At 34.3% G+C, this 121593-nt stretch overlaps 10 protein-coding genes, 1 long non-coding RNA gene and 1 pseudogene across 15 annotated transcripts; 6 read left to right on the top strand and 6 right to left on the bottom strand.

Annotated features, from left to right (window-relative positions):
- Window positions 1-1495: 1495 nt before the first annotated feature.
- On the top strand, window positions 1496-2276 carry LOC120193347. The gene is made up of 2 exons (XM_039195858.1): window positions 1496-1865; window positions 1938-2276. The coding sequence occupies exons 1-2, from the start codon at window positions 1557-1559 to the stop codon at window positions 2118-2120; spliced, it is 492 nt and encodes a 163-aa protein (XP_039051789.1). The 5' UTR covers window positions 1496-1556; the 3' UTR covers window positions 2121-2276.
- Window positions 2277-20707: 18431 nt separating this feature from the next.
- Window positions 20708-21546, top strand: LOC120193365 (vascular-related unknown protein 1-like). Its single transcript, XM_039195876.1, has 2 exons — window positions 20708-21161; window positions 21242-21546. The coding sequence occupies exons 1-2, from the start codon at window positions 20790-20792 to the stop codon at window positions 21308-21310; spliced, it is 441 nt and encodes a 146-aa protein (XP_039051807.1). The 5' UTR covers window positions 20708-20789; the 3' UTR covers window positions 21311-21546.
- A 2126-nt stretch (window positions 21547-23672) lies between these two features.
- Window positions 23673-24254, bottom strand: LOC120193411. Its single transcript, XM_039195916.1, has one exon. It carries the CDS (start codon window positions 24252-24254, stop codon window positions 23673-23675), a length of 582 nt encoding a protein of 193 aa, XP_039051847.1.
- Window positions 24255-29582: 5328 nt separating this feature from the next.
- On the top strand, window positions 29583-31052 carry LOC120193375 (peroxidase 27-like). Its single transcript, XM_039195886.1, has 4 exons — window positions 29583-29835; window positions 29968-30153; window positions 30274-30439; window positions 30565-31052. Exons 1-4 carry the CDS (start codon window positions 29617-29619, stop codon window positions 30969-30971), a joined length of 978 nt encoding a protein of 325 aa, XP_039051817.1. The 5' UTR covers window positions 29583-29616; the 3' UTR covers window positions 30972-31052.
- A 309-nt stretch (window positions 31053-31361) lies between these two features.
- Window positions 31362-35008, bottom strand: LOC120193346 (probable splicing factor 3A subunit 1). 2 transcript variants are annotated; one of them, XM_039195857.1, is made up of 4 exons: window positions 34876-35008; window positions 32344-34587; window positions 31951-32247; window positions 31362-31635 (listed from the first exon to the last, which is right to left on the bottom strand). In XM_039195857.1, exons 2-3 carry the CDS (start codon window positions 34525-34527, stop codon window positions 31978-31980), a joined length of 2454 nt encoding a protein of 817 aa, XP_039051788.1. In that variant the 5' UTR covers window positions 34528-34587; window positions 34876-35008; the 3' UTR covers window positions 31362-31635; window positions 31951-31977. The 2 variants fall into 2 exon arrangements, with proteins under 2 accessions (XP_039051788.1, XP_039051787.1); XM_039195856.1 differs by lacking the exon at window positions 31362-31635 and adding an exon at window positions 31658-31697.
- A 1704-nt stretch (window positions 35009-36712) lies between these two features.
- Window positions 36713-43222, bottom strand: LOC120193398 (synaptotagmin-2-like). The gene is made up of 9 exons (XM_039195903.1): window positions 42358-43222; window positions 41837-42078; window positions 41229-41247; window positions 40612-40820; window positions 38829-38938; window positions 38577-38675; window positions 37462-37933; window positions 37244-37375; window positions 36713-37158 (listed from the first exon to the last, which is right to left on the bottom strand). Exons 1-8 carry the CDS (start codon window positions 43110-43112, stop codon window positions 37287-37289), a joined length of 1995 nt encoding a protein of 664 aa, XP_039051834.1. The 5' UTR covers window positions 43113-43222; the 3' UTR covers window positions 36713-37158; window positions 37244-37286.
- A 3662-nt stretch (window positions 43223-46884) lies between these two features.
- LOC120193399 (protein TOM THREE HOMOLOG 1-like) lies at window positions 46885-52202 on the top strand. 3 transcript variants are annotated; one of them, XM_039195905.1, is made up of 11 exons: window positions 46885-47073; window positions 47419-47509; window positions 47601-47653; window positions 47752-47844; window positions 47940-48011; window positions 49045-49117; window positions 49447-49492; window positions 50172-50235; window positions 50326-50379; window positions 50635-50712; window positions 51832-52202. In XM_039195905.1, exons 1-11 carry the CDS (start codon window positions 46921-46923, stop codon window positions 51922-51924), a joined length of 870 nt encoding a protein of 289 aa, XP_039051836.1. In that variant the 5' UTR covers window positions 46885-46920; the 3' UTR covers window positions 51925-52202. The 3 variants fall into 3 exon arrangements, with proteins under 3 accessions (XP_039051836.1, XP_039051835.1, XP_039051837.1); XM_039195904.1 differs by having other exon boundaries at window positions 50172-50379; XM_039195906.1 differs by lacking the exons at window positions 49447-49492; window positions 50172-50235; window positions 50326-50379; window positions 50635-50712; window positions 51832-52202 and having other exon boundaries at window positions 47940-48163; window positions 48240-49403.
- LOC120193400 lies at window positions 47091-52511 on the bottom strand. Its single transcript, XR_005522859.1, has 3 exons — window positions 52410-52511; window positions 51848-51978; window positions 47091-47116 (listed from the first exon to the last, which is right to left on the bottom strand). It is a non-coding gene; the product is annotated as an uncharacterized LOC120193400 (long non-coding RNA).
- Window positions 52512-53597: 1086 nt separating this feature from the next.
- LOC120193396 (phytosulfokine receptor 1-like) lies at window positions 53598-57107 on the bottom strand. The gene has a single exon (XM_039195902.1). The coding sequence runs from the start codon at window positions 56807-56809 to the stop codon at window positions 53768-53770; it is 3042 nt and encodes a 1013-aa protein (XP_039051833.1). The 5' UTR covers window positions 56810-57107; the 3' UTR covers window positions 53598-53767.
- Window positions 57108-70742: 13635 nt separating this feature from the next.
- Window positions 70743-74902, top strand: LOC120193366 (annotated as a pseudogene).
- Window positions 74903-75320: 418 nt separating this feature from the next.
- On the bottom strand, window positions 75321-85577 carry LOC120193376. Its single transcript, XM_039195887.1, has 9 exons — window positions 85424-85577; window positions 84855-85125; window positions 84520-84619; window positions 84055-84111; window positions 83515-83632; window positions 82089-82171; window positions 81465-81520; window positions 81244-81340; window positions 75321-75668 (listed from the first exon to the last, which is right to left on the bottom strand). Exons 2-9 carry the CDS (start codon window positions 85118-85120, stop codon window positions 75612-75614), a joined length of 834 nt encoding a protein of 277 aa, XP_039051818.1. The 5' UTR covers window positions 85121-85125; window positions 85424-85577; the 3' UTR covers window positions 75321-75611.
- A 4931-nt stretch (window positions 85578-90508) lies between these two features.
- Window positions 90509-112084, top strand: LOC120193378 (ADP-ribosylation factor GTPase-activating protein AGD4-like). 2 transcript variants are annotated; one of them, XM_039195888.1, is made up of 19 exons: window positions 90509-90652; window positions 90883-90959; window positions 91823-91923; window positions 93713-93783; window positions 94715-94777; window positions 95947-95991; window positions 103279-103344; window positions 104066-104113; window positions 104218-104313; window positions 104399-104440; window positions 105705-105920; window positions 106028-106159; window positions 107468-107683; window positions 108081-108167; window positions 108288-108542; window positions 109584-109702; window positions 110217-110307; window positions 110840-111270; window positions 111797-112084. In XM_039195888.1, the coding sequence occupies exons 1-19, from the start codon at window positions 90605-90607 to the stop codon at window positions 111906-111908; spliced, it is 2316 nt and encodes a 771-aa protein (XP_039051819.1). In that variant the 5' UTR covers window positions 90509-90604; the 3' UTR covers window positions 111909-112084. The 2 variants fall into 2 exon arrangements, with proteins under 2 accessions (XP_039051819.1, XP_039051820.1); XM_039195889.1 differs by having other exon boundaries at window positions 90606-90652; window positions 91828-91923.
- The last annotated feature ends 9509 nt before the right edge of the window (window positions 112085-121593 follow it).

Here is a 121593-nt window from a genome sequence, read left to right as displayed (position 1 = left end):
TTTTTAAATTTTATTTCTTCTTTAAAGGGATCACACCATAAATTTTAAATTAATTGATAATACACACATTATGTAGATGCAGTTACTAAAACCCAAGATTTATAAGAAAAATAATATTTATTTTTATTTTAAACTAATTTTTAATTAAAATATTTAATAATGTTAACCTTTTACTTAGAGTTGTTTTTTTATTAAAAAAAAATTAGCTACCGGTAGTAATGAACCTGAACAGGTTTATGTGTTGTATTTTTTTAAAATTTTGCTAAGAGCAACTCTTATTATAATACTTAAAACTTAAGTGCCGTGTAAAATTAGGGTAGAGTTTAGGTGTATCAATTCTCATTAAAAATAGCAAGAAATATCAACGAAAGCAAATAAATTATTAAAAGATAGATGATTGTCAATAAAAAAATTGTAGGCCTATAAAGATAATATAAACATAATTTTATAAATTATACTATAATATAAGGCGGTGACTCATCCCAATTAATAAAAAATGATTTTAAGCAGTACACGACGTTCAATTAGGGTATAGAGTCTACTACGGTGTTTGACTTTGCGACTAAATTCCCAGGAGAGTGGCGTGATTCGGAGGCAGCTCATGCAAGAATACAACAAAATCAAGGATGTACAGGATAGTTAAGGATGAGATAGTTATACTCTTAAATTTAAAATTATTATATATTTTAAATATTTTTATCGTTAATCTATCGATAATTATGCATCCATTCCTAATAATATATTAACAACGTGAGGATGTAGTTTCAAAGTGGATGAACCCGACCGGAGATTATCTAAAATGCAATGTCGACGCTTTCATTTCTAGGGAATCTAATGCCTCTCTTTTTATGTGATTTTTTGTGGTAATAATGTACAATTTCTTAAGGGTTTGGTAGCTTTTAAGTTTTAATATGCGTTATTTATGAGTTTCATAACTCATAAAATAAAATAGAAAACATTATTTAAAAGACTATTTTTAAAATAAATCTTCAAGGATTTATAATAGTAATTTCATAGCTAGAAAATTTACAAGGATATGCTCACAACGTGCATGACATGTTAAGTTAATATAATTTTCTGTAAGTGAAAAATATGATACGACCGAGAAATCAAAATTGACTGGTTTAGTATTTTGATCGCAACGGAGCCGCCGATTAAGGAAGAAAGATTCCCCATCTCATTTCATATATATATTTAACTATTAGTATTTAGTTTACAATTCACTCATCTAAATCAAATTTTATAAATATTCATTATGAAACGATTAATTTATTTTATTTATACTAGTCATGATTCGAACTTTTAAAATATTTTAATTAAAAAAATATAATAACTTATTCTTCTGTATAAACTAGTCGTCATTATTGCTTTATATATTTTTTATTCGTCTCGTCAAACATGGCTGCTGCTTCTTAATAATTTAGGCTATAATCAATGACTTCATATCTTTGAATCTTCACTCACCACTCCATGAAATGATGAGATATAAATTGATGAAATCACTTGTAAGCTTTGCAGAAAAAAGAAAAAGAGTGGATCACCATAGCTGAAAAAGCATGGGAAATTTAGGCCAGGTGGTGAACGCCCTTCTATTGCTAGCATTCTTCAGCATCTTGGTGATAGTTCCACTGGACATCCCGGAATCCATCCTCCCTTACCACCTCAATCCTCTCTATCGATTTTACACTACGATCAGCCGAGATTATTTGGTGCTCGACAAGCCCCCTTTCTTCATGGCACTCATGATGCTGGAGCTCTTTTACTTGTTTCCACTCGCTGTGCTCAACATTTACGGGATGCTCACCGCCAAGCCCTGGTTCAACTCCACCTGCCTCCTCTTCGGTGCCTCTCTTATCACCTCCACGGTAAATAATAATAACGACTTTGTTTCCTCTTTTTCCTCAACTATGCATTTTTTTAACACCGGTGAATTTCAGACAGCTATGCTAGGGGACATTCTCGGATCCGACAAGCCGTCGGCGGATTTCATGGCAAAGTTGTATTCGCCATTTATCGCGTTAGGGGCTCTCACTGTATTGCGGGGGCTTGTTCCGCAACGCGGCACGGCTACTCCGATCATCGGTAACGGACCTGGGTCGGATTTGAAAAAGAAGGCTTGAAGTTGAAGTTTGGATCAAAGAGTTACAAGGAACATATTCTTCATTAAGCTACCATGTAAAAAACAATAATATGTCAGCAATATCGTATTATTTGTATTAGTCTCCTCTTTGTCATGTCTTGAAAGTGATTGTGTGACAATTAATGCATTGGCCTTCCATGAATTGGCTCTTATGATTGTAAATTATAAACCATGATGACACCTATCCTTTTAGATTTCAACGAGATGGTGTTTGCCAGGATGAGCTCATGTGTTTCAATGGACTGTTGTGCCGCAAGTCTTAAAAAAACACTAATATTTCCCCATATTTTTTTTTACTACGGAGTACATCTAAAATTTATTTTCTTCCTGATTTTCTATTTCTTCATTTGATTTTTTTACTTTTCAACCTAACAAAGTCTAAATGTGAATGAGGCCAAAGGTGATGGTGAGGGACCATTGATGGCTCTACCTCTACAAATCTCTTGATCACGTAAACTCGACTTTAGGTGGAGAATATATTTTTTTCAGATCAGATCAAATATATATATTCTTCAAACCGAATCATGTCAGATTTGATGAGTCAAATTAACCAAAAACTCGATCTAATCCGACCTATTACCATCTTGATGCCTGATAAAGAAGACTCTTATTTTGGAATGAAGCCCTGGTGTTTTAGATATTAAAGGCTATGAGTCTACGGAATTAATAAAGTTTTATATACACAGCAACCGAGGCTAATGGCGAGCATGCTCTGATACGGATAGACACGCATACAATTAATCTCGTCGAATTAAATAAAATTATGAAACTTTATCGAATATTTAATGTTATTACGTTCTCAAGATTTGAATGTCCGTTTTACGGATCTAAATCGGACTTTTATGGTTAGGGGAATCATCTATGTTATGAGGACCCCTCTATCGATTCATGCAGTCCTTGTACTTTTCTGCAGCGTCTTTATCACCACTTTTCACTTGATAAGTTTTTTAGCATCACGAGTGTTTACGTTTGCCGAACATGTTATTTGTTCCTTTTCCAGTGACCTCAGACTGTGCAAGCTCTCCTATACATGTTTCGTTTCCTTTCACAGAAGTTTAAAATGGAGGGAAGGAAACAAACATGAAAATGGCAGAGTCAGTACTTGGACTTTTAAGGCTCATCTTGGAGTTTTGTCGGACCCTTTGTCAATTTTTCGATTTGTTGTCTTTGATATGATTTTAGACATCAAATTCAGTTGTTCTAAATTAGGTTTAACTTGGAAAATGGCGGATGGAAGGTAAAAAGAACAAGAGAAAAGACAGAAGCTATCATTTATAGAGATGCAAATCAATCAATGTTTGAACGTCCAACTTGTATTGAAGCCTGAAATGGAAACCCTATTCTCCGCTAGGTATTAGATCAAGGAGAATCTACAAAGAAAAAGTGGTGCTAAAATGAATGGATATAGTCTCACTGTTTGATATTCCTCGTGTCATTTGTACTAAGTTACATTAGTTTTATACAGATTTAGTATCGTTGAATGACTGAGAATAGATGATTGAGATTAATTTATTGTCTTTTTTTTTCAATGAATATTTTCTCATTCTCTAATGTTAATCTTATTCATCTATTTTCACTCATCAATGATCCTAAAATTATGTAAAATTAAAAAAAATATTATATAAGTAGATCCTAATTATATATATATATATTGATTGATAATAAAAACAAACACCCAATAATAATAATAGAACAAGAGAAAAGACAAAATCTATAAATTATAGAGATGAAAATCAATTAGTGTTTGCATGCCCAACTTGTATTGAAGCCTAAATTGGAAAATTTATTGTCCCCCATGAAGAAAAAGTAATACTAAAATGAATGGATGTATTTTTTCCACCGAGGTTAATCTTGTTTGTCGGATTTCAATTATGTTATTCACGACACTTTAAAATAATTTTATATATTATATTTTTTAAATTATAAAACCCTATTTTAAATTTTTTTAGTTCCATGAATAATAATATTTGGTAGGCTGGTTAAGCTACTCTAAGTAAGATCGAGATACAACCTAAATTTTTTTTATTTTTTTTAATTTCATTCATGTTTAAATCGAGTTAAATTTGATTAATTGTTGTGAAATGCTAAATCTAATCTCATTTTGTGCATGAATAACTTTAATTCAAACAAAAAAATCCCAACTCTTTGAACTCTACCAATAGGTAGGTTAATTTATTTAAAAAAGAATGCACATTAAATGATTAAATTATTATTTTTATCGGTGTTGGTTGAATATCTATGATACTGCCTCAGGCATTATGAAACTTATTAAGTGATCTTGAAATATAAATCTTAATTTTCCCCCTCTCTGAATGTGTTTAAATATTAGGGTAAATTATGTTAAATGACCCTCAAACTTTTTGAATATTTGTATTTTGTTCAATAAACTTTTAAAACTTGTGATACAATTATTAAACTTTTAGCCCACTTTTATTACAATTATTATCGTTAAGAAATGATTTCCTTACACGTTAAAATTTATTTCCTCCAAAAAATTCCAAAGTTTTTCGGCTATTTGACAGACGTCGACATCTTTTTGTTTGTGTTCTCATGATCGTCAAACTATTCGTCGCCATCATTTCATCCAAGTCCTAAACACCACAATCACGAGCAACAACCATCATCCACGATCAAACCAATTTTGAACAACCATCACTACTCTCATTCAGTTGCCATCCGTAGCCACAACCACCAATAGTAGTAAACAATAAACAAAAACAACAAAACAAAACAAAACAAACATAAAAGAAGAAGAAAAATTACTTATCTCGCCCTTAGCGAGTTTTCATGAATAGACTAGTCGTTGATCAATCTCAATGGTTAGAAGACTCTGCTAGGCTAAAAGATTAACATAGTTCGATTTCAAGATATATGATAGTTCACAGTGACATATCAGAAAGTTTTAACTTTTAATTATGTTAAGATTTAAAGAGATTAGAAGATTTTTCAATAAATTTGAAGTGATGCAAAGAAAGAGAAAATAAATTAGTTCGATGATGTTTTGATCGAAAAAAACATTAATTATAATTAAAAATGATGATAAAGTCCAACTTGTTAAGCCCCATAATTTTAAAGTTATACAATTTAACACCTCTTAATATTTAATCATAATTTTGTACTTAATCCAATCCATAACTTTAAAAATTATACAATTTAACACCTCTTAATATTTAATTATAATTTTGTACTTGATCCAACCAAATCTTAGGATATACTATTGTCCTTTTAAACCTAATATATTTTTTGTTCGTTCAAATTTACTTTAATCTTCAAGCTCAACTTGAAGTTTTCTTTCTTTAAATGAGAAAAATATATTCATGTAATAAGTTAATAAAGAACAAAATAGTTCAGACTTCGAAGGACTATCACAATCCAAGCCAAATGGGTAGTTGTGTTGTACGACAGTCTAATTTAAGGTTAAGGCGGCTTTCAACATAAAGTGTTATTATGTTTAACATAAAAAATTATATAAATTCATAACATTTTTTGTTACAATCGAAAAGTTACAGTGCAGAGGATTTATGGCTTATAACCAAAAAAGTTATATAAATTTATAACATTTTCGGTTGAAACCGAAAATATTACAAAGAATGTAACATTTTTTATTTCAACTTAAAATGTTACTCTGACTAACATAAAAATTATGCTTTTAATAATATTTTTAGTTGCAACCGATTTATGTTGATTTTTAACATTATATTAACAAGTTAAATTAGGTTTTAACTTGGAAAATGGCGGATGGAAGATAAAAAGAACAAGAGAAAAGACAGAAGCTATAATTTATAGAGATGAAAATCAATCAATGTTTGCTTGTCCAACTTGTATTGAAGCCTGAAATGGAAACTCTATTTTCCACTAGGTATTAGATCGAGGAGAATCTACGAAGAAAAAGTGGTGCTAAAATGAATGGATATAGTCTTACTATTTGATATTTCTTCTGTCGTTTGTACTACATACCTAAATTTCTTCCCACTTCACATGCTTCTCGTTTTTTTACCTATAACATCCTTAGACCGATATGGGTGATCTGATCCGATCTGATCTGGGGTGTCATATTAGGGTCACTAGAGCGACCCAGACTGAAAATCTTGAGAAATTTAAAATTTTTGTTAATCCATTTAAAACTGTAAAATAATTTATAGATAAAATACAATTTTTGAAAATTATTTATATATATAAAATAGACTTCAACAATATTCAATAATAAAACAAGTTTCATACTCGAATATAAAACAGAATACAACCTACATGCTCCCTAATTACATGCACCGTACTTCGCAAGCAACGTCGGAGGAACTCCTTTACTGATGTCGATAAAAGCACAATAACATTTCCTTTAACCTGAAATGATAAGTAACAGAGTGAGCTTTGGAAAGCTCAGTAATACAGAACTACCAGATGAATGCAATAGGTCTCAGGTATATGGTAAAACATAACTTCATTAGTGGGATAAACATCATCAAAATCTAGCGGTAAATTCAGATTCCATTAGCTAAGTCTTCAGTTACAAACAAGAATTTACGGTCTAAATGAACTATTCAGAGAGACATATTAAGAAGATTGAATTGGGGAGTCTAATGTGTTCCAACAAAATAGAGAAATCTGTACATATACTTTAAAAACATTATTAGTTTAAAACATATTTTAAAACCATAGTAATACCCTCTAACCGAACACCGATATGTTGTTCCCCAGAATTGCATCCATAAGGACTTACCTTAGGCCCATTGCACGTAGGAGCCAACCTAAGGGATTATTTTGGGGCCTGAGAGCCTACCCAAAAGTGTACTTTGGGGCATAAGAGCCTACCCAAAGGAATACCTTGGGGCCTTAGAGCCTACCCAAAGGAATACCTTGGGGCCTTAGAGCCTACCCAAGGAAATACCTTGTGGCCTCAGAGCCTACCCAAGTGTCACCTTAGGTCCGTAAGGATTTACCAACTTGATCAGAGCTGAACTTTCATACTCCAGAATCTTACCCATATAGTAATAAATCAACACATACATTAATCTAGTGATTTTCATGATCTATAAATCAATCATAATTATATTTTCTAGTGAAACAGGTAATCATATAGCACATATCATGTAGCACATAAGGAACACACTAGAGGATCTAATTATTTTCCGGGGGTACTTGGTATTTATCAGGTAAGAAGCCACAAAATTTTTGCAAACTGATAAAATTTCATAATGAAATCCCTATAAAATGGGAATTTGATAGCTAACAGATTCTTCAGTCATTTGGGAAGTGATTTATCAAGATCATATGTGTTGAAAACATTTTGATGTTTCGATATAACAAAATTAAGATAAATAAAATTTAAGATTTTACAAAATATTTTCTAAGTATATTCGATATAATTATTCGAATATCAAAATATTACTCCAAGTCTTTCAAAGTTCAATTTCAATCCTTACTAAAGTCTAAAGTTGTGTTTTATACTTAAAATATTTTTGAACAATTTTCAATAAGTATTTCGAACCAAAAACGAGCCAAAAATCAAATTTCTGAAGGGATGCACCGATGCACTCATTGATGCATCGATGCACTCAACATTTCGAATGCATTTTATGCATCGATGCACAGACCATGCATCGATGCACTCAGGCTTATTTGAAACATCGAATGTATTTTATGCACCGATGCACTAAGTGTTCCAACGGTCAAAATATTTAAAATTTACACTTGATGCATCGATGCACCTTGACTATGCATCGATGCACACACGCTCCCAACTGATTTTATTAATTATTTTCACACTTAAACGACTCTATTGACTCCACTAATCATCCCCAACTTTCAGAATCAATTGAATGAGTATTTAAACAATCTTTGGAACCATTGATCAATAACAAGAAACAATAATCAAGAGAGAATCAAAGAGAAAGCATCAAACCTCAATTTTGAGCAATTTCAAGCCAAATTTCATTCAATATTCATCTTTGATTTCAAGAACACTTATTGTGCTTAATTGTATTATTCTTGAGTGTTCTTTCTTTGTTCTAGAATTGTGCAAACATCTTTCATTGTGAGGATTTTCTTGTAAGTTTGCAAAGTTTGTATTGTTCTCTTTGGGAGAGAGTGTTCTCAAGAATTTGGGGTATAATTCTTGAGGGATTTGTAAGGATCCTCTTTGTCCTCAAAAGAAAGACAAATTAGTGAATTTATGAAAAATCCTTAGTGTGGATAACTAAGGTAGTTGACGTAGACTTTGGTTGAGAAAGTCGAACCACTCTAAATAGCTGTGCAAATATTTTCATTTTTCTGCAAAAGCTTCCACCAAAATTTTAATTGTCAATTCACACCCTCTTAGCTATTGTTGAAAGTAGAGGAATCCTTTTATGATCTCAATATATGAAAACAGGTTACACGTTCCCTATATATAGATTCTGATACACCTAATTTCTAGGGATATATACAACTTACCTAGAATATGATCAAATCTATCTAAAACATAAAGCAATAAAATAGGAAATAAATATATACATATATGGTAACAAGCTACCAGAATCCCCTAAAAATATAGAACTGAATACTGATCTGTTTAACTCTTGATTTCCTTAATTCGACCCTCTAACACGCATACAGATATGCATACAAACTAAACTCCAAATAATTCTACACTCCCCCTCAAGCTGGATGATAAATGTTAATTAACCCAGCTTGGAACTTAGATCATCAAAAGTCTTTCTTGGTAGAGCCTTAGTAAGAATGTCGGTTGTTTGAAGATATGTGGGTACATATATCATTTTGATCATCCCTTCCTCTATCTTCTCCTTTATGAAGTGCCGATCAATCTCCATATGCTTAGTTCTATCATGATGGACTGGATTCTTGGCAATGTTTGATTGCTGATTGGTTATCACATAACATCTTCATAGGTTCTCCACTAGAAATTCTTAATTCCTCTAGTACTGTTCTTAGCCATATTCCCTAACAAATACCATGAGTCATTGCCCGAAATTCAGCTTTTGCATTGCTCCTTGACACCACTGATTGCTTCTTACTTCTTCATGTGACTAGATTTCCCCACACATAAGTACAATACCCTGAAATTAATATTCGGTCTTGTATTGATCCTGCCCAATCTACATCACTGAACACCTCTTTGTCCCTTCTTTGATTCTTCTCAAAAAATAATCATTTCCCTTGTGTTAGCTTCAGATACCTTAGGATTCTATACACCGCCTCTATATGTTCTTCATTTGGATTGTTCATAAATTGACTTACCAATCTGACAGAAAAACTAATGTTTGGTCGTGTGTGAGAAAGGTAGATTAGTTTACCCAGTAGCCTTTGGTATCTGCCTTTATCCACCGTGCATATTTTCTTTAGTGCCTAATTTTGTTGTTGAGTAGCCTTTGGTATCTGCCTTTATCCACCGGTGCATAATTTTCTTTAGTGCCTAATTTTGTTGTTGAATTCATAGGTGTGTCCACTGGCTTACATCCAAGCATATAAGTTTATTTTAATAGATCAAGTACGTATTTTCTTTGGGAAAACTAATGTTTGGTCGTGTGTGAGAAAGGTAGATTAGTTTACCCAGTAGCCTTTGGTATCTGCCTTTATCCACCGGTGCATAATTTTCTTTAGTGCCTAATTTTGTTGTTGAATTCATAGGTGTGTCCACTGGCTTACATCCAAGCATATAAGTTTATTTTAATAGATCAAGTACGTATTTTCTTTGGGAAACATAGATTCCCTTTCTTGACCTTGCAATTTCCATGCCTAGGAAGTATTTGAGCTGTCCAAGGTCCTTGATTTCAAATTCCTTAGCTAGAAGAACTTTGGTAGTATTGATTTCTTCCTCATAATCTCCTGTTAGGATAATCATCCATATATACAATGAGGATAACCAGTTTTCCTGCAAATGAGTGTTTGACAAACAAGGTGTGATCTAATTGACATTGAGAATAACCATGATTCTTTATTACCTTGGTAAATCTCTCAAACCAAGCTCTTGGTGATTGCTTGAGCCCGTATAATGATCTTTTAAGTTTGCCTGGAGGGATCCTGGAGGGATTTCCATGTAAACTTCCTTAGCTAAGTCCCCATTTAGAAAGGCATTCTTGACATCTAGTTGGTGAAGGGGCCAATCAAGATTTGCAGCTAGTGATAGGAGAACCCGAACTGTGTTTAGCTTGGCTACTGGGGCAAATGTTTCCTCATAGTCGATTCCATAAGATTAAGTGAATCCATTTGCCACTAGTCGTGCCTTGAAACGATTAACACTTCTATCTTCATTATACTTGATTGAGAATATCCATTTGCATCCTACTAACCTTTTTCCCGATGGTAATTCTGATATTTCCCAGGTGCCATTCTTTTCCAGTGCAATTATTTCTTCATGCACTACAGCTTTCCACTCAGGAGATCCAAGAGCTTCTTGCATGTTATTTGGGACATGAGTGCTATCGAGGTTGGCAACAAAAGACTTGAATTTTGGTGACAGACCTTCAAATGATATAAAAGTGTATATAGGATGTTTTGTGTATGTTCTAACCCCTTTCCTCACTGCAATAGGATAATCATTGTCATCACTAGTTAGTTCACTCTGTGAGGGCTCAGGATTAGGATTACCTGAAGGATCTTCACAAGATCTTGGACCAGGATCTTCATAAGATCTTGGACCAGGATCAGATTCTTGTTTTTTCTTCAGAGGTGTTGGATCTTCACATGATCTTGGACTAGGATCATATTATTGGTTTTGTTGCAGAGGTGATGGTGGTTCCATCTACTTTTGGTTATTCCTCCTCCGTGAATAGGTAATCAACTCATTATTAGTTGTTGATTTACTAGTGTCCAGATTTTGGTAGGAAGATTCTAGAAAGAGATGTTGAGGAGAAATAGAGTTAGAATTTGGTGATAGGTGAGATTGGTTAGAATTTGGAGAGAGCTGAAATGATTCATCAATATCCCAAATTTGATATTTCTGGGTAAAATTGGTCTCCCCCTGAATATCAGATTTGGGGTAGTAGGGCTGGTGCTCAAAAAAGGTAACATCCATGGAGTGGTAGTACTGTTTAGTGACCGGTGAGTAGCACTTATACCCATTTTGAGTTGGAGAGTACCCAAGGAAGATAAACATAAGTGCTCTAGGATCATGTTTATCCCTTTTATGTTGATGGACATGAACAAAGGCTGAACACCTGAAAACCTTGAAGGGAATAGTGGAGATGAGACGTGTATTTGGAAAAAACTGAAGTAGGGTTTGACAAGGAGTTTGAAAGTTGAGAATCCTAAATGACATCCAGTTTATGAGGTATGCCACAGTGAGAATAGCTTCACCCCAGAAATGTTTCGGTACATGAGTAAAAAATATAAGAGATCTTGCAACATCTAGAAGGTGTCGATTTTTCCTTTCAGCAATTCCATTTTGCTGGGGGGTGTTGACACATGAGCTTTGATGAATGATGCCATGACTCAAGAGATAATCATTGAGTATGAATTTGAAGTATTTTTTGGCATTGTCAGTTTTCAGAATTTAGATTTTGGCTTGGAATTGAGTTTGTATCATGGTGTTGAAGTTTTTGAAAATCTGACCTGCCTCTGATTTTTTTTTTCATGAGAAAGACCCATGTAAGCCGAGTATGATCATCAATAAGTGTAATGAACCAACAGGAACCAGTCACATTTTTTTAGTTAAGATGACCCCTAAACATCACTGTGAATTATTGAAAAAGGATAGGATTCTTTATAAGATTGGTTGGGATAAGAATTACGGACATGTTTAGAGAATTAACAAATTTCACACTTGAACTCAATTGGATTTTTATTGTGAAATAGAGAAGGAAACAGTTTCTCAAGATACAAGAAATTTGGATGGCCTAATCTATAGTGCCACAACATGATTGCACTATCATTATTAGAACAACTGACAAAAAATGTAGGATTACCAAACACTAAACAATCAGACTGATGAGTTATGCCTTGAAAAGAATTTGTAACCTCGAGAAGATAGAGTCCCGAGCATATTTTAGCACTGTCAATCGTCTTCCCCGAGTCCAAGACCTGAAATTCACACATGGTTGAACCCAATTTAGTCACACAATTCAGGTCTCGAGTAAGTTTACTAATGGACAATAAATTACAGCTCAAATTTTGCACAAGAATGACTGATTTAAGTGTAATATTCTCTGATACTTTAATAGAACATGTACCAACCACTTTTGAGAGTGAACCATCAGCTATTCTGACCATTAAGTGTTTATCACATGGAATGTAAGTAGAAAACAGGTCCTCATTTCCAGTCATATGGTCTGAAGCTCCAGAATATATAATCCATGGATTTGTCGTCTCTTTTTTAACATTAAGAGCGCTTAAAAATTACCTTTTTGGGCTAAGGACCCGATACCAACCACAGTGGAGGTTTGGGCAGGCAAAGACTGGTTGAACAGCTTCTGTAGAACCTGTAATTGTTCCTTGCTGAATGGAGTGGGTTTGTCATCCATTATGACAAAATTGCCTCGCCCCTCTTTATCATTGGTAGATCAAGAAGACTTCCAATCTGCAGGCTTGCCATGAATTTTCCAACAAGTGTCCCAGGTGTGACCATGTCGACGGTAGTGATCACACCAAGGGCATCATTTTTTTGGTTTGGTGTCAATGGTATTGTAGGAGTTCCCTCTAACTGCAAGAGATGAGCTCTCAAGACTTATCATTTGTTCTTGAGAGTTTATCATGATTTTCTTTCGACTCTCCTCTCTTCGGGCTTCAGAAAAAGCCTCCTGAATATTAAGTAGAGGTTTGGATCCCAAGATCCTTCCTCTTACTTTATCAAGATTTTTATTTAATCCAATCAGAAACTTATATATTCTCTTTCGTTCAATGATATGTCTATACCTGATTCCGTCATCTAGACATCTCCAATTGTGCTCCTCGAACAAGTCCAGTTGTTGTCAATAGTGGTTGAGTGTATTGAAGTACTGGGTTACTGTTAAATCTCCTTGACAGAAGTCATGGAAAACACTCTCCACTTCAAACAGCTTAGATATATTCTCATTGTTGGAATACGTCTCCTTTGCAGTCTCTCAGATTTCCCTTGTTGTTCTGTAGAGTAGGAAGGTTTCTCCAATTTTATTTGTCATGGAATTGATGAGCCATGACATGACCATATTATTCTCAGAATTCTAGATTTTGAACTTCTGATCATCCTTGCTTGGCTTGGCATCCACTCCTTTGAGATAATCATACTTTCCTCTTCCGCATATGAACATTATAACGGAGTGGGACCATTGGAGATAGTTATTCTCATTCAGTTTGTGTCCTGAAATGGGCATGAGATTGCTATCTCCACTACTGTTACTCTGTTACTGGAGGCCATGCCTTCCTGGTTGGAGGTGATGTGGGACACGGAAGTAGTTGAGTCAATTCTCTCGTATTTGGTCATATGAGGGATTTAGGGTTCAAAGAATACTTCGATACCATGTTGAAAGTAGAGGAATCCTTTTATGATTTAGATATATAAAAACAGGTTACACGTTCCTTATATATAGATATTGATACACCTAATTTCTAGGGATATATACAACTTACCTAGAATATGATCAAATCTATCTAAAACAGAAAGTAATAAAATAGGAAATAAATATATAAGGATATGGTAACAAGCTACCAGAATCCCCTAAAAATATGGAACTGAATACTGATATGTTTAACTCTAGATTTCCTTAATTTCGACCCTCTAACACGCATATATATATGCATACAAACTAAACTCCAAATAATTCTACAGCTATATTCGCCGATCGATTAACTCAACAATTGGTATCAGAGCCTCACTCATTTGAAGGTTTAATCACCTCTTGAGTCAATTCGGGAAGAGTTACTTCGATAATCAAGTCATCAATGGCCTCCAGTTCAAACTCCGACTTCGGTCTTGATTCATTGCCCGTCAACAAGTCTCCTTTCTTCAATGGAGCTAATTATGCTTATTGGATGAATAGGATGATGTATTTCATTCAAGCAAGTGACATGGGAGCATGGAATATTATAGAAGACGGATACATCAAACCTTCCACTCATCCAAGATTGTGGAGTGAATGAGAGACAAGAATGTTCCAACTCAACTCTAAAGTCATCCATATTATCTTTTGTGCTCTTGGGTCGGATGAATACGAGAGAGTTTCATCTTGTACAACAGCCAAGGAGATATAGGACAAACTACAAGTCACTCATGAAGGCACAAACGAGGTAAAAGAATCTAAAATTAGTCTTCTAACTCATAGTTATGAAAATTTCAGGATGAAACCGGATGAAGATGTCAAAGCTATGACGGATATATTCTCCACGATTGTCAATAGTCTCAAATCATATGGAGAAATCATTCTAAATGACAAGCTTGTAAGGAAGTTAGTTTACTCTATTCCAAAAGCTTGGCAATCAAAGAAGAAGGCATCATCGAGGCTAAGAACTTAAAATCCTTGACCCTCGATGAGCTTATTGGCTCTCTTCTCACGCATGAAATAATGCTTAAAGAAGAGGAAGACCTCGAGAAAATAGACAAGCCAAAGAAGGAGTTGGAAAAGAAAAAGAACGTGGGAGTTGCTCTCAAATAAACAAAAGATGAGAGTGATTCGGATGAAGATGACGATGACGATGACGAGGAAATGAAATTGTTTGCCAAACGGTTCAGAAAATTAATGAGGCCAAACCGAGGAAGAAAATTCAAACGAAATGAAGGCTTCAATAATAAACCAAAAGAGAATGACCCTATCATTTGCTATGAATGCAAAAAGCCGGGGTATGTCAAATATGATTGCCCATAATTGAAGAGAAAGGGTCAATCAAAAATTAAGCACAAGGCTCATGTGGCTACATGGAGCGATGAAGAAGGTTTCGATGAAGAGGAACAAGAAGTAGCAAACTTGTACTTGATGGCATTCGGGGAAGATTCTCTGGTAACCTCTAGCTCATTTAATTTTGAATATTATTCGTTTGATGAGCTATTAGAGGAATATAATGGGTTGACTTCTGATTATGAGAAATTATTTTTAAAATATAAAAATGATAGTTCGAAATTGAAAAATGAAAATAATCTCATATCCAAGACCAACAATGATCTTGAAAGTAAAATAAAAAATTTGCAAATCAAACTAGAAGAGTTTGAAAAGAAAATTTCTTATTTGCATAATTTACTTTCAAAGGCCAATGATGATCATCAAAAGAAAATTGATGATCTTAAAGCTTCTTTTGATAAAGTTGGAACAAGACGTTTTGAAAATGGAGAAAATTCAAAATCCAACTTTGTTAGAAAAAGTTTTAAAAACTACAATCATAGAGGTCCTCAACGAACCTTAAATGGTAAAATCGTTAGGAGTATGTGGGTTCCTAAAGAACTCATTACTACTAAAGATAAGGATATCCTACATAAATGGATACCAAAGGGGACTATGATTTTGAGTACTAATGAATATGAACCCAAAAGAATTTGGGTACCAAAAATAAAAAAATTAATCTATGTTTGTAGTAAAAGGAGCATTGCTACAAGGCAAGAGAAACAAACTCAAATTTATGGTACCTTGATAGTGGATACTTAAGACACATGACCGGAGACAAAAGCAGGTTCATAGAGCTCAACGCCAAAAATGGAGGAGAGGTGACTTTTGGTGATAATTCAAAAGGTCACATTGAAGGTATATGTACAATAGGTAATACCTCTTCCATACAAATTAAAAATGTTTTATATGTAAATGGATTAAAGCATAATCTTTTGAGTATTAGTCAATTATGCGATAAAGGATTCAATGTCATGTTTAAAACTAATGGTTGTAAAGTCTTTGACATTGCATCTAATCGGATTATGCTTGTTGGTCATAGAATAGGAAACATATATATGGTGCATTTAGATTCTACAGATATGACTAATTTATGCCTAGTTGCTAAGGATGAGCATGATAGTTGGTTATGGCATAGGAGACTAGGACATGCTAGTATGAGTGTTTTGTAACGGTTAATTCAAGGAGATTTAGTTCGAGGGTTGCCTAAACTAAAATTTGATAATGATAAAATCTGTGATGCTTGTGCTAAAGGAAAACAAAAGCGAATTTCTTTTAAATTCATTAATGATGTATCCACTAGTAGAGTATTACAATTGATCCATTTAGATCTTTTTTGGCCATCTAGGACTACTAGCTTGGGTGGAAAACAATATGCATTTGTATTGGTAGATGACTATTCTAGATATATTTGGGTTCTATTCTTAAGTACTAAAGATGAAGCATTAGAAAAATTCATCACGTTTTCAAAAGTAATCCAAAATGACTATAACTAGTGTTAGGAGTGATCATGGAACTGAATTTGAAAATCTTGGATTTACTGAATTTTGTAATTCTAATGGTATTAGCCATAATTTTTCAGCACCTAGAACCCCTCAACAAAATGGAGTTGTTGAGAGGAAAAATCGAACTTTAGAAGAAATAGCTATAACCATGCTTTGTGAAAACAATTTGCCAAAATATTTTTGGGCGGAAGCCACAAATACCGCTTGTTATGTTATTAATCGAGTAATGATTAGGCCTATTTTGAAGAAAACTCCATATGAACTCTTTAAAAATAAATAGTCTAACATTAACTATTTTCACCCTTTTAGATGTAAATGTTTTGTTTTAAACAACGGTAAAGACAATCTTGGCAAATTTGATGCTAAAAGTGATGAAGGAATTTTTCTGGGTTATTCCTTAAATTCTAAAGCTTATCGAGTATTTAATAAAAAAACTTTAGTTGTAGAAGAGTCTATACATGTTGTTTTCGATGATAATCCCCTTCCAAGGAAGGATTCTTGTACAAATGATGATGTAGGTATTATAAACATAAAGGACATTGGACATAACGTTGGAGAACCATCTTCAAAGGAAGAAACGAAAGATGAAGAAACTCAAGATCCTCTCTAGAATCCAACCATTGAAGAAAGAGAAGTCTCTTACCCAATGGAATACAACTATGTCAAGGATGGTGAAATAATAGGTGATCTATCCAAAGGGGTAACAACTCGATCTTCTCTTAGAAATATATGTAATTATGTTGCATTTATTTCATGCATAGAGCCTAAGAATATCAAAGAAGCATTAGATGATGAACATTGGATTATGGCTATGTAAGAAGAGTTAAATCAATTTGGGAGAAGTAGAGTATGGACATTAGTTGAAAAGCCTAGTAATAAATCTATTGTAGGTACTAGATGGGTATTTAGGAATAAGATTGATGAAAGTGGTAATATAGTGAGAAACAAGGCTAGACTTGTTGCTCAAGGGTATACTCAAGAAGAGGGCATAGACTATGATGAAACATACGCTCCGTAGCTATGATGGAAGCAATTAGAATGTTATTAGCATTTGCATGCTTCAATGAGTTTAAATTATATCAAATGGATGTTAAAAGTGCATTTTTAAATGGTTTTATAAAAGAAGAAGTGTATGTGGAACAACCTCCTGGTTTTGAAGATTCAAAATTTCCAAATCATGTTCTTAAATTGGCAAAAGCGCTTTATGGGTTAAAACAAGCTCCTAGAGCCTGGTATGAAAGATTGTCAAACTTTTTAATTGAAAAAGGTTTTTCAAAAGGGAATGTTGACACTACATTGTTTTTAAAGCATAAAGGTAAAGATTTATTAGTAGTTCAAATTTATGTTGATGATATAATAAAGGTAAAGGTTGACTCTAATTGATTGCTCTCAAACTTGAATCCAACGTCCTCAGATACATATCAACAGAAATTACATCAAAAACAGAGTTTAATTACGAAAAATGGATTGAATTGGGAGGTTAATCAATGAAAAACAATTTATCGGGTCCGAATTTGGAGAAACAAACCTAAAAAACGGACACAATATGCTGAAAAACATTAGGATAAGTGTTCCCTAAAAAGTCAACGGTCGTTCAATGGCTCGATATGGCTCAACTCATCTTAAACGGCTCGGTCCAGACCAGCCCAACAATTTCAGACCGGTTCAACCAATCAACAACCCCCTTGGTTGACAGACGATGCCTACGCGCATGGAGCTACGCGTGCGGCGGCTCCGGTCGTCGGTTCGACGTGAAAATTTTCAATCTTGTAGATCAGCACCTCGGGAGTCTCATAGTGGAGGTAGTATGGCCAACAAACATCGGGGTCGGTAAAAAAATTGAAAAATTGAAGCGATGTGGGTTATCTTTGGTGAATTGTTGAGGATTCCTCCACGACGAACGACGGGCGTTTAGCGACGACGGCTGGTAGGGGTTGATCGAGCTAGAGAGACGCTTCTTCTAAGCTAGGCAGTGATGCCCACCGACGGACTATAGCGTCGAACGAAGAGGGGTAAGCCGAACGAGTTTCCCCCTTTTTGTGACTAACAGTGGCTAGTTTGGAGTCGATGACAGTTGGGGTTGGGTCGTGGGACAATGTCGATTTTGTTGCTGGGGACGGTGATGTCCAGAACTTGCCAAAAATAGCTGATCGACGGTGGCAAAGGTTGAGTGAAATGGGTTTTAGTTTGGGTACAGGGGTTCTAGGGTTTCATAAGAATAGAGGGTTTTATTTTTTGGGATTTAAAATCTTATTCAAAACTATTATAATATCATTTATTATTATAAATATCACAAATAGTAGACCTAGCCTAATGATTAAAGTCTTAACTCATCTTATACTAGCAGGTTATGGGTTCAATCCTACCAAATGACATTTTATTTTATTTTTTTCTTCATTTTTTTAGTTTAAATGAATAGGAAAACTCAAGGTTGAGTCCCTGAACTCTCTGAAAATTTAGAAACTGCCATAAAATCTTGAGAAACTTACAGCTTGGTCCCTCAAAATTTTACCTCAACTTCGGGGTGTGACAACTTTCCCCTCTTTAAAAGAAATTTCATCCTCAAAATTTACCCAAGTTATAAAAATATGGGAAATGAGTTTTAATCAATTCTTCAATCTCTTAGGTATCTTTTAAAGGGTTACGATTCCTTTACTTAACCAGTTGATTATGCACAAATCTCTTCTTTGTCAAAATTTCAGAATCTAAACATAATTTTCCTTGTAGAACCAATCATACCTTAATTAGCAATCCTTAATCAGAATAACACTTACTTATTTCTAGTGTGACATGCAAACATAACTGTTTTCTTTTATACGAGCATCATCACCTCGAGATTTATACTTTCACCAAGTATTCAAACATTTACTTTAATATCATACATGTCAAATCATTGAGGTACAAAGTTCATCACTTATTGGGTTTCAAACTTGTAAAATTGAAATAAGCATGATTCCAAAAAATCTTCAATTCAGTACATCAATGCAAGGGTATTTCAATCCTTTCCTTCCGTCCAGTCTTTTCATTTAATTCAAACTTGTCATTTATTTCAGTTATTTCAAATAATTCTAACAATAAGAGTATTTTCGATAAGTTAGTCTTCGGGTGTATGCTCATAAATCAGAAATTCTGGGTCTAGTGCCTTCTCAGAGGATAATAGAATAATTCTCATATAAATTTTGGATAATTACTATAACAGATCTTCTCTATATCTTTTTAATTAAATCCTTGATCTATATCGAGTCGAGTCAAGCCAAATTGAGTCGAAATTTAAATTCCAAAAAGTCGATATGTTTGTTATAAGGCTATTTGTGCCAAACAATGAGTAATTTATTAATATTTTGATAAATTTAATGAAATAAAAGTGGTTGGAATGTTGCCTTTGGTCTTTGACAATTATTAATAATCCAATTAAATTCAAATGGTCAAATTCGATCGTCATCTTATCATTTCATAAACTGTTTATCAACTAAAGGACTTCTCTAGTAAACATTACTTCAATAGTGCCAGAATCCATAAAAACATAAACAAAACTTGTAAAACCTTTAACAAACCGATCTCATTCGTCTCTAATAATTTTTTTTATTAATTTAGAGTAAGTATAAGATAGTATCTATTTAAAGGTAATTTTTAACATTTTTGACATTATATACTCGTACCTTAAGCATTTACTTAAACTCAAAATTTTAAAAAAATAACAATAATTATTTTACAATTGATATCACTAAATTCGTGTTTCTCTAATAATTATGTATGAATAAACTTGACTTTCCTTTTGCACGTTCTCTTTTTCTCTTTCTCAGCCATGCTTTAATTTATTTTAGGATAAAATATATATTTAGTATCTAAATTATTATTTTTAATTTATTTTAATATTTATATTTTTCTTTTTAAAATCACATTTACATTTAATTTATTTTTCAATTTGGTATCGTATTGTTTAAAACATTAATATAATTATTGATATGATATTTTTTTATTTTTTTCATTGATGATCTGACATTATCTTATGGTGATATGTCAACAACAATATTAAATTAGTAATGATAAAATATCAAATTAAAATCTAAATTTAACGTTTGGTATAATTGTTTAAATACTAAAATAGAATAAAAGTAATAAATTATTAACTAAATATTTAGCTTGCCCTTTATTTTATCTATTTGTTGTGCTACTGCTGCTTTAATTTCTTCAAACTATCCTTGGCCCACACTTGGGTCTCACCGTGATTCTAAACTGTGGGTTCCTTTTGTGTAATATTATTGTAAACAAGCTCCTCCTCCTTTCACTTGTTATAAATCCTCCATTGTCAAGAGCTTCTCGACTTTCTTTTCAATCTATAGAACTCATCTCTCTCTTTTGGATATGGAAGATTACTCCATCAATTCATACGTTGTTTCCAAGCAAAAAACAACACCCAAAGACGACGAGGATTCAGTCGAAGAAAGTGGCTGGACTGCTTATTTTGTAGATTCCTCAAAAAACAATCATCGACATGATCATCAGCAGCAGCAGCAAAACTGTTATAGTTCTAGTTTCGTTTGCGGTTCTTCGTTGGTCTCTGATGCCGCGACGACTCCAGGCGCTGCATGGAAATCATCCGACAAAAACATCGACCATAATCGCCATGCTTTTCCCAATAAATGGAGGTTCAAGAAAACAAGAACCAAAGAGATTCGTGACGACGAGGATGATTCTTTGGAGGATACCGCAAGCTCACCTGTCAATAGTCCCAAGGTAATAGAACTTAATTATTTCTGCATTTCTCTTTAGCTTTGGTGTATCTTAAGTCGACTGGTTTCAACAACTTTTAATAGGTCCGTGATGACTGGAAATCAAATGATATGAATCCCAGAAAGAGAGAAGATCAAGCAGGCCTTAGTTAACTATCTCGATGTTAGTTAACTATCTCGGTTAATATCGGTAATCCTCCGGCACGACTGTAATTTTCGATCATGTCGCATCGATAACAACAAAAGTCGAAATCGAAAATTAACGATCATAATATCATGTCGCTGCCGCTATGTTACTTGCAGCCACTCCCTCTTATTATCCTCTCTCATGTCTTCCTTTGAGATCATTGAATCCAGTTGTACATTAATCACATATGATAGAAGTAAGAAAATTTATGTTTGTATCGCAGTACTAAATTACGATGGTTGTTGCAGATGATACGTATGTTATGTTATAATACAATTACGATCGTTACGATGTGCTACGGTTATAATTTAAGACTATGATATGTATTGATCACTTATTTTCCTTGCTTGTGATGAGATGATAAGTCTTCATTTCATTTTAAATGTACTTTGTTCTAAAACATATGACCAATGTCTAGTTTTTTGTAATTTTTTTAATATTCTGAGTTAATTATAAGATATATTTGTTTAACTTTTTAAATTATTTATAACGTAAAGATACTCTGTAGATATAGTTGTCCAAACCTAAAATATATAGAAAAAATAATATTTTTTTTTACCACTGAAGTCGTTTAATGTATTCTAATTTTATGCATTTTTAAAGGTTAAATTAACTAAATAAGTAAATAAAAGAAAGAAAGAAAGAAAATGAAGGAGGACAAAGGTTTAAATATTAATAAATATCCAACAGCTAATGCAGGCCATTCATTCAAGAATCGAACTAAAAAATCATCGAAATGCCTTTTGTCGACCGCTCAATTTAAAAAAAACAAAACAAAACAAAAAAATTAATTTAATGCAAATATAAAATATTAAATATTAAATTAAAATCAGATGAAAAAGGATTTGATGGACTATTTATAAATATGGATGAATTTAAATAAAATTTTATTTTCAATTAAATCAATTTCGGATAAACATCAAATTATTAATTAATTTCAGATAAATATTTAAGAAATTAATAGGAAGAAATAATTTATAAAGAGTAACGACCAGTTGATAAATTGAATAAAATAAAAAGTTTAATAAGTAAATTGAAAAAGTAAAAATAATTTGTTAAAAATAATAGTTAAAGTTTCATAGGCATTATAAAGTAATTTAGGGTAATGTGATTCAAATTTAATCAAAAGTTGGACGTGAAATAGAGTAATTTAATAAATAAGAAAATCATAAAAAGTTTAGGAACTATATTTTAAAAATAAAATTATTTTCAAAAAGAGCAATTAAAGAATAAAAATAAATAAAGAAACAACTAAATTAGAATCAAATCACAAAATGATCAAATTATTTTTTAGGTATAACCATTGGTATCTAATTTATTAATCGAATAATTCAAATCAAATATTATAGAGATCAAATATAGGAAGAAACCTTCCGAACTCAATTTGCTCCATACACAAACGTCAAGATTCAAACTCATGACATTGACATCTTGCTTAAGGAATCTAGTATTTAGGGATAGACACAAGATCCAAATTCGATGGGTTTCGATCTGACTCTTCCCGACCCTATCGAGTCATATTTTAAAAAAATATCGGGTTGTGTCGGGGTTTTTTAGTGGTCATGTTCGGGTCGGGTTCGACTTTAGGGTAAAAAATATCCGAACATACTCGAAAAAATATATAATTTTACCTTATATTTAGGGATAATTACAATAATACCCTTATATATTTTTTAATTAAATCCTTATTTTTTATAAATATATTATTTCAGATTGAGTCGGGTCGGATTTTATCTTAAAAAGGCAATCGGATTGGGTCGGGTGTATAATTTTTTAGTCGGATCATATTGATTGAAAGTCCAACCCAACCCGAACCATGTATATCTCTACTAGTACTTGATCTCACAAGACCAACTGATTGCTGGAAAAACAAATAAATTATTTAACTAATGATGAATATAATGTTTTAATTTTTCCTTCTCATCTATTATAGAAAGCTTTGTTAATTTATAGAAATATATTCTAAAAAGTTTGTTAATTTTAATAAATAAATTTTTTCATTATAGTTTATAAAATAAAGTTTAAATCCAAAGAGGTTCTAAAATCCAACTTTTGGCACAATATATATGTGTGTGTACATATATAATATCTATATTTTAGAACATAAAGTTTAAGTCCAAAAATGTTTAAAATCCAACTTTTGGCACAATCTGTTTTTGACCTAATCTATTTTTTCCAGTAGAAGCATAATAGTACCAAAAAGGCAATTTACAGCTTATAAGTACCATAATATTTAACAATTAAATAGTTACATTTTTTTAATCTAAAATTTGCATATCGATTATCAAATTGAATTTTGAATATTCAGAAATCGGCACATGGCAAATTTTACAACTTAATTTTGGTCTTACAGATCGACTGAACAGTTCGAGAACGGATAAAAATCGAGATATCACATTTACTTGGAACCGATGCATGAATCTTCAAAGCGTTAAACATCGTCACCTTCCCATGCACCGTCGCATCCGACGAGAAGTTGACGGAGCCCGCCAAAACATCCGACCAAAACGTAGCGTTCGAAACCAAACGGTCCACCATGAAATCGGCAACGGTGCTGATGTTGAGCTTCCCACGGGCGGGAACCAGCGATTGTTGGATCGGAACCGTGGCGACGATATCGCCACGGTAGTTTATAAAACCCGTCGTGTTCTTGAACTTGAAGCTCCCGTAATTACGGTTGTTAACGGCGATAACCATCGACACCGTCGCGTTTATCGCGCTCGCGTTCAAAATCCCTCTTAAACCCAGACCGATGTCCTCGAGACCCAGCGGGTAAACCACGATTTCTGGGTTCTTCGGCTTGAAAACAGTGAGCGCCAAGATAAGGAAGACGATGGCAACGATGACTATGAAAATTGCAGCCACACCACAACATATTTTGATACCTCGAGAAGCTTTGGCACTGCCCATTTTGAGAAAAGAAAAAAAAAAGTGGATTTTACTGAAATTTTATGCAATTACGATGATGACTATAATTAGTCTGGAAAATTGGAGTATTTAAAAGCAATAATTAAAGAGAGAAGGGTGCTTGATTTTGTTAGATATTGAGAGTTGAATGCTATTTGGGCATCGAGTAGAAATCTATTTTGGATGGACTTCTTTGCTATTTGGTTTGATTTCTTTCCAGTTCTTTCTGTCAATTTAATGGTATTTTTTAAATTGTTTTTCCTTTTCTGAGTTAATATTTAATAATTAGGCAATCATAATATACCATCTCATTAATGGGATAAACAAAAATAATAATTTTAGTTTTAAATGCTGAGTATAAAAATGAAATCAATAATATTTTTTATATTTAACTCATTTGGTATTATTCTAGTTAACATATAATTGTATAATAATTTAGAGCTTATTGTACAAGGGGTCCCCAAACTATGATCAATATTCTAAATTATTCCTTAAATTTTAAAACATTTTATATTAATATCTAAATTATGACCCATTCTATATTGGCCCCCTAAATTTTGAAATATTCTATATTAATATTCAAACTATCATAATCATTTCATTGTGATCCTTTCGTTAAAGTATCATTCTTTTGACCGGTGTGCCATCGACGATGTGGATCTCTTCTTTTAACCGATTTCCATGGCGAATTCTCGTCCTCAGGCAACAATGGTTACTCTCTTTGTGTTAAATCGTAGTTAAAGCATTGGCAGAAAACTTGTATGCGAGGTCAGATTTGAGCTTTTGCCGGTTAATTATTTTGTTCATTCCAATTGCAAGTGATAATAATGGCAGGTAAGTCTGCTGGTGTATAGGCTGATGAGGACCCATGTGCCATGCCGGGATGGGCTTACTTAGTTGATCTGTTTTTCGAGATGGCCTAGAGCACATAGGCCTAAGTATTCTAATTTAATTTAAGATTGAAGATTGAACCAAAATAAGATCGAGTCTTCTTTAATTTAAGCTTTGTTGATTTCTAGGGAAAAACTATGGTCGATGGTCGTGGAGAAGGATGTCGGCCAAGCGGAGCAAGAAGACTAAAATATTAACTTAGTTCCAGAAATATAAGGGTAAAAAAAACAATGTTTTGGTTCTTTAACATCATGGTATTAAACAATTAACGTTCGAGTGACCTAAAAGAATAAAATAAAAAAAATTAGTGATGAAATTGAACATTTTTATAATTGATTGATCAAAATAACACACATTGAACATTGGACTACTAAAAATATATTTACACATAAAGTTATTTAATCAAACTTTATAAACAAATTATGCAATTCGAATATTTGTAGATAAAATAAAAATAAATTTGTTTTTGTGGATTCGGATAATTACTATTTGTATATTCAAATAAATAAATAATTAATCTACGAATTTGTATTAGTTAATATTATAAAATAGCGAATATTTTTGAAATTGGAGGTCGGGTACGTAAGATGAGTTTTTAAAATTAGTCATTGTTGAATTCGAGTTTAGATATATTTTGATCTAAAATAATTATGATAATATTTTTTATATATTATTATTAATAATAGAATTATGCTATTAAATTTTACTATAAAAATTTTATGTCATTGACTTGAATAAATTAATATTTTTATTCAATTATTGATTTATTTAAAAAATATATGAAGAATTGAATATTATATTAATTTAGGTTGAGTTTTTTATTAAAATTTTATTTAAACTCGAGTCAATATCAGATTTTATTAGGATCGTATCAGGTCGGATAAAAATTTATCTCTATGTTATCTATAGCATTCGATTCTAAATCAATTAATCGTTGAATTAGATATCAAATTATTATTAAAAAAAATTATTAACTAGAGAGAGAAAAATCAATTTTATAACTTTTAGACTTTTTGTAAATAATGAGTAAATAATATACACCGAGAATATTGAGATTAATTAAATTTTAGAATTGATTCACACAACAACCATATATCAACATATTATAGCCTCATGGGTGGATATATTTGTAAATCCTATTTTAAGAAGCAGTTCATACAAATTACAATACTTAAAACTATATATAATACTTCAACTCTTAAATTGAAGAAATTTACATTTAAATGTACCTAAATTACCATCTCCAAAATATTACAACAACAACAATGATAATTCAACTAATATTCGGTGAATTTATCAAGTGATTTCAGTGGTAAAAGAAAAAAATTATTCTCTCTAGAGATCATGGGTTCAAATAATTATATCTGCAAGATACGTTATCAATAAATTAAAAATATTCTGAATAAATATACCTATAACCATATCACGTTATTAAAAAAAACTAATAGTCGGTCGATTACAAGGAAAGGACTCAATTGCACCAACAAGCCCAACATTCAGGCGAAGTCAACTATTAACGTTGAATATATATATGTGTGTGTGTGTGGTTTGCTATCCACAATCCAAATTCTCTCTCATTTTCTCATTTCTGATAGGGAAGGAAATGGCTACGGAGAAAAGTTCATTTGTCCCCCTTGTTTCTTTTGGCTTCTCTACTCTCGTTGGAGGGCATCTAATTGTTTCTTTGTGTAATACAAAGGTGTAATAGTTAAATTCGAAGTTTAATTTGATTGGTTCATATAATTATTCGATGTCATTTAATTCGCACTTAATTCCTCGTTAGGTTGCTGCTAGTGTCATGGTCCGCAAGTGAGACTCGAGAGCGATATCGTACGCACCGGATGAGTAGCAGCCGTATGCACAATTGGGAAGCGTTTGTGACATGCTTGGAGGTTTGAGACGGAGTCCGGTGTCTCGGCTGTGGGTAGGTAAATTGCACGAGTACTTGGTGTAACAAACAAACAATAGTCCAAAGGGAGGACTAGGGATGGGCATGGCATATGACCCGAACTCGACCGATTCAACCCGAGCGGGTCGTGTTTTTTTAAAAAAAAAAATTGGGTTCGGATCGGGTTCGAGTTTAGGGTGAAAAATATCCAACCCGGCCTGAAAAAATATAATTTTACTTTATATATTTTAGAATAATTGCAATAATACCCTGTATATATATATATTTTTAATTAAGTCTCTGATTTTATAGAATAAAAATATTTTTTTTATTATTTCGGGTCGGATCGAGTCGGTTTTTAAGTTATATATCGGTTCGGGTCGGGTGAAATCTTATTTTGGTCGGGTCGAGTCGAATCTCGGGTGGAGGATCCTTTGGTCTCAGATCGGGTCGAATTGACCAAAAACCCGACCCATGCCCATCCCGGAGGACCAACCGGCTGTGGGAAAAGTTCATTTTTCCCTCTTGGTGTAATAATCAAATTGCGACGGCTGTTAACAGCTGTGCTTTGTTGACTTCAATTAAACTAAGAAACCAACCGATATTCGTCGTGGCTGCGGTGGTTGGGATGGAATCTATGCTTCTATTATAAGCTTTGGAAACAGGGGCGAAGCTCCAAATCTATTTTAGGGTTACGTTTTAATTTTATATTCTTTGAGGTTCAAATGATAATTATTAATTTATGGTAAACAACAAATTTCATTACTTAATTTTAATTTCACTTCTATTTCGATTAGTAAAATTTTCAATCTGATTTCTCAACTTTGATATTAATCTTCTATTAAATTACAAATGATATGATAACGTGATAGTTTATACGAAAATACTTTTGTTTTAGATCCCTATGATAAAGAATAAAATCATGTTGTTTTAGATCTATATGACAGTCATTTTTCTTTACATTATTTTTTCTTTTCTTCTTCTTCTTCTTCTTCTTCTTCTTATGTCCAAACCAACCTAGATTTCAACTACTGCTCATCGGGACTGAATATCGTATTGACCACTGTTATTTATGATCGACGAGTTTTAAAATTTGTCATTAAACTTGTTTCTTTCTCGTAGACGCGGATTTTGTGTTTGTTTAACTGCCAGACTCCACGAATCTAACATTGAATGTTTAGATTTCTTGTATTAGATGGAGTCTAAACGAGGATATGTTGCTTGTTCTAAGAGTGGTCTTTTTAATGTTGGGATTTTAAAATGGAGACTTTAATAGTCGGAGATCCACCAAAACCGAAAACAAATTTTCTTTTTTTTTTTTCCCTTTTTTCAATTTTAACTTAGTTGAGGTTTTTTTTTTATTGTGTTAACAGCTGAAATCATAAAACTAGGTAACTAAACAAGCTATCATCTTCGTTTTTACATGCGTTAAGGATGGTTATAGAGAAGATATGAAGATTGGTTCAACTATATCGAACCGAATTTCTATTAATCGAATTAATCGAACGTTTTTTTAACTGTTGGTTGAATAAGGTTTTTTTTTAATATTAATTGAACCGAATAAAGTTCGGTTATTTCGATCGGTTAACCGAATTAACCAAAAAAAATTATAATTTTTTAATTAGATTAATTTGAATGTAATATAAATATTTTTTTATTTGGGTTAAAATTTTAATTAGATATTGATAATTCAATGAGTTTAGCGTGATTAAAAAATAATTGAGTCTTAATTCTCAATGAGTTTGAGCTTAAAATATATATTTAATATATATAATATATTTCATATTTAATAATTTCGGTTAATTTGGTTAATTCGGTTAATTAACTAAATTCGAACTGAATTAACCGTTAACCGAATATTGAAAAAAATGTTAACCGTTCCCCATCCGAACTAATTCGATAGCCGACCGAATTAACCAAAATAATTCGGTTCGGTCGGTTAATTCAATTAAAATCAAAAAATAAACATCCCTAAAAATAACCGAAGAAATGAAAGGGGAAAAAACAGTGGACTACATATGACTTACATTCCATGTCATCATATTATTTATAACGTTGGAGTGAATAAAACATGGGCAATGTCATAATTAATTCAAAGTTTGGTGACTAATTCAAAGTTTAGTGACTAAAACATAAACGAGTCTAAAGTTGAGTCATGAACTTTGTCTTTTACCCATTGATTTATAATTGCAAAAACTTTGGAAGGATTAAGTTTATCATTGTCTACTCATTAATATATATTGTTTATCAATTAACTAATTAATTAATGTTTTTCCATTTTAGTTACCATTTCACCATCAAAACTTTTTGACATATTTTGTCCCATTAAATCTACCATTCGTTGGATAATATAAATGTTTGTGAAAACATATAATATTAATCGGACATTAATGATTAATTATATTACAAAATTGAAGTTAAGACATTAACATCATCAATCAACAAACTGATAAATAATTCATGCACGATTCCTTATAGTTAGTGATTTAATTTATCAAAAGCTCAACCAATCTCTGTTCTTACACTATATATAATATATGGTTTCAATGTAAGAATAATCAGTTCGATAATTAGCTCAAGGCAAAAATGGTTGTCGGCAAAAGGGTGTTTCTGTTGCAGTTGATTGTTGTTGCTGTCCTGGTTTTGAGCCACAGCAATGTACAGGGTTTGAACCTGGGTTATTACCACAAAACATGTCCGAATGCCGAGTCGATTATCCGAAAAACGACTTACGGGTTCATTTCTCGAGCACCGACTCTCGCTGCTCCTTTGCTCCGGCTCCATTTCCACGACTGTTTCGTTAGAGTAAGTTATCGGTATCCGACACATGAATCTGATGTATGTTGAAACATGAGTGCTAGAGCACGAGAACATTATCGTTCAGAAACATGTCTTTATTCGATAAATTAGAGTGAACATTGACTTTTTTTTTTAAAGGGATGTGACGGATCGGTCCTTTTGAATTCAAGTAACAACCAAGCTGAGAGAGACGCATTCCCCAACCTAAGTTTACGAGGTTACCATGTGATCGATGCCGTCAAATCTGCTGTCGAAAAAGTCTGTCCTGATGTGGTTTCATGTGCCGATATCCTTGCCTTGGTTGCTCGAGATTCAGTTTCCATGGTAAAAATATCACCGAGTTCATTTGACATATTTGTGTACTTGTATTCGAAAATATCACCGAGTTCACCGACAGTGTTCGAAGTCCGATTAAATTGGATTTGTTTTGAGTGAATTTTTCAGATACATGGACCTTCGTGGGAAGTTCCCCTGGGACGAAGAGACGGAAGAGTTTCGAGATTGAACGAAGCACTCGCGAACTTACCTTCTCCTTTTTTCAATATAACACAACTCAAACAAAATTTTGCTTCTAAAGGTCTAAACATGAAAGATCTAGCCGTTCTATCAGGTATTTTTTTTTCTTTAAAAAATGGTACTCATTTTCTATTTAAATCCATTCCGACATCGGACGTACCTTCAGACATTTAAACCGGCGTAATGTTGTTATGTATGCTCTTTTCATGATTTATAAAGGAGGGCACACTATTGGGACATCTCATTGTGTTGCCTTCGGCAACCGTCTCTACAATTTCACTGGCAGAGGCGACACCGACCCGTCAATGGATCCGAATTACGTCGCTCAACTGAAGAAAAAATGCAAGCCAGGAGACACCACAACATTGGTGGAGATGGACCCCGGAAGCTTCAAGACCTTCGACGATGATTACTACACTCTCATCACTAAAAGAAGGGGGTTGTTCGAATCTGACGCGGCACTTCTCAGTGACGCGGAGACAAAAGCTTATGTATTCCATCAAGCTTCCATCCGCGGATCGACTTTCGATAAAGATTTTGCGGTGTCGATGGTGAAAATGGGTAAAGTGGGAGTACTAACTGGGAATCAAGGTGAGATTAGGAAGCATTGTGCTTTCGTGAATTAATTGAAGAGCTTGTGTGTGTTTTTTCTTTAATGATGATTTTTTATTGCTTTGATGGCATTTTAATTGGCTAAAATGTAAAGGTTTGGGAGAGTAATTTCCAACAAAATTTGTATTGCTTTGAATAGTTTCTGTAAATGGCTTTTTGGTGCCATACATTACCAAAGTGAAATTTGTGTAAATTAATATTGCTCTTTATTTCACATGATTCCTGGACAAGATAAATTTATAATTTACACCTAACAATAATAGATGCCGCCCTACGATCATGCTTTTGACAAAATCGTATAAATTCAATCCAATTTTTTATTTAATTATATAATAAAATTAATATAAAAATAAATTTTACATTAATTATATAAATTCTTTCCCTGTTTATTTTCACTCGAAAGATTCAATCAACAAACAAGGTTTAGTTATGCTCTCTCTTTTCTGGAAAGAAAGGCAAGTTCCATTAAATTAAGAGAGAGTACGATGCAAGCCATGTCCAGTAGCATCCTCCAAAACAAACATCAGAACTACAACCCGAGTTAATACCATTACACCTAACATCGGAATTTCCATACATGTTAGCATCACTCCCTCTTCTAGCCAAGGCACCGGCAAGCCTATTGCCCTCGTGGCGAGTCTGGATAATCCGAGTCTCTGGAAGTGGTTCGACATGGTCCTGCAATAAAAAATAAGAGAATCTGGTAACCTGTTCTTCGAATGAGAGGACTCTTCATAAAACTGATAAAAGAGACAGTATCAAGCTCAATAATCAAATGATTTAAATTCGATTGTGTTGGTATTGACACCGAAAACCTATGGAAACCAGCCACCCATTGCTTTCGGTCATTGCACATTTGAAATTAAATACCTTTACTTTTAATCTAAGGAATTTAATCCTATACTAATTGTAAATTCGTAAAAATAAAGGACCCAACCAATGAAAATGTAATCTCCAAAGATTCCAAAAAAAAATTCAAGTTCAAACAGAAACCTTACAATAGCCTGATTCGAAACCTCATCATCTCTTCCTCCCACCACGTTCCCTTAATGAAAGAGCCAGTGGTTCTCCTGCTCCAACATTGTAATATGCAAGGCTCATATTGTCCTTCAGGAACCCAGCTTTTCCACTCAGTTTCTGTTTGTTCGCAGGAAGCTGGATCTCCCCTGAAATTTTCTCTTTCAAACTGCCAACCGTTTCGGATAAGGCCTGTACTGTGATCTCGAGAAGTTGTCTTTTGAGATTTCCTTCATCAAGGTTTGGAACCGATACAGTAATACGAGCAGGTCCCTACAAGAGATCCCAATCAACAGTTGTTAGAGGTACGACAAAGCAAGTAAATAAAAAGTAGGGGTACGTCGGAATAAGATCAAGGGATCCTCCTACCGGATGCTGAGCAAGGAACTGATCTTCGGGAATAAGCATAGAATCATCAAGCTTTTGTTTCTTTGGCTCAGGTTCATCAGGAAGTGGTGGAGGAGCTTCTTCTGGTGGTGGTGGTGGAGGCATTCCTTGGGGCAGAGGTGGAAGTGGCTGCATCATAGGCATAGCAGGTGGTGGGACAGAAAGAGGGGCAAAGGGTCTAGGAACTGACACAGGGGTAAACTGAGAACCCGGTGGAGGGGGCACAGGAACATTAGCAGCGTTCATGGACATTGATGGAGGCATTTGGGGTGGTCGATTCATCATCATGTGTGGTTGGCCAGGTGCCATTTGCATTGGAGGTGGTGGTGGACGAATTGGTTGCATCATTTGAACACTCATGGGTCGAGGTTGAGGTAATGACATAGGAAACCCACCACTAGAAGCTGTGGAATATTGGGGAGCGTTTGAAGGAACATGAGGGAGATTTAAAGCAAGACCAGGTGGTGGGGGGAGGGGTCGAATTGATGGAACACCAGGTCTAGGAGGAAGAGCAGCGGGACCAGGGAGGTTCTGAGCATTGTTGATAGCTGCTTCGTTTTGATCCTCTCCCATCATAGTTTGAGACATGGCTTGATTTGCAGTTCGTCCAATGCTTCCAGTATGACCATCCCATATAACCTGTTTCGGTTGCTCATCTTTCTTTTTCTCAATCTCTGCCTTGACAGCGTTCGAGACTTCTTCCTCGGTGGTACCAAAGATATCAGGACGTGTGCGTGCAAGTCCACAAATGTTTCTCGAAATCTCATCATCCTGAGCAAGAGTTGTCTCCCTGATCTTTGCAAACATCCTCTCTTTCTGCTCCTTGTATTTTGGATCAATTAAGGAAATTCTCATGTGTTCCGACATCTCATTAATGGGAATCAGTTCACCAGTTATCGGTGAAACAACAAACTTGGTAGGATCCCTTTCAGCAGGGATTCTCTCCTCGGGCCTCTTCCAGTTTTTCACAATTCTCATCGGTGGTTCGGGTTCGTCGTTTGCTCTTACATCTTTCTTTTCACCATCATTCTCTTCAATGCTAGCAGCTCTCATGCCTTCCTCAACAAGCTGTACCTCTTCTTCGTCCATTTCCATTTCAACCTCCTTTCCAGGCTCAACAATTTCATCTTCTTCCATAGTAGATACCTTGCTCCTCCTTATGACCTCCTCGATTGTCATTGGAGGAGGCAAGTCCTCATCCTCATCATCTGCAAAGTCTATAGTCTCAACCACAACAAAATCATGCCAATCTATCATTGCCATTTGCATTCTCTCCTGCTCAATCTCATCCTCTGCTTTCTGCCTAGCTTGCTCCTGTGAGCGTTCCCATTCCAATCGATGCAAGCTCCTCTCGAGCACAGTTGTCATATCAGCTACACTCTTTCTCAACTTCTCAGTCAAACCCTTAGAAGGCATCAACACTTTGGAATATGCATCAGCAAGTTCGGTAAAAAAGGTAAACATACTATGAGTGGGCCTTAAAAAATTGAACTGGGGATTATTAATCTCCCTACTAGTCAATCCAGTCAAGAACGATTTCCCATTTCGTGCAACAAACTGTGCCGTAAGCTTAATAATATCCAGCTCTTCCCCTGTAATCCCTTCAGGAAGTCTAACAGTATATTGAGCAGCTTCAGGTGGTTCAAGATTCTTTTTCACTGGCAGTCTAAACGGAGCAGCAGGATCAGGCTTAGCTACTGCCACTGCCAAATCATTCCCATCAGCACCTGCAGCTGTAGCAGGCTCTGTCGGAGCAGAATCAACAGGCTGCAAATCCGGTTGCTGCTGTTGGGAGTTGGACTGGTTCTGATTCTGAGCTCGAAACTCAGACAGCCTATGTTGATAATAAGCATGGTAGGGATCTGAACTAGTCAAGAAATTGAACTTAACATTGTTAGCATTGTTGGCAATGATTCGTTTCTCAAATTCGGGTCCATTTTTGGCAACAAACTGAGCAGTTTTATCAACAATATTCCTGATATCTGGAGGAGGATGAATGATTCCAATGGTTCTAGTGTGGGTTGCAATTGAGCTGGCTTTGTTTTGTTCTTCATTCGGTGGTGCCTCTTCATTTTGAGTTTCCAACACTTGAGATGGTGGTAATGGTCCTAAATCTCCATCAGACGGTGGTGCCGGAAGGGGTAATATTGGTATTACCCCAGGCATTTTCGATCGATAATAAAAATGAACTTACCAAGGAAGAATCAAAGCAAAACGAAATAAAACCTGCAATGAAAAAGAACTTAAACTAAACAACTCAGTCCAAATCCGTATTTCTACATGAAACGATACAGAAATTGTGCGGAAAAAAATTAGGGCACAGAAAATAAGCAGTATAGAACATAAGATTTCTAGTTACTTTGAATAAAATTTGTTAATCATATCTCATGTTTTTCAAAACTTCTAAAATAAATTACATATTTGGAAACGTAAATTCGGAGAAAGGAGAGACTGCCGCCAGGAAAAAAAGATTAAATAGGAGAAAAGACAAACAAAGAAACGTGAGGCTCTGACCTGGAAATCCCTTCGCGATATGAGAAAGCAAAAACAGTAAACTATGGTGGATTTGAAAGAGGGGCTAGGGTTTTAGGTCCAAGATGCTAGGGTGAAAATATAAGAGAGGAAAACATATATTTTCTCGTTTGCCAAACAGGAATGGCAGAATGGACTCACTCGGGGAAATAACGTGGGTTTGGCGTAATCAAATGTCATTAATAATTAGAAAGGCTAAATTACTCAAATGGTCACTGAACTAAGATTGTTTTCCTTCTACTATCGAAAGTTGTCATCCACATTATCGGCAGATAAGAGGGCCGCCCGCACCAAAAAAAAATTGTTTAGTTATTTTATGTTGTTTGTTTGTCTTTTAATAGAATCATTCAGCGTTGAATGTTTAATCGTTTAGTATTTAGCGTGTTTGTTTCGTACCTCTGAATGATTCAGCACTGACTGATTCAGCAAAACAGTATTGAATGATTCAGCACAAAAGTATATTTTGAATGATTCAGCACAGAAGTATATTCTGAATGATTCAGAGTCATTATCAAACAACATGTCACGTTTAGAGTTAATTCATTCAGGCCTCTGAATCATTCAGTATTTAAATCATTTAACGCTTAATCATTCTGAAATAAACAACAGTCCCTAAATTTTAATAGATGTTAAAGTTAAGCAAATTAATTTATGGGTTATTTCAATTTTTAACTTAAATGTTTTTAAGTATGTATTAATATTATAATTAATTAAATTAAATCTTATTTTTTTGAATTTAAATGTTTTTCGTTTTCAAATTTAAAATTAAAAAAATCTCAATCTCTTACTTTTAAATTTGATGACTTATAAAATAAAGATTTAAAACCCATTTTTGATTTATGATCCATATCTAATCTTTACTTTCATAGATTTATTTGTAAAATAAATATCTAAATTAAATATTTATTAGCTCTGTGTGTTTAAAATATATATTTAAAACTGGGACGAGATATTAAATCACTTAAGCAACTGAGTTGGGAGAGGTTCCTTGCAGTACCATCTCGGATTGCTCGACCACCAACAAACGTGTTAATGGATTTCGGTGCTTGGAGGCGCCTATATTCCCTACATATCCAAAAATTTCACCATCTCAGAGCCGAAATCAATCGATCTCAGCTTACCCGGAGTTCATCTCGAGCTCCAAAAACATGCATTTATGGAGGAGGATGAGGAGTGTTTCGGTCTCTGTTTGTGAAAGACTTAAACTCCATAAACCCACAGTCAAGGGTCAGTTTAGTTTCATATCCCTTCTCCTCTTTTCTTTTTACGATTCTACTTTGGATCGAATTTCTTTATTTGAAATCTGGTTCTTGGCGTTTGAAGAAACTGATGATTTGAATATCATTAACAGGTGGCAAAGATGGCGAAACCTGTAATGCAAATGGTTTGTTGAAGCTTCAAGATGATGTAATGACGTGTACAGGCACCGCAAATGGAACAAATCGGAGCAGCTTCCGCCGCGACAAGGACGGTATCTCGGTCATTGTCTGGCAAATACAGCAGCAGACGATGGTCATCTTCCTGGATGGCTATCTTTGGGCCTAACCTAAGAAATAGTGGATCATCTTCGTGTTCATTTTGTTGGGTAAATCCAGTTAAGGGGTTAGAAGTATATATAATGGTTAGAAACGCAAATTTTGTGTTTGATAGTTCTAATTGGCCGTTAAAATGGTAAATTTTTTCCTCAAGTCCCTCTAAAATTTATAAAATTATTAACCTATATGGTAAGAATTCTATAGTCGAGAAGTGTATTACTTAGTATATAGTACTCAACAAAATGCTTAATGTGGAAAATTTTGCTTTAATTGTACTCAAAAATCCATAACAAATAATTTGGTTATAATTTTCGTCTCCAAATCCTTAAAAAAAAGAGATTAATTAATTACCAATGAACATGTACTCAAAATATCCCAGGAAAAGAAAGAATGCAAATGAGTTGGTCGAGTCGAGTATGGTCAGGAATCAAGGTTTCACTGCAGAGCAGAAATCCCAGCCATCGCACAATACCGCCTCGCCTTTCATGTCGAGTCGATTAGCGTGAACATCTTTCATGTCGATTCGATTGGCGTCGAACATCACGGAGAGAATAGGGTAATAGTTTCACACCCTCCTCTCAAGTCTCGATTCTCATTACTGACGTCATTAACATATAGCAAAACCTATTGTGGCTTTGTACATTGCATGTCATAGAAGAGAAATATTTGCCTGCATCACATTTAAACACTCGGCTATGTTGTAATCATTTGCGGAATGATGGCCTAAAACCTGCCAATGTACGATATGATGAATTAGCAGCACGGTAACTCAAAATTGCATGCAACTGTAATCATACTCGAGAGAGAATAATTACTCGGTCAAGCAGGACTAACAATTGGCTAGCCCATCACGAGATATCACGGGTTGAATAAATTCGAGCCACCGATACTGAGTGCAATTAGCATTGATATGCTTGTAATCACAGCAAGCCAGAACAAGGTTGATCCTGCAGAAGATAAAATACCGAATGCATTCAAAACAATGACACACACAATTGAAGCTCAATCTTAGATATAGAGAATCTTGTCACACCTCGAGACGATTCAGAACCTTCACCAGATTCCCCATTAACATCACTTAATCTTGTTTTCAGAGACCCCATTCTTGATATGTCATCAAAAGATTCGTTTCCGGTACGTCTTGATAGGCCATCAAAAGATTTGGTCCCAGGTTCGGACAAAACTATGCCTTGAAATTCCTCGCTCACAATCAAAGCTGCTAAAACATCCATGAAGGACTCTTTGTTTGTCTCATCAGTAATCTGTTTTACGCCCTGCTCATAAGTCACATTTGGTTCATCAGAATCAGATAACTCATCATCTGAAGCGTCGGTATCAACAGACCCAGCCACAGTTGTGTCATCTTCTTCATCCTCGACATAAGCTTTATAAGTTAACCGAAGTAATACTTCTCCTGCAGATCTCTTTCTGAATACTCCCCAACCTCCTTGCAAAACAACAATCTTATCTGTTGGAACAGTGTCCTGTAGAGGCCCAAGATCAACCTGAAACATTCATATGCATCAGATAAACATATGCATAGAAAAGGGAAAACCATTGCAATCTATCATCAGTTAGCCTTCAAATAAAGTGAAACTTTATCATGAATTCATATGTAGCTGTTAACTATATTCTATATAAATCAAACGAGCATTTGAAGCAACAAACATGGATATCTACTCTATAGACCATTAACACAATTCTAGGCAAGGAATAAGTCTTCATCGTCATATTCAAACAAATCTCAAGCTCTATCTAGAATAGTCTGTATGTAAAGCAACGGCAATCTCAAACTGACAACTGTTGCTTTTCATCGCAACAAATAGGTGCCAACTAGCATCTAAAAAATGGACCAACTTGCCAATAGGTCCTAAGTGCCTTGAACATCACGCATGTCTTCCCTCTAGTGCAACCTTTGACCTTTTCCAAAGGAATACATATGCGTGTGTATTATCTGATCCTTAAAAATAGGGCAATTATTGCATGTGATCATCAAATGTCAAAGTTAGATTGCCATGCCCATACTTTACAATTATTTTACACAACCTGTCTATTTCAATCCCAAATCTTAAAATCTAAAACCCTAACTCCTTGTGTATCATATAATTTCACTTATATACATTGCTTTTACAAATAAAATAAGTTTACCTCTCCTGTACCAACTATTAAATCAGCGAACCCAAGGGAGCCGTTCACTTGGATGCATAGTTTTTCTTTTCTAGGGTTTGCCACAAGTAAATGAAAATCCTGCCAAAATGCCAAAACAAATATCAATTAAAGAAATCTTACAGATTCAAGTATTCTGTTCAACCAGTTTGGAAGTTAAATTAGAGATAGTATTCTATATGAATTATTTAAAAAAAAAATGAAAATAACAAAAATAAGGCTTAGGAACTGCACCTGATTCCAAATTGGCTCACCAGTAGGACCCGTAACGGCAGTTTGACTATTCTTTTTACTGTGTATAACTTGATCCCCAAGGGTTAGAGTAACATATGGATCAGTTTTGCCTGAAAAAAGAAGAGCAGAAATGAACACTGAACGAAGGTGTTGATGCACACTAAGATATTCATATAACTATCAGAAGACCTATGTACTTTATCCTCTCACCCTATCTTTTTTTTTTTATAGGAATTGAAGGCCTCATTAAAAAACCCCTTCTTGATTTATGGAGCTTGTTAGAAAGCTCCTTAATCAGTGGGAGGAGGAAAAGAGTGCCTTAAGATTTCATTCAACCAAAAATATTACAAAATATACAACCTGAAAAACACTCACATAAGACACAAACGCTCATAAAGCACGCCTAAACAACCCTATACAACAACACAGACTATTCGTAAGCCACCTTCTGAATACATAATCCTCTAAACTACTAATCTAAATGCCAACCGGGCACTGAATGTGAAAACTCAGCCAATCCCCTCCTTAGCCAACTTGTCGGCCTCCACATCTGAAATCCAATCCCATGTTAGGGGACATTGAAAAGTAAATTACATCTCTGTTGCTTGAACTTATCTCTTTACTCTGTCATACTAATGTAGCCAGAACCAATAGAACTAAAGGGTAGGTTATGAGCTGGACCCCGAGTGGAAGTTTTGCTCATTATTCTTATTATGTTGGGAAGATGGGTAATGAGGAAGACTGAAAAAGAGGGACCTTGTGTCTAAGAGAAAATGTCACCAAACAAGAGAAGAGATAGGAGATAAATGAACAAAGCTCAAAAGATTTCAATGGGGTACATTAAAGGTCCTAAAAGCAGTGAACAACTTAAAGTACAAGAGTAACTTGCTGAAGTTCATTAAGGCTGCCTTTGGTCAAGAATACGGGAACTTCAAACAAAATTTTCAATAGTCTAACACAACTTCCTTCCAAATTCCTTCCCACCTAGTAAAAGCTCCAGTGAGCGAAAACGGGCGAGCAAATGCTAATATGAAACACAAACTGAAGGTGTGATTTGCCCTTTCCCCTTCGCTTTTCTCTGTTATTTTCTTTAGCATCAATCATAGATGAGCAGAAGCAAACTAAAAGATACATGGCCAAACCTATATATAGTGAGTTTCATCCACCTTTTTTTGGGGCTTACAAAGTGTTGCAGGACTAAACACAAACCTAGCTCTTCAAGGACGCTGGCAAGTATTGAATCCTATGACAATTGGGTGTTAGTACCCATATTTTGAAAAGTCGGAGACTATGATCCTTATCATAGACAACACCCATGCCCGAGCTTAAGCAACATAATTTTTTTTGAGAATCCTAAACTAACCTACCCTTAATCCCCCCTCAACCCCTACCAAACAATATAAGGTTTTACATGCACAGATATCTGTTTTTTCTGTCGCAAGTCAAGGGTTGAACAGAAAATGCATGACCTTAAAACTCCTAGTCACCTTTGAACAATTTCAAAATGGAACAGTAGGCTTGTCGAATTTATTGTATCAAGAAGTGTATGCTTCAGCAATTAAAGAAAAGTGCTCAATCCATTATGAGCAGTTATTGACAGCGGAAACTTTTTTCCAGAACGTACAGCAGTTTAAACCAAATTTTGTCATACCTACTAAGCAAGAAAATGAACATTGTCCATGCATCATAGGAGGTCAAACAATACAAATTTATGGAAAGTAAGCATTTCCCTTATAATCAACAACTATATCTTCTCATCACTCAAATGAAAAATGACTCTTACCATAAAAAACATAAGACAGTTTCCTGGCATCAATAAGGGTCACAGACAGTTCTCCAACAAAATCCTTGTTTTTTTCTTCTAGAATTTCTCCTGATTCGAAATCATTTGCAATAGGGCCAACTGCTTCCCCTTTTTGGAAATCCAGGACAATTTTCTTTGGTCGAACAAATAGTCGAGGCAAATCCACTGTGAGCAATTTTCTCAAAAACCTAAATATAAATGCATTCAGTTACCATGAGGATATTAGAAGAATAGAGAGATGCAAAGAAAATCGTTAAAACCAGCTTTGGATAAAAAGTAAGAATTGCGGACACTATCAAACACAACCTATCTATTAACATTTTTCTTTCATTTGACTATATATTATCTACTTCTGACATGTTCTTGAAGCCTGCAACAATTGATTGGGAAATTGTAGCTAAGCTATAAAATGTTTTGTAGTGTAATGTCTTAAATGCCATGAAGGGAAAGGAGAGGCGGATTATGAAAATAATTCAAACCAGAAAGGTTCTTACACAATTTGTTTCTAACAACTGTGTTAAAAATTCATAATCTTTCAGATTCATAAATAGGTAAGTTTGCATAAACTACAGAAACTGTAAAAAGTTAGCACTTACATTGAAAGAACAGGAATTGCTGGTATTGCCCAGTACATGCACAAAGAAAGACAGAGAAATAGATAAATATCAGCGTCTTCAAAGGCAATTAACACATAAAAGGACAGTTCTAATAATTTTTTCTATAGAACTTTGAGGAAAAGGGAATCGAATCGCTCACTTCCGAAGAAAAAAAGAATTCCATAAGCAAAATATAGAAAAGGAATGCTTCTCACCGTTTCACAGTTATGTAATCAAAATCCAATTATTTAAATACCCTATACAGGAGACTGGTTTGCATTGTTTTCTTATGTTATCATCCAGTAAAACATTTCTTCTAACCTTCAAAATCAACTATGAAATTCACAGCTTAATAGGTAGGTAATGAGCAAACTCGAGTTATGGAAGAAACTAAGTTAAATTAAGCAATGCTTAGAGAACCAATCACTTCAATACAGGAAAAGAAGATATTTCAACAAGAAGTATTAACATACAAAGAAAAGGAAGCATGAAATTCTGTAACAAGATAGGTAGAGAGTGGAAGAGACATCTTACTCTCTATGAATGTGCTTAGATATTGAACTAAAGGACAACCTGATACCAAAAGAAGTTTGCATGTATTTACATACCCATTAAGTTAAACAAGCGAAACGGAGATAACTCAAACTTGATCTTTGGAAGTGAGACGAAAGCCCATGAAACAGCTCCAACAAAAGGTTCTGTTGGAATCAATCGCAATTTAACCCAAAGTTCTCCATCAATGTCAAAATCCTGAATACCAACTGGCACGACAATTGGTATAATGCCAAATTTTAATGACAACATCAATAACATCCGAGCACCACCAGTATAACGAAGCCCTATTTGATACCTATAATATGTAAACAAAAGTCAAATGCGCTCTCAAATTTATAAGCAGAACCTCCATATATCCTCAAATAATCAATAGCACATTAAGCATCGAATTTAACATCATACTTTTATTGAACCTCCAATCAAGATATCAAGAACACTTAAACTTGATAATTAGATCTTCATAGGAATCGACAATGATGGACAATACAAGTGCACTAGGAAAATTATAATAACTATGGCAACAACAATAGCAATAACAAAGTTCTGATAATTTTGAAGTGGCAAAAAAACTCACTGCAAATCGTTGACACGCCTCGAAGTCCTACGCTCGACATTCCTAACAGACAAAGGCTCGTCCCCTAAAGAAAACTGCTTAATTTCAACTCTCTGGACATAATCAGGCTTCTTAAGGTTATCAATAACAGGTTGCAATAAGCCAATGATCCAATTCTCAATCCCACCCCTATAAACTTTCCACAACTTTCCCAACACCATATTAACCCATTCAACTGATTCTTTCCTTTGCAAATCCTTTTCCAATATCAAAGAAAAACTGATTGGAACTTGAGGCCAAACCCCAGCTCCCATACTAACTAATTTGCCCCTCCTTTTCCTCGAAGTCCATATTTTATCAAAAGCAACCCCGACAAGAAAGAAAAAAACAAAAAACCCAAAAATGTTACGGTTAATTGGTGGAGAAGGGATTGGGTGGATAACGCCTAGCTGAGTCCTTAGCTTGTCAACAATGGGATCTTGTTCGAAACTAGCGAAGTTTGAACCCATTTGGATTGAAGCTTCTTGCCTTTCACTTTCCCCATCCACAAACTCATTCGAAAAGCCATTGGCTACGATATTTCTAGCGACCCTTACATTAAGCCTGCTGGGATTTGGACCGGGGATTGCACAAGCAAGAAGACGGAACTTCCGGTGTGGGATGAAGAGATTAACGAGTCGGGTCTTGTTCTTCTTCTTGTACCGAGTTGAGAAACGGAGGTTGATTTTAAAAGGGAGGAGAGGAGGAAGAAGAGGGAAGCTTAAACTTGAGACCATTTATTAAGGGTAATGAAAAGTGGGAAGGATAACAACGGAAACCATTGCTATTGGCGGTGATAATGAACATGAATGGACTGACTGGAAGTATGAATTAAATGAAGCTGTAGAATCGGCAAAATATGGTTTTAGTGCCTTCACGATTGTGGATTAACCGACCTTCAAAAATGGATTTGAAAAGGATAAGAAATAATTAAAATATGGTTGGGATTACGAAGTTGTGTGATGGACAACGAAAGCGAACACTATAAATTGGTAGGAAATTTTGTTTGTGGCAATGGGATGCGCTCACGTTTTGCTTGTGGGTCAATACTTTTCTTCTTTTGGTCGGAGAGGTTCTAATGTTTTAGGAGATGAATGAAAAGTCCACCACTACCACCGTCAACTTAGGAAATTCAAATTGAGATATTAAAATTAAAAATGTTTTATACTAATTTTTAAATAATAGTGATATAATTTTAAAGTGATTTATATAAAATTAGTTTTCAAAAAACTTAAAATATCAATCTATACATATTTTTAATGTAAAAGAGAAAGCTAAAATCTAGCTAAACTAATGATCCTGTAGTCTTGCTCTACTTACAGCCAGTTTCTCGTACTGGACTGTCGGATCGATGCGGGTAATCTGATCTGATCTAAAATCAAATTTGTTCGCATCTATTTTTTGTTCGAGTCTTCTAGTTGAGTTTTTAACATTTTCTATGTATAGTCTTTGTATAATTTAAAGCGAGTATTTTCTTGTGTTAAAGTTATAGGAAAATGTTCAAAATATGTATTTAATTTACAATTATAATTATAAATTCTTATTGTAATTTTAAATTTTTTAATATGATTAACATTTTTTTTAATTAAATTTATATATATTTAATTTAATTTAATTTAATCTAATTTATATTATCAATGTTATATTATTAAAAGTAATGACATGTTATCACGTAAGTATAAATAAAATTACTTTTTTTTATTACGATATAGATATTATTAAGGGTAAAGTATATAAATGGTCTCCGCCTATAGGATGTTGTTTTGTTAAGTCTATTAACTATTAAAAGTTATAAAATGATCCATCGAATATAGTACATTGCTTTATTGAGTCTCATGACTATTGAAAGTTATAAAACAATCACCCGACTATTCATATGTTTCATATTCGTCCTTTTATGTTAAAAATTTGACTTTCTTCTAAGTTGGACATTAACATACTGACTGAGATATGATAAAACATGATCTCATGCCTACTTGAATTTTATAGTCATTTGAAATTATAGGATCATATTTTATCATGTCTCAGTTAGTAGGTTAAAGTCTAGCTCAAACGACTGTCAAATTTTTAACAAAAAATGACAAATTTAAATCATATGAATAGTATAGTGACTATTTTGTAACTTTTAATAATTGAAAAACTCTATAAAGTAAGACCTTATAGTCAAAGAATAATTTTATAGTTTTTAATAATCAATGAAATCAATATAGTAATGCCTTATAGTTGGAAATCATTTATGTATTTTACCATGTTATTAAAGAAATTAAAACTTTAAATTATAAATTAATGGTATTATTGAGTGATATATAAATCCTTCAACTAAGGATGAAGGTACATGTAGAGTTGAAGTAGCCCTTGTTTCTTTCAAAAAAAAAATTATATAATGATATTTTTAATGTTTATATAAAAGTAAACTTATTTCTTTTTATTTTTTTAAAATTAAATACCCAATAAATTCACATTATTTTGAACTTGAATAATTTGTCTTTATCGATATTTTAAAATTATATTGATTTTTGTACGGGGTGTAAGTACCATTACATCTACTTTTATGATTATAGTTGGAATCAAATACTATAATATAAATTCAACTAAACCGATGTTTTGTTTGTAGAGAATAAGTAATTAGTATATTTCAACTATTGATTTGATAATTTTAAGGGAATATGAATAAAATAATTTGTTTTATTGATATTGTTTTTTAATTTTTTTCTAATAATTATGCATTTATGATATGTTTTTTCTTTCTATCTTATGACACCTTTTTACTGTCTTTTGGCATTTTTTTAGTTTTATTTTTTTTTCGTTTGATCGTTTATTTTTTTAGGATTAGATTTGACATCATCGCGACTAATCAAGATGACACTCATTTGTTATCCCGCTGATCTTTTCTATTTTGGACTGTCAAATTAGATTTTGATACGCAATCTACGTTCGTAGATGGTTTTCTCACGATACTTAACTGTGATTTGCGTTTTTCGGAGGTCACTCAATAGTTGAATTCCCTGTTGTAGTTTGTTTGTAGTAGCAGTAAGATCTGTTTGTATCTACCTATTGTTCGAGGTTTTTTGAATGTGTTTTTCACCTTTTCATTTTATGGTCCTCCATATATGATCTTAAATAACTAATTTTTTTCTTGATGGTTATAAAAAAATATTTTAATTATGCGTTTAGTTTACGGTTCTAATAGTAATCCCACATTGTAATTTTAGATATTTTTCTTAATAAAATTAGCTGATTTTTTCTGCAAAAATATTGAATCCATTGAATGAGTTAAGAGATAAAATGAAATGTTATTCTCCTTAGAGAATATGAGTTCGACTGGTTAGACTGAGATGGACTGAGATGGTATATGTAAGTTGTTAATGACTAAAAAAAATCTAAATATGTATTATCCTATGATCATCTTTGACTATTTAAAAATAAATAAATTTAGAAGATGATACACTCACATAATAGTAACCATTATAATTCAAGTATCTAAATTTATTAAATTAAAAGATAATATAAGATTAAATATATTTAAACATACACCTACCAAATATTATAATAATACTTATATAATAAAATTAATTCATATTTTATTTTTTAAATTTTATATAACGTTTTAAAATGTAATAGCTTAAAGTAAATATTATTGTTTGTATTATTTACGTGTACAGTAAAAAACAAATCGTGATCCTAATGCATTAGCCAGTTCAAGCCTAACATTTGGCAGCGCAGTATTCATTGGTGGTTAAATGATAGATCGACAAACTCTCACTACAGTCTTAATATACGATTAAAAAAAACGTTATCAATTTTATTATTACTTTTTAAAAAATTAATAAAAAATTATCGAAAATATTATTATTTATACCGTTTTTTATTATTGGATGTTTTATCGGTTTTATTAATATATCATGTAAAACGTTATCGATTTTGTTATTTTTTTATCGATTTTGTTATTATTGGACACTTTACCAGAAATATTAACAAATATTAATGTTTTAGGTAGAAATAATAATGTTTTAGATAATTTTTTATCGGCAAAGTGTTTAATAATAACAAAATCAGTAAAAAAATAATAAAATTGATAATATTTTATCAGATATATTAACAAAACTGATAAAACATTTAATAATAAAAAAATAGAAATAATAATATTTTTGATAATATTTTATTGATTTTATTAAAAAAATAGTAATAAAATCGATAATTTATTTCTTTAAGCGTGTATTAAATGAGGAAAAGAAAAGAACATAATTAATTAAAAAAATCAAATCACCCTTTTTCTTTCTTATTCCACGCCTCTGCCTTTCGTCGACCTTCTTTGCTTTGCTCCATAATAATTCGTAATGGAGGAAAAAAAATTCGAGAAACTATTATCAAATCGAAGTTGATTAAACTTTTCTTAGGATTTTGATTTTGATGCTCAAATCTTGTTTTGATATAAAAAGAGAAAGGGAAAAAATCAAATCAATCAACTCTTAATTTGGAATTTTAACGTTATTAATTAGAAATAAGAGGAGAAAGCAGAAGACAAAGAAGATTGGCGAGAGAGAGATGGAGCGTAACGGTGTGGAGGAGGACGTGGTAGCTTTGAAGCTGAAAGAAGCATCGAATTGGTGGCACGACATTAACGACTCGCCGCTCTGGCAGTATCGGATTTTTCACATTCTCGCAGCTCTTTACGGTCTCGTCGCCGCCGTTGCCTTCGTATGCATCCCCTCCCCTTTTCATCAATACTTTATATATTTACCTTTTAAGAAAAAAAAATATTTGTTAGAAGTTAGGGTTTAGCTCTGGGTTTGATTGCTTGCTTGTCTAGGAAAATTGATGATTAGCCCTTTCAAATTGAAAGATAAACGTGTTTTGCTTATTGGATTTATCTTCATCTTAATGTGAAAAAGAAGGTTCTAATCAAAGAGAGAAAAAACAAGAACTACGTGCAATTAAGAATCTGTTTTTAGTACTTTTACATAATATGATGTTATTGCCAGGAAGACGCTTATTAATGTTCAGTTTTTTTTCATATACTCGTTTAATTTTTGATATTTTTAGGTTCAATTGATTCGGATACAATTGAGGGTTCCGGAGTATGGGTGGACCACGCAGAAGGTCTTCCATTTTCTGAATTTTCTGGTGAATGGGGGTTTGTATCTGAAAATTTCTATTTTTAACACTTTTTTGTGGGTTTTATTTTGGTTTTTTATTTATTTATAATGCTTTCAATTATATGGCAGTTCGTGGGCTAGTATTTGTTTTCAGACGGGATGTGCAGAACTTACATCCAGAGGTTTGCAACAAACCGTTACATGTTTTGTGTTTCTTTCTGATTTATTCTCTAGCTTGAATTGTTCATGGTTTGTTGTCCGATGTTTCTTTTTTTCGTAGATTGCTCAACATATCTTGCTTGACATGCCAAGTCTAGCTTTCTTCACGACTTATGCACTTTTGGTCTTGTTTTGGGCTGAAATTTACTACCAGGTTATGTTGCTTGCGCTTTTTGCTAGCTTGTCTCCTTGCCCTGGTCTTTTGTATTTTTGTATTACTTTATCTTAACTCTATGTATCCTAAAACAGGCTCGTGCTGTATCAACCGATGGACTAAGGCCAAGCTTCTTTACAATTAATGCAGTGGTTTATACAATTCAGGTAAAATTTATGTTCTATTATTTTGGTATAATGGCCAACAAATGGAGGATTGGAAGCTGGATTCTTTCTATTCAGGAGCTAGTTATGTTTCATAAAACATTGCTATTATATGGTATTCCTTATTTACTTATTTGGCTAATTTCTTGCAAATTCTATAAACGTTTAGTGGGGAGAAGGGTGCCAAGCTTTGACAGAGTAGATTGGTGCCCTCTGTGACTTTGTGAATAGCTATACTGTAAATGGGATGATATCAATAAACATATTGTTCATAAATGATCTTCGTTTTTCTTGGAGGGAGGATCTAAAGTTTCTGCCCACGTGGAAAAATTTTGTTAGACTTATTTTCCATTTTAATTCTTTTAATTGTACGAGACTTAAATTAGGAAATAATCAACTGTCCATTTTGCAGTGTCATTAGTTGAAAACAATGAACTCTTTTACATTTATGAGATGAATATTGGGCTTGGGAAGATTAGTTCAAAGCAAAAGTCACATGTCAACTTCAAGGGAGAAGATAAATTTAGAGAAAACAACGTTGAAAAGAAGCGAGTGGTAGTTTGGGACTTCTTATGTGTTATGTTATACTAAATTGCTTATGTTTTCAGCTTCACTGCTAAAAAACTTTGTTACTATCTATGATGCTTTGCACTTCTGCACACTGTGTTTGCATTAGCTTCATTTTTCTTCATTCTGTTAATGATTTCTTCTTCTGGAGCAATGCTTACAAGCTAGCCTGATACTTGTTTCTATAAATACGAGTTGGTTGGATAAGAGTAACCATAAGATCAAGCTAGTAGGTTAGAAGACACTATAACTCTTGCTAGAACAGTGACAAGGGTATAATGGAACTTGTTCTAGATTTTAGTGGTAAATATGAACCTACAGTACAGATTTCTTTCGTCCTAGCTAGGCTGTCATTTTATCACTCTTGTAAGTATCTTTGCATATTAGATTTACTCTGGAACTATAACTTTTGAGAAAATATTACTAAATTTCCTTTTTGTTATGTGGGACTGGGGGGAATCTATTTCAGATTGCAATGTGGTTGATATTATGGTGGAAATATATACCAGTTTTGGTCGTTCTTTCTAAGGTGTTCTTTGCAGGTAATATTTGTTGTATCCTTAATAGGTTTATAATAGTTAACTGTTCTTGAACCTTTGGTGCTTTCTAGACTTTTTCTGGATAATCGCTTGGCCTCTATTTTGTAAAATGGTTTTTTTTTCTTTTGCTGATCTTTTGTATTCTATTAAAATTTTATTTTTGCTTTTTCTATCTATTTATTTTTTGCAAAAAAAAAAAGAGCAAAGGGCATAAATGAAAAGCATTTAGCAAATGGAGCCTAAGTAATTTTAGATGCTTTATAGATATTTATCTCATGATAACTTGTTTCACTAACAAATAAAATTTATTTTAATCTTATGTATATGAGCAGGTGTATCGTTGTTTGCAGCCCTTGGGTTTCTACTATATGGTGGAAGGTAATTATATTGCCTTTATTGTATTGTTTCTAGTTGTTTTAATGGCATAAGATCAAGTTCCATGTGATTATTGGGTTTTATGTCAAAGCTGCATGCTGAAACTGGCATATCATTTTCTTTTCTTTTCTATGTTATTCAAAATTGTGCCTGTTATTGGTAACTCTTCAGCTTCTTTGTTAAAAGGTCTCTCTTGCTTCTTAACTAAGGTCTAGTATAATTATGGGGCATCTTACTTGGTCCCAAGCTAATTCAATATGTATGATATCTATGCCATGTATTAAAGTGGCTTAAGGGGTTTGGAATCTTGTGAAGACAGAAAAAACATTTACTCTCTGCATTATTTTTATTTCATTAATTGTCTTCATTCTTATTTCCAGATTATGAAATATTTTCTATTGTTGATTTTTTAATCATTATTTATTTATTTACTAAAATATTTTAGATAGGAAAACAGAATTTGTTGCATTAGCTGATAGAAAATATTAAAGTCAGCTTAACTTTATGCATTTCACAATTAATGTAACATATTTCTCATTTTATTAGGAAATAATAAACATAAGATGTTGTTACTTTAAACCTTTATATCCCCAATTTCTTTTCCTTTTATTGAAATTGTCTAATAATATGATTTGTATGCAAATTGCATGGAGAAGCTGTGTAACAATATATTTCTTTGCAGGCTTTTCTTAATGTTGCAGCGGTTCCCTGTAGAGTCCAAAGGGCGGCGTAAGAAGCTGCAAGAAGTACAAATCTACTCAGTAGTTGTGGCTTCTTATTCCAATAATTCTTTTTATTTACAATTTTTTACTGTTATTTCTTTTTGGCTTGGGCAGGTTGGCTACGTGACGACCATATGCTTCTCATGTTTCCTAGTCAGATGCGTTATGGTGGATCTCTTCTTTCCTTTCTGGCTCTTCTATATACATATTTCAATTTGAAATGCTTTTAGCAAGTTTCCTTAGGCTTTGTGAAACTTGTAGATACCTATAATGTTATAGCACTTTTGCTACAAAATGGAAGTATTTTAGTTGAACGTTTATCTGCTAGCTGGTATAGGTTTAGATCAATATCCAATTCACCAATCATTGGTTATTTGACTGAAGTTTATCATATTTGAACTCTATTGTTGTTTTTTTGTGTAGATGTGCTTTAATGCATTCGACAAAGCCGCTGACCTTGATGTTTTGGACCATCCAGTTCTAAACCTCATATATTACCTGGTAAGTTTGGTAAATAGTTCTATCATGTTGCTTATTGCTACTTATTAAGAGATTCATATTGAAACAGTGCAAAGGTTGCCTAACTCATCTTATTGCCATATAAAAACAGAAAAAATGCCACATTTGCCTCATTTTTTTTTTGCTGCATATACATCTTTCAGATGACTAGGAATGCATGTTTCAAGAAACTACCTAGTCTTTTGTTGAGATCTGATAGGAGAATGTTCCGTGATCAGCTTTAATTTAACTTTTATGACTTCTGCAAGCACAGGAGATAGTTTTAACATCTATACTATCCGGTTTGGTTAGATTATCATCACCCAACTTCAAACTAGCTTTTGGACTTTAGGTTTAGTAATTTTACCTATGTAGTTTCACTGATAATTAGAACTTAAGCCTGCTAGTTAGCTATGTAGTTTTACTGTTATTGAGATTTAAGTCTTCTAGACTTAGGTTTTCGAAATTAACTAATGAAGCTGACGAATATAACTGCATTTAGATTTTGTGAGTTTTGTTTAATTAAATAAAATATATATATCATTGCAACTATATTCTGATTGTATTGTTGAATGTATAATTATTTTTTGAATATAATCAACAAATTTGACTTGTACTACATTTACTCCTGACCACAATTTGGTGTGACTTGGCTCTTTAAGTGTTATACTATCTTTACCTTGTCAGTAATATTCTTTATTTACCTACGATAATATAGATAATAATCATAAGCCAAGTCGGTATCCACTGAGCAATGAGCAGCTTCGGCTTTACAAGATAACCAAATAAAACAATAAGATTGCGGAACTTGGGTATCTCCCCTCAAGTATTTTATTCACTACTAAGAACTATTATATCCTTATAATTCTTTAGCCCTAATCTTTTTCAAATCTTTTTCTCTTGCTTTAATTGCTTATATAGTCGTTTGGGTGCGTAAGCCTGACACTAATTCTAGGTTTGAAAATATATACTCTAGAGGAATTGTTATATTTCAATTTTTGTGACATGTTTTAGTTATTTTTATACCGTGTTCGAAATTATAAGGTTTATGTGTTTCTTGATTTCGATTACAGATATAACTTTTGAAATATATTTCAATGACATGGTTCTTTTGTTGAGCAGTTGGTGGAGATATTACCTTCATCTCTAGTCCTTTTCATCTTGAGGAAGTTGCCACCAAAACGAGGTATTACCCAGTACCATCCCATACACTGAACGATTCCGGATACTTTTGTAATGATTTTACAACATGGCTCTTGTTGTAGTACCCTGTGCAAAAAGAACAGAAAAAAATTAGCCATAGGGAAGGCAAAAACTAATAGTTTGGTGTTTTGTTTGTACTCGCAAGCTGATCTCATGGATTCCCAACCTCTCAATGTGTTCAAATGGAGGGGCTCCTTAGATTTTTTTCTTTTAATTTATTTCTGGATTAGAAATTGTGGAACATATCGACTATTTTGGTAACATAAACTCATGTAAGGTAATACCGATGATGGATAAATTTTATTTTGATTTTATGGAATGCTGTTGTAACCGTTGAAACCTCGAAACCTGGCTCCGTTTTCGAACGGACGATGGTGTTTATGTTGAAGTGTATGAACTAACTTCCTAACATGAATATTTGATTTCTGACCAAAAAAAACATTGAAGGTTTGGTTTCAGGAAGAGATGAAACAAAAATACAGAAACGTGAGACGTACCTTGGCAAGATGATTAGATAGCTGAATCAAGATGTGGATGAGAGACGTAAGAATTTGGAATCAACAATTGGACATCAGTATTTAGAAGCAGGTTGACTTGTTGATCCATGAAAAACCTACCACTCTAAACCTAACCGACTGTCAACAAGCCCTTTAGTCATTTTCTTGAATGGTAGTTGTATTTTGAATTTTGGTTTAATCGAGTCAAATTGTGCTTTATGTGAGTTCGATTCAAAATTAGGGCTCGAGTTTGATTTAGATTTATGTTTAAAGCCAGAAAACATGTTCAAGATAAAAAAAAAATTGAATTGTTTGAGCCCACTTGATTAGATTCGATTGAATTGATATATATAATAAACAATATATACAAGTCTGATAGTTATATGTTTAGTTTTTTATGTATATTTGAAGAATTTGCACTTTCATGCTATATTAATATCCGATATAAAATATTAAAAATATATAAACTTTATAGAAGGTGACCAGTCCAAATAACATTGAATGTCAAACCCGTTAATGTCATAAAATAGGTAGTTGGCCTGCAATAAAACTTGCCGAAGAAAGAAACAAAAATTACAAAAAAAAAAATGTTATTACAAATGTACGGTGAACCAAGAAGTTGCTTCTTTTCCACCCTATCGACCAAGAAATTGCTCTTAATAAAATGTCAAATGGTCTGATTTTTTCAAACAATTTTGTGGTCTAATTTGATGGTATTGCGCAACCAAATGCTAGTGAAACTATGGCTGCTAAGTGATAACAGTTTGGTTTAGTTTTGTTTTTTTAAAATAAATTGTATTTAATTTGTACTATTTTGATATTTTAAAAATAAGAGAAATGATCAACTGAGTGTCCGTTTGGCTATTATTATTATTATCGTAATATGCATGATAACGTGAGTTCGAGTTTGCTTACACGATTATTGCAACAGGATAAAAACTTGTTAACAATGTTCTTGAAACACATAATCCAATGTTTTTCCAGTTCAGTTAGTATTCTCGTTTGCCAGTTCCTATTAGGAGATGGAACACCCCAAACCCGAGTGTCCGGCACATATTCAAACACATGTATCGAACATGAACCTTTGAATCCGACACTCAACCGCTTGTCCAAGTAACAGAGTAAAATATCTAACTTTATATTTCAAATCGAATTTTACTTTATATTACATTGTGGAACCAAGCATTCGATCATCTCCCAAAGCAAGAAACCAACTTTGAATGTGAAAACTTGTACGAAAGTTAGTTACAAAAATTGTGTTGCTTCTGTTAGATCCCTCCAAAATCAGAAAGTAATATTTACAATACGATAGTGTATTACTATGAAAAACCGAAGTTTTCTGTCGTTGCTTTGCCCAGCTAGCTGCCGATGTCGACCTTGTCTAGACAAGAAACCAGCTCCTGTGTCGTAGGCCGAACTTTCGGACTTTCGCTTAAACAAAGGCATGCAATATCGAGAACCTGTAACATTTCCTTTTCATGCTGCTTGTCGTAGATATATGAATCAAAAACTTCAGTCTCCTTATGTTCCATCTTCATGTGAATCACCCAAGAGATCAAATCCCGGCATCCTTTCGGCTTGCACATATCCATGGGCCTTTTTCCGGTCATAAGCTCCAGAAGCACGACCCCGAAACTGTACACATCGCCTTTGTAGGAAGCGACGGAAGCTTGACCGTACTCGGGAGGAATGTAACCTAATGTACCTACAAGATCAGTGGTTACATGGGTATCATAAGGAAGTATGAGCCTTGCAAGACCAAAATCCGCTAGGTGTGCTTCGAAATTTTCGTCTAAAAGAATGTTGCTCGACTTTATATCTCTGTGCAGAATATGAGGCTCGCATGACTGGTGTAAGTAAGCTAGACCCCTGGCTGCACCTTGTGCAATTTGCAGCCTCGTTTCCCAGTCAAGCGAAGACGGTCCGTCGACCTTCTCATGCAACCAATAGTCCAAACTGCCATTTTCCATGTAAGAATATATTAACAGCCGGTCACTTCTATGCATGCAGTACCCTTGTAGATGGACAAGATTTGGATGTTGAGCTCTCGAAAGTGCTTCGACTTCGGCATGGAATTCTCTATCAATCTGACCGCAATCACCTGAAAGCCGTTTAATGGCAACCTTACGACCATCGGGGAGGATGCCTCTGTAAACCAGACCGAAACCCCCACAACCGATGATGTTGGCTTGGTCAAAATCTTCGGTCGATTTCAAAAGGTCGTCAATGGAGAGTTCTTTGCAGGTTTCCATATTTTGGAAGAGGACAACTAGCCTTGAACCGGTTTCTTCGGGATCTTCATCATTCGAGTCAGCATCCTCTTTCTCGGGATCAACCTCATTGCGATTATTCGCACGCAACACAATCACAAGAATAATGCCGAGCACGAAAACTGTCCCGAAAAAGATTCCAACAACCATTCCAATGATGATATCTATGTTCCTCCTTGATCTTTGCGGGGATTCATCGGGATCTTTGCTAGTAGTAGCATCTTGACAATGGGACCAGTGCTCACCACAAAGATTGTTCCCTTCAAAGCTTGAGCTCGGAAATGTAGGAAATTGACCCCCCGAAGGAATCTTCCCATAAAGCCGATTATTGGCAACGTTAAAGACGGACAGAAAACTGAGACTTTGCAGTGAAGGTGGTATGGTCCCGGATAAGTCATTATGCGATAAATCGAGCATCTCCAAGCTGGTCATCCCGGATAGATTTTCCGGAATCGGTCCAGAGAAATTATTCAGCTTCAAATCAAACACATGAAGCTTTTTCAGATTCCCAAACTGTGGCCAAATTGGTCCACTAAGAGAGTTGAGACCAAAGTCAAGTGTTGGAGGAAAGCTCCAAATCTGATTATACTGCAATCCTCTCGCACTTTCATTCCTTTTCATGAAGAAAGGAAAATCCGGTGAAGGCTCCTCCAATGAGATATCTCGATAAATGAGGCTAGGTAATTCAGTTAAACTCTTCGGGATCTCTCCGGTAAACGAATTGTTCGACAAGTCCAAGTAAAACAGATCACTAAAGCTTCCAACCCATGGTGGAATTTCTCCAGCCAAATGGTTCCATGATAAATCCAACAACTGCAAAGCAGTGCTATTTCTCAACCACCGAGGAATCGAACCTTTAAGTCGACAGTTTGCGATAACCAAAACCTTCAACTTCTCGAAATGCAGATCGGGATCATCGGGCAACGTTTCATCGGGGAAATTCAGGGTGAGGACCAAAGTAGTCAGGTTCCTACACTGATTCAGAATTCGAAGAGCAGAGGACAGATTTCGGATGCTCGAATTCGAGAAGGAGATATAAGAGAGGCTATGGAATTCTCTGAAGCTCTCAGGGACTTGGCCACTGAACTTATTCTTTGCAAGATTGATATTTTCCAATTGTCTACACAAGGGAAGATTATCAGGCACGGGACCAGAAAACTTATTGGTAGCTAAATCAAGAGAGTTCAAAGCAACCATAGCTGAACAATTAAGAACTATAGGACCCTCAAATGAATTGTTCCTCAAATTCAACAAACTAATGGTTGGAGAATTGGACAATGAACTGGGAATTCCACCAGTAAACTGATTCGAATGAGCAACAAGATACTGAAAACTCAAAAGCTGACTGAACACATCCGGGATATCTCCAGAAAAATTATTCGAAGAAATATCTAAACGAACAAGTTTAGAGAGATTAGCCATACCAGGACTGAGCTTCCCATCAAATCTGTTATTTTGAAGCTCCAAAAGGCTCAAATTTTGAAGCTGAAAGATGTCTTCTGCTATCTCACCAGTGAGATCATTCATGCCAAGAGAAAGTTGCTCCAAGGAAGAACAAGTTCCAAGCCCCGGTGGAATATTACCAGAGAAATAGTTCACTTCTAAACTAAGGTACCGAATCCGAGTAGAATTAGCACATATATGTGAAGGAAGGGAACCATCCATCAAATTGGAAGACATTTCAAGGAATTGAATTGAAGGAAGGTTGATGCTTTCTGGGATTTGTCCGGAGAAATCGTTATAGCTCAAGTCAAGTTGCTCCAAATTCGGCAAATGAAACAAAGACTGAGGAAGTGTGTATTTAAGGAAATTGTGGGAGAGATTGAGAGTTTTTAGCTGATCCAAACCAGCTAAAGAATCAGATATTTTCCCGGATAATCTTTTCCCGGAAAGTTCCAACTTGATAACTCTACCGGAAGATGGAGGATCACAGGTGATCCCTTCCCAGTCACAACAATCAGCTGATGAATTTGTCGACCAACTTTCAAATTTTGTTGTTAAATTGCTCATAAAACCCTGGAGAGAAATCCAGTCGTTTTGATTGCAAGTCAAGTTCTGTGAGTTGAACAATTGAGCTTGGAACAAGAACACAAGAACAAAAACCATAACCCAACACTCATGAACACCCATATTAACAAAGGAAACGGCAAGAACAAAGAAAACCCAAGGTGGAGGGTAACAAAGAAGATTGAAACTTTAATTGAAAAACAAGCAAAACCTTTTGCAAAGGAGAAGAAAATGAAAGATGAAAAGCAAAGAGATAAGGCAAAAAATGGTTGCAAAAATGAATGAAAGAGGGAGGCTTTGCTTTGCCTTTAGCTTTGGTTCTTTTGCGCCAAAAATGCAGTTGGCAGATGGAAAGCAGAATTGAATTGTGAATGGACAGATGAGGATTGGCTTTTTTTTTTTCTTTTTTGCCCAGGCTAACGTTCGTACGGTTCTGACCTCGTGGTCTAATAAAACGGTATACCGGTGAAGCGGTGGTTTGACCGGTGATGGCCGGTCAGGTCACAGGTTTCCCTTGCGCATTTATTAAAGAAAAAAGTCTTCTTAATTTCTGACTAATCTTATTATTATTATTATTGGAAATAGCTCTGACTTCATAGAATTAAGGAGTAATACTATTGACTCGATTCAGTTTTAATGATTAAATTACTTCTTTTATTTTTATTTAATGGTTTAATTTTAAAAAAAAATTAATTTATTTCTTAAAATTTTAATTTATTTATATTTTGACCACTCGATGATTAAATACTCGATAACATTATAACTTAATATTCTTATTTTAAATTTTAACGTTCGAGAGGCAAAAGAGGAAACGAGTTGTATATTTTAATTTCACACTGATCGAATGATAGATTCTATTGATCATTGTGGTTTAGAGTTTTACGAGTTTTGAGTTTAGGATTGAGTATTATGAGTTTTAAAATTATTTAAGTAAAATTTAAACCGATAGAGTAGTTAGAGACAATGAGACAATGTTTACATGATATGCAATTAATAAAATTATAAAACTTTTAAATTTGGACGAAAAGATAATAGAAAAAAAGTTACGTGAATGACACATGAATTTTATGTCAATAAAAAACAATTTACATCGACACATGATTGATGTATCATCCTTTCATTTATAATTTAACACTCGAATGATTAAAATAGAAGTAAATAAAAAAATTAATGAGTGAATTGAAAACTTTTAATTTTAATTACAAAATAAGTGAAAAAAAAATATTAGTGATAAAATTTATAAACTATCACTAAAATATGTATTGACGTTAATAAAAAATATTATTTAATGTATTATTCGCTCCAAATAGTTACATTTACATGATATACATGCATTGTCGATGATTAAAAAATATTTTAAATAGATATAATTTTATAATAATCCCAAATTATTTTTTTTAAATGAATAAATCATAATTTTTTATATATTTGCAACTTGTGATTTAAAAATATGGGCAAAATAGAGTTATAAAGGCAATAGTTGACTGGCGTTTAAGAAAATGGATTTAGTTGACGTTTGGGGATTCAAATTTCGTTTCAAGAAAGGCTGCAATGGTTTGCGTATGACGTCGAGGAGGGAATATGCTCTAATTATTTCATCCTGTCAAGTTGTCAACTATTGAATATGATGGTTTTGGTTCTAGAAATTCAAGATGTTGAACAAATAGACGAGCCTATTTTTTTAAAATATTTATAATTATATTAAAATGTAGTGGCGAGGCCATATTTTGGTAAATGAATTAAAAATATTTATAAGGTGGACACACATACATTAATAATATAAATTTTTTGAATGAGTGTATCCAAATAAAATTTTAAAATGAACACTATCAATAAAATAGATAATTAATTGAAAAAAATTTAAATTTTATAAACTCGATAGACTTGTAATTGAGTCAGGACAGGAGAGGCACCTGCCCAGAATTCTCTTACGCCTAAGGCTCAAAATTATGAAATCCACGTATAATTAAAAAGGGATAAATTATTTATTTAATCACTCATCTATTATTTTATTTCTGGTTTCGTCATCTAATTATTTTTAAAAAAAATTATATTTAACATTACATTTTATTTATTATCTATTATTAAAAAAAATAGTAATATTGATGTGGTATTTTTTAATTATTTTTTTACATTTCACTTAATTATCTTTTTATTATTTTTTGACAAGAAATAGATGGTTGAAATGGAACATGTGCCCTCTTAAAAAAGGGTCGTGTTTTTTTGTGGGATTAGTTTGGTGTTTAATAAAATTAATTGATATTTCTATTTAAAAGTTAATGTATTTATTATATGGTTTATTAAACGTAATAAAGAAAATAATTTAGAAATAAAATTATTTGTTTTTTTTGTGTTTTTATAATTTATTTTTTATATTTATTATTAAAGGTCTAAATTTTATGTTTATCCCAAGCTATTAATCTTAGAAACAAGTCTGTCCCTCGAGATAATGTGGACCCGTCATTGCGATAGTTTACTATTATATGTTAATTATAGTGCTGTTAGGGATGGGTACGGTACGGGTCGGTCAGATTTTTGGTCAATTGACTTGACCTAAAAATCATATATTCTCCAACTCGACTCGAGAAATATACACTCTCAATCTAACCTGATTTTTTTATATAAAATTTGAATCTGACTTGACTAGACTCGAAATAATATATTTATTAAAAATATTATTTTTATTCAATAAAAATATATACTTAATTGAAAAAATAATATATAGAAGCCATTATAGTAATTATCCCTAAATATAAAGATAAAATTATATGTTTTTCTCGGATCGGGTCAAGTTAAGTAATTTTCACCTTAAACCCAAACTCAAACCTGACCTGAACACAACATCTAAAAAATCCAAACCGACTTGACTTAAACCTGAATTTTTTTAAAAAGATTTTATATGACTCGATTTCGATCGAATCGAGTCGGATTAAAACTTATCAAATATGGGTCCCATGCCATCCCTAAGTGTTGTCCAAATGTTACAATGATGGAGCATTAAGCACAAAATATGAAACCCATTATGTGCATTTATTTATTATTTTTCAAATTATCAAGAAAAATATTTTTCTATCATAGTAGTATTTAGAAAAATATTTGACCCACCACTAGTTGGCCAACCATCTAAATTAACCCACCATTAACATTGTTTTCTAATATAATTATTAATAATTAATTAATTTAGATTAAACACTGTTAAAATTTATTATAAGAATTCTTTAAATTCAATTTTCTCTCTCAACGGAACCCTAGCCGCCCTCTCATATTTTTCTTTAGGGTTTGTGTTGTTTTTCTATATATCATATAATTTTTTTTTACTTTATTTACCTGATAATGACATTGGTTTTGATGATGATTGTAGACATTTGATTCTTTTTTTTCTTTGTTATTTTAGTTTTTTTAATAAGAATAATTCAACTTTTGTAGCATATTTTTTGTCTTCTTTCTCGGTCATTTAGTCATTCTTTTTTATTTTACGTTTTCTCAGAGTTGGATTTGTCGATACCATAATTGTTCAAGATGTTCCTTATTTATAATCATGTTGATATTTCATACTATGGATATGTGATCTTGTGTTCGTAGATAGTTTCTCATAATATTTAACTTTGATTTGTGGTTCTCGGTGGTCTTTGAATAACTTAATCTCTTTTTGTGATTTGTTTGTCGATATTGTCAAATTTATTTATATGTATTTTTGTTCAAATCTTTTGATTGAGTTTTTACTATTTTCTATGTATGGTTTTTGTATGATATAAATTGACTAGTTTCAATGTTATAAGAAAATGAAAAAATTATATATTTAGTTTACGATAATTATAAACCCTTATTATAATTTTAAATATTTTTAATTTTTAATAAGAATAATTATTTATATTAAAAAAAATCTCTCTTAACAATATTAAAATTTAAATCACTAAGTTTACTTGGATAATTTAATATCTCATGTTATATTAATTAATAGTCTATGTCAACTAACATTGTTGATACATTAGTCTTATCCCTCTTCGTTTTAGAAGAGACGAAAGAAAATTATTATATTTTCCAAGGATCAGTTATCAGCTTAAAAAAGCAAAGAATGTGGGGTTTGATATTAGATTACTATATCTAAAAGGGTAAATTAAATTGATGGTCACTAAACTTTTAAGGTACTTTTACTTTAGTTAATAAAATTCTAAAATTTACATTACAATGTTTACATTACAGTAACTCTCGTTAGTTACCGTTAAGAAAAAATTGATGTGGCATATTTAAGTATTCACCTACAAAAAAGAAGAAAAAAAACTCGAGGTTTCAAATTGATAACCGCCATAAAGGTAAACTTTTTGATGAACAGAGCGACCATCGATTAATCTAATCGAGAGAATATTTCATTTGACCATAAGATTAACATAGTTTGATTTTAAGTTGATTAGACTATTAAAAATAAAGGATAAAAAAGTTCTAACTTTCGGTTTCAATTGAGAATTGGAATAACTGGAAAGTTTTCCGACATGTTTAAACTAGAATAAAGAAAGAGAAGAAGAATAGAAGTAATTCGATAATCTTTTTGATCGGAGAAACCATCAAACACAACAAAAATGATGGCGGAAGAACGAGTGATGTTTGCAAGAACTTTTAGAATTTTTGAAAATTTTACATCAGTTATTGCTAATGATTTAACAATTAAGTGACAAAAAATACAAAACTTCTTAACAATAGTAACTGCAGTGAATTCTTTTCCCGATTTTAATGATCAAATGAAAACATCTTAAAAGTTAAATAATAACTATTAATATAATTCACCTTTAATAAAATAGTGAAATCCCACTTTTTTTTATCTCCCCATCCACAAGTCTAATGAAACTATGAGTATATCCACTACGAAGATTGTTTATAAATATATCTGAATTTGAAGATCATTTGATCTTTTACTAATATAAAATGAAATCTAAAACTTTTGATTTCTTAATTAATTCAACTTTTCAGGTTATTATAATATTTCATAAATAAATTTTAAGTTGCCACTACAAAATCATCATTGAACATTATTCTAATTTATCAAATTTTGATTGGCTTGGGTATTAAATATATGAGTAAATTAATCTCGTGGTATTTAACTATGTGCGTATTTTAATCTGACAATTGATCTTTTAATTTTATTAATCAAATCATTTAATTATTTAAATGGTATCGATCAAGTCACATGTTTTTAACATTTTTACTATCTATCAGAAGTCAATAAATTCCTATTATTTTGTTATAGAGAAATGAAATCATTCTATATAGTTATCGTATCCTTCCTAACGCTTGGCAAAAGTATCTTTGAATTTATTGACAATGATCGGTCGTGATGGACAATCGATTGCAAGAGATTTTAGCTGGATTTATAGATTAAATAAATATTTTATCTAAAGTATAAACATCAAATTAATTTTTTATTTAAAATTTAAGCATTAAATTGATATTTTATATAAAATTTAAACATCAATTTGATATTTTATATATAATTTAAGGGTTAAATTAATATTTTATCTAACGTTCAAATATAAAATTAAAAATTTACCCCTTTTACTAATATGTTATGTCATCAAATTAATGATGTTTAACGCCCCAATGATGAAATTATTATAAAACGGTAATATCAATGACTAAAATATTATTTTTAAAAATCTAGCGATCAAAAAAGAATACTTATGAAGTAAAAATGACAATTTCGATAGTTTATCATTATTAGTCCCAACTAGATAATGGAGGATGGGATGTAGCCCAAAACAAAAGCTATATAATCTTGAGGCCTTATTGTGTTTTCTTATTTCCTTCTTTTATACTCAATAAACTATGCTTAGTATGTTTGTTTTCATAGTGAGATGAGCCTAATAGGCACCAATTTCAAACAATGGGTTCTTTCTCATTTGAGTACATTGATTTCATTTCTTAGGCTTTAAAACCTTATGGGTTTATTTCAATAAAATTTAGAAATATTATGGACGAAGGCTTTTTTAAGAAATGTATTTGTAAAAATGGAGGTGAAAATGGCGGCGAAGCGAAACGAACCGCCGTGTCGGGTGATCAAGACGGCGGAGACTTCGTTGTTGTCGAGATCGAAAAGAGCAATGAAGAGAAAGAGGAGACTAAGCCCCCGGGAGAAGAAAAAGAAGAATCCACTTCAAATTCGATCAAAATCCCCGAAACCAAAGGAATCCAAGAATATAACGATAAGGATATTAAACCACAAGCTCCCTTCCCGAAACTCGATCCGCCACCGTCGCCGCCGAAAGTGGAACGTTCACAATCGTTATCCATCGCGGAAACCATACCTTCCGTAGACAAATACATAAATGATCGAAGCAACAGTCTCTCGGCGGCAACCGTGAGAAGCTTGTCATCTCTAAAAGAAGAGAACAACGACCTCGTCGTGAAAGACGATTTGTTGAACTTCGAGGTGACGGAGTTCAAAATCCGGGAAGTCAAAGTCATAGTAAATTGAAAACCGAAGCCGGACGGCTCGGCCTCCAATTAAGAGGCCAGATATTAGTTTTCACGAGATCGAACGAAAAAGATTACACCGCCGTCCGGCAGTTCTTCAGAGAGAAAGGGCTCGTGTACGTCGAGATCAACATCGACGTGTTCCCCAAAAGGGAGAAGGAACTGAACAAGAGAACGGGGAGTTCGGAGACACCCCAGATTTTCTTTAACGACAAGTGGTTTGGCGGATTGGCGGCATTGAATGAGTTGAAAGAGAGTGGTGAATACGAAGCGAAGCTGAAGGAGTTGGTCGGAGAGAGATGCCCGGAAGGAGCGCCGGAGTTTGCCTATTCAAGATCGGTTGCTTAGGATGAAAATGATGGGGAATTGCTTCTCTGGCGTTCATTTGTTGGAAGCCATTATTGATCGTCTAGACTGGCAGACACAGGGTAAATTCTCTTATGCAAATATGTTTCGTTTTCTATATAGAGAATTTGTTCTGTTTTTATTGGCTTAATTTTATATTCAACTCTCAAAGTTGTCCATTTTATCATTTTAGTACCTATTATCATTTCGATACCTAAAATGTAATGGGTCACGTAGTAATAAAAAAGTTATTAAAAAGTCTTTGAGAATTTTCAACATATAAATTTGAAATTCACTTAAAAAATCAGTATGCATTGTGAAATTATTTGATAAACAAATTACATAAAATTTAAAGCTCATAAATATAATTATTTGAATGTCATATGATATATTTTAAATGATCCTAAAGTTTAAACTCTGAATTCCAAATTTTAAAGTTTATACTCATAAATTATAAATTCTAAATAGGATAACTAACATCAATACGGTTCACTTTTGAATTTTTATTTGCTCTCATTATATTAAATGATAATCTTATATATAAATGATTGAAAAAAAATCAAAACATATATATAAATTATAATATATGAACCAACAACTAGTTGGTCTAGTGGGATGAGGCACTAGGTCCCTTAAGCAAGGTTAGAAGTTTGAATCCTGGCGTTTGCGAATGGAGCAAACTGGGTTGGGAGGATCACCCTCGCCTCTGCAGTACCCGATCTGGATTAGTCGGTCAATAAATCGGATATCAGTGATTAATTCAAAACCTAATTGATAATCTGACTTAAGCACAATTGACTTAAACAAATTAATTAACTTAATATTGGTAGATTTGATTTTGATTAATTGAATTATTTTTAAAATTTTAGAATATAATTACTTATTTTGTTTGATTTTGGAACAGAGAAAATGAATTTGAAGAAGGAGAAATTGTGTTACGGTGATCATCTTTAACATTCCAGAGTTTATTCATCATCTAGGTCTTCGGATAATTTTCGATAAATACGGCGAGGTGGTCGATTCTTTCATCCCTAATAAAAGAAGTAAGGGAGATAGTAGGTTTGGTTTCGTTCGTTTTACCAGATTGGAGGATGCGAGGAAGGCCATCATTTGTGCCGATAGATCAATAATTCAAGGTAATAAAGTTCGAGTCTTCATGGCGAGATTTCAACCTCGAGAAGCTTTTTTGGAGAAAGAAGTCTTCGGGTCCAAATCGGGGTGAGGCTAAGAATAAAATGGTGGTGGATAGTTTTTCTCAGGCTCCCATCGTCGGTGTTGTTGATGAGGATAAGCTAGTTACACTTAGAGATAGTCTGGTAGGGTGGTGTAAAAAATTTATGAAAATGAAAGACATGGTCGCTATTATGCACAAGGAAGGAATATTAGGCCCAAAAATTATGAGGTTAAGCGGTTTAACAATTTTAATCATTTTTGAAGATGAAGAGAGTAGGGATCATACTCTTCTTAACCAGTCTGAAGCATTGAAAAATTGCTTTGACAAAGTGGAAGTATGGTCGGAGAATTTTCAGTGTTGCAGTCTTCGAGCATGGCTATCTTGTAGGGGGATACCTCCGTTTGTGTGGAGCCATTCCACTTTCAGAAACATTGCAAAGAAATGGGGAGAACTCATCTTCATTGAGGAAGGGACCCTTAATCCCGGATCGTTTGATAGGGCTCTGTTTCATATTATAATAAAATGCAAAGCTCGAGTGGAAGAATCAATCGATTTGGTAGTTGGAGAAAGGATTGTGTCAGTTTTTGTTTCTGAGTTTGAACCTTGTTTTGGCCCAGATTCTGTTTGGGAATATTCGTCTTTGATGGCTTGGGATATTGCTTCTCCGGCTTCCATCGTGGAGGAGATTGTTGAGGTCTCATCAGAAAAGTCTCCCAAGTTGGAGGTTGGTGTTGGTACGTCTACTCAATCTTTTCGTGCTAACACACATATGGAGACTAGTTAAGAAGAGGTTTGAGATTTTCTCGATTGCTCGACCGTTGGTGGTGGTTCGAGGTGTCCTATTACGGAGGAAGCTGGTATTGGTCCTCGTTGTGAAGAGTTATGGGCTCAATATTCAGAACCCTAGGCAGTGCGTTATGGGGTTAATATGCATGTTTTACGGTGTTAGAGATGTGATGCTTCTAATGCTTTGGAGGCAGTTTGTAGTGGCCTCATGGGCGCTGAGGTGGAGTTGTCTACTGCCATAGAAGACAACGCGTAAGTTTGTCCGGTTGTGCCTTTTGATGGGTTAGTGAAAAGGGATTTTAATAATAGCATGGGTCTTTTTTATTCCAAATCCAAGATAATGTGGTATGGGGCTAGGGCACACTTTTCTTTGTGTCAGTGGAGAGGCTATCAAAATGCTTTGATAAATTATAATATAATGCGCGTGAAAGGCAAGGATTTGGGTGTTAGTTTAGGAGGCAAGGCGGTGGTTTTTCCAAGTGATTCTTTTGATGGGTTGGCGAGCAGGGCCTTGGCCAATATTTTTGGGTGCTCGGTCCCAAGTTCAGAAGCATATCCTTGGCAGCCCAAGTCAAATTCCGATAATCTAAGGCTTCTTGAGAGTTTGAGTTTCGAGCAGGTGTTGACCAACAGGTTGATTAGGAAACAGAAGAAATTTGGCTCGCTATTGGATATTCAAGACAAATTTCTTTCGAAAGCTGAGAAAAATAAAAGAGATCGAGCGTTGAAGAGATTAAAATTGCTGAAATCTGATCTAAATTCCTCTGAATTATCTGGTAGTTCGCTATATGATTCTGATTTGAAAAAAAGATGGGATGTGTTAGTTGGAAATGAGTGACACGGTTAATTTGGGGTTACTCGAGATTTGTTTTTGAGGTTGGTGTTTGATTGTCTAGGATTGTGTGAAGTCCAGGGTCGTGTTCTTTGAGAGTATTCGCTGATTATTCTTCCATCGGGTCTTCTGGGATTTTTTGGTTGTTTATTGTGCGATTGGGTTGAGTGTCGATGAATGTCAAGGTCTTGTGTAACGTTCAGTAGGTATGGGTGTTTTATATGAGTTTTTGTGTGGTTAGGGTTGCGAATTGTTTGTTGCTCTGTGGTATCCTTGATTTTATTCTTTTCCACCTCTTAGTTCATTCTTTTTCCTCCATTTAGGGATAGATATGTTTTTTAACGAGGTCTAGGAGGTGTTGTACTTTGCATTATTTTTAATACAAAGTACGCTTTTACAAAAAAAAAATCACTTCTAATAGATTCCTGGAACACGAGCCATTTATAATGGGATGCTTCAATTTTCGAGTTTCAACCCACGATTGAGAGCCAAAATCAGCATCTTTTCTTGCCGATAGGCTTTCCAAGTTACTGTTTGCCGTTCTGGAAACTTATGCATCGAATAATAGGCTGCATGTTAATTATCATGCCATTGACAAAAGTGAAGAATTCCGCAGGTTTTCTTATTCTTTGTCTGCTGCCATACATTTTTTTTATAGATACTACTATTTAAATGTACGATTGAATTGATAACTCATTGAATATATATCATTCATCGTATTATATATACTTTGTTAGAGATCGTAATTTAAATTTTGTTTTGGTTATGTTAAAAAATTTACAATATAATTTGACTGGAAAAAAATAAATCGAGAGAAAATGAGAGGATCCTATAGGGATGATCATGGGTCAAATCAGGTTGGATTTTTAGTTCATTCGAACGTAACTCGTGTATGATATTCTTTTATCTATCATCTAATTCGATTCAAGTTTAAGAAAATTTTATTTAACCTGAAATTCAATTCAATTTGATTTTGAGATAAAAAATTGTATCTGATGGACCATAAAAAAAAAATATATATATATATATATATAATTTTTTATTTGTTAAAATAGAAGATTAATTGAAAAAATAGATAGAAAAATATTATAATACTTATCTCTAAATATGTAAAGCCTAATTAATGTATTATTTTTAGATTAGGATGAGACATATTTTTCATTCTAGACACGGACTTGAATTTTCAATTTCTTTTAACAGCGATGCAATGATTTTTCTATACCTTGTGATTGCAGATACTTAAACGAGGCTCGAGATTTGCAAAGAGTGAATATGAAATTACTGACTCCAAAGGAAAGGCTGACCTTCTTCTTAAACTTACACAACGCCATGGCCATTCATACCGTGATCAGCATTGGACATCCTAGAATATTAGATAAAAGTCTTTTTTAACGAGTTTCTCTACGGCGTCGGCGGATACCCTTACTCCCTTAACACCATCGTCAACGGTACTCTCCGACACAATCGCACCTCTCCTTATTCCTTCATCCGACCCTTTAGCAAAGGTGACCGCCGCTTAGAGGTACCACCGTGATGAACGTCAGATACAAATATTTTTAGATTTTTTTGAGTACTTTTTTTATTTAATATTTTAGATTGAAATGACAGCTGGTTCCGACGAAAGTGAACCCCTTGATACATTTTGGTTTATGCAATGGGACAAGATCAAGCCCGGCGGTGAGGTTTTTCACAGCTGACGGCGTTGAAAATGAGTTGATATGTGCTGCGACGGAATATTTCCAGAGAGGAGCAATACGGTTTAATGTGAACTCCAGGACTATTTATTTAACTCGAATCATCAAATGGTACGTTCTTTTGTTTCCTTTCTTCCACCAAACCAATATACCACGATTTCTAATATGAATTAGAGGTAGAAATAAATAAAATATTCGAAATAATGAATTAGTCATATAATGTTCTTTTATTAAATTAAATAAATTAATATGAATTAATATTTTATATTTGTTTAATAAACAAATAAACTTTAAGCTCCTTTACCGGGCCGTTCTCCTATTGCTTTAAACTTTAAAGAGTTTAAACCGTGAAGTTTAATAACTTTAAGGACTACTAGTGTAATTTGACCAATATATTCTCACACTAATAAAATATAAAGACTAACTTTAAATGAAGATTATTTAAAGATGTTCATAAATATTAAATAAATCGAAAATAAACATTTTAAAAAATAAATAAATAAATATAAATGAAACATGATTTAAAAAAAATATATTCGTTTAAAGTAATCTCTAACTAACTAACTAACTAACTATTTATATTGCAGGTATAATGAAGATTTTGGACGACAGAAAGAAACCCTAAAATGGGTAATGAAATACTTGGATTCAACGCAGTCGGGGCTTCTGCCACATCTTTTGGCCGATGATGATGGCCAAATTAACGTAGTGTATCAAGATTATGATTGGTCTAGTAACTCTTGATTAAAAAACAAAAGAATATAGATCCACTGAAGGGGAAAGGATCCAAGCTCAATAGGATACTTACATATATATACATTTATAAGGATTATTTTGTAAGTATATTAGAAGGTATTCGAATCAAAATATTATTGAAACTGCAACTGTGATATTGCAATCAAAATCCGAGGAGAAACCGGATATGGCAGAGGTAATCTAAAAACATTAAGATTTAATCACACGGCCAAAATTAGTAAACCAAGACTGTGGAACCGGAACTCGAATGTCACAGCGCCCGATTCCCATGCGGCACAGAGCCGGCAAGTTTCTTGCCTTCTGCAACATTTCTCGCATTCCTTTATCTCTGTAATCGTCCAGCTGTCTCTTCACCAGCTGCCTTACCACCTTGCATAACCGTTGCGCCTGGATCCGCTCTAATTCCCCGCAGCATAACAGCAGCCGTGGACGGCAGCTGTCATCCCTCACTCTCCGGCAGCTTTCCCTCAAGAATTTCTCTCAATGGCTGAGGCCTTTGGTTCTTTTGTGTTCGGAGTACTTGCCACCCGGAGAGGCGGAGAGGGAAGCAGCTGCAACGGCAACCATAGAAAGAGTAATCATTAAGGAAGCTGCTAAGAGTGTGGGTTTCGCCATTGTTAATTTTGTCTGGAAGGATATATCTATATATATAATATAATTTGCATGAAAAAAGATACGTGGAGCTTTTCTTTCATGCAGTTAATGAATAATGATGAGGTGGGGAGATTCTTCCGACAAGATCTTCAGTTTTGGTTCCACGTAGTGCCAACGCCTGGTTTTGCATCTTGGTGATATTTGTTGTTACGCGCTAAAATCAATTCGAGTTAAATTGAGTAAAAAAAATAGTTAAATATATTGATAATTTTATTTTAAAATTTAAAATTTGTTTAAAATTTTATCAAATTAAATTTATGAGAATCGAATCGAATCGAATCGAATCAAATTGAATTGTTTGTTTTTACTTAAGTTTAATTGTAAATATTTTTAATGTTATAATACTAATCTGATTCTAATTAAAAAGGTGTTTTATAACCATGTACATTATATATATATAGTTAAAATACTCGACTATAACTTGAAAATCAATCCATAACTTACTAAAAGTTTAAATTATTCTTATCCTATTTCGTGACTCAAACTTAAAAGAAAATTAGTTAAAATAATGAAATTACAAACCAAGTTAAATCATTTTTTTAATATCAAATTGAATCAAAAATTTTAATTTTTTTCGCATCAAGTATAATTTTACTAATTTTACTTACCAAAGTAAAATGAAAACATAGTATTAATGATCAAAATACCTAAAAGAAAAAAAATAAAATAGTGACTAAAACAGAAATACGATAAAATTTGGTGACCAAATGTGTTGTTTATCCAGTATAAAAATAGAGAAGCTCGCCCTACATGAAAGTGAAACGACCTTTCACCACGTGTATTTCAGCAAAATAATAAACATGTCGGGCAATGAGGCATCTTTGAATTACTCTCTTCTTTGCTTTCAATTCCTTCACCCATTTACCGAGTCTGCTCAGAAACTCAGCGTCTCTCTCTTGAGTTATTACATTCAACACATTTAGATCTATTCTCCTCTACCACTGAACTCCTTACCTGTATTTGTTTTTCTTCAAAGTAATCTCCGTATTCCTTTTAAAGAAAAATTGGATTTTTTATCAGACAGAGTACGGTGTTCTTGCTGTTTCTGATGATCTCTGGCATTGGGTATATTTCTTTTCCTTTCCTGTTTTATGATATTTGCTTGCTTCAACCATCTGTATGAAAATTTTCAAGTTTTCGCAGAGTAATTCAGCTGAGTCAGTGAGGAAAATATCCCACCTTTGTAACTTCAAAGCTTCAGAATTTTAGGGTTTGAAAAGGTTGTGTATCATTCAACAAACAATCAGAAGAAGTTTGAGCAGCCCAAAATAATTTGGAAATTTGGGTCTTTGAGGAATATGATAGAATCCAGGAGTTGAATATATATATAAAAAGAATATTATGGGTCTGCGAGTTCTGAGATTTCACGTGAAGTTTACGCTGACTTGTCCGTGAGTGTAGCAAATAACGAGTTCGAGCGAAGATGCCTCAGCACAAAAACCTACTTCGCCATTGCAATGCCAATGCAGCCGCTTCCCATCCTCGACTCCTCGTTCACCATAAATGCCAATGTCACTTCACTGAGTCAATGAGTTTCTTGTGCGCGGAAACAATGACAGATCTGAAGTTGGGGCTGTGAAAGCAATTCAAATCGATTCGGATCAGGGGTTTACATTGTTTTTAATACGATGATTTGAAAAGGGTATTTTGTTTTGAAGATTACGGGCTCGAAAAATGGAGCCTTTTGTTTCAAGGTACTGCTTTCTTTCATTCTTCATCTTCACCATTCTCCTTTCTCTTATTCCACTCGTTAGATCAGGGGATGGAGAGGCACTTTTAGCCCTGAAATCATCCATTGATCCTTTCAACTCATTGCCATGGAAAGGAACCAATGAACTATTGTTTTGTCGGGAAATCGAATCACCGGTCAAATTCCGGCTTCTTTACTCGAACGGTTGTACACTCTTTACTTGCAAGACAATAAACTCAAAGGTACGATCCCGGCTTTGAAGCAAACCAGTCTTAGATTCTTCAACGTTTCGAACAACCAACTCCATGGTCAAATCCCTGTGACCCCAGCGCTGGTTCGGTTCAATATTTTTTCGTTTTCGGGTAATATTGATCTTTGCGGCGAACAGATTGAAAACCCATGTCGGATGATCGATTTTGGGCCGGCGATGAGGCCGGTTCACCCTACATCGAAAAAGCATTCCAGGTTGATCAAGATTATATCAGGAAGCGTTGTGGGTGGCTTGTCACTGCTACTTATTTGTGTGTTTTTGGTGTGTTTTGCAAGCAAAAGGAGAGGAAAGGCCAAGGGAAAGGATGTTAAAAGCAAAGGGGTTGCTAATGTAGGGAAGGCAGTGGGTGCTAGCGCCGTCGGCGGCGGAGGTGGAGGGAGTGGTGGCATGGGAAGTGTTGAGTGAATGATGTAAGCTCACGTGAATGAAGAGTTCTTGTGTAATGAAACTATTCTAGAAGTTGTTAGTTTGTTAAAGTTTGTTATGAATTTACTATAAGTAATTAGTTTAGGTGATGTATAATGCAAGCTTAATGAAAATACTTCTGATATTCTGTTTGATTCAAGCTTTGTTTTTCTGCAATAATCAACATGGTATCTTTCGCCAAAGTCCTGGGAATTTGGTTAAGGCGAAGTTTTTGAAATCCAAATAGACGGTCCGGCAGTTTCTGGGGCGGCTTCAAAAACTGGGAAATTGACTCTTAAAACGACGGATATGGATATTGTTTATGATTTAGGGGCGAAGATGATCGAGGCATTAGGGAAAGAGAAAGTGCAGAGTGGGGATGTGAACTTCGACTGTTCGGCGACTGGATTCTCGTTACAGGCGATGGGTTCGAGCCAAGTGGCGTGGTGGCTCTGTTGCTCAGATGGAAGGTTCGAGCACTATCGCTGCGATAGGAACCTCTCAATGGGGACTGTTACTTTCATGTTCGAGAACCCAAAACAAGATAAGATAGCGGTTTTTTGAGTTGAAGCTAATTGATATTGATGGCGAGCACCTTGGAATTCCAGATGTTGAATACCAAGCTATTGTTAGGATACCTTCATCTGAGTTTGCAAGGGTTTGTAAAGATCTTGCTAGCCTTGGTGATACTGTTGTTATCTCTGTAACCAAAGAAGGTGTTAAGTTTTCCACAGCTGGTGATATGGGACTACAAATATTGTTCTCAGGCAAAACACCAGTGTAGATAAACCAGAAGCGACAATCATAGAGATAAACAATCCGGTATTGTTGACGTTTGCATTGAGGTACATGATTCATTTACAAAGGCTACCCTGTTGTCGAATACAATGTCAATCAGCCTGTCTTCAGAACTGCCTGTTGTGGTTGAGTACAAGATTGCTGAGATGGGTTATATCAGGTTTTACTTGGCACCTAAGATTGAAGATGAAATGGATGGATGAGACTAACCATTAGCTAATCATGCAGTAGATAAGTTTAGAATAGATAAAAGAAGGTGAATAAGAAGAACGAAAGAATGCATCGCACTTCCGATTCAAGTCGAACGGAAGGAAGCATCGACACTTCCGATTCAAGTCGAACGGAAGGAAGCATCAGCACTTCCGATTCAAGTTGAACGGAAGGATGTATCGCACTTTCGATTCGAGTGTTCATCTTTTCATCAAGAAGGTTGAGAAAGTAGGGAGAATGTTGAGTGAACGATGTAAGCTCACGTGAATGAAGAGTTCTTGTGTAATGTCATACATGGGAGCAGGATTGTAGCTGATGGATATAGCTTGCATACCTGTCAAGTCTGTTAGGAAACTATTCTAGAAGTTGTTAGTTTGTTAAAGTTTGTTATGAATTTACTATAAGTAATTAGTTTAGGTGATGTATAATGCAAGCTTAATGAAAATACTTCTGATATTCTGTTTGATTCAAGCTTTGTTTTTCTGCAATACTCAACAGGAAGTAATAGTAGTGGGAAACAAGGGGAGGTTTGGGAGAGTGAGGGTCTAGGGAGTTTGGTGTTCTTAGGCATAGGCGATCAGCAAATGAATTACAGCTTAGAAGATCTGCTGAAGGCATCGGCGGAGACATTGGGAAGAAGTACGATGGGGAGTACGTACAAAGACGTGATGGAATCCGGGTTCATGGTGACCGTTAAAAGGTTGAAAGACGCGTCGTAGAGATTAGAGGAGTTCAAGAGACACGTGGATTTGATCGGACGGCTCAGACACCCTAATTTGGTCCCACTTAGAGCTTATTCCAAGCCAAAGAGGAACGCTTGATCGTATATAATTATTTCCCTAACGGAAGCCTCTACTCTCTCATTCACGGTTTGTCGGTGACACTGACTTCAATTTAATTTATTTATCTCCGTTATTTTGCTTTTGTGTTTGAATTTATGAGTCGAATCGAATTTAACAAGGAAGAAATACGAGTTTAACTCGAAATTTGAAACTCAGTCAAAGTTTATTAGAGAATTCTGGGAAAATTAATCTAGAAATCTGATATATAATATTTCTCTATAAATCATAATCATAAAGATTTAGGTAAACGACGACAATTCAGGGTGATTTATGAACAAAGCTGAGTTGCTAAAATTTAACAACTCATTGAGTCTGACCACCCCAACATGTTATAGTTGTCAGTTGCTCCCACTCTTTACATTATTTGCATTCGAACGAGTATAGGATGAGTATGTGTTTTTGATGTTTTATATTTAAAGAACTATCCTCTCATACTCAAGTCCGAATATGTTTCGATATGTTCCAGTAACGTAGATAGTGCGAGAAAAGAAGAAGAAGAAAGTTAATCAAGAATTGGCTCCGAAAATGTCAAAGCTTAATCCGTACTTCGGTTCAAAAAGTTAGAGATTCGAGTTTTAACATTGCACCACCTCGAGTTCTAACCTATTTTCTTTTGGATTTCCTTGTAGGAACAAGAACTTGTGGTGGTGGAAAGCCTCTTCATTGGACATCATGTCTGAAAATAGCTGAGGACTTGGCTACCGGATTGCTTTATATTCACCAAAATCCGGGCTTAACTCACTGGAATTTGAAATCCTCTAATGTATTATTAGGTCCTGATTTCGAATCTTGTCTCACAGATTATGGTCTCACCGTATTCCAGGATGCAGACTCAGTGGAATAACCTGGTGCTGCTACATTTTTCTACGGGGCATCCGAATGCAGGGACATCCGGAAATCGTCAACTCAACCGGCCGAAGTTTACAGCTTCGGTGTTTTTCTCCTGGAGCTCTTAACAGGCAAAACTCCATTCCAGGACCTTGTTCAAGAACACGGTTCTGATATTCCTACTTGGGTAAGATCGGTCCGAGGAGAGACTGAGTCCGGCGATGAGCTCAGCTCGGGTAATGAAGCATCTGAAGGGAAGCTTCAAGCTCTCTTGAACATTGCAATGGCTTGTGTTGCAGTTGCACCAGATAACCGGCCTGTGATGAGGGAAGTTTTGAAGATGATAAGAGACGATAAGAGACGTAAGGGCTGAAGCTCATGTAGCATCAAACGTAGCGAACATTCACCGGGACGACGGTCAGACACCGTTCGGAGCTTGCCTAGAGAAGAACATCTAAGCATATAAAAATACCCGTGTGGTAGCTTGGATTGGTAGGGCATTGAATTTTGATGTGCTAATTCTTTTCCCATTCAAACTTTTCATTCTTCCACTTCATAATTGTATTGTGAAGATACATAATCTTATCTGATGTATCTTTTGAAAGAAAGAAAAAACATAACTAAAAACCTATATATTTTAGGGTTGGATTCACCCAACTAGGTTTTATCCAAGAAGGTATGAAAATTACACAGGAAACTAAAAAACTACCGGTAAATGCATTCTAACTCGGTGAAATTAATCTGATCAAAGCATATGAATTTGTCCAAAAATACACAAACAATCAGATAATAAACCTACACGAAATTACAAATCAAGCACCAAATAAGGTTAGCAAGTTACAGATTATACGCATTAAAGCTTCAATGCAAAACTCAGCTGAATATTTTGATTATTTTTTCTCTACCTGGGGTCATAGAATGATAAACAGTTCATCATTCTTATTATCTGCTGCTAGTGTTCACTTGATATCTGGTGGGTAAATATACCCGACGTCTGAAAATTGGGATTTCTACAAATTCTTCTATGGTGGCACTCAACTTGTGAATTGAGTGCTTGTCTGCACAAAAAATGAACAAGAGTATCCTACGGGTTTCTTATGAATTTACACGAGAATTCTTTTCCCCTAGCTTACACATTACCAGACACATCGAACTTTGAGCTCAATGATTCCCGATCAGCACCTAAGCTCCTGCTTGAGATTGATTCCGCTTGGTGAGCCGAAAAGCGTCCTCTGTATACAGAAGGCATAACAGGATTGAAGGTTACACAGGTGTAGACAAGTATGTTTGAATACCTTGTGGGACAACTAGTTTCCAGTCATTGTCCGCAAGGTGTGGAAATCAATCACTCTTGTCATGCTGTCTATCTTTGTTCGACTGTGCCATGAGCAACGGAGTCCACATACAGTTAAGTACTCGATATATGTGACCTAACCACACACTAAGACGACTAAATGTTGTTAGGAAATAAACCAAATACAAGTAATTTCCCTATAACCAGATTAGTGAGAATGCGAAATAAAAGCGGAAAAATAATACCCGAAATTTGATAACGGAGTTCAACCAATTTGTGCTTACGTCTCCGGACTGTTGCAGATCTTTTACTAAGAGAAAATTTACAGGTGTTTACACAACACACTTGAGAGAGAACTAGAAGATTTTGGGATGATTTTGAAGCTAAATGAGCTAGGGTATTTATAGTTGAAACTTAGGGACTAATCTTTGTAAATATCCTAAAGTTCAATGATTCAATTTTTGTAATTAACCCTATTACAAAATAATAAAAAAAATAAGTAGCCCCCCCCAATTCAAGCAGCCGGCTGCTGCTTTAAATTTCAACAATCTCCCACTTGAAGACTGATTTTAATCTGTCTTCACACCTCGATCAATGCAGCAGCTTTTCTAGTCTTGTTACTCTAGCATGCCAACTGAAGTTGAACACAACTTCAGTTTGTCTGTGGTCACCGTCTTTGTCAACATGTCTGCCGGATTTTGAGCTCCACTAATCTTTTCAAGTTTCAAAATCCCATCTTCCAGAAGAGACCGGATAAAATGATATCGCAATTGTATGTGCTTCGTTCTGGAATGAAAAGACGGATTCTTTGCTAGATGGATAGCACTTTGACTGTCGCAATACAAGACATTGTTTTCTTGTTTCTTGCCTAACTCTTCCAAGAAACTTTGGAGCCAAACCATCTCCTTGCTGGCTTCCGTAACAGCGACATATTCTGCTTCAGTTGTGGAGAGAGCAACTATCTTCTGTAATTGAGAAACCCAACTCACTGCGGTTCCTCCTAGAGTATAGACATACCCTGTAGTGCTTCTTCTGATGTCGACATTTTCGGCTAAGTCAGCATCTACATAGCCTGTCAATATCGTATCTCTACCTTTGAAACAAAGTGCTTTGTTTGTGGTACCCCGCAGATATCTGAGGATCCATTTGACTGCTTCCCAGTGTACCTTGCCCGGATTATTCATGTACCTGCTAACAGCTCCCACTGCTTGAGCAATATCTGGTCTGATACAAACCATGGCATACATTAGACTTCCAATTGCTGAGGCATACGGCACCTTCACCATGTGTGCACGTTCTTCCTCCGTCTTTGGTGACTGTTCTTTGGAGAGTCTAAAATGAACACCTAAAGGTGTACTTACTGGTTTAGCATCTTGCATGTTGAACCTGAAGAGTACTTTGTTGATGTACTCAGCCTGTGATAACATCAAAGTCCTCGACTTTGTGTCTCTCTTAATCCTCATCCCAAGAATCTGCTTTGCAGCGCCCAAATCCTTCATAGCAAACTGCTTTGACAATTTTTGCTTCAAGTTTATAATCTCTTGCATGTCTGAGCCTGAAACGAGCATGTCATCAACGTACAACAATAAAATAATGAAGCTATTGTCGAACCTCTTGATGTAGCAACAATGATCTGCTTGGCATCTGGTAAAACCACTGCTACTCATGAAGCTATCGAACTTCTTGTACCACTGTCTAGGAGCTTGTTTTAAACCATACAAGCTCTTCTTTAACCTGCATACCAGGTTTTTCCTGCCTGCTTCTATGAAGCCTTCTGGTTGCCTCATATAGATTTCTTCCTCCAAATCACCATGAAGGAAAGCTGTCTTTACATCTAACTGCTCAAGATGTAAATTCTCTGCAGCTACAATTTTCAACACCAGTCTGATTGTAGACAGTTTTACGACTGGAGAGAAAATTTCATTGTAGTCAATACCTTCTTTTTGCTGAAAACCTTTGACTACCAATATTGTTTTGTAGCGTTTGCTCCCATCGTGCTCTTATTTGATCCTGTAAATCCACTTATTATGGAGCGCTCTCTTGCCTGGTGGTAATTCAGCTACTTCTCACGTCTGATTTGACATAAGCGAGTCTATCTCATCTTTCATTGAAGACTCCCACTTGACTGAATCCTCCACCTGCATTGCTTCATCATAGCACTCTGGTTCACCATTGTCAGTCAGCAACAAGTAGTGCAAAGAAGGCGAATACCGTTGGGTTGGTTTAGGAATTCTGGAGGAGCGTCTCAGTTCTGGTGTGCCTGGTTCTTCTTGAACTGCTTCAGGATTGATCTGAACATCATCTCCAGAAATCTCCTCAAACTCAACAAATTCCTTTGTTTCAGCTTTGGTATTTGAACTGCTTGATTCTACAGTTGACCTGTCTTTGTACATCACATTCTCATTGAAAATGACATCTCTGCTTCTGATGATCTTCCGATTTTCATAGTCCCAAAATCGGTAACCGAACTCATCACCGCCATAACCAACAAAGGCACATTTGTTGGACTTAGCATCAAGTTTACTTCTTTCAGCAGAGTCTATGTGTACATAAGAAATACAACCAAACACTCTTAAGTGTGAAAGGTTTATTTCTTTCTTACTCCAAACTTCCTCTGGTATTCTGCCATCCAAAGGAACTGAGGGCCCACGGTTGATCAAGTAAGCTGCAGTGTTGATTGCTTCAGCCCATAGAAATTTGGGCAAGCCGGCATGTATCCTCATACTTCTGGCACGTTCATTCAGAGTTCTGTTCATGCGCTCTGCTACACCATTATGTTGCGGTGTCTTGGGAACTGTTGTCTCCATCTTGATCCCATTGTTTGCGCAGAAATCTCTGAATCTACTGTCTCTGTACTCTCCTCCATTGTCAGACTTCAACCGCTTGACTTTCAAACCAGTCTCATTTTCCACCATGACCTTCCATTTTCTGAAGATATCAAAGACTTCTGATTTCTTCTTCAGAAAATAAACCCACACCTTCCTTGTTGAATCATCGATGAAGGTAACATAATATAGTGAGCCTGCAAGAGAAGGAACTGGGGATGGTCCCCATACATCAGTATGAACCAATTCTAACCTTTCTGCCTTGGGTGTCTTGCCAATCTTTGCAAAACTGACTTTCTTTTGTTTTCCAAAGATACAATCCTCGCATAGTCCGACATCTACATTCTTTAGATCCGGCAGCTTCCCTTTTGACAAAAGTGTCTTCATCCCTTTCTCGCTCATATGGACAAGCCTTTGGTGCCATGGGTTTGATTTTCCATCAGCATCTGCTACTGCAATGATATTTTCTAAATTTGAGGTTACATAGAGAGTATCAGTCTTCTTACCACGAGCAATGACGAGTGCTCCTTTGGTAATCTTCCATTCACAGCCTGAAAGGTTGTATTATATCCTTCTCCATCAAGCTGTCCAACAGAAATCAGATTTCTTTTGAGGCCAGGAATATGTCTCACTCCTGTCAGCTTCCAGGTGGTCTGGTTTGGCAGCTTTAGTCGGATGTCTCCTTTTCCGACGATCTTCAAGGTTTCATCATCAGCTAGATGAACCTTCCCAAAATTACCACTAACATAGTTCTCCATGATTTCTCGGCATGGGGTGGAGTGGAAAGATGCCCCATAATCCAATATCCATGATTCAATTGGACTGTTGACGCTTAAAATCATGGCATCACTTGTCTCCTCCGTCATGTTTGCAGATTCCTGTGCGCCTATATTTTTCTTCGGTGCTCGGCAATCTCTTTTGAAGTGACCCTTCTTGCCGCAATTATAACAGGTAAAATCTTTATTTCCTGTTCTTGATTTTCCCCTTCTGGATTTTGATCTGCCACGATTTGAATTTCTTTCTGAAGTTCTCCTTTTAAACTCCGTGTGCAAGGCTGAGGAGGTTGATGCTTCACCCGATTCTCTCCGTCGAATTTCTTCGCTCAGTACCAGATCCCGAACATCGTCGAATTTTAATTTGTTGTTTCCCGACGAACTGCTGACTGCTGTAACAGTAGCATTCCAACTGTCTGGTAGAGATGATAAGAGAATTAAAGCTCGAACTTCATCATCGAATTCAATTTCCACTGAACTCAACTGGGTTGTGATTGTGTTGAGTTCATTTAGGTGTTGTGCCACCGATGCCTTTTCCGTCATCCGCAAATTGAATAATCGTCTCATCAAATGAACTTTGTTTGAGGCCGATGGCTTCTCATACATACTGGAGAGAGCTGCCATAAGACCCGCCGTGGTCTTTTCCTTTGCTATGTTGAAAGCAACATTTCGGGACAACGTCAGTCGGATAACTCCGAGGGCTTGTCTGTCGAGAAGAGCCCAGTCTTCATTCTTCATGCCCTCTGGTTGCTTTCTTGAAAGAGGTTGATATAGATTTTTCTGTTACAGAAAATCTTCAATCTGCATCTTCTAAAAGCCAAAGTCCGCACAATCGAACTTTTCAATTTTCACCTTCCCTTCGTCTGCAGCCATCGCTCCCACTCGAATCTGGCTTCGTTTGGATCGTTTCTGACAATTTCTGCGAACCTCCGTCGACAAACTCGTATCACCGATCGAATTTCACTATTCACGAAATTCACTATTTACGTGAATAGTAACCTCGCAGAAAATTGACAAAATTCACAACCAAAAGCTCTGATTACCAGTTGTTTGGAAATAAACCAAGTACAAGTAATTTCCCTATAACCAGATTAGTGAGAATGCGAAATAAAAGCGGAAAAATAATACCCGAAATTTGATAACGGAGTTCAGCCAATTTGTGCTTACGTCTCCGGACTGCTGCAGATCTTTTACTAAGAAAAAATTTACAGGTGTTTACACAACACACTTGAGAGAGAACTAGAAGATTTTGGGATGATTTTGAAGCTAAATGAGCTAGGGTATTTATAGTTGAAACTTAGGGACTAATCTTTGTAAATACCCTAAAGTTCAATGATTCAATTTTGTAATTAACCCTATTACAAAATAATAAAAAAATAAGCAGCCCCCCAATTCAAGCAGCCGGCTGCTGCTTTGAATTTCAACAAATGTGCCAGTTTCCAAGTCATCAATGATATGATAGAAGCATATTGGAGTCAATAAGCCGTTTAGCAACTTGTTCGTCCACAATGAAACTCATGGTTAAATGCACATCAATGAAGATGAATAACATGAATAAAATGCAACAACCGAGATATGTGCATAGAGTGGAATCATGAGAAACATGTGAAAATAATTAAAGAAAGATATTGGAATTTAGTATCCGAATAGCATGGAAGTTAGGTGAGGATTTGACAATCAAGCTACCAATCATTTTAGTACGAAGATTTTACAGAACAATGCTTTTCCCAAGGAAAATGAGGTTCGCAGCATTCGCAGTATGATAATAGGCTTTCAATTTAGACCCTTTTTACATGTGAGAGAACATTCAGATCAACCTGGAAAGCTTACACTCTCAACCAGCATAAAATAGGCATTGAATGAAACCTTAATTAGATAAAGTTAACAAAAGATCCCAGAAAGCGAAAGAACATACCTGAGTTGCACTACGCAACATGCTATTTGCTAAATCCTCGTTAATAGATACAAGCAATGTCGGAATGAGGCTCATAAAACCCGGCATGTCTCTCATGCTGCACAAAGTCACCGTAGAAATTAATTTCATAAATATGCAACACTAATTTTGAAAAAATAATAATGAAAATGCTTGCCACAGAGCATGATACCAATTGATAATTATAAAGAACATCCACATACTCATTTAGCATGGCGGTAATATTGTTCTTTGCGCTAAAAAAGAGATTGATGTTATCCTGCAATTGTTCATAAAAGCTTTACTTAATAAGCCAACTCATAATACTGTTACAAGACTCGTATATGATATGGGGCAATCACATATAAGATTTGCATGAGCATAATAAAAAGAACAATAACAACTTGAGCTCTATGATGTCCTCCTTCAAGAGGCAAGATGTCCATTGACAACAACAGGTTTAGAACACTATTAACTCAAAGAGCACTGAATAAAGTACAACTAGAAATATATGGGCTATCTTGTTGTTAAGTTCTTTATAATCCTAATCGAGGGCCCGGGCTGTAAATGAAGCTAAAACTTTTCATGTATCTGATTTTTTCCTGAGTATCATCAGTGATACATATTTTTCAAGTTCTCACTCTAATGCCTTCAATGTTCATAATTAAACGAATCACTATGTCCTTAGTTAACCACTAAAATTTAAGGCAAAACGAACATAACTTGCAGATTAACCATTAAAAAGTAGACAACGAAGGACAAGGTAATGTCATCTAACACCTTTTATTTACCGTCTGATTGCATATTGACAATCAAGAAATGTGATGAATTAGAGATGATCCACTCACCTTGTATGCAGAAAGATTGAATGTGATTTGACCAAAAACATGAGAATTTTGCTTCAAATGATGCATAGTCGTACCAAATATTCCTGAAAACACATAACACAGAGTATATTTAAGTGAACCAATTACCTTAAGCTGCAAGCCATCATGCAAGATATTCACAATATCCAAATGCAACTGCTACCATTTATAGCAAAAGCAATCCAAATTTTCAGATTAGACATTAAAATTTGAAGGAGTATTTACACCTGGTGTTGAGCCCAATTCATAAGAAATTTACTTTAACGATACAATACCTGATAACCATCAATAGTACTTCCAATACTTTCCCCAATTTCCTTTTTTGAGTTAATTGATTATTTCAATATTATAAAGAGATGATACGTACAACAAATTGGATTGCAATCTACAAAATTTCTGTTTATTCAATAATCAAGGTGCCATTTTCTCCTATCAAAGGAGAAAAGATGCAGCCTATAACTTGTTCTTATCCAATAATCAGTAAAATTCAAATGCATTTACATTCTCAACTATTATGTAGCAAAGTTGAGAAAACTCAACACTCCGAAAAAGATGTATATATGAAAATATTTCTTATGAATAAACTTTTTCTTTTTATATGTAAATGCCACATCCCACGGTGTTAGGGTTTCATTATTTCACAGATATTCAGTTGCTTTGCGTTCACTTCAGTGACTTGACTGATGCAAACTGCTAGATCCATTCTTTGATCTCATAAAGAAAGATCAGACTCTGTTTTAGATTATAACAACTACATTGCTGTTAGATTTCAAGCTTTTGAAACTGTTCCTGCTCACTTGTTTTATAATGATAGATTGGAGATAACCTGGAAAGGAAAAGGATGAATACAGATGTTGACAGTGGACTTCAATATGATTAATTATTACTTTCAACTATGACCTTCTCTAACTAGATTTCTATTCATAAATTATAGATTTTTTTTTTAGAATTAGATTTACTCAATCTAGTTAAGTTTAAATGTCTAATAAACTGCTTAGTGGACATCTACTCTCATGTTTACCGAAGAAGAATTAAAAACTTTCCCCAGTAAAACTTGTGAGCAATTATGATTGTAAAATTTCAAAACCATTTTCTTTATCTATCTGTTTCAGGAGTTACAAACCAATATCATAATTTCAGCATAAATTTGATATTTAATGTCCATCAATTCTCCATCCCTAAATCATCACTGACAGTAACTTTATACCATAACTCAAAGTCCCAAACCTATGTTCTTACCCAAATCTATCATAAACATCATTTTGGAAGACTCCAAAGTTTTCCTTACACTACTTGAGATAATAAAATGGGAGATGTGGACAAATACTGATAAAAAGTTATTAATCAAAAGCAATTACAACTGAAAGAAAGATATTGGTACTTCTAGGAGGTAATATAAATTACATACCTTCAGAAGGCATTCTTTCATTCTGGTCAAGATGATTCGTCATGATAGAATAAGCACTCACGCTTTGCGGCACCGATGAAGGAATATTCATCTTTGAAGATGATTCCACCAGCGTATCCTTCCATCAAAAATTAGTGAAAAAACTGTAAATCCTTTCAACAAAAATTATAAAAGCATCGCAGATAGAGCAATGAGAGAATCACTAGGATTATCGAATTAGTGAAAAAGCTTGAATAGAGATTCATATTACAACATAAGAGTTGCAGTTATAAAATAATCTCAATCATTTTATCTGGAACTGACCCGAGACATAAATAGTAGAGCAGGAAATGTTCAGAAAACAGAAACTTCACAATGGACAAGGCAATTGTTATTGTTTATATTGATGATAAAAACCATTTTATACAAAAAAATATCTCAATTCATGGATCATATAATTCTATTCTCAAGAAATTTAACTAAAATGCTTAAAATCATTTAGGTGGGACAGGAACTAAGACAATAGGTGCCACAAAAATTTCAAAATATTTGCAAGCATACCTTCCTATTGTTCACTTTTTCCCCCACATTAAGTTCTTCAGGTTTCCTTTGCTTTCTCTGCCAATTTCCAAAAAATCTCTCTTAGGACAAATGAATCTACATATAATTTTAAATATGCAAATATGGAATCTAATAGAAAAAGAATAAAAGCGCATTAACAAATTCATTGTGTTTCATAGGTCCCAGTCAATTCCAATGTAGGCAAGTCAAACCTGCAATTAAAAAAGGAGCAGCTAGAAGCCTCTTCAAATGGAAGGAAGCAACAGATGCCTGTAGCTTCTAGCTATTTTGTTAAAAAGGGGATGTGGCTATATAATTTACCAACTCATTTGCTTAATAGCCCATTTTGGTCTACTTGGGGATGGGCCAAACTGAATGAAGTATCAAGGAAGAAGACATTTCATTGACAGAGAAATTAACTCACATGATGGTAGTAATGGATCATTAAAGAAGCAGGGAGCTTACTTGCAACCACCTACACCTCAATGCAACATCACGAGCGGTTTTACCAGGCAACATAGCCGCAATCTTTATGTACTTCAGGATATTTGGTTCCTTTTTATACCTACACAAAGATGAAAATCAGAATTGAATCTTCATTCCGTAAACATGCCTCACCTATTACCTAATAAGTACCTTCTAAATACAACTCTATAACATAACTAGAGATCCATCACTTAATATTAATTGTGAACAATTTGACTGCATCAGTTATACCAGTAACACAGAAATACAACACTTGCACATACAGTAAGAACCCGAATAGGTTTCAAAATTGAGTAGAATTAATCAGGACACACCTTTCAAGCCCGTCCTTCAATATGTACAGTTCATCAACAGACCATTCAACCGTCACCATTGTATCCTGCTTGAGCCCGGTAACAGAGTCAAGTGGTGGAGAGGAGCCAGAAGAGTTTCCGACTTCGATTAAGTCAGGGAAGGCAGTAAGAATACCAGAATTTCTAGTGAAATTCATGGCCGGAGCAAAGTAACCACGCATCGGAATCATCTCAGAACTACTGGTGAGTGCAGCTGATTGGAAAGATATAGCTTGTTGATTCATCATGGAACCTAAAGTATTCAGAATTGTCAAAAACCCACTTTTCTAAAACCCAAACCAAATTCAAATGTGAAACTAACTCTGCTCAATATCTCTAACTGACAACTTCCATACATTTTTTGTTTTCATTTCAAATATCAAAAGGAAAATAATGCCACGGCAATCTGGGAAAACAAACTCAACCCATAATCATATCCTAAAATTTTTAAAAAAATCACATCAATTGAGTTGAACAAAAAAGAATCTGAGTCAAAAAACCGACGCGATGAAGCTAAAAAGAGAAAGGTGGTGATGGATGAGGGAAGTTACCTTTCTGTGGGCAGCTTTCCGACAAAGCGCCAATTGGTTATGCCTTTTAATTTCCCACTAAAAACTAAAACTTCTCAACTGCTACAATCGCTGTTTTACTCTCTTTTTTATTATTTTTTGCTGAATATTTGTGTTTATTTATTGATTTTTGAGGTGTGGGGTTCATTGTTTTTGTTTGGAACTTTGTTTAAAATCCTCTTCATTCTCTTCTGGAGAAACTAAAATATCATTATCAGCTAATGGGAAACAACGGTTAGCAAAGCAAAGGCAACGAAAGGGTAAAGTACACAAATAATCCCCCGATTATAGGATTATACTTTACTGAGTCCTCATACTATTAAAAGTTACAAAATGATCATTTGACAATTCATATGTTTTAAACTCGTCTTTTTTATTAAAAAAAATTGGTGGTCGTCTAAGTTAGATATTAACCTATTGACTGAGATTTGATAAAATTTAATCCCAAATATGTTTGAGTTGTATTTTGTGGATCGACTCTCTTCTTACATTATGCTTTCGAACCATGCTTGAAAGCAACGACGGCGCCAATAGACACCAATAAAAATATAATTTTATCATATCTCAAACAGTAAATTAACGTTCAACTTAGACGATGATCAAATTTTTAATAGAAAAGAACGAGTTTAAAACATATGAATAATCGGATGATCATTTTATAATTTTTAATTTTTGAGAGACTCAACAAAATAAAACCATATAATCAAGAGATTATTTTATAATTTTTAATAATCGATGAACTCAACAAAATAAAATAATATAATCAACAAATTATTTTATAATTTTTAATAATCGATGAATTTAACAAAAATAATATCTTAATATCTTATAATCATGGGATACTTTATATACTTCACCCAAATTTTTAATAGTGAATACCGCAAATATTTGGAATTCAGCAACAAGGCGAAAAGCGAATCCCTTTGGACAATTAATGCGGTCATTGTGGACTTTCCACGTATTTAAGCTTTAACTGGCTCCTTTCATTTATCCCCGCGAGGTTTTATTCTTTTTCTTTTTCGAAGGTTTAATCTATGGAATTTTCACTTAAATATCACTTAAAAATTTTATTTCTTAAATTAATATTCATCATGGCTGATTAAATATTGAATTGAAAGTTTTTAATAAAAATGTATTATGTCACGGTCACATGTATTTTCTGTAAACGTTTTTCAAGAAAAATCTTATACTGATGTCGCATAAATCAATATTTTTTAATATTTGATCAAAATTAATATATATATATATATATATAATATGTGATTTTTGTTCGAATGAATAAATGTATGTGTTGTATGTTAAATGTTAAATGCACGTATTTATATAAACACGAGCTAAACAATAGCTTACTATAGAATTAAAAGGTTATACTTCAGAAAAAATATGCTGGTTGAGCGTGGATGAACACTGTTAACGATGAATACCATTAAACTAATTTATAAAACATTAAACTATAAATTACTAAATATATAATTATAAATTAGTTAAAAATCTAAATGTAATTTAATTAAAATATAATATTTATAAAACATTATTTTTTAGGGTAAACTATACCATTGACCACCTAACTATTTACCCCTTATACTTTAACCACCAATTTTTTAATTTTGTCAATCGAGTCACTTAATTATTTAAATCTTGTCAATCAAGCCATCTGCCGTTAAATATTAATGGGGATATGACGTGACAGTTAATAAAAATTATATAATTATACATTTAGTCCTCATTACTTGCACATTATATTATATTGATCATAACTTTTAATTAATTCAATAAATTTAATTATCAATAAGATGGCGTCATGTGTCGATTGGATTTTTTCTTCATATTTTTATTTAATTTAATAATTTTTCTATCCAATCAAAGTGTCACATGCCACCAATTGAATAAATAGAAAATAAATTGAATTAATTATCGCTGCTAGTGGGGTTTGAACCCAAAACGTAAAGAAAGTAAGCAAGCAACCCCATCCACTGGGGTACACCATTCAAATGGCAAACATATCACGACATAATATATATGGTTAATGGCAATAAAAAATAGGAAAAATGACCTAATAAGAATTCCAACATGGAATAACCGAATAATACGATAATATGGTATATACACACAAATATTATAACTAATTAATATGTAAATGTATTTTATTTATATTTTAAATCATTTTAATGAAAAATAAAAATAAAATATTTTATAATTGAAATATAACAAAGAGCTTCGTTGACTTATAACTGATAGTTGAAGGCTTATCGTAGTAAGCACTTTAACTTATGCATTGACTTGTTTATATCCCGGTTAGATAAGAATTTTATATTTTATTATTTATTCATTATATATTTGAAGAAAATTTTAGGGGAAACTTGATTTTATTAAATTAGTATATTTTAATATAGAGTTGTTAAATAAGATTAGAATTCGATCAACGTTATAATATTTTAAAATATAAGATATGATACATTTCAGTTCAATAAAATTATAATAACGAAGATAATTTATTAATTTAAAGGGTAAACTATATGAATAGTCTCCTATGTTTTCGGTCTGACCGCCTTTGGTCACCAATTTAAAAATATATATTTTATATCTTCATACTATTCAATTATTTAATGTTTGAGTCCTTATAAGGTCATTTATTACCATTAACTATATTATAAATTATATAGATTGTGTTCTATATACTAGACAAATTTAATGGTATAGTTTAGAAGTTAGGCCGCTTAATTTTTCGGCTTGCGTCCCAGGTTCAAAACCCACCAACAACTGTTGTTGATTTAATTTATTTTTCCTTCATTCGATTGGTGACACGTGGCACCATTTGATTGGATGAAAAAAATATTAAAAAAATATTAAAAAATTCAATCACACAATAACATATGTCACAATCGGATTGAAGATTAAATTTATTGAATTAAATAAAAGTTAGGACCAAATTAATAAAATGAGTAAATAATTTGACTAAATATATAATTATACAAATTTTATTAATTGGCACATCATTTCCTCCGTTAATATTTAACGGCAGATGACTTGATTGATAAGATTTAAATAGTTAGTTGACTTTATTAACAAAATTGAAAAATCGGTGATTAAAGTAAAATGGGTAAATAGTTAGGTGGTTAAAAGTATAGTTTACATTAAAAACTAATATTGTATAAATATTGTATTTTAATTAAATTACATTTAGATTTTTAATTAATTTATAATTATACGTTTAATACTTTATAATTGAACATTTTACAAATTAATTTAATGGTACTTATTATTAACCGTGTTCATATGTGCTCGTCGAGCGTGACAACATCATCCTATACTTAAATACTTGAAAATAACTTATATCTAAATAATTTAAGATTTTGAAAAGTTTATTACCGTTGATTTTAAGTTGTCAAAGACAAGTAATGAATTTTGGTATTTTTCATAATGATATTTTAATAAAAATTTATATTATTAGATATAACTTTAACTCACCGATGAAAAACTTCAAATAAAAAAAGAGATATTATTGTTAGGTATTGTTCTAGGTTATGGAATCATCAAATCAAATTTTAGGGTAATTTATTAACTTAATTCATATTTTTATTTTTGTCCTAATTTTTTAATTTAATTATTTATTTATTCTATATTATTAATAAATACATTATTTTTATTAACAATATTAAACATTTATAATAAAAATATTAAAATTAACTCTTTTACCTAATAAAATGTTCACTAATCATTGTCAAATTATAATTAATTAATAATTTATTATCATCAAATAATGATTGTTTTAGAAAGTATCAACTTATATTCAAATGACATTAATCTCATAGAAAGATAAAAGATTGTCTTAATATAGAATAAGGTAATATAAAGCTTCGACTTACAATGGTATGTTCGCATATAACTGCTCAGATTATAAATTTCATTATATTTTAATTAATGTAATGACTATCCAGCTCAGTTGGTAGAGTACAAGGTTTTTAACCTTGGGGTTATGGGATCGAGTCCCACGAAAGGCATTTCATAATTCGGAGGTCTCTTACGGAAGCTGCTCTCAACCTGACGTTGGGGGCAGCCTACTATCCTACCTCCCCCTTACCCCATTACATTTAATCAATAATTTTTTTTTTTGTTGAACAAGGAGAATAATCTAAATCATTGTTTATCTAATTACATTTCTTCAGATGTATTCTTCCCACTATGGCGTTTGGAGGCTGAGAGAATTCCTGTAATCTGTTATGGAGGGTTCATGCATGCATGCAAGCAAAAGAACTTTTATTTTTGGTATGCTTTGATGTTTAGCAATAATTTCCCGTATTTTATCCTCCCGCTTAAATTTAATCAATATGATAATTATTGATAATTGCACTTGTACAACTATTTAGATTATATATTTTAATACTATAAAATTACTTGATTACAATTTTTTAAAATTTTAAATTATTTTATATTTAAATTATTTTAAAATAAATAAACATACTCAACTGAAAAAACTGACATTTGTATTCACATGTTGAAGAATCTAGTATCTCTATATACAAATGTCTATCATAGATATAGATATTATCATGGTTGGATCGGGTTTTTATTCACTCGAACATTTCTTAGAAATTAAACCTTTCATCTGTATTCAATTCGACCTGAGTTAGGAGAATTTTATTCAATCTGAAACTTGACTCAATTTTTGAAATAAAAATTCGCATCTGACCTAACCTAAATATATGTATTTATACATATATTCATTTTTATTAGGTAAAATAAATATATAATTAAAAAAATAATATAGAGAGAATCTTGGATTGGGTCAATCTTTTTTTCACCTAAAACCCGACCATGTTTATTAAAAAACACGATTCAAATCTAAAATTTAAAAATTTATCAGATTCAAGTTGAAATCTATCAGATTCAAGTTAAATGTCTATCAACTAGATCAGTTAGGAATCTCTTTGACCCCATAGCCCAATTCAATATTGACTCAGATGTGAGCCCAAACTATCAAGACTAAGATAGAGACTTCTGGCCCGAAAACATTTCAAATCCACCTAACATAAGATATCCTTTCTTTATAATTTAATTCAGCAGCGATAGGGATTTGCTTTCTAAGATTTTCATTTCTGGATCCGAGATAGAGACCCTGAGGTTTTGCAGTGTCGAGTTTCGGGAAAAAGAAGCAAACTCGCAATGGCGGCGTTTATCAAGCTAGAAGATTCTCCTATGTTTCAAGAACAGGTAATTCCATATTTCGATATTATTTAACATTTGTGATTCGAGAATTATATATTTTAATCTATTTTTCAAATTTGTTTATTAGTCAATCAATCGAGTGTGAATCCGTTTCATGATTTCATTTTTATTACTGAATAATCAAATCTCCATTGAATCTCTGCTGATTAGCAGTTTGTCATTCCATTATTCTTTATTTCTTAAAAGTAAACAAAATGTGTTTGTTGATTGAACAGATATGTTCTCTAGAATCCATGGCTGATGAGTTGAAAAATCGCTGTCAAATGCTGACCGAAGGAAGTAAAAAGTATAGGTATGCATTTTTTTCTCTCTCTCTGTTATCACTATTTCATTTACTCCTGCTAGAAATGATTGTATTTAATTTTTGTTTGTTTTAATTTATGGAGATTATGATTTCTGACTAGTAAGCTTCATTCCTAGGACATTACGGTTGTTCTGATTGATTGCCTTTTCACTTGTCATCTCCACACAATATTAACTGACAACTATGTTGCTCATTTTTCTTTAATCACCATTTACCCATGTCCGACACATAGTTGGAGGTGGACATGAGAATACGATCCTCTGAATATATTGAGAAGCTTTTAGATGATTGAAGATATCTGTACCGGATGCATGCTCTATCCAACACATACTTAAGTTCGAGCTGACAAGATATTTTGAATGTTGCAAAAGCATCAGTTTCTTAGCAAACTTGGTTTAGATTTTGAGTTCAAAATTTGTTCTCTAATATAAATTTATCTTTGTTATCTTCTTTACCTGAGCATGTAACCTTGAATTTGCCCTCTCTGTGTGCCTGTTATATAATTTCAGCTGTAATAAAAAAAGGGTAAATAGTTTTATTGCACAAAACCAATAAAATAAAAGGATATAATAAGGTTCAAGGGCTCACTTTAGTGACTTAAATTGTAAAACATAAGAAGAATTATCGAAGATCTCTCACTGTTATATAATTTCAGCTGTAATAAAAAAAGGGTAAATAGTTTTATTGCTCAAAACCAATAAAATAAAAGGATATAATAAGGTTCAAGGGCTCACTTTAGTGACTTAAATTGTAAAACATAAGAAGAATTATCGAAGATCTCTCACTCTTTCTCTTTACACACACACACACACGCACATATATATATTTTGCTGTCTCTATTTCCTTTGCAGAACAGCTCTTGTAGAAGCATATAATGCAGACAATAGCTTTGCTGATTCTTTAGAAGCATTTGGTTGCGGACATGATGATCCTATGAGTGCTTCCATAGGAGGTAGCCGATATCTCTTTTTATTCAATTTTTTACTACATCACCAGTTAGTTAAATTGTTTTTTACTAGTTAATGTCAACAACATTTTGTTCTATTGTTACTAGTTTTATTTTGCATGTATGTGTGTTTCTGACTTCTGAATAACATTTCTCGTGTAAACTACTGTATATAACAATGGCAGAAAGCCAAAAGCCATTCGGCTATTTTTCCTTTTGTCATTTTGCACAATAAATTCTATTAAACGGTGATTGCTTTTTCACCACTTAATTTGCATTTACATCCTTATGTTCGTCCCGTTACAGTGTTTTTTAAATGTCAAGGCAAAGAAATGTTAGGAGATCTAATTGGGTGGGAATGAAGTTAGCTTCCAAATTACTTGGTGAATATTTAGAAATATGTACTCTTATTCAGAGTGCTAGGTTGGAGCCTCATATTTGACCTTTTTTACTGTAAAAGTAGAGATCTTGGGCCTGAAGTCTGTGCAAGACCGGATCAAAAGTGGATACATTTAGTTCTCCAGCTTATCTATGGATATTCTAGTTCAGTTAAAGATGTTTCCCATTCAAGAGTTGGGAGTTAGGTGAACCAATTGAGGTTTTAGGTGAACCAGTCAAGGTCTTAGTTTTTTAGAAAAATATTCCAATAATTTCTTATGGAGTTGTGTGGCTGATATGAAATATGTGGTAGGAAGACAATGATAATGATAAGCTTATATAATATTAGCTTTACTCTGTGTTTCAGATAGTTATATACAGATTGCTTACTCTAGAGGATGAGGAGAAACCTAATAACCTATTCTACCATTATTTTTTTTGATAGGACCTATTCTACCATTATTGATGACCAATGAAGCTTTTGTCATGTAGTTGCTCATTTTAGCTGTGGAAAGAAGCTGTATTCCCATTAGTTTAGGTAGAAGGATTTTACTTCTCAGTAACCCATCTAATCTCTGACCCATGAAAACTCCCCAAAAGTTGAACCAGGAAGATTTGTTGTTATGCCCTATGACATTGTGCTGATGATTGTAAAATATTTATTTAGATGTGTGTCTGGAATGCCATGGCACCCCTTAAGATATTTGTTTAGAAACTGCTTGGAACTTTTGCTTCAGGAGATTTTAGTTAATTGAGATTGCATAGGGTATCTAAGACTTTTTTTTTTAAATAAAAAAAAACTGAAAAGGATATGGTGAAAGAGTGGTCTATGTTTTATTTTTTCATTGTTTTGGCTGCTGGTAAGTTGTGGTCTGTGTTTTGTTCCTTCTATTTATTTTTACTGGCTACAACTCATCTGATGGTTGAGTTGTCCAGCTGGAAGATGATATGAAGATTATCCTGTTGGTCCTTTAAATTACTAATGAGGTTAAGCTTTTAGTTTCCCTACCTCTTACTTTTTTTTTATAAGATTCCCTACCTCTTACTAAACTGCTGCTTAGGCCCAAGTATTTAGCTGCTTCAGTTTTCCTTAGTGAATATAAGTCATAGGTAACTAGCTTGCTTGTTTGCTGACTGAGATTTTTTTCTTCTCTTTTTGGTGCAAAGAGCTTTAGAGTTTTAATTAATGCTTTATTTTTTTCCTGGTTTTCTATTTCTTTATGTATGCCTCTGTGTTTGTTCGAATCAATATTTTCCCCCCTTTGTTGTGCCTTACGCAAATTTGGTTATCAAAGATTAAGATGTAAAATGTAGAAGGAGAAGATTATGTGCCTGATTTGTGCTGTTGAAGATAGAATTACTTAGCTGAAAGATTGAAGATTCCACCTTAATATTTTTTAAATGTTTCCTTTTGTAGGGCCAATCACGTCCAAGTTCATCAATGTCTTTCGTGAGCTTGCTAGCTATAAGGAGTTGCTTTGTTCACAAGTGGGTATCGATTTGCCATCTAGAAAAAAGCGATTCTTTCTTATACGATTGAATTAGACTGGGATACATTGTCTCTGTCTTATTAGTGCTTATTACAAATATATTTGGTTTTTTTACCAGCATTTTACTTTATTGTGATTTTCTTTGGCAACATTCATCTTTCTTTTTTGTTTTTGACTCGATTATGCATGATTAAATAGTGTTGGTGCCTCAGGTATATATAAAGATCATAAGGATTGATATGCCTTTATATATTTCTAAGTCGTTTGGTGTTGTAAGCCATTCGTAAAATATCTGTTAATGAAATTACATGGGAAAATGTTGTGTCTAATGTCATAATTACTTATGGATTCACTCCCAACATGAGTATGAAAGACAAATTAATCAGAACACAAGCTTCTAGATGACTGATATCATGTACCTTTAAACTTGCATTTGTAAAGGTGCGCCTATATAAGGTATCAATTCCTAATAAGCTGACATGTGATAGAAATCAAGGACCTTTGCCATTTGTCTTTCAAAAAACATGCTAAGTACATGCATGTATGCAACCTGTACTTTAGTACAGTCTTATGAAATATGTCTTCTACCAAAAGTAGATTCACCTGTTCAGATTGTAGCTTTGTTCTAAAGTGTATTTAACGTGTTAATTTCTACATAGGAAACTACTTTCTAAATTCCTCATTTTCTGTCTGATGTCTTGTGTCAAACTGGTTAGGTTACCTTGCTCTTTAATATAATCGTATTACCGAGCATTGGATATGTTGCATGAATGCTAACAATCTTAAGGTCACTTGCAGCGTAACTTCAGATGAGAAAATTTTTATTTTAGAACACTTTTTATGTCAGAGAGTCAATATTAACATTTACCTCATGCCACTGGGAAGCTCAATTTTATATCATAGTTTGAAATTTGAATAATCCATTACAGGTGGAGCATGTCTTAATTGATCGGCTAATGCACTTTACAACTGTTGACTTGCAAGATGCAAAGGTGAAGCTAATTCAATCACTACCTCAATTTTTTTCATTTTCTAAATTTGGTGGTTTTGATCATCAATTTGGAATTGATGTTGTTATCAACTTGCCACATTTCCATAGTCCAAGTCACTGGGATTAACTTGATTTTGCATTGAAAATTGGATGTGCTTGCACAGTGGGTTGTTAATGATTGCTGCAGTTTCCTTGGGTTTTCTTGTGACTCTTTAAATTTGATCTAGGTATATTGGATGATATAGGATGATTGATTTTTGTTTAACCCACTTTGGTTTTATAGCAAACCTGATTACTTGTCATTTTTTCTTTAGTCTATTCATGTGCTATGTTTGGATAAGTTGAGACATTTTAGAAGGGGCCAAAATTGAATTATTTCTTCCACTATAAAACATCATTCTTTAGTTTTCTTGTTATTTCTGTGGTTTGAGTTTTATGGTTTCTCTTGTCTCACTTGTTTCTGGGTTGAAGCTTATCCATTTCCATTATCCTCCATACCATGTATCCGTGTAGTTTGCTGTTTGCCTAAGAATATGTTTATTTAAATCCATGTACTTAAAGTAAGAATATTCCTTTTCCTTTACCATTTAATAATTTCCACTAAATTTGCCTCCTTTGCTTCTTTCATTATTGTTTTGATAATGAAGCTGTCTCTAGCAAAACTAAGTAATCCACTTTGGAATATTAAACTCAGAATGTTGGGAAAAATATGACCCTAAAATGAATAGAACCTAATCCTGAGCCATATTAAGTTTCTTTTTTGCCCAGGACATATTAAAGTGTTTCTTATCCAAGTCATGGACATTACTGTGTTTTAGAAGAGTGTATATTGCCTGCATAAGAACTCTTATACACTCTTTGCGGATTAACATATTGGATTTAGTTCTTGATAATCGTTGAAGCCCAATATTTGCAGTATGGCTTGAGATGTCTTGTCTGAATACAATAAATTCTGAAGGTAGGAGTTTGGTGGGTGGGTGCGCCAGGTGGAGAATGAATCAGATAGGAAAATATAATGATTACATTCATTATTGTAGTTCCACATTTTTCATTACATTTTTTTTCTTTTTTTTTTGCTAATTAGATTAGAATGTGGAGCTAAATTCAAATCTTTATTTCCCCTGCCCTCACAATTTACATGACTGCTCTTCTCCTCTTGTCTTTTTTCAGGAGTCTCGTCAACGATTTGACAAAGCTATCACTGGATGTGCTCAGGTATTAACACAACAGAAACTTCCTTTTCACATGAAGTTGAGTTTGGGCTTTCATATTAGCGACAATTTGAGTTTCCTTCACTGTTTCTCTTTCTCCCTCTTACTTTTGAGGTCATCTCAAGTAAATTTTTGAACAATCCAATTCTTAGGTACATATCATGTTTATATGTACTAGCACAGAAATCTTCTAAATCAAAAGCTATTAAATAGAGTTGAATAACCAAGAAACGAAATTAGTAACCTGATGAAATGTCTTGTTTGTTCTAAACTCGGAATATTCTTTGCATCAAACAGATTTGTTACTGGTTTACTATCTTCAATATTATGTAGCAAACATTATTGAAGATGTCTCATTTCTACATAAATTCTCCATTGGGTTTACTAATCCAGATTCTATGAAATCAAAAGTAAGTTCAGTGGATTTATAAAAGTTTTAAATATTAGCTACTTTTCCTCTGAAATTTTATTAAGTCCCCGAGCAAGCATAATAAACGAAAAAGGGTGTACAAGAGTCAGTATGAGTGAGAAAAGTAGAGAGAGAAAAAGAGCGAGTTTTTTTGGTAGTTCGTCCTCTGGTGAGGAATGGACTGTCTTTGTTGACAATCTTAGTACGAGAGTTACTAGAATTGAGTTAAGAGAGATTTTTAACCATTATGGAAAAATAGTGAGGGTTTTTATTCCAAGTTTTATGTCTAAACCAAATTATAAGTCATCCACGTTTGCTTTTGTGCAATTTGCGAAGGAGGTAGGTTGCAGAAGAGCAGTTCATAATGTAAACGGTACGCTGATTGATGAGAAGAGAGTCTCAGTGGGGATTGCAAAGTACAAGAGGGGCAGAAAAAGAGAAGCAGAGGTAAAAAGAAATCAGTTGGATGGTTTTAAGCTTGGTAGAGAGGTTAATGGTGAATTGCAGGCTACGTTGGAGAAACCGAGAAGTTTGAGAGATGAAAGATCGTATAAGGAGGTTGTGAATGTGGCCAACAGTAGGAGCGTGGATCCAGGTCGTATGGTGAATAAGGGAGGTCAGAAGAATGCAAATGGAATAGAAATGTTTGGGATATGCATTTCCCATCAGATGATTTTTGCTGGGTGAAAAACTCCTTAACTGGGGTTATCAAAGATCCATTTCAGCCTGATATGGTGAAGAGAGCTTTGGCAAAGGAGGGATTCCAGGTTAAGATAATAAGGTGGGGATATATCAGGAACGCTAGCATTATTATGTTCAATACAAATGAAGAGTTTTTAGAGGCATGGTCGAGTCTCCGAGAGAAACTATACTGCTGGTTTGATTGGGTAGATCCGTTGTTGAGTGAAGATGGAGTTCCTTTGGCTTATTGCTTGGTCGAGTTGGTTGGTTTACCGCTTTTTAGTTGGAGTGTTCCTTTTTTGGAGAAGCTTGGTGAAAAATGGGGAAAGGTTGTGAGTATCCTGGAGGAAACAAGAAATAGAGATGATCTTTCTTTGGCCAGAATGCTGTTGAGGGTTGCAAGCCCTTTTGATGTACAAGAATCTGTTATTGTGGGTTCTTATGGCAGATCCTTTAAAGTTAAAATTAATGTGGGTACCAGTTGTAATCCTAACTCTGAAGATTTTGGAGTCGTGAGGCGGAATTTTTCATATAGCAGCTTCAATAACGATGTGTCAAAGGGGGACGATGGTAGAAACTTAGAGAAGGAAGAAGACAACAGGGAAAATTCAGAAAAAGGATTTCGGTCAAAGGTAGACACGTGGCTTCAGACCAGTCTAGAAAGGAGGATGTCAGAAGAAGACGAGGAACATTATTTGAAAAAGAAGTCTGTCACTCTGCCCAATAATAATGGGGTGTCAGACAAATTTGAATTTGATTTAAACTATTGTGGGGATTATGCAGGAATTGGGCTGCGAGAGGCTGTGGACCAGAGTATCCAAGCCCATTCTGATTCAAATGGGGAGTCTCTTTCTCCTATAACTAAAATTTTCCCAGCGGGCCCTGTTGTGAAGTTGAATTGGGCCAGGGCAGTAAATAAAAAAAAGGATCAGCCTTTGTCCGATTTTCAAGATCAAGATACAGATGTAATGAGGGATGAAGGTATAGTTAACAATAGAGATGTTCAAAAGAAGTTGAGAATGGTAAAGGATGTCAATCAAGTAATTCTCAATGCGGGTAGTGATTCTTCTTTTTGTAAGAAGAAGAGAAATTCAGTGAATTTCGAGGACTGTGAAGAAATTGAGCCTTTAAATCCTAACTTAATGCTGTCAGCTCCTAATCAGGAATCCTCACAGTTTTCTTCAAGAGGCAGAACGTTGATTCAACATAGAAGATTACTTTCTTCTAAAAGTGTGCCATTAGAGAGGAGGAGAATGGCCAACTATAGAAGATTTTATAGTAGATCGAGGGTGAGAAATCACTGGGTTGGAAATGAACAGAAAGAACTTTCGTCTAGAAAAGAAGATTTTCAGCAGTTTTCTTCAGATAAAATGGGAAGTTGGAAAAGGCTATTAATTGTTCTGCTAATAATCAGAACTCTTCTGTGGTACCATTTATTAGGAATAGCTCTTCAGAGGTTGTGGAAGCAACTACTATTCCTGCTACAGGGACAAAAAGAACTAAAAGAAGGGAGAGAAGAGTTTTAACTAGGGAAGCAGTGGATCTGGTTAATTCACCTAGTGTCTTTTCACCTCAATTCTCGAAGGTGGTGGAGGAAGCAATGGCTACTTGGGAAGTTTGTCAGTTGTTAGGCCTTTCGTTCAAGGAAGGTAAGAAGACTTTCATAGAAAAAATTTTAAGCCTGGAAGATGGGTCTGAGTCAGCAAGGGATGGATGATTTGCAGAGTCTCACTTTTTTGCTGTTTGGAGAGTTGGGTTTTGGTTGTGGGAGTGTTGTTTTTTGATGAATAGATTAAACATTTTATCTTGGAACATTAGAGGGTTAGGGGGGAGAGAAAAATATATTGCTGTTGCAAGGCTAGTAAAGAAGGTTAGACCAGTTCTGCTTTTTATCCAAGAATCAAAGTTAGAAAAATGTCATGTATCGATTACTAGAAAGATTGGAGGAAATTTCTTAAAGGAGGTGATGGTGTCTCTAGCACAGGGGTCAAAGGGTGGTTTGATTTCTATGTGGAATGATAATGCGTTCAAAGTTACAAATAAGCATGTGCACAATAGGTTCTTGGCACTGGTGGGAAATTATATGAATGACCAAGAGGAATGCGCTTTTTTTAATGTCTATGGTCCTGTTATTGAATCTGAAAAAGATGAATTTTATGGGGAGTTGTTAGATTTTGTTGGATCTACCGGTTTGTATAGGGGGTGACTTTAATGCGTATCTTGATCCGCAAGAAAAAAATGGGAAATCACAGAATTGGCATACATTTGATATTTTCATATCTTTTGTGCAACAGGCAAATCAAGGTAAATCTTATTGATTTGCCTATGTCAGGAGGGACTTTCACATGGTGTAGCAATAGAGAAGATTCTACATGGGTTAGACTAGACCGCTTCCTAATTAGTGGTAGTTTCCTGAACAATTTTCCTAAGATCTCACAGTCCCTTCTATCGAATTCTATTTCTGATCACAATCCAGTTTTGTTGGAAGATGTTAGTATCAATTGGGGCCCTAAACCTTTTAGATTTTTTAATTACCTTTTAGAGGAAAAAGGTTTTGATGGATGGGTAGAAGACTTGGTGTCTGTTGAGAAGAAGAAGAGGAATAATGGGGGGATTTTTAGGATGTTATAGGCTGCTAAAAAACAGATTAAAAGATGGCCTGGAGGTAGTCACTTTGGGTTGTCAGATTCAATTTCGATGCTTGAAGTACATGACTTGGAAAGAAAGTCTCAATGTCGAATCTTATCTAAGGGTGAATGGGATCAGTGGGTTGACTGCAAAAAAGAGTTGTGGAGGTTGTTTAGGATCGAGGAGAGCATTTGGTATCAAAAGTCCAGAAGTAGGTGGATTAAGGGTGGAGACAGAAATACTAGGTTTTTTCATCTAAGTGCTATGAGAAGGAATAGAGTAAACTCCATTCATTCATTGAAAATTGATGGAGTTTTAATTTCGGATGCGGGAAAAATAAAAGAAAGTGTGTATAGTTTTTTCAAGTCTGCATACAACTTCAATTCGGCCTTAGAGGCAGAGGACTTGAATTTGGATTTTGCACAGTTAACAACATCTAAATGCGCATATTTGGAGGAGGAATTCTCGGAACAAGAAATATGGCAAGCAATTTCTTCTTCGGATAGTACTAAAGCTCCTGGACCGGATGGTTTTACCATGGGTTTTTACAAGAAATACTGGAAAATTCCTAAGAATCATATTATTGAGTTTTTCTCAGATTTCTATAAAGGAAAGAAGTGGGTTCATGGAGTTAATCATGCATTTATTACCTTGATTCCTAAGAAAGGTAATCCTGAGTGTATTGAAGACTATAGACCTATTAGTCTTGTGGGCAGCCTGTACAAAATTCTGTCAAAAGTTCTTTCCAAGAGGCTAATATCGATTATCGATGATATTATTAGTCTGTCACAGTTTGCTTTTATTCCGGGAAGGCAATTGTTAGATTGTGCATGTTTGGCCAACGAAGGTATTGATTCTTAGAGGAAGCAAGGACTTAAAGGGGTTGTATTTAAAGTGGATTTTAGTAGAGCCTACGACACTGTGGAGTGGCAGATTCTGCAAAAGTTAATGATAAAGATGGGATTCGGCGAGAGGTGGTGTTCTTGGATCAAACAATGCATTTCAACGGCTTCTATCTCGGTTCTAGTGAATGGTTCTTCTACTGAAGAGTTCCCGATTGCTAAAGGTTTGAGGCAAGGTTGCAGCCTTTCTCCTCTTTTGTTTAACATGGTTGGGGAATTACTACATTTGATGCTGTCGAAAGTAATGGACTTGGGTTTTTTTCAGGGGTTCTCTTTTGGAAACATTCAAAACTCTTTTACTTTGTCTCACCTGCAGTTTGCAGATGATTTAATTATTTTTTGTCGAGATTCAATTAATCAGATAAAGAATGTTAGAAGAGTTTTGAGGATTTTCGGTTTATTGACGGGGCTCCAACTGAATTTAGCAAAAAGCAAGCTGTATGGGATTAATGTGGAGAGTGACATCCTTGATGTTTGGGCTAGGGATATTGGCTGCTCTGTTGATTCATTCCTGACTGTTTACTTAGGTCTACCTTTAGGGGAGAAGAAGAACTCGGCAAAGCTTTGGGAACCGGTCATTGATAATTTCAGCAAGAAATTGGCAGGCTGGAAAGCTAATTCTCTATCTATGGCCGGTAGGTTAGTACTTATTAACTCGGTTTTATCTTCCCTACCTATTTTTTACCTATCCATTTTTAAGATGCCTTCTACTATTTCTCACCGGTTAAATTCCATGATGTCGATTTTTTTATGGGGTGGAGGGGATGGAAAGAAGAAAATTCACTGGGTGAGCTGGGATAAAATTTGCAAACCGTTGAGTGCTGGTGGTTTGGGTGTTGTTGATTTGAATGTTTCAAACCGAGCTTTGTTGGGTAAGTGGATTTGGAAATTTGCAAATGACAAAAATTCGATGTTGAAGAAATTCTTATGTTGTAAACACAATGTCAGCTGTCAGACCATGGATATTAACAAGGTTATTTCTCAAAATGACTCTTGGATGTGGAGGGGAATTGTTAATAACTTCATTAAGGATGATACCATTGGAGGTTGTCTTAGATCTCATGCAAAGATACAAATTGGGAATGGGAAATCTATATCCTTTTGGTGTGATACATGGCTTGGGGAGTTTCCTTTGAAATTTCTTTTTCCAAGAATTTTTGCCCTTTCTACTAATAAAACGGGTAATGTTGCAGACTTTGGGAGTTTTGATTCAACCGGATGGGAATGGTGTGTGAAGACTAGGAGGAATCTTTGTGATTGGGAGGTGGAGCAGCTGGTAGAGCTGTTGGATAGGCTGAAAAATGTTAAACTTATTGAGTCATTGGATGATGGGTTGTTGTGGAATGGGTTGAATGTGGGGCTGTTTTCTGTTAAAGATTGTAGGAAAGCTCTTTATAATTTTAATGATGAATCTTTATTTTGGAGTAACTGTGTTTGGTTGGGCTTAGTTCCTCCTAGAGTAGAATCTTTCATTTGGCAATTGTCCCATCAAAAAGTTGATGTTAGAGTTGAATTGTTGAGAAGAGAGGTTCCTTTAGGGGAGAACATTCTCTGCCCACTTTGTAACCTGCAGGATGAATCAATCCAGCATCTTTTAATTTCATGTCGAGTTTCGTGGGAACTTTGGTATAAGATTATAGGGTACTGGGGTTTTCGGTTAGTTTTACCGCCAGACCCTCCTTCTCTGCTTAGTTCTTGGGCTGATGTGAATCCTAAATCTGCTATGTGGAAGTTTATTCCGGGGGCAGTTTTTTGGTCAATATGGAAGATTAGAAATGAGATCATTTTTGAGGAAAAGAAGTTGGATAGATTATCATTGTTTTTCACTGTTCGGTTAAGGTTAGCCAAATGGTATTTGGCAAAATATCCACTTATCCCTATTCAGGTGGATTCTTTAATTGCTGACCTTTCTTTGGCTGATAATCTAACAGAGTTCATAGACATGAATAGGAGGGCGATTTGTTGGAGTCCTCCTCCAGTGGATTTTTTTAAGTTGAACGTGGATGGGGCTATTAGTACGGTTGGTATGTATGCTGGAATAGGGAGAATTCTCAGAGATTGGAATCGGGATATTCTTTTCTCTTTTTCAGAAAGTGTCGGTCCTTATCCTACAATCCTAGCAGAGCTGAAGGCTATCAAAAAAGGAATTGACCTATTTGTTTCATCACAATGGGCTTCGAAGGGCAGACTAATTATTGAAAGCGATTCAAAGATAACAGTGGATTGGATTAAAGACCAAGCTCTTACACCTGCTTTTCTGTCAAACTTTGTCAAGGAAATTGTGTCTATTTTTTCTGCTATTCAGGCTTTTGTTAGGTGGATTCCTAGATGGTGTAACTGTGAGGCCGATAAGTTAGCAAAGGAAGGAATTGGGTAATTTTTGTCGTTGCTTAGGCAGGTTTGTAAGCCTTAAGAGCAAAGTACCCTCAGGACTGTTTTTAAGTTTTATGTAGTTTGCAAGACTGTTTTTAAGTCTTATGTATCTGGTTTATTATCAATAAATTGATGCACTCTTTTCCTCCTTCCGCTAGGTGGTCCTAGCTTTAGGGCAGAGGACCACTATGAGGGAGGTTTTTAATGAGGCATCCTATTCCTATCAAAAAAAAAAAGCATCATGTTCCTTGATTGTTGTAATAGATAATGCTTTTTACCAAATAATCTGTATTGGCAGGCACGTGAGAAGTTTGTCTCTTTGAAGAAAAACACACCAGAAGATGTTGTTGCTGTGCTAGAAGAGGTATGCTCTTTCCTTTTGTAATATTGACTTCACACATGTTTTAAAGAAAGGTGAGAGACGACGTTCTTTTACCATGCTCCTTGTGTTTTGAGATGACATTCTTTTACTATGCTCCATGTGTTCTGCTAGTTCTCTCACTTTTCTGTTTTGCTGAATCTGGTTCATTAATTGATAAATGTTTTACTATTACAGTACCTTCAGAAAGAAACAAAGCACATATTCTCTTGATTATGGATCTGATATCATTTTAGCTTGTAGTTATGGTACTTGTTTTGTATTTGAACTATAAATCCTGATGTTGTGCCTTTCTCTTTGCTTACCTTTTTCTGAAGAAAGCATGTTTCCACTTGTCTGGATGAAATATTTACACAATATGGTCTTTTCTGCATAGGTATCAATCATGTTGTCTCTAGTATGCTCATATTTGATCCACATTGACAAAATTTTAAATACCTTCGAGTCCATTAGGTAAAATTATGAAAATTTGATGCAAATTTTAGATATCCATTAAGTGCAAATCTTAAACTTTCCTTCTGAGACCCTATAAGTAATACCTCTTTTTCTTCAAGTTTGGCTTTGTTTTTTGGTAATGATTGCATTGTTTGTTCGGATTATACCATGTCATTGACCACATCTCTTGTGTTTTCTTGATAACTTCCAACCTTGTATAAAACTAACCTGGCTTGTGCTCTGGGTTGGATTGGGTTTTAATTTTTGGCAGGATCTAGAGAATTCAAAATCTGCTTTCGAGAGAAACCGCTTCAATTTAGTATGTTTACTGTGGTTGCAAAGCTCACTGTTTGTTTGTGTTCAATTATTGATATTATTCCATGCGTGGTCTGGTAACTTTTCATTTTGGTTTAAGGAAAACAGGTAAATTCTCTAATGAATATTGAAGCAAAAAAGAAGTACGAGTTTCTAGAATCTATAAGTGCAATTATGGACGGCCACCTTAGATATTTTAAGCTGGTTTGTATTTTCCTTTTAGACTTCTTTTTGGTAGTTATATGAGTTATGTTTGTGGACTGAATATAATTGATTGCTTTTGTCATAGGGGTATGACTTATTGAGCCAGTTGGAACCATTTATTCACCAGGTAATATATCACATTGTTCATTTAGGGAGGAAAAGAAAGTTGATTTTCACTTCCAGTTAACAGTATTAATTATTTAATAACTTGTAATCAGTAGAATCAATGGTTTCAAAACAAGCTTCCATGGAAAGTTGGCTCTGCTATTAGCCTATGAACTATGAATACAATGTTGGATGCATTGGAAACTAGGAAAAAAAAATTGTTCAATGTAACTAATCCATACACTTTGTGAATACTCTCTTTTCTTTTAGAAGCTAGTATTGATATTGCTTGCACTCCCATTTCTTTTCTCAAGCATATGATTAGAAGTGTTTTTTGTTACAAAGTATAAACAGATACAAGACATATAGCTGTATTCTTGTGTGTTTTTCTTTTGGGAGTTAACATGTCTAAGTTCTGTCTGTCAATGCATGTAAACTTATCTATACCCTAGAATCATCTAGTTGCATGGTAACTGTTTATCATTAAACTGAAAAAATTATATCCAGTTACTGACAATAAATTTACACTCAAAAAGGATAAAGTAAGAGAGATGAAAATAGGAAGCAAAGAAATATCGTATGATGGTAAAGATAGAGCAAGAAAAGAAGGAAAAGATAGGGAAAAGATAAAATTATAATAATAATAAGAGGAAAAAGTAAAATATTTAGAGGAAGAATATTAGATTCAGGATTGGAGGGGTTACCATGACTTCTTTAATCAAAGTTCTTTGAATTTTATTTTTAATGGCCTTTGGAACTTCTAGTAATGAAATACCACTTGATTTCAAGCTCACACTTTTAAACTAAACCAGCACAGTTTAAACTTAAATGAGATTTAGGGTCAGCATAGGCCTCAATTAGTATGCAATCTTCATAGTGGCCCAGCACATATATTTCAAGAGAGCTGTATTGGGAGTCTTTTCTTTTTTTAACATTTTTTTTTATCATTTTAAGTGTCCACTACAATATCCTAAATTTGGCCACTTTTTGGTCAAATCCTTGAGTCTAAAACTTATAGGAAAAGACAAATGAAACAAATGGATGCATATCATCTGGTATTTTTACCAAGTCCGTGTAAAATAGAATTCGTCTCCTGAATTCAATTGTAGATATTGATTTATGTTCTCTTTTATATACATGCATAATTTTCATGCATGTCTCTGTTAGATGGTCTTACATTGTGTAGGACACACACTTTTCATCTTAAAATTGTGATTTTGTTATCGCATTTGTTTATCCAGTTTCTCCTCTATATTAAATTAGTTTATCATGGTTTGATATAACAGGTATTGACATATGCCCAGCAAGCAAAGGAATTAGCAAATGCTGAGAAGGATATGCTTGAAAAACGTATTCAAGGATTCAGGACCCAAGCTGAGATAGATGCTTTGCGATCTTCTAGTAACATAGAGCCGTCAACAAGTTCTGGTAGCATTCATGTTATTGGCATGAACACAGACAAAAACATAGAGGCAATCATGCAGTCCTTCATAGATGGGGAGGTGAGTTAGTAATATTCTTTTCTGATTTTATCACATTGGCAGTGTGTTTGTTTCATCAATTTTATTTGGAGGATGAAATAATATTATATTTTTTCATTCCTTTTCAGACCCATATAATCAAACAAGGATATTTGTTAAAACGCCCTTCTAGTTTGAGGGGAGATTGGAAGAGGAGGTTCTTTGTACTTGATAGTCAAGGAACTTTATACTATTATAGGAGTAAGGGTACCAAACCAATGGTATGTTACATTTACTTTGCTGCTGCCCTTGGTTGATCAAGTTTAACAATTCATCATGAAACATGTTGTCTTCTAAATAAGATTATGGATAATGGGAACATGTATTCTTGATTTCCATCTTGATGCAATTTGACAAATTTGAGGAGGTGTGACACTATAGTAAGTATTATATGGTTTTGTTGTGCTATGACAGTGTCTTTCAGATTGAGAAAATATGGAGAGAGATTATTGATTCCATTCACATAGCAAGTTCACAAGTGAAAAGAGTAGACTTACAATTTCTCTTTGCCTCATGTTTATCCGTCTGTTTGGTTAGATTTGGAGAGAAATGGAAATGACTAATGCAATTCTACACAAATTTTCAAATAATCCTTTAGATGTAGTGACAAAATGTGTGTCCAAAAATTTTAAACAGGAGAGACTCGAATTTCTATCAAAGCACTTCATATATTTACTATCTATTCTCATCTTTCTTATTAACTCAAAATACATTGTAGTCTGGATATGCTCAAAGTTATGAAGTTGCTGTATCTGGCTGCTGAAAAGTTAAAAGTCAATTTTAACCTTGTTTTCCAGCCAGCTCTTCTAAATCATTTGAGTTCCTCATTCATTAGGAAGAAGGCTTCTAAGTTGCATGAGTATAATTTGTATTAAAATGTTATGTTTAGCTGGTTGGGAGAGAGAAGGCTTCTAAGTTGCATTAGTGGACTTTATGGTAAAATGTTGATTTGAACATGGTCTGACAATATCTTCTTTTTCAGTGATGCTTATCAGTCAGTATCTGTCTTTTAAGATTTTAGAGCAAAATTTCTCATCCTTTAAGATTTTAGAGCAAAATTCTTACAGGCTATTAAGCCCAAGTTTCAATTGCTAAATGATGTTTCCCATGTTTGTTTCTGTATGAACAAATATATTTATAGGGGAGAGATTTATGTACATATCGGCAACTTGAAAGCCCAGATAGTATATTTGAGTCTTTCATCTTCCCCCTAATTGGCTTTTGATACAGTGTTTTTATCTAGTGTAAATATTTTCAAATTATTGGCAGCCTGAAGACCCATGGAATTTTTGACAGTTGGTTTCATGTTTTCTACTAAATTTTCAGATCGCTCAGATATGCAGATATTAGAGTTAATTTGAAATTGAAATGCAACAAGCATGATGCATATAGATAGTAGATTGAGTCCAGTAGATGATTCCATGGATAAAACATTGCATAAGGCTTAGGTTAGACAATAAATCTATTTGAAAATGAAGTGAAAATGATCTTGATGAGGTATGATTTTACTTTCTCTTCTTTATTCCCAGGGTTCTCTCCATCAGTATGCTGGTTCGGCTGAACACAATAGTGGTGTATTTTCAAGATTTCGTGCAAATCATAATAGGTCATCATCGTTTAATGAAGATACTTTGGGCTACCATCCGATTGATCTTCATATTTCAACCATAAAGATGGACACAGAAGATACAGATTTACGGCTTTGCTTCAGGATCATATCTCCACTGAAAACATACACATTGCAGGTGATATTGATTGGTCATTGAAATCTTTTTTGCTTCACTTTTCCTAAACTTATCAAGAATGTAGTTTAAAAGCATATCAAGGTCACATTATGATACGCTTAACTGACTACATAGAGCGTGAAAAGGGTTTGTTTTCTTGCTGTTATTGTTGGATTTTTGCTTGAAATTTTGTGTATTGTAAATTATCTCATGAAACCTTAATTATAGCTATTTAAGATTGACCAAAGTTTGAACTCTTGATGATTGATGCTATGGTCTTATGCCCCTTAAAAGAGAAAGAAGCATTTATCAAATCCCTTGTTTGAATTTAAGTGTGAAACAATTATTACAATTATGCTTGAATTAGATAAGTAAATGCGATGATTGTGCTGGTACTTTTTGTCACTGTTCTGTTCAGGCTGAAAATGGGGCAGATAGAATGGACTGGGTTAATAAAATAACTGCAGTTATTACATCTCTCTTCAACTATCGTATCAGGCAGCAGGTTCTTTTTTTCCCCTTAAAGCCATTCCTTTTCTATTTCTTGTGATTCTGATACGAGATTTCTCATGAAATGCTACTGATAGTGATTTGGTTCTGTTGTGGCTGCATTTGGGAAAAAAAGCTTGTGGAGAATAAAGATTTTACACGCAGAGCTTCTTCTAATGCTAGGTCACCTAAGAGCCTTCCTCCTTTAGGGAATGACCGAATTGGCAACAGAGCAGATCCTGTCTCTGCAGTCCTCAGAGAAATTTCTGGAAATGATGTTTGTGCAGAGTGCAATGCTCCTGAGCCAGATTGGGCGTCTCTTAATCTTGGCATATTATTATGCATTGAATGTTCAGGTGTACACCGTAATCTTGGTGTACACATTTCAAAGGTGCAATTTATTCTTCAAAGAAGAGGAAAAGACCTTACGACCGTTTTATTTTTTGTTAATTTTGCTATGTTGGTTTTTAATTCATAATTAATAATCTATATTTGGTCTTCAACCTGTGTAAGGTTTCGTAGAAACATGTAGGTTATGCTCTTTGGTATTACTAAACATTTAGTGTCCGCTGTTAGCTGTGATGTAGTTATATTAATACTACAAAAAATTTATTCTTATAGTAGAGAGATTGAAGGGTATTAGGTAGCGGCTATGGTTTCTTCTTACTAATCTTGTTATTTTAGCTATTACACTTTCCATATTTGGTTTCTTGAAACTGAACTTAATGCATTGTATACCATGTCATAACTATTGCTACCTATACAGTTGGTGTACAAGGTAGGAAGTCCATTTTAGAGTGAAATATTTTAGATTGTTGAAATGATTTCCACATTATGGTCTCTTAAGTATTTACCTCCGTTCATTTCCAACATTTTTGGGTGTTTTACCTATCTGTTAGGAGAATATGTTGTACAATTTCAAACCTGCTTCTATACTTTCAGTTTGCTTGTCTTATGGTTGTATCTTATGTACTTTGGTTATGATCAATAAAATCCTAAGGCACTCTTTTCCTTCTTCCGCTGATTAAGGAGCTTCTCTAAAAGATCCTTTAATCAAGAAGGGGGTTTTTAACGAGGCCTGTAATTCTTATCAAAAAAAAAAAGTTCCCTTCATTTTCTACACTTCTGGGTGCTGGAGCAGGCTATTGGGATAATCTGTTGTACAATAAATGACTTTTATGTCATTGACTTGTAAGTAGTGTTGCTGTGAAAATGTGGACTATACGAGCTGTTACGTTCCAACCCCTGAATTTTATGAGTTGAATTACAATCCACTTGCTATTTTAACACGCAAAATAAGAAAATTTAAGTCAGAAGAACAAATATCTTTAAAAAAGGGAACAAATAAGAGGGAGGAGGTTGAGAGAAAGAAATTTCTGTTCTTTCATTTTAAGATTCTTTAATAAAATAAAAACTAATTTTCTCCGTACAGGTGAGATCTCTGACATTAGATGTTAAAGTGTGGGAATCTTCGACCGTGGATTTATTTCGTTCTCTGGGTAATGCTTACTGTAACTCTGTATGGGAAGGTTCACTTTTTCAGAATGAGAGGTAAGATTTCCTTGGGCTAACAGGAAAATGAAAATGCTGCTACTAAACTAATCTGTTAATTTCTAATGCTAATTCTGTATGGTGAACTTTAAATTGGAAAATCTTATTTTAATGTTGGGTTTAATATCCTTTTCCCTAATATTTTATTTGGTTCTATTTTAATTTTTGGAAAAGTAAAACCCTTATCCTGTTTTTTTGTTTATTCTTGTCTACACGAATCTGACGATGTGTAGTAGTTATCACATTCTTCTTTTTCCTGTTCTTTGCCTTATTGCAGCCTTTACCCCTAAATGTGTGCCAATTTTTTTTTATTTTTTTATTAAAAAAAGATGCATTAATTTTGTTAGATATGTTAGCATTTTAATCGGTTAAGTTCTCAAAGGGTGAATTTGTGGAGACCAAAGCTGGTATGGTCGAACTGAAGGTCAATAATTTGTTGCGCTGTTAGCTTAATTTTGTGTTCTAGATACAGTAAATAGCTTTCCATTTCATGCTAAAATGTTGTTCTTTGCAGAGTGGATGAATCAAATGCCCTTGGCACATCAATAACAAAACCATGCGCCAAAGATCCGATTTCCCATAGAGAGAAGTACATCAATGCTAAGGTATTTTGTTGGATTTCTTTTTGTCTTGATGTCCATGCATAGAAATTCATACTTGACTATTAATGCATTTATTCTTTCTTCCGCCTCTCCACTCTCACTTGCACTAGCCGTTTAATTTAAGGGGCAGTTTGACCAGTTTTTTCAGTCATCAGGGAACTTCTTGCATAATCACCTCCTTTTAAGTCATTGTGGTAATATTAACTGGTAATTATTTTTAAATTGATAGGTGGATGATTTGGCTTTTTATGCAAGAATGGAATAAACCGTTCTAGGATATGATATGCTATTCCTTGTGTTCATGATCATCTCGTGTTGGATTCTTTGTCCTTGATACCCCCGGCCCCATTAGCATTCATGTTCACTGCTGAAAAGCACGTCCACTTGCACATACAACAGTCCCCTTTAGATGATTGCTATTTTTCGTAAATGTGAATTGTTGCTGCTCAGATTAGTCTTTCATTTCCCACGCTACTCTGATAATAAATACTGTGATTTTCAATACAAGTCTAACATTATTCCTTCTCTTAACCAGTATGTAGAGAAATTGCTGATTGTTAGAGATGCAATGCAACCTGGAGATCTTCCAAACTCTGCAAACATTTGGCAAGCAGTTGAGACTAATAATTTGCGAGAAGTGTATCGTCTAATTGCAATGTCAGACACCAATATCGTAAATATCACCTTTGATGATATTTTCACTGTTGAGTTGTATCACCATGTTGATGCACAAGACTCACCACTTGATAGCAAGAAAGAAGATCCATCAACCTGTCCGAGAATCAAGGATTGTTTACAAGGTTGTTCACTTTTGCATCTAGCATGCCAATATGGGAATCCTGTGATGGTGGAGCTGTTGCTGCAATTTGGTGCTGATATAAATATGCGGGACTTCCATGGCAGGACTCCTTTGCTTCATTGCATTTCGAAAGGGAAAAACCAATTGGCAAAGCTTTTACTAAGAAGGTAGGCTGCATATTTTTCTTAATTTCTTGTCCACAAGAAATGTGATATTTCTGACAAATAGATGACACCATCAAAGCGGATGGATACTAATTTTAGCCTATGTATATGCCAAGATTTCTGTAGTCGCATCTTATCTGGGACTTAGCATACACCTGCAGACAGTTCTTTTACCCAATCTGCGAAACTATCTGGGGAACGAGACCACCATGTTTGGTCTGGTGCTTTGCTACTCCCGAATCGACATCACAAGACCTCCAGAGTGGTCATGTGGCGTTGGTGTATGCCGCATACCACATCAAATGTGTACCAGTTATATAACATTCAATTGTTTGATAACCGTATTCTGAAGACGGAAGCTTTAGCACATACGGCATTGCTTGATAACCAATTTCGTACAAATAATTTATTGAATCATCCAGCGCATTGATTGCTCTGCTCATGCTTCATAAAACAACTAGTTAAAGATTGCTGTTACATATAATGTTTTCATCTATTACTCCATTTTAATTTGACCGATACCATGCAGAGGTGCACGATCAACGATCAAAGATGGTGGTGGATTAAGTGCTCTGGAAAGGGCTATGGAAAAGGGTGCAATCACGGATGATGAGCTCTTTATTTTGCTCTCTGAAAGTTAAGTGAAACAGACTTGGCTGGCTCCAAATTTGTAAGTTTGCGTCCTCTCCTATGGTTTCGGGTTATGTCGACTGTTGTTCCATATAGCATAACAACACCCTTCTATCCTTGTTTGAATCTTCCAATGTTATTACCGTATTGTTTACTGTATAATATTTAAACCTATATATATTCTTGAGTGTTAACCCTTTGGTACCTTCGGTTTGTTGTTGCAATAGTGGGATGATTTTCTCTGTTGATTGTAAGATTGCTTGAATTCTGTAAAAGGTAGAATTGGATCGATTGCCCCTGCTGTTTTTCTGCCGAATGTGCCAAATTTAATTTAGTGTTACTCGTGTAGATTATTTAAAGTTTTTAAAATAAACTTGATATTCATATACCATCTCTAATGTGGTCTAATTGCAGATCAAATTGATGATGTCACATTGATTGATCGAATCAGAATCTGTCATAGAAATAGATAAAATTTCAAGATTCATAACCTTTCAAACGTAATTAAGGATGAATGAGGACATTATAAACATTTTGGTCATAAATACAAATCAACCACAATCGAATGATTATTTTGACAATTTACTCAAGACTACTAATATTGATATTTAACGTATATAGATATTGTGTGACAATATCAATACTTTTAGATAATATAAATGTCTACTTAATATATCTTAGTATCGTTAATTTATTTGATTGGTATTGAAATTTGTATTTAAATATTGATATTGATGGAACAATATTATATCAAATTTCAGTATTAACGTCAAAATAATGTATCAATATTTTTTTATTAATTTGAAATAAGTATAAAGTAATATTTGTTTAAAGATTTTAATTTTTAGACATTAAACGCTCACATTCTGAAATTTATGGTGTTCAAATCAGGATCCTCGAGGAATAATTGCGATTGCTTGATAACGGAGGCCACTTGATTTATGCAATGTATCATTTCTTTTAGATACTATAAATATCTAATTACTATATGGTATCCTTAATTTATTTGATTGTTATTGATGTCTGTATTTAAATATCAATATTGATGAAACAATATTATATCAAATTTTAGTATTAACATCAAAATAATATAATATAACTTGAAATTTGCAAATAATGTCAATAATCTTTTAAAAATGAAATTAATTTATTTTTAATAAGAAATATTACGATAAAAAATAATTCTTGAATAACTATAATTATCGAGAGTGACTTTCTTTTTAGTCTTTTAATTTATTACAAATTAACTTTTTATTAGTATTATAAATTAATTTTTAAATCTTAAAATAGTAAAAAGGAAAACTCACGTGTTTAATCCTAATAATAACTTAAAATATAATAATAATAACAAAAAGAATACCGAATCTGAACCAGTAGTCACTATAGAGACAGTCACAACACCCGCCGCCGCCATCCCCTTCTTCTCCGCCTTGCCATCTCTCTTCTTCCTTAAGCTCAACAATGGCTTCTCTCAGCCACTCTCTCAAGCCCATTTCCTTTCCACCCAAAAATCCAAACGCCAAGCCACAAAATACCCTACCACGATCCGCATATCTCTCCAAGAGTCAAGCCCATCAGTCGCCGTCGTAGGCGTCACCGGCGCCGTAGGCCAAGAATTTCTCTCCGTCCCCTCCGACCGTGACTTCCATTACCGTTCCCTCAAGCTCATTGCTTCCAAACAATCCGCCGGTAAGTCCATTTCCTTCCAAGACCGCACCTTTACCGTCCAGGAACTCACCGCCGACAGCTTCGACGATGTCGACATCGCACTCTTCATTGCCGGTGGGTCGATAAGCAAACAGTTCGGTCCCATTGCGGTCGATAAAGGCGCCATTGTGGTTGATAACAGCTCAGCGTTTCGAATGGTTGATGGAGTGCCTTTAGTTATCCCGGAAGTGAATCCGGAATAAAGGGGTGCATATTCTTAAAGACTCTCTCATTTCAGACCCCTCCTTAGGGGACGTTTGTTTCACCCATTCTAATATGATTGTGTCTATTATTTCGTGGCATCCTCTTCTTATGGGTTTTGTGAAAATTAATGTTGATGCAACTACGACTAAGGATTGGAAGAAGAGTGGTTTAGGAGGAGTTTTAAAAGATTCCTCTGGAACTACATTAGGGTCTTTCAAGGAGCATGCAGGTCCGAGGCCTCCAACATTTATGGAGTTAAAAGTTATTCAAAAGGGGCTAATGTTCTATGCTGATTTTCGGGCGAGAATCAAAGACAGGTTGATTATTGAAAGTGACAGCAAAATGGCAGTGGACTGGGTTGAGGGAGTTGAATTATGTCCTCATGTTTATGCTTATTTGGTTACAGACATTGTTTACTGGCTTAATATGTTCGATGGTGTGGTTAGATGGGTAAGCAGGACAGTTAACTTTGAGGCTGATGCCTTAGCTAAAGAAGGAATTGGTTGATTAAATGTTGATGTTTATGGGTCACAAGGTTGCCTTGTGTTGACCTGTATGTTTACTTTACTTTTAGGGTTGTATCTTGTATATTATTATTTTGTTCAATAATATCCTAAGGCACTCTATTCCTCCTTCGCTGATTAAGGAGCTTATCAACAAGCACCTTTAATCAAGAAGGAGGTTTTTAATGAGACCTGAAATTCTTATAAAAAAGAAGAAGGTATAAGTTAAAAAAGTTTTTATTTTTAGGGTTATTGGCTTGAGAAATATTTAAGCGTTTGAATGGTAGATTAATTGCAGAGTTTAGCTTTGCATTGTTTGTTTGTTGCTGCCTTTTGGGTTTCATTTGGATTTTACGGAGAATGATTTAAAGTTGTTGTTATAAATAGTTTGGAGATTCCAAGTAACATACTCAATTCGAAACTTTGAGTCGGAGTAACATAAGTTGTTTTGGAGACAATTTTGAAACAGGAATTTAGGGATTGTTTGCAAATTTTACTAAGAAATCATTGGCATATTGAGTTTGAAGTCAGATGAATAAGTGATTGATTGGAAAAGATGCTGGGTAAGAAATGAATAATGACTGCTTCAATCTGTATGATATAGTGCTTTGTGTCGATTGTGTTTTATACCGTTAAATTTATATGAGATATCAAGAAAGAAAACTGTATGTTTTGAGCCTTTAGGGTAGGATTTCTATTGTTCAGTGTTCAGAGTCTCGTCAAGAAACTGGTCCGATTCTTGATAATTTATGGTTCAAATATTGATTTTATTCATGACATGTTTCAGGTGACTCGTATAGTGGTCAGTACATATCAGGCAGCTAGTGGTGCAGGTGCTGCTGCTATGCATGAGCTTGAGCTACAGACCCGTGAGGTTATTCTATTCTGTTTCCTTTTCCCTTCGTTTCATTTTATTGTTTCATTGTTATATGAGAGTTTGATTATTTTTTTCTTCTAAATTGATTCCTTGCTGCATTATTTTAGGTCTTGGAAGGGAAACCGCCAACTTGTAATATCTTCAAACAACAAGTATGTATATTTCTCTTACATTATCTATAAATTTCTGAACATCTTTTTGTCACGCCACACTTCTTATTATTTTGTCTTACTTCTTGAACGCATGCAGTATGCTTTTAACTTGTTCTCACATAATGCTCCGGTTCTCAAGAATGGATATAATGAAGAGGAAATGAAAAATGGTCAAAGAGACGAGGAAAATCTGGGTCAGTAATTAGTGTTCTGTGTCAGTGTTATGTATACGAGCATGTGCTGTAAATTCTAGAATAGTTCTAGAACAATTTGTTAGCTTCTTGTTATGAGCAGTTAAGCTGTTAATGGTTTGTTGCATAGCAGTTACATTTTCTTCTTGATTGTATAAATAGCTACTCTCTAACTCATGAGAGATCAGCTTTTCATTAATAAAAGTATTACAAAGATTTCAGTTCATTTCTTGTTTCTTAGATAGCTAAACTGCTATCTTATCATGGTATCTTTCGCCAATACCTGGGTGTTTTCTTCCGCTGTTTCTTCTTCTTTCCAGTAGCTGCACGAGGTTAAGTTCTCACATCGTGTATTCTTGGCGTCATGGTTGATTTGACTGTTGATCCCGAGGATGTGTCTCCGAATACTTCCTCCCTGAGTCCTGGAACTTCTCGAGGTATGTTTGGCATTCAACACACATACCAAAGCATGACACTGTTAAACTCACTGAATCCACATACCTTCTTTGGAAGCATCAAGTGGCTTTGATAATTGATGGCTATGGGTTGCTGAGGTTCATCTCTGCCGGTTCTGTTGCACCAGATGAGTTCATCACTAATGCGTCTAGACAACGTGAAGAGAATCCAGTGTTTGCAGCTCATCGCCAGCAAGATAAATTGCTTGCTTCCTGGCTTTTAACTACTGTGAGTACAGAGGTTTTGCCTCACTTGACTGGACTTACAACTGCGATGTCAATCTGGAATACTATATCTTGTCTGTTTGGTGCTCGCTCCAGTGCCAAGATTTCTTCTTTCCGGCACAGTCTTCATTCCCAGCGAAAGACTGGTTTGACGATTAGGGAATATCTTGCTAAGGTCAAGTCTATTTGTGATCTGCTGATTGTTTCGGGTAGTGTGGTTACTGAGCAAGAACATGTTAATGTTGTGTTAGTTGGACTTACAGTGGAGTTTGAGTCCATTATTGCAATTGCGTCACGAGAAAATTTTTCTCTTGATGTTCTTACTGAGATGTTAGACTGCGAGGCTCGACAGAATGTGTTCTTGAGAGAATACTTTTCTGCAAATCTTGTTCTTCACTCTCGAGAAGGTGGTGGTGCTGAAACTGCTTCTTGTGGAACTCATGATGCTAATATTGGGTCATCACAGGGTCATCAATCTCGTGGACAGTCGAATGGATATCATGGTCGAGGGTCAAGTATTGGATGAACGTGATTTTGGTAATGCGAATGAAGGCACTTTCAACGTTGTTGGGTCAGGTGCGCATGGGACCATTGCTTTTGAAAACACGCATGGGACCACGCTGCTAACTTGTGACAATGCACATGCTCCAACGGCTCCACCAACACATGTCGCGCATGCTCCAAAGGCTCCACCAACACATGTCACCCCTACTCCACTAAGTTCAACGCATGATCCAAAGAATTCAATACATGTGCATGATTTTTTGAATACAAACAATGTTCCACTAGTTTCAATGCCTGCTCCATTCTTCACAGGTGCGCATGGGGCCTTTTCATTTGAAAATATGCCAGCAGGTGCGCATGAGTCCATTTCTTTTTATAATATGCCAAATTGTGCTGCTCCATTAAATGAAAACAGCTCATGTGCTGCTGGTCCCACACAATCCCGTGCCATTGTGGAGCTCATGCTTGCTTCTTCCAATTTTGTTTGTAATGAGGCACATGATACTTCTAGTAATTTGAGTAGCACACCTATTGGAGCTGTGGCCGACCACGATAATGCGCCTGGAGCCTCGCCTTTTGGAGCAATGGCCGACAATGACAATGTGCATAGAGTCGTTACAACGGGTAACAATGCATATGGGGCTAGTTTGGTTCAAAATGCTCATCCTATGGTTACCAGGGCCAAAGATGGCATTCAGAAACCCCGTGTTCTGCATATTGAATACTTTGATGAAGAGCCTCGGTCCATTAAAGAAGCTATGAAGATTCCTCATTGGAAGAAAGTTGCACAGGAAGAGTTTGATGCTTTGATTGCAAATAACACGTGGTCTCTGGTCCCTCTTCCTAGAGATCGTGTACCTGTTCACTGCAAGTGGATTTTTAAGGTGAAACGTAATGCTGATGGCTCAGTGTCTCGGTACAAGGCTCGTCTTGTTGTGAAGGGATTTTTTCAACGACCAGGGATTGATTTTCATGAGGTTTTTAGTCCAGTTGTGAAACCTGTAACGGTACGAGTGATTCTTACTCTTGCATTAACAAGAGGTTGGTTGTTGCGTCAAGTATATATTAATAATGCCTTTTTAAATGGGGCTTTGATTGAAGAGGTTTACATGACTCAGCCTCCTGGTTTCGTGCAATCTGGTGATGGTTTAGTTTGCAAGCTACATAAAGCAATTTATGGCTTGAAGCAAGCTCCTCGGGCCTGGTTTGAGAGCCTTCGAGAGTATCTGGTCTCTGAAAGGTTCGTTTTGTCTAAATCTGATTCATCTTTGTTTGTTCGAAAGTCAGCTAGTAGTGTTGTCTACATGCTTGTATATGTAGATGATATCATCTTGACAGGGAGTGATGCTAGTGAGGTGCAATGGGTTATTGAAAAGTTGCATGCTTGATTTTCTTTAAAAGATATTGGCTCTCTTAATTTTTTCCTTGGCATTGAGGTGTGTTCTGATGACAATGGTCTTGTTTTGACTCAACAAAAATATATTCGTGAGTTGTTGCATAAGCATGGTTTTGATGATGTCAAGAGTCTTCCTACTCCCATGGTCTCCAATTGTAAGTTGTCAGTTGCTGCCGGTGATCCCGTTGAAGATGTAGCCCAATACAGAAGCATTGTAGGAGCTCTTCAGTACATAGTAGTTACTCGGCCAGATATTGCTTTTGCAGTAAACAAAGTCTGCCAGTTCATGCAGTCACCTATCAATAGCCATTTTCAGGCTGTTAAGAGGATTTTACGTTATCTTCAAGGAACGGCTGATTATGGTCTCCATTTTACAGCATCTTCTCGCATGTCTCTGAATGGTTTTGCGGATGCAGATTGGGGGTCTGATCCTGATGATAGGCGTTCAATGACTGGCTACTGTATTTTCTTTGGTGGAAATCTCATTTCCTGGAGCTCACGCAAGCAACAAGTTGTTTCTCGTTCCACGGCTGAAGCTGAGTATAGGAGTGTTGCTTCTGCCGCTGCTGACCTTGTTTGGATTGAGTCATTACTACAAGAGTTGTGCATGGTTCCACATGGAAAAGCTACCCTGTGGTGTGATAATTCCAGCACTGTTGCGGTCTGTGCCAATCCTGTTCAGCATTCTAAGTTCAAGCATGTTGAGCTTGACTTGTTTTTTGTACGATAAATGGTTGTTGATGGTCGTTTACAGGTTATTGAGGTTCCAACTTATGAGCAGGTGGCGGATTTTTTGACAAAGCCACTGTCTTCTACCTCTTTTCTCAAGCACAAACAAAGACTCTTGGTAACACAGCTAAGAGGGCTTCCTGCAGGTTTACAAAGTGGGAATGACAAGGGGAATACTGAAGTCAAGAAGTTTTCTGCAGAAACTGAGGCAAATACTGAAGAAGTTAATAAAACAGGGTGAATGTTAGTGTTATGTATACGAGCATGTACTGTAAATTCTAGAATAGTTCTAGAACAGTTTGTTAGCTTCTTGTTATGAGCAGTTAAGTTGTTAATGATTTGTTGCACAACAGTTGCATTTTCTCTTGCTTGTATAAATAGCTACTCTCAACTCATGAGAGATCAGCTTCATTAATAAAAGAATTACAAAGATTTCAGTTCATTTCTTGTTTCCTAGATAGCTAAACTGCTATCTTATCATTCTCGACATATACCTATTGTGTTTAACATGTATTCATCGAGTGATATTTTTGTCCAGATATAGGGTTTTTGGATTAGTGTAGTCTTCTTGGTTGTATTGTTTTTTTTTTATAAGGTTAGGGAAGCTTCTAACGAGACTCATAACTTAAGTCTTCATTTTATTAATAAATATTCCACCGAGAAGAAAAGTAATTTATCATTATTTTATTAGTTCATACCCAAGATAAAATACATAATCCTACCTTTTACTCTAGTATAAATATACATATTATATGTGTCAAATTGATCTTAAGGATTTTTAACTTTAATTACGCTTACAGAAGTTTTGCTTAGCTCTATTTTTACTTGACGAATAATACAATCAAATGATAATTATATTTAGTTAATATTTTTTTTATTAATCTTAGATAAGTACAAAAAATATCTGTTTAAAAATTATTACAACCCGGGCTCAAACCAAATTACAAACCCAAAAAATTATATTCACCGTTTTTCACTCGGACGTCAAAGAAATAGATGTACCGCATTGTAAAATATAAAAAAAATAAATAAATAAAGTTTCGAGGGAGGAAAGATGGTTGGCATATTCCTTTAAGAAGTTGGTGTATAGAGTTATTCTAGTGGCCCTTTCAACTTCTATTTTACGTGTCTTATTGGAAAGAGGCTTCTTCAACCATGTCTCTTTTTTTTTTTTATCTCAAATGCGTTGCATTAACTCAATTTTCATGAAAATATAGACTTATTGATATTTTTTGCTCATATTAAATTAATATTTTTATTTATTTTTCAACAATTTAACTCATGAAGTTGTTTAGGGTGTTTATCCTAACCCTCAAAATCCATTTTGACGAACAAAACTGTTCATCTTTTGCGTTTATCAACACCAACAACCGATTGATGTGAGAATGCGATAGGGGTGAAAGTGATAAATTTGGTATACTACAGGGGTAAAAGTTACTCTTTTGCCGATTAATTAAGTTAATAAGGACCAACAACCGATTGGTCTAGTGCGATGAGGCATTACATCCCTTAAGCAAGGTCAGGGGATTGAATTCTGGCTATTGTCTCTGCAGTACATGATCCATATTAGTCGATCAATAGTTCGGATAGAAGTGATTATACCAAAATAAATTAAGTTAATAAGGATCAAATAAACTTGATTTTAATCTTGGGGGTTGCCCCTTTTAAGCACACGGCAGATGATTAATCTAATTACTTTATTTTATTTTCAAGGCATACGAATAAGACATTGAAAATAACCCAATCGCTAAATTCCATCGTTGAAATTATTTTGGATGGTGCTATAACAACTAAAAGGAATCATAAAATGTCGAATTTTTTATGTTTATATTATTATTTAATAATTTATAAATTAAATATAAAAAATGTCAGCAATACTATTAATTGAATTAAAATTGATCTATGAAAAATGATCATTGACATAATTGAATCTAATAACTCCCAACCGTCCAAAAAGATTCCCCTTAGCTTAATAATGTACTACCATTTTTAAAAAATAATTTATATAATTGAGTATATGGATAAGGTTATAATTTTTCAAATAATAAAAATAAATAATAGAAATTATTGCATCCATATTTTTTTCCTCAAAATTATGATGGGACCATCATGTATTTCAGATAATATGTCATAATTTTATAATTGCAGCTCATTCGACCCTTTGTCTTGGGTTCTTTTTGTTGCTATAGCTTACAATTACATGGGAGTTGTGCTTTAAGTACATAAGCTATCTGATTCAAAAGTGTTAGGGGGGTTAAACAAACTGTGTACCATGAATAGTTCAAATAAAGTTCGTGATATTTTTATAATTTAATGATTGGAATAGAAAATAAATAATAGATCAATGACTAATGATGTGATTTATTAAAAAAAACTCTAATGACGTTAGATTATCAAGCTATTTTGTTTATGTAATTCTGACAATAATTTAGATTAGAAATCTTATGGTGGAAACATACACACTTGGGCCTTATCCTTTTCTTGGGTGGAAAGTTAAAGCCGAAACATGGTGGTACTGAGAGTCTGAAACAGGAGTGGAATGTGGATCAAACCGTGTAGACTTGAAGTTCAAGCAAGTAGTCCTTAAAAACGCTCTCACGAGGGCACGTATTAGAGGTGCACAAAAAATTCGAATATTCGATTTTGCTTAAAAAATATTCGAAACTGGATTTTGAAGAAACCGATTTTTTTTAAAACCGGATCGGATATTTAAAATCCGGATAGTATAACCGGTTTGGAAAAAAATTGAACGA

The sequence above is a fragment of the Hibiscus syriacus genome, unplaced genomic scaffold, assembly GCF_006381635.1.
Source record: "Hibiscus syriacus cultivar Baekdansim isolate YM2019G1 unplaced genomic scaffold, ASM638163v2 tig00116995_pilon, whole genome shotgun sequence".
Taxonomy (NCBI): domain Eukaryota; kingdom Viridiplantae; phylum Streptophyta; class Magnoliopsida; order Malvales; family Malvaceae; genus Hibiscus; species Hibiscus syriacus.
This window is presented reverse-complemented; position numbering and strand designations above follow the sequence as displayed.

Bases quoted from the DNA above. Each gene is read 5' to 3' on its own strand.
- LOC120193347 (XM_039195858.1), top strand. From the start codon at position 1,557: ATGGGAAATTTAGGCCAGGTGGTGAACGCCCTTCTATTGCTAGCATTC. The intron at 1,866-1,937 runs GTAAATAATAAT...GGTGAATTTCAG, and splicing joins CCTCTCTTATCACCTCCACG to ACAGCTATGCTAGGGGACAT.
- LOC120193365 (XM_039195876.1), top strand. From the start codon at position 20,790: ATGGAAGATTACTCCATCAATTCATACGTTGTTTCCAAGCAAAAAACA. The intron at 21,162-21,241 runs GTAATAGAACTT...AACTTTTAATAG, and splicing joins CACCTGTCAATAGTCCCAAG to GTCCGTGATGACTGGAAATC.
- LOC120193411 (XM_039195916.1), bottom strand. From the start codon at position 24,254: ATGGGCAGTGCCAAAGCTTCTCGAGGTATCAAAATATGTTGTGGTGTG.
- LOC120193375 (XM_039195886.1), top strand. From the start codon at position 29,617: ATGGTTGTCGGCAAAAGGGTGTTTCTGTTGCAGTTGATTGTTGTTGCT. The intron at 30,154-30,273 runs GTAAAAATATCA...TGAATTTTTCAG, and splicing joins CTCGAGATTCAGTTTCCATG to ATACATGGACCTTCGTGGGA. The intron at 30,440-30,564 runs GTATTTTTTTTT...TGATTTATAAAG, and splicing joins AGATCTAGCCGTTCTATCAG to GAGGGCACACTATTGGGACA.
- LOC120193346 (XM_039195857.1), bottom strand. From the start codon at position 34,527: ATGCCTGGGGTAATACCAATATTACCCCTTCCGGCACCACCGTCTGAT. The intron at 32,248-32,343 runs GTAGGAGGATCC...GATCTCTTGTAG, and splicing joins AGTTCCTTGCTCAGCATCCG to GGACCTGCTCGTATTACTGT.
- LOC120193398 (XM_039195903.1), bottom strand. From the start codon at position 43,112: ATGGTCTCAAGTTTAAGCTTCCCTCTTCTTCCTCCTCTCCTCCCTTTT. The intron at 38,939-40,611 runs GTAAGAGTCATT...TTCTTTTTTCAG, and splicing joins ACTGTCTTATGTTTTTTATG to GCAAAACTGATCCATATGTT. The intron at 37,934-38,576 runs GTAAACTTATTT...TGAATGTTTCAG, and splicing joins TAATAGTTGGTACAGGAGAG to GTTGATCTTGGGCCTCTACA.
- LOC120193399 (XM_039195904.1), top strand. From the start codon at position 46,921: ATGGAGCGTAACGGTGTGGAGGAGGACGTGGTAGCTTTGAAGCTGAAA. The intron at 48,012-49,044 runs GTAAAATTTATG...AATCTATTTCAG, and splicing joins CAGTGGTTTATACAATTCAG to ATTGCAATGTGGTTGATATT. The intron at 49,493-50,171 runs GTAATTATATTG...ATTTCTTTGCAG, and splicing joins TTTCTACTATATGGTGGAAG to GCTTTTCTTAATGTTGCAGC.
- LOC120193396 (XM_039195902.1), bottom strand. From the start codon at position 56,809: ATGGGTGTTCATGAGTGTTGGGTTATGGTTTTTGTTCTTGTGTTCTTG.
- LOC120193376 (XM_039195887.1), bottom strand. From the start codon at position 85,120: ATGATGAATCAACAAGCTATATCTTTCCAATCAGCTGCACTCACCAGT. The intron at 84,112-84,519 runs GTAAGCTCCCTG...GGAAATTGGCAG, and splicing joins TGAGGTGTAGGTGGTTGCAA to AGAAAGCAAAGGAAACCTGA. The intron at 75,669-81,243 runs GTATGTTCTTTC...TTCTGTATACAG, and splicing joins TGTTGCGTAGTGCAACTCAG to AGGACGCTTTTCGGCTCACC.
- LOC120193378 (XM_039195888.1), top strand. From the start codon at position 90,605: ATGGCGGCGTTTATCAAGCTAGAAGATTCTCCTATGTTTCAAGAACAG. The intron at 104,314-104,398 runs GTTTGTATTTTC...CTTTTGTCATAG, and splicing joins ACCTTAGATATTTTAAGCTG to GGGTATGACTTATTGAGCCA. The intron at 111,271-111,796 runs GTAGGCTGCATA...GATACCATGCAG, and splicing joins GCAAAGCTTTTACTAAGAAG to AGGTGCACGATCAACGATCA.